Source organism: Ambystoma mexicanum, chromosome 7p, assembly GCF_040938575.1.
Source record: "Ambystoma mexicanum isolate Mex_15411 chromosome 7p, UKY_AmexF1_1, whole genome shotgun sequence".
NCBI lineage: Eukaryota > Metazoa > Chordata > Amphibia > Caudata > Ambystomatidae > Ambystoma > Ambystoma mexicanum.
The window spans coordinates 478,376,368-478,520,546 of record NC_090939.1 but is presented as its reverse complement, the minus strand read 5'-3'; positions in this window follow the sequence as shown (position 1 = coordinate 478,520,546).

Genomic DNA, 144,179 nt, shown 5'->3' with positions numbered 1-144,179 from the left:
GCTATATAAATGCTAAATTATTATTATTAAAGGTCAACCTTTCTGGCAGGAAAACAGGACTGTTTTCTCTACTAGACCTACTGATATTCGGAGCAATGTACTTATTGATGAATCTGCAAACCGTAATGGTTTATACACTAAATGTAACTCTTTTCCTCTCTCTGGAGATCTTGAGGGCATGATATGTCCACTTCTCGGAACCTGTTTGTTTAAAATCCGATGCCCTTGGCCAAATCCCAAGTGGGGAAGCTAGATGGGACGCTGGGCGCTACCTCTTCCGAGACTCTCCTGCACCGACATGTTTGCGTTGTCGTGTGGAAAAAAAAATGCCTGTGAGTCTTGGCGTTGGATCACTTGGCTAGCTACAAGAATGAGCGTGAATTGCAGGACACATTAATCATTGACACTTTGAGATATGCTAAAAAGAATGTATCTCGTTAAAAGATCCCAGTGTAAAACTAGGAACACCTTTATTAATGTCCATTATGATTGAGATGGCAATTTACAATTGAAAGTCACCATTGAAAGTTTGAGTCAATTGTACAATCTTCAATGTGAATGTAAGCTTTTGATGAAATGTATTCAACGCAAAAGTTGTGTCTCATCTTGCCAAGGAATTTATGGAGGTAATTATATAGTTTGTGTAGAAATTATGTAAAAAAAAGAGCATTGCTCTAAATCATTAGAGGGTCCTATTAGTGAAGGAGTAGACTGTAGCTCTATGAATATCATGTGAAAGCCTCCTACTTACTCTGACTTCCTCCCTCCATAGATACCCTCCAAATATTTAATCTTTTAATGTATCTTTCCAGTCCTAATTAATTAACTCCTGTTCTAACAAAACACAGGAAATCTGTATGTTCATGCTTTCCCTCCTGCTATACAACATCGTGGAAACTGAATTCATTATTGTTGGCCTGTGAACATAAATTATTCTGAGAAAAATAACTATAGTGCTTACAAACACTGGAATGTTAGTGACTGATGAATGGTATTTTTGAGAAGAGAAAAATGATTAAACCGTGAATGGAGGATAGCACAGGGGCAACTCGCTGGTCTTGGAAACAAGACTAAGTAGAGCAACAGAGGTTCTAATCCCGGTTCTGTGCATAGAAACCAAACGCAGGTACGGTATTAGGTGCATTATAAAAAAACAATTAATAAAAAATGAAGGCAAAGAGTGGGGAAGGGAGATCCTTAGTATATGTTGTATTTTGAAAGAAGACCGCTTCTGAGGTCTATGTCTGAAGAGGGCCCATAACACCTAATCCAAATCCTTACTAAGGTATGTGTGTTATGGATTATAAACCTGGAAAAAAACACCTCAACATAATTTGAGGACATCAGGACAATCCATAAAAAACAGTATTCTTCGCCCTAAGAACTTCCAAGATGGTATGACATATTCTGTTATCCAATCATGAGAAGTCTAAACAAAAAACAGCCTAGAACCCAGCTGCACACTCACTCAAAGGGTTCTAAAATCTCAAACAAGTAGTATGAGAAATTCATGAAGATTGAAGTCTGCTGTTGAATGTAAGCGCACTTACCATGACGGCCGTATGAATCAATGTGAACCACGTCCCGAAGCCGCTGCAAGCGACAATGCTGGGCACAGGCTCTACAAGTAGAGGCGGGCGTTCAAATGAGCTGCGCACGTAAGGCATGCGAAACAGGATGCAACCATAAGTTAAAAATGTGGGTGCCATATTGGAATGTGTCAAGGCAAGGTAGCAAGTCCAAAATAATTAGCACGTTTGTTAATCCTGTATCCAAATGGTACAAGAGGTTTTAAAAAATTGTAATCAAACATGAATAGTATCAGAAATGATATGGCCCCTAGAGAAAGTGAAGCCATAATTTAAATGCAAAAGACAGCAAAAAAGGTCAACAGTGTCAAAGGAGGGTAGGACGTACTAAAAACAAGAGACAACAGCAAGTCATTGAGTTAGAAGGTGCATAAGATCCCCCTAGAGAAAAAGTGTAGGTACTCCATAAAAAAAGCAAAAATAAGCTAATAAGAATATCAGCATCAAAGAGGATTAAAAAAAGAAAAAAAAAGACAACCATAGTAAAGCAAGTTATAGGGCCCTTAGAATACATATAGCAATACATTGCCGGTCATAGTTAGAGTAAGAACATAGAAACCATAAAGAAACATCATCAGTTTTCCAAATGCATAGATGTATGTGCACAAATAGACAATTGGAAAAGGGCATTATCCTGTCCCTGTCAATCACGTTTAGATAAAACAATTCAAGTCAAAATCTGCATTCATCCCCTTATGGTGTAATGAGGGAAGCACGTCAATCTAGTAATTGTCACGTAGGTGTAAAGGTTTCACCAAATCACCTCCTCTTTTCGGACGGGTAACCTGCTCCAGAATAACAAATTAGAATTGTGCCACTGAGTGTCGCTTCTCTTTGAAGTGTGCTGCTCTGGAAATCTCAAGATCTGTGTGTGGATCTGCAACTTGTTTTTTGTCCACCGTGGTTTCGCTTTTTGCATTGCATTGTTAAACCCACGTAAAAGTGTCCACATGAGAATTTTAAGACGTAGATCACATGAGACTTATCACAAGCGCATGATGGCATTAACTTGATTTCCTTACCAGTGTAAGGGTGATTAATTGTAGCTCCCTTAATCACATTGTTGCAATGCTGACATGCATAACAGGGAAACGTAACAACCTTAGACAATTTAGGTTTCAAAGCAGCATCACATTCTGCATGCACTAGGGTATTTCTCAAAGATGATTTGTTCCTATACGCAAATGTAGGTAAACTGGAGAATAGATCCATAGTGTCTCTATCATAGTGTAAGATATTCCAATGCTTGGAAACAATCCATTTCACCTTGTTACTCTGGCATGAGAGCGTCCATACATATACCAAACCAGTCTGCGAGGATTTGGAACACTCTTGAAGCAGTGTTGTGTGTTGTAAAGCTGCTGCATTATCTTTAGCTGTCTCTAGCTTTGCGGTTTTATATTCCCTAGTCCGAAACCAATTGAGCATCATCTTGTATTGCCTGTTGTGCTCAATAAGACCTGAGAGAATGCGTTGTAGTCTATTCAATTGAGCATAATGGAGACCACTGATCCTGCTTGTCGGGTGGAAACTATTATTGTGTAAAAGGATATTTTTATATGTAGGTTTAGTGAATAGAGATGTTCCAAGTGCCCCATTTGAGTACTGTAAATGTATGTCAAGGAAATGTATGGAGATTTGATCAACCTCCTAAGTGAATTTAATGCAATCGTGTATCAAGTTCAAACCCTCTAAGAAAGAGAGAAAATCCAATTCAGTACCAGACCATACTCCAAAGATGTCATCAATGTATCGACTATAGAAAACCAGATGCAATCTTGCTGCATCAGCCACCACTATTTTATGCCGTTCAAAATAATGCATTAAGATAGCGTAAAATGGGGCCACACTGGCCCCCATGTACATGACCGTAGTCTGCAGGAAAAAGTCATCCTTAAAGCAAAAGAAGCTGTTGTTAAGAATACATTTCAACAATTTCAATAGGAACGTCTTGTCAGCTCCAACGTTCTTATGTTGGAGTAGAAACAAACTCCTTGGCCAAAAAAACCTCCTCATGGGGAATTAGTGTGTAGAGACTAGTTACGTCACATGTAAACATAATCACATTAGGACCAGGCATTGATAATCAAGTTGTCATAGGAAATCTCTTTGAGATAAGCAGATGTCGACATGACCAGTAGTTGAACTACCCAATTAATGTATTGGGAAAATGGTTCCAATAGGCTATTTGTTGCTGGCGGATTGGTAAGTGACTTGTGAATCTTTGGTAGATGTAAAAAATGGGAGTCATGGGATGGCTGTTAGTCAAGAAATTCTTGGTTGTACTTGAAATGAACACATAGTTCTCAGCTGCACTTCTTTGATCGAGGTTTGTACCAGATCTGAAGGATCATTCTGCAAGGACATATAGGTGTCAACATCCCTCAACGTTTTTTTGGCATGAGCTTGCTTTATTCTGGGCCTACTGCCTTACATTGAGACATTCCAATATCAAAGGCCCTTTTCCTCCCCAGTGATCCCCACTCTGCTGCATCAGCTCACCTGGAAGGGTGAGAGGGCTGGAGCCCTCCCTTATCCCTCCCCTGCCCCTCATGAGCATATCAGAAGAATCCACTCGAATACCATGTATCCACTTGTGCTGCCTGTCCTACATGAAGCAGCGTCTACAAAACCAACTGCATTGGTGAGGCGATTGCATGGCTAAATATCCTCCTTCACCACTACTGGGCCCGCCTCTGAGCCCTGTTGCACACCAGAGCCCCTCCGGCATACCTGCACACTACCATTGTGTCGATCCTCCATTTTGTCTCATTTCATGCTACCTGACCCTAAAAAGGCAGGCGCAGCGCAGCCCGAAAACTAGGCTGCCTTTGGTTGCTAAGCAACCTGCTTGATCTTGAGCCAATCCCCTACACCGGTGGGCGGAAGCCGGCTTCGGGAGAAGGCCAGAGGGAAAAGGCCCTGTTCATCCCCTGTTCACCCCAGGACGCTGCAGACCTGCGGTCACCTATGAACAACCACCTTCAACTACCCACTAACATTTGAGCTCATACTGACTACTCTTCGCCAGGCTCAGAACTCCCCCCCTAATGATCCTCACTGCTATGCCAGAACGTTACGGTGCACACCGGGGTCAGAGCAGGAGCTCCCCCACAGCAATCCATGCTGTAGGAGCAGCATGGAGACACCTTTGCCCTTAAGGTAAGCCTGCGGGCTATATCTGGAATATGATTCGTTTATGTTAACATTGCAGCTCGCCTGCACTCCCGTCATTACTTCATCGCTGTAAGAATATGCATGGTGTCCCATTCGAAAATGGCGTTGTAGGCTCCAAACTACAAGCAGCCATCTTGCTTCATTCAGCCTCACTGTTCATTGGTGCTTTTGGTGTATATCCGTATTGTACCATACCTATTGAGTTGCTTCGCCTGCACCCAAACGGCCGACATCTACCGTATTTAACCCCTGTACTATTCCCAGTTATGTATGCTATTTCCATATGTGCCGCCTATAGTGCCTTAGACATACTATTAGTTACTTACCTATTATATATGTACCAATGCTAGCCATTCCTGCTCTACCAAGCCTATGCCACTAAAAACACTCTTGTAAATGTGCCTAGCTTGTGCCTCTCTCCCATTTTAAGAAACTCGCTTCCAGCCCACACACCTACTCCACCACCCAATTACTGATAAAAACATGTTTTCATTAGTCCTGAACCCGAAATCACCCTAAAAATGCCACATAAAATGCATCAAAATGGTTGTTTCACCAAAAACGTTGAAACAGCTGGAACGTGGTGGGTGGTTTCGCCCAGAGGCATGGCCCGCACCATGGGGCGGCGGGCCCACATACCTGCCTTTTGCAATGATGTCTTTGCCCATTTCTTAAAAACCATAAATAACACATCAGGATATTTTATAGGGCACCGATGAGGCTATAAACCTGTTTCCTAGTTGCTGTTGACAAGTACATTCCCTTCAGATCAATTAATCGTGCAATGTTTCCTGTGTTGACTCTAGAGCATACAGTTTATGTGTTTACTATACTCCTGTAGCATTTTCACATCTGTGTGGACAATGTATTTATTGCAAAACCAAAGTTGACATGCATATTGATACATTTTAGTGCCACTACGGTTCAGAAGATAGTTCAGTGTGTTAAGCCCTTGTCAGAGAGATATTTGTTCATATGTGAGATCACAGTACCAAATCCTGGTGTCTGTGGTTGATAAACTTGCTGTAACAAATTTTTGGGGGATAGTAATACTTACTGTGTTACAAAACAACGCACCTGCACTAGATTCAACTAGCTATTAAAATGAACTTATAATCAGTTGGGTGTACTTCGAGAGCTCTGTTCCTCTTGAAGATGTTTATAAACATTGAGCAGCAACCCCCAATAAAGTGCATAATATGTTAGTTGGAAGAGATGATTAGTGAGCCAAATGTAAGACTGTGAAACCAAAGAGATGAGATTCATATTCCGACTTTACCACCAGAAGATAGTGATCCTGGACAAATCATCTTACTTCGCCGCACAGTACTGTGCTGTCTATTGGAACAAGCATTGGCAAGCCAAAACTGTTGGCTTTGCCAATGCTTCTTTTTAACAGGCCTCCAGTGAAGGACATGAATAGTGCTTATAAATCGAGTGCCTGAAAGCAGACCTGGTAATACGTTTTTATTACACCAGTAGTACATTTACAACTCCAATTAAGTCATCAACTATCAGAAGAATGCATTGGGAAAACGTATGATGTCAAGTCTTGATTAAAACGAGCTTCCATGAGGAGGTGTTTTGGGTGGGGAAGGGCAAGAACTAGGTAGGAATGGCCATAGGGATTAGCATGGCCATGGGCAGTCAATGGGTGGGCACATAACCAAACAAAACCCTCACATGAAATTCCTCCCTCCCTGTACTCTAATGTAATAGATTTGGCTTATAGGTGTCGAGAAGCAACACCTAATAACCCAAACCATAAATGTTGTATATCCCTCATTTTGGGGAAATTCTTTAGGCCATTGCCTGCTCTTTCCTTTTATGTAGGCCATATCATTGGAAGGGGTAATAGACAGAAGGGCGCCGACTCAGTATCACAGGCATGTGGCAAGCTTATTATCAGGTCTGCTTATGCCGCTAAAAATGGTTTGCTTTTTTGTACCATTTCAAATGTTCTTCTGCACATCTTTATTTATTGTTCGCTTATTAGGCACTTGCTTGTTCGGCGCTTAGACAGCAAGTAAAATACTGTATCATTGCGTCCACATGGCAAAGGGAGGGAGCAAGGGAGTGAAACAGGAGGGAAAAAAGGAAAAAGGGACAAACCTACTATGCCTTTTGAGTATTCAGAACATGCAAGTGCAACAAGAGGGTAGAGGGGGTAACTGCTGAGGAGTCTGGGCTCATGGGTGAGCCATAGATGAAGTACATGGTATGGTGAGTGCTACATGGCCGGAGCCGCGTTAGGTGTAAGGAGAACCTCCATGGCGGAGGGTGGCGGAGGGTGTGCCAAGGCAAACACTGAGGGTAGACAAACGCTGGGACGATTGGGTATGCAAGGTCGGGGGGCCGAGGATGCAGAAGGGTCCAGGACACCAATCACAGAATCTGTGAGATTAGCAGAGGAGAGAAGAAGGGAAGGAGGAGGTAAAGAGGTGAATAACATGATTAACAATTCACAAGTCTGTGTGTTGGGTGTATTTAAAGTTTTAAAACACAAAGCAATGGAAAAACCCAAATGAGATTTTTTATGCTAGAATGAATAAGTATTATGGTGCTTGTATACTTCCCTTGATGATGATGAAAATTAAGCTAAATCATTCACCTTTAGAATAACATCATCTATATAGTTTTGTCTTTAAATGTTGGGCTATTATGTGATTTGTGTACTTTCCAAGTTGGATATACCACTACACGCTGCAAAAAATCCAAACCCTGCAGAACAATGCCCTTAGAGCCGCCCTAGGAATTCCAAGAAGAGAGCAAATTTCAGATGTCAGAAGACAATCTAACTGGCTATCCACAGCTGACAAAATTAAACTCAAAACATCATCATTGACTTTCAAAAGTATTAATGACCTAGCCCCAAATACCTAACAGAAAGATTCAAAAGAAGAACTTCTAACAGACCTACCAGAGAAGCATACACCAACCAACTAGGTGTGCCCCCATTTAAGTTGAGCACAGCCGGAGGCACCAGCTTCCCTGTCAAAGCAGCCCAGCTATGGAACTCCCTCCCATCATCCTTAAGGTCTGACCAATCTTATCCACATTTCAGACTTAATTGCATTAAATGGCTCAAGGAAAATGACCTATAACCGACTACACTAGGACAACCCACGTCTGACCCACCCGTTAATCTGCAGCTGAACGCACACCTCCTTGTTCATCACCCCTGCTTAATCCACCTTGCTCCTTGACATTCTATGTATACTGTGTATACACCCCTGTGTACAATCACCTGTGCATGTAACCATGTATATTGTCATCATTGACTGTCAATGCACCCTGTAACTTTCCTGAAATATGTAACTGTAACATGTAAGCTTAAAGTATTCTTGAACACCCTCGGGTCTGGTGTGCGCTATAAATAAATAAACAAACAAACAAACTACCATACAGGGTGTTATTTCGGCTCATAAAACTCAAACATTCACAAATAGTTGCACTTTGCTATATGACAAGAACTGGAAAAGAGTTTGGTCAAGTGCAGAAATTGCACACTCGGCTCATGTGCCAGCTTCACTTGTTAATTAAAGTGTGTGAGCCTGTAGAACTCAATCAGCCTGTCACACTTGCCAGTTCCTAAATGTTTAAAAATTGGCAGCCCCTAAGAGTAATTTAGTACTCATAGTGCTCTTAAAAAACGTCACTCATGCTTTAACTGGCTATAATGCTGCTTCATATATAGCAATCGAGACCACTGATTTATCAAATACCACAAAGTCATTTGTTTCTTTGCTCATTAACAGCAATACCACATGAAAACCATGTCCCTTTTTTAATCTCTATTTAGGTCCCAATATGTGCATCCTCCTGGTACCGTCGAATTGTATCCACTATCTATATTATGGTATGAGTGCCGTTCACATCGCTTCTGACCTGCCTCCTGTATCCATGCTTGAACACTTTAATATTCTCATAGGCTGCTAATACGAGTTATGTGTCTATGCTGGCATAATCACAACTATTACTATGGGCTCAGCTCCAAGATGGCAGTCCCTGTCGTTATACAGATTTATCACTGGTTTATATATAAAGGCTGGTGTCTAGTACTGATACTGCCTCTTCGTTCCATGGGATAGAGTTGTCTAAATGGATCATGAGCTGGCATGAGTAATTGATTGAGTAGTTATAAAGGTATAATTACATCGTAAGGCTTCAAAATAATTATAGGAAGAGAATATCACAATAGCCTGTATAGATAACTTGTTCCACGTTCCCAGCTACAAGATGGTGGTCCTCAACGACATGTATACCAAGTACTTAGCACAAATATAAAAATTGGCATCTATTACTGGTTTTGTGATAGCGAGTTGACGAAACTGAGTGTGGATCAGGATGCTTAATTGTAAGTAAATTGTTGCGGGACCGTAACAGTTGACAATCTTTAGCTGCACGAGCGGTGTGTTGGTACATTTTGAATACACACAGAGGTGGTTTCCAGGAGAACATGAGCGTTCAATTTTAAATCAATTCAAAATTGTGGGCATCCAAGTATTGGAGGCATAGCCTCAGTGTCAACATTCGAGGCAGAGGCGTTGCTAGGGGGGAGCTTAGGGGGCTATAGCCCCGGGTCTTTTGGTTGCAGCCCCGGATAGAATCTAAGGGGCTACAACCAAAAGGCTACTTAGCCCAGAGTCCCAACAATCCCGAAATTAGCATAGCCCTGGATCTTTTCCAGACCTAGCAACACCCCTGATTCGAGGGCCAGCATATTGGATCTCCCACGGGTTTGGGTTGAATGTTATAAGGGCCCTCTTAGTTTACAAACATACTATGGCGTTGGGGATGGCTACACCCTTTTAAACAAGCCCTTTTTTGAACAGTGTAATGAGAGTGTTCATGACTGAAACAGATATCGTACTCTAGTGTTCAATTAACAGAACGGGGGAGACCGTTAATTTTCCCAATATGTCGTGAAGAGTCGCATAAGAAATTGAATATCTGATAAGCGCACACTTCCCAAAATAGTGTAAACTTTAGACATACGCTTGTTGTTTGTCGGCAGGGGCCAGCCTCCCATGAGAAAGTAAATAAGAAGTACAGAAGAAGTATGAAGATTACCGAATTCCCTCATATACACTCAGATTGATTTGGGATAAAGAAAAAAGAAGGTAAAGACTATCTTCATTCTACCTAGTTTTGACAAATAGGTATTCAGACCAATGTAATAAAGCAATTCGCTGTTATTCATGGAGAAGCCATTGATGGTGGTGGAGAATGAATTCACTGAAAGAAAATACATAAAAGAAACTCGCCCTTATACGTGAAAATAAGAAAGAGGTTAGTGTTGAGCTTTGCTTTTTTGCACTTAGAATTATATGATCAATATTTCAGAAATCAGGATATAATGGTTTGGTTTGGCTATTTGTGTGTCTTTTACAGGTCCCTATGTGAAAAAAAAGATTGTTTAAGAACAACAAACAATATTTACCACAAGATTATGTTTGTCCTGAGAAAGGCCCCGTTGGTGATCAGAGGAGAATGTCTGGGACAGACGTATCTCCCAATAGGGGCTGAAACACATCGTGTTGACATGTAATCTGAGCAAAGAGATATATGAGTCAGGCGTCCCTTTTTTGTTTGATGAGGTCATTCAGATAACGATCCACTCTGCTGTACTATATATATATTTTTAAATAACATCAAGAGTGAAGTTTACCACTCAGATATAAGTATCCGAATCACTCTTGGGTGATATGTATACCTTGTGTGTTCTCGGATGAACATATACCAGAACTAGTATAGTGTTGGAGTGTTGATTTGATACAAAATATTTGCCTCAGTCACAGTCACAAATAACACCATGCATAGAGAACATGGTCACTGCTCGCCTTAGGGGGCACAAGGGGGCACAGGTTTTCAGAGGGGGGGCACTGGCCCCCCAGGCCCGTCCCTAGCGACGCCACTGGTGCACATGCACATGTGAATGAGAACGCAGTGTTAATATTGTGAGGGCTCATGTGAATGACAGACAAGCTGTATGGGTGTGTAACTGGTGGGTGAATGTGTATGCGTGTGTATATATGTATGGTTGTATCTGTGTTTTTGTAAGAGTGAGTGTCTCTGTGTGTGTATTTGTGTGTGTGTGTGTGTGTGTGTGTGTGTGTGTGTGTGTGTGTGTGTGTGTGTGTGTGTGTGTGTGTGTGTGTGTGTGTGTGTGTGTGTGTGTGTGTGTGTGTGTGTGTGTGTGTGTGTGTGTGTGTGTGCGCATGAATCTGTGTGTGTGTGTGTGTATCCTGCAGGAGTACAAGGTTGAGTTTAGGCTAAAGCACCTACTCAGCCCTCACACTGCTACAAACCAAGAGTGAACCGAATCATAAAGGCAAAACATGCACAGTTAAGAGATATCCCTCCTTCACCTATTGTGGTAATGTTGGCTGAGGGAAGGCTTTACTCTCAAAAGGGGTGTGAATGTGATTCAGTAGCAACCCAAACAGTGAAGTACAAAAGTCCAAAATAAAGGAATATCCAATCAAGGATCGCATATCTGCATGACACCCTGGGAATCACAGGCCAGGCTCTGGCGTGGTTAACCTCCTTCCTTTCCAACTGTCCATTCCAGGTGGAACTTGGGTCCTTTCTCTCTATCACTCTTTCAACCTGTGGCATTTCCCAGTGTTCTAACCTATCCCCCTGGTTCTTCAATGTCTACATGGCTGCCCTTGCTCATGTGATTGCCACTTTCATCTCTAACTTCCAGTGTTGTGCGGATGACACGCATCTCTCCTTCAGGCTACCCTCAGCCACCTCCTCTACCTTGCTCATATCTGACTGTCTGTCCACAATTCAGTCATGGTGTGCTGCAAATTACCTCTGCCTCAACACGAGTAATACTGAGATCGTTTGCATTGGGACTCCTGCTCCCGCTTTCCCACTCTCACTCTGGCTGGCCTCCCTTGGGCCTGCGGCCACACCCAACTTTGAGGCAAAAAACCTTGGGGTCATCTTCAACTCCACTCTCTCCTTCGCCACTCACATTTCAGACATCCCTAAAAAGTCCAACTACCAGTTACACCTCCTCAGAGGTACTCTTCCTTTTCTCACCTTCCCCCAGTGGCTCTCTGTCTCTAGAGCCCTCGGTCTCTTAAGGCTGGACTACTGCAACAGCCTCTTTCTCAACATCCCTGTCTCTGCTCTGCACCCTCTGCAACTCATCCCGAACAGAACCACAAGACATATCCGTGTCCTCAAGCCCAGGGACCGCATCTCTCTGGCACTGAAATCCCTCCACTGGCTCCCCGTGGCTGCAAGGTTCAAGATCAAGACCCTCAATTGTCCACAAGGCTTTCTGGGGCCTGGGACCTACCTATCTGCAACAATGCCTAACTTAATACTGTCCTTCACGAGCCCTCCGCTCATCTACCTCCAACTTTCTGCGAGTGAGCCGGGTTTGCAAGCAGAGATTTGGAGGGAGATCTTTATCCTCTGCAGGGGCCTCACTCTGGAACAGCCTCCCTGCCGCACTCCATCTTGAGCCTGATCTCCATAAGTTCCGGAAACTCCTTAAGACATTCCTCTTCTCTTCTTCCTTCACTCTCCCTCTACCCTTCTAACCTTTCTCTCTGCTCTCTCCCTCTCTCCGTTTCCTCACAGCCTGCTGATTGGCCTCCTGGTGTATCTAAGAGTCTCATATTTCCCTGGCACCCTCGCCAGTCCTCTCGCACTTACCTCTGCGCCTGCACTTGCCTCATTGTTACTGCACTTAGTCAATGACCCTTGAGAGTAGCATCGCTCAGCACTTACCCCAGCTTCTGACTGACTGGGTGCACCTGGTCCCCCCCAAACACCCTTGCACTTGTCCCCCCCTTCCTTCTCCTGCACCTGTCTGTGCACTTGCTCTATCTGAATGCACCATGCCTTGAAGATCGTCTATCTGTTTTTCCCTTGTCTCCCCTCCGTGCATGGTGGTGCCTCAAAGCACTTGGACAGACTGCAGAATCATCGTCAGACCTATTTGCTGTTATCTACACTGTTAATTGTATTTTATGCACTTGTTCCATGCCCCACTCTGCCTCTGCAGACATGTATCATTCAGAAATTCAAGGGCTCTGAATGACTTTTGTTTTTTTCCCCTTGTTCCCTCTCTCCTTGAGCACTTTGAAACACTTGCTTTGTGTATAGACGCTTTACAAATAAACAATACCAATACCAATACATGTATATAAACTTTAATTAAACACACCATCTGCAATAATAACTTCAAAAAACTACCCCTGTAAAAAGAACACGGAATTTGAAAGATATTGAGATGCAGTACTCTGGGTAATGAGACTGTGTGAGAAAAGGCACTAAAAACATCAATGTTAAAATGAATACTTTTCAAGTTGCAAAAAGGGATTAATGTGACCTAGCCAGTCTCTATGGCCCAGGAAGGACCAACAGGGCAGTTAATAGGCAATAATACCTTTGCAGTGTCTTGACGTTCAATAACAGCGAACCAGCCTTCTGAGTGCTGTTTGGTGGTTTGACTTGGTTCGAGGATGCAATAGTCATGGTGGTCCATTGTCAAGCAGATATCGAGTTGGAGTCAACTGAAGACGGCTGTGGTTTGAATCGTTACTCAAGTGATGCAGATTGTGCAGGTCACCTGGATGAGCAGTCGAGGTTCGACAGTAGTCGAGCTGGTGACAGGATCCACAGAGAGTGGGTTCAATGCAAAGGCTCAAAAGATACAGTTTGGAGACAACACCAGGGTCAGTTTGATTGTCCACTGGAGTGGGGAGGAAGAGACAGGTGGTTTGTGCGATGCAAGTGCAGAAATAGCAATGCTTCTTATGCAATGATGCACTTCAGCTGGTGAGGTGCAACGAAGAACTAGTTAGAATCGCAGGTTCGATTGTTGTAGAGTGCCAAAGGCAGCACCGGAGGGTCCTGTTGGTTCAAACTCGGTCAAACATGCTCAAATCACAAATCGCATTGGTTCGACAATGAAACTGCTGCAATCCTGGATGTCTCACTCCAATGTCTGAAGCACAAGATGGGTCATTTTCTTTTTTTCTCAGCCTCCAAATACGAGGAAGGCAGTATGATGTCCTGGGCAGTAGTTTGTCTGGCAGAGAAACAGGTCTTGACCCATCAGTAGATCCAGCCCCCCCCCCAAATGGTCCCTAGAAAGGGTTAGGCGGCAGAGCTTGCCTCTTTCTTGCAGCACCTGCCTTCACCTCAAAACAGAGGATTTTGGAAAGGACTGCTCTCCCAAAAGGGTCCAACGAAATCTTCTTGAAGCTTTGAAGACCAGTGATTATTCAAAGAAGTGGTAGGAGACCACTTCTTCTAAAGGCAAACATCTACAGGTGATTGGCCAAAAGCAAGCCTGCTTTAAGGGTCCAAAGACTGTCTTTGGAACAATTGGAATTTGCGTTCTGACATCACACCCAAAGTGTGTTGTGCTACAGGAAGAAAATGGAAAGACAGAGGCAGAGAGGAACAAGATGACGGAACCTTTCTCCAGCTGTGGGGAACTCCCTTTGTCTACCCGTGTCCCCCTTTCAATTGAATCAAAGGGCCCTTTGGTATGCAGCACCCTGGTGTGAGGCTACTTCTTTTGTGAATGGGTGTGCCATTTGATTCCTGTTCCTGAACAGCTTCATGTGGAGCTGATGTCTCTTTGGGGAGGGTGTTACCTTCCCCCACAAAGGAACAAAGAGAGACAACAACTAGGGCTGCAGTCCTGCTGACTGCAGCAAGTACAGCCTGACTTGGGAGAATACACATAACCCTTCCACAACTGAACTGGGATCACAGGGCTGGCAAATGTGTGATACAGGGAACTCATTTGGGGGTCACTAGGGGTCACACCTGTGACCCCTAAGGTCTCCCTTGCTACCCCTGTGGTCTCCCTTGCTACCTCAAAATATATATAACAAGGGCCGCGGTAGGGACGTATAGTTATCGTTAAGTTGCTCATCTCATAGGAAGACCGTTTTATGTCAGTCTTATAAATTCGCTTCCCGTGGACGAATTGGCATAAAACTTTGCAAAAAAAGTATATCTCCCCCTCTGAAATTTTTGTGGAAGTTGGGTGAGGGATAGAGGAGGGCGGGCAAAGTTATAGGGGGGCCCCAAAACATTTTTTTTTTCATACACTGAATGGCCAAACCCCGGGACAGATTTTCACCATATTTACGGCAGGAGCGGTGGCTTGGTTACGAAAGTGTGCTTTTCTAATTTCAGTCAAAATCCGTTCAGTACTTTTTTAAAAAACAACTAAAATGTATGTCTCAGAAAAATAGTGATATCTGGACCGAAGAGTCTGCCCACTGGTTGTAAGCGGGTGTCTGACTGTTGACTTGTGTGTGTGCTTTGTGACAGTGCATACATTGTTGTTTGCATGGGTGTGGTGATTGTTAGCACGTCCTATAGTTTTCCATCCATGCCTGGAGGTGCTGGACTCAATAGTCCTGCAGTGTGTCCACTGCTTGAAGTGTTGAAATGATGTGTATAGAAGTGGATAGGGTTCATGTGGATGGTTTCTCTGTTTGGGTTGTGCCCAGTGCCCAGATGACTGAGACCTTTACTGCATTATGATGTATTGGTTGTCAGTACTTAATACAGTTTTGGGTGCAGGGCCAATTCTCTGAAGATTTTGTGCTTTAGTTACAAGAAGTACAGTAGTATGTGAACGGAAGTGCGTAGAGTTGCTGGAGGCTGTGTTATGTTTGCGGGTTATGGTAACTGGCTAGATGTTTGTATGCATGCGTCTATTATGTTGCGGAGGTTTGGTTGGGCTGCCGATGTCTATGTGACGTTTGTGGGTACGGAGTGACATGCCACCATTTGCATTTCGTATGGATTGCCCCTGATGACACACTTTGCTTTGGGAGTGAAGCAAAAAATTGGGACATGACACAAGTTCCTTAGCATCACACATTTATTTGAAATGTGGATAATGTACAGAGCTACCAACATATATTTGAAGGTCTACTTCACATATATGTGTACAGAATGGGTGCCTTATAGAAATGCTTTAGAAAGCAAACATATCCCACTACAAGAAAAAGGTGCACTTCACAATGACATACCCTTGCGCTTCATATTTGGTCATAGACATATGGTCAGCAAAATAAGTATGCTGTAATTTTTTTCTCCCCCATCCAGCATGGAAGGTACAGAAGTACTACACATACTACTGTGTGAGAAAAATGTTATACTTCACTCAGAAACCTCCACGCTTAGTTGCCAGACAACATACTCCACTGCTGCTGCTATTCACTCCGAGTGCACATGTCTTATGGAATAACAGTCCTTGCTAATATCCCCCTGTGGCCTCTATTGATGTTTATCTGGGCCATTGCAGTGGTCCGTTTACACAGAGCAACATCTTCAAATGCCTCACATCCTGGGAGAGCTCCGCTACCGCCTTTCTGCTTTAGCGTTCAATTTTCACACAGAAGTGTGAGCTCAGGGCACAAAAGCTTTTAAGCAGGCAAGGGGGTGGAGGCAAATTTAGCATGTTTATAAATCCACAGAGAATGCCAGCAAATCACCGGGAAAAAACATCTATGTGGGTAAGTCTCGCAAAATACAGGACGGGTATCCATCTCACTAATAGCTTTATTTTCTGTACTTTCTGAGGTGCGCAAAGAACGTGGTGGGCACTGCGTTCCGTGCTACTGTTATGCGTGCATCACTTGCACTAACTTTAATTGAGGGCGCGGCAGACCATCACAACACTCACCTCCATAGCTGATATTAGTTGTTGACAGTAGCTGCCCAAGGCGTGCAATCCTGATATTTTCATAACGTGCATCACCAGCATAGCCCATCCTATCAGGTGAGGAGCTAGGTCCTGAAATCAGCAACATAAACAGAAGGTAAAGCAGACTTGCGCACACAGAGCGTGTGGTCGCAGTCTTGTTGTACACAGTAGTTGCTCAGAGAACATTTGAATAATTTACAAACAGTACTGTGTAGATTTTTGCACAAACACCTCCATCCATAGCTGTGATCATGTCTAAGACATATCTGTTCTGGGGCGTCATCAGTCGAATCGCTCTTAACTCTTACTTAATTGTATTAAATCCCTTTATGGTCATGTTGATGGTCTGCAGTAACTCCTATCTGGTTATCTACAACCATTTAGTATTTGCTCCAACCTGAATTCTTGGCATCAGGATTGTTGTGAACACTGATGAGGTTAAGCTGAACAACCTATGTTCATAAAGGATTGCATCAAAGGCTTCTATCGATTTGGCAGAGAAGTAGTTTTCTCTCTTCATCCTGTTTATCAGTTCCACAGATCTCTTCTTCATCAGGTGAGCTTCTGATTTTGGGAAACTGTCAATATTCAGATCACTTTTTGGGATTACCAATGCTAGAACATGGACATTCACCAATGTACATATACCTCCCCAATTCTTCGGCAATCTCATGTTTGCTTTGGATCCACACGCCCAATAATGATCCATGATCTCTGCAGTACCATGCATAATTCCTGGAGCGTCAAAGACTCGTCCACGGTTCTGATTTTCTCCCATTTTTCTTGTGCCATTATTTCTGAAACAGAATTTAGAACTCTCCAATGGTATTAACTGCAAGGGTCCTCCTCTGTCCTCGACCCATGTTAGTAGTTTACCAAGCTTTGGTCATAATGACTTGCATCCGTTTTGCACTATGTCAATGGTGGCCTGGTAACAACCGATGACTATCCATGCACTGCAGATCACTACTCCTTTCTCCCATCCATCTGGTGGAAGCACTGTTCCCCAGATTTGCATTTGACCTCTGTTTTTCCATCTGCAAGCTTCTTCTGAAGTCTTTCCTGCAGTCTCCGATTTCTTGTTCACTTCTCTTCTGATCTCTGCTCCTTCTACTCCAGGTTATTCATATCTGATCACAATATTCTTCGTGTTGGCATTGTTTCTTGTCTTTATGTCTTGGACATAATCATCTTCATCTGGATCAGTTGCTTCAGTTGCCCATTTGAGTGAAGCATCACTTCACATGAACTGGCCTCTGGTCTTGCACATTGCTATGTGTGACAGGCAGTATGCTGTCTGCACATCTATTTCACCAACTATGAAGATGTTTTACTTCCCCATGCTGTAGGGTAGGAGTGCACAAACAAAGCATTCTTCCTCTGAAGTTCGTCTTCCAACTTCCTTAATATGTTGGTACCATATGTTGTTTCCCAAGTGTGCTGTCCTGTCCAGGTAATAATTCAATTCGTTATTGTCTTCTTGTGTGCTTCTTCTAATTCTTAAGGTCTTTCTGTAGTTGGCTAAAACCACATCTTTGAACACACCAGTATAGCGTCTTCGTGCTGGAGGATTCTCAAGTATCTCCATCAATGATCCAGGCGTGTCCACATGTATTATTCTTGTAGCATAACGTCTGGTAAGTCTTTTCTTGTCCTCCTGTCTGTTTTTGGCTTTGTTTATGAACGTCCATATTGATTCTGCTAGTATCTCTGCACGTGATTGTATTGCAGGACTCAAGCTTGGCTCTTCCATCACTAGATAAGGCATGCTCATCTGTGCTGTCTCTGTTCATTCATTCTCTACAGTCTTTTGTCTCCTTAACAGTTCCTTTTCCATGAGTCTTATAACACCCTTTGGTAAAAAGCTTCTTGTTGAGCTTCGTCCAAACTCTCCCCATTTTCTGGAATGTGATTCTGCAGTCATTGACACTAGACCAGGTGTGTATGTACTCATTATTTGTGTATGTGTACCTTTCATCAACCCTTACTCGGGTTTACTTTGCCGACCCTGTCTCCGGCGTTTCAATTCATTTGTTACCACAAGTGTGTGTGTGTCATTGTTAATCACATGCATCTCAAGCTCAGTCACTCTATCTTTCTTTCTAGGAACTGTATTGACTATGTAAGGTCTGGGCACCTTTGTAGGTTTCATGCGTACATCATTGGTGGGTGCACGGGAGTCTGAATGCTTTGTGCACCAATGAAAAATGCAGTTCTAATCGTTAATGACAGTAATATGATAATGAACACAATGCATGTGTAAATGATACATTTATAAGTGAGCTTGCAGCATTCGTCCCTGGGTCAATATGAACGTCTCTCCTCATGGGGGAGGACAACATTTCTCTTCTGGTTTCCCATCTCAATCTTCTAAAGAAACAAAACTAATTCTTTAATGCATGCTAAACATTGCCACTTTATCTGGATTCTGCTGCCTCTGCGTGCAGGTCACGAGTGCTGGACTGATTATCCTTTTTGTCGGAATAATAGACTGTCTCTGGAAACAGGTCTTTTTCCATTAACGAAAGTTCCAAATGAGGCAATAAGTTCAGCAAGTCTAAATTTGCATGTTCCATATAAACCAATTCTCAGTCTATGCCTCTAACTTGTTTCACTCCAGAGGACATGTTGCTTCTTTGTCATCATAAAGAAAAGTGAAGTCCTTGGCAACGCCTTCACGATCTGTCCCTCGAAGGAAAGTTTACACTCTTCTCCTGTGATTCTGATGCTGGTTAGAAAGTTCGACCTGCATTATGATACCATGCAGGAGCATACTCAGAGGTGTAGTGTTCGCTGGGTCTCTGATGAAAGTGAGGACGTCGGCATTGGCATGTCTCCCCGCAAGTTCTGGAAAGTCTTCAATTAAGCAAAAAATACATTACTGGCTAGTCTGCTATTCTCTTGTGACAGCGACATTTGTCTTGGCCTCGCTGTACTCTGGTAGTAAAGGAAACTGCTCTGCAATCACTGTGAGCAGCTTCCTTATTGTCTTTTCATTTTCAGGACCTTGAAGAAGCTTTGTTATGTTCGTGAGCCTTCCCACCAACGACAGGTACTAACTCCAAATAGATCTGAATGTCTTTGGTGAGGTTACTATTGCTTGACACCATAAGTAAGTCCAAACAGGGATTCTGTGTCGAAAGAATCAGGATACTGTTTTCTCTTCCAATTTATGTATCCTCGATCAAAATTTGGCATATCTTTTCTTATCAAGGCTTCAGTGTGCATTAGTCCAAAGTTCAAAGTCAACAAGCTATTTGGTGGCTTATACGTGCAATTCTTTTTCTTCACCCTGCAACTAGGATGCATAGAGTGTCCGTGTTTTTATATCCTTCTTCCCTTATTTTGCTCAAAGGAAGTGTCCAGATCAAAGCCACCACTTTGCACAAAAGTTCTTTGCCTTTTGATTGGCTGGTCATGCGTCCTTCTTCCTCGTCATGGATCTTGTCTGCACATTCTGTGGTTCTTTCCCGTCGTCTGTAGTCTTTTAGCAGTGGGGTGCAGGCAGAGGGATTTCTCTGATGTATGGCTTGATGTCTCACAAGAAGATCCAAGCTCTTCTTCCCTGTAACTTGACTGCAGAGAGTGTAACATCCTCAACTATAAAGGGGTCTTTGAACCTCGGCTCGTCCCACTTCTTTCGTGTGTGATTTCTCACCAGCACCGTGTCCCCAGGGAATATTGGAGGAACACATAATTCTGGAACTTTGTCTGTTGCAGCATCTCCTTCTGTGTTCTGTACTGCCCCACACCCTTCTTGTTGACGCTGCAGCTGTCCTGAAATTACAGTAAGACAAGATGTCCTGCAATTCAAGTAGTTTTGCATTTCTGATCCTAAAACTTCTCCTGTTGGCTGAGCATCACATCTAACTCTATTTCGAGGTGTTAATGGTGTGCGCATCCGTCTGGCCGTCACGATTTTGAGCCGCGTGACATGGTGGTCAGAACCAGGCTGGTTTCTGAGTGCATACAGTGCCAGTGGAAGACAGTGCAGTCATCCCTTCTTCAGAGTAAGCTTCAACTTGGCTATCCTTTCCTTTAACAAGCCGTTAAGCTTCTCGCATATCACATTCCCTTGAGGATGATACGCTGAAGAAAGCTTGTGCTTTATACCAAGCAACAAGCTAATCTGTTCAAATACTGCATTGACAAAATGAGGACCATTGTCTGACCTCATCACTTCATACACTCCCCATCTGGGAAACACCTCCCTCACCAGGAATTTGGCCGCACAGGTAGAGTCTGGGTGTGTACATGGACCTGCTTCTATCCATCTAGAGAATGGACACACCAAAACAATTAGATACCTGTACCCGTTACATACTTGAATCATATTGACATGATTGATAGGCAAGTGCTGAAAAGGCCCATTAGGCCTTGGGATAACTCCTCTAATCACACATAGTGTATGCCCAGCAGTGAACTGCTGACAGATTATACAGTTTACCATAAAGAAATGCAACGTGTTCTGCCAAGTTCGGTATGAACCAGTCTTCGGCAATTGTTGCTGCTAGATTCTCCTTTGTCATGTGCTCTGGATAGTGTAACTGTTCCAGTGCTATTTTCAACAAGGCTATAGGCATCACCGGTTTACCAGTGCACTCTTGTCGCCACAAGCTCTTTGAGTGGTTTAAAGAACCCCTTGTCGCTTCCATATGTTCTTCTCTTCCTGTGATGCTTCTCCTTGGAACTCCATTAACTGAGTTTTTGCCGGTTTACTTCGTGCAACAATCATTTTCTCATGCACATCAAATATTTCCACATTCATTATTATTTTGTCTTTGGTTGCTGCACGCTTGGCTTCAGTGCTGCTGCTTGATTTCCACGTGAGATAAAATCTGTCCCTTTTGTGTGGGCTGCGCATTTCACAACTGCTATGCCCACTAGGAGTTGTAGTGCCTTAATGAGCCTGTCCAATAAGGCTGCATGCTGCACTGCCGTGCCGTCTGCTTTGAGGTAGCCCCTTCTTTTCCAGCATGCTAGGCCTGCGTGCACTGTCGACGTCACACAGGCAGAGTCACTGTACGCCGTTACTTTCTGGTCTGCGTGATTCTCGAGTGCAAGTATCAACGCCAATAATTCTGCAGCTTGTGCTGAATAATGTGAGGGTAATCATGCACTAATAAGTACTTGAAATTCCCCATTTGCTGTTTGCTTTACCACAGCTGCACCTGTATATCTTTGTCTATCATTTTGACCGATCCTCGAAGAACCATCAATGAAGACGATTTCTCCTTCAGCCAATGCATTTTCTTTCACTCTGGGAATCTCATCATAAAATTCTTCATAGTTCGCGCAATCATGTATTGGCTCTCCTTCAGTGACTGGCTCTGCTATAAACATAGCTGGGTTCACTATTTTGCATCAAACTCTTTTAATCATTGGATTTGATATGACCACTTCATAAGCAGAAGCTCTCTGAGATGTCAATGTGCATTTTGTTTTTTTTAGAATGGCAAATAGTGTGTGCTCGACGAATAATGTCATTGGACATCCCATCACAATGGTTGTAGCCTTCTCTATGGTGAACGCTGCGCTAGCCAAACTTTGTTCGCACAGGAAGTGACCCCTCATCACTGGGTCTAAATTCCCACTGTAGTATGCAAGGGGCTTGTAGCCCAGCATGGGTTTCTGTGTGAGTACTGCTGCCATAACCCTGCCTTTCCTGTGTGAAAACAGTTAAAATTCCTCTGCATAATTGGGGATCCCTAAGACTGGTGCCATGCAAATGGCCTTTTTTTAGTTCATCAAACCCTTCTTCCATGGTCTCAGTCCACACGATTCTTTCTTTCATTGCCTGTGCTTTCTTTAAGGCTTGTAACAAGGGCCTGGTATAGGAACTGTAGTCAAAGACCCATGCCCTGACATAATTACATAATCCTAGAAAACTCTGCATTTGATTTATCATGTGTGGATTGGCTGTTTTTGAAATGGCTTCAGCTCTTTCAGGGTTAACCTTCTTCCCTTCATGTGAGATCAGCTGGCCTATGTATAGCACTTCTTGTTGACAATACTGTAACTTCTCCTTGTGAACATGATATCCTTTCTCAGCCAGTATAGTTAATAGCTGAATAGAATCGTGTCTGCACTTTTCCTTGGTTGTGCTGCCAATTAGAATATCATCCACGTATTGCAAGACAGCACTCTCTAATGCAATATTGCTTAAGTCCATCTTCAGGACTCTATTGAAAATCGAAGGAGACTTACAATATCCTTGAGGTAACTTTGTGCTTTTCAGGTAAACTTGTCTGAACGTGAATGATGTCAAATCTTGTGAGTCTTTGTGCAATGGGATTGAGAAAAATGCAATTTTCAAGTCAATCACTGTGAAATACCTCGCTTCAACGAGTATATTACATAGGATCATGGACGGGTTAGGGACTAAAGGGAACTCGGCCTCGACTATCTGGTTTATTGGGCAAAGATCTTTTATTAAACACCAAGACCCTCCCTTTGATTTTTAATCGGATAAACCGAAGTATTGCATGACGACTCTGACGTCACTAAGATGCCCTGATCCATCATGGCAAAAATTGTCTTAAAAATGCCTTCACCTGCCTCCCTAGACATGGGATACTGTCATGCTTTTGGTAATATTGCTCCTGGTTTCAATGTAATCTTCACTTCTCTGACTCCTTTCAGTAAGCCTATGTCATAAGGGCCTGTAGTCCATACTGAGACAGGCACCTTTGCCATGTCGTCATCAAAATATTCAGGACATTTTTGTGCATCATTTTCACCCAATAAATGACATTAATTTCTACTGTCATTTCATCTTCACCTATTTGCTCTTCAAATAGATAGTCATCAGTGACGTCAGTCAATCTGTAACCTTCCCCAATGGCGATTACTGCGCAGCATTGTCTGCCTTCATCATCACAACCATCAAGCAAAGCCATCTGTCCTCGCACTATGGCTGCTTGTATTGTTAAGAAAAACACTCGTCCCTTTTCCTCGTACATAGGTATTCTTGGTCTGAACAGAAACTCATCTGGGGTTCTCATTGTTTTTTCTGCAAGGCCTGGTAGCCACGACATTAATATGAGCACTCCAAATGCAAATATGTTGGGTTCTAGTGGAATAGCTCTCATAGCCATTTGTCCTGCGTATGCTCTAATCATTTTGCACACGTTCAAATAATGCATTCCTTGAGTTGAACATACTATGCCCTTCTCCGTAAACAAGATTGTCCTGTTTAACTTTGTCATTAGGTCTCGTCCCAAGATATTCACTGGTGTCTGCCGTGAATAAAGCAGTGGCACTTTCATGTCACATTCTCCTATGGAAACTGGAAGTTCTTTTGTAAAAGAAACATGACTTGTTGCTCCTGTGAAGCCCTAAGTATTTATAGCATCGCCGGACAAGGAAAACTTGCCTTCATGTATACACGAGCGTGTCACACCCGTGTCCCCTAAGAAAGAATATTCCTTATCCCCTATAAAGACATCCACCCTTGGTTCCTTGTGAGGGTTTGTTGTCACTGATAGGATAGAACACATCAGGTCTCCCAGTGAGCTGTACTAGTCCATATATAATCTTGTCCCATTCTGAGTGAATGGATTTCACCCGTCACTTGTGGCATCTCCTATTCCAGAATTCAGTGCCTGTCCTGTGCCTGTTGTTTGTAACAGTTGCATTGGCGACTGTTGAGACTGTCTCTGTGGAAAATGTGTCACCTTCTGCTGTGGTTGCAAGCTTTGCTGTACTCTTGGCGTTTGCTCCTGCACTGTGTGATTCTGTACAACTCCATTTCCACCGTGCTGTGAGACGCAGTTGGATTCACCATCCCTTCTCTTGTGAATTGGTCGTTTTGCACCATTCCTTGACTTCTGCACGTGTGTGCTAAACGCCCTGTCATCCCACACGTCCAACATGTTGGCGGTGGTCTGATTATTCGTGGTTTCCGCTTTGCATATTTTGAAAAACTCCATGATTACTCTGAAAACCTCCCTGATTACTCTGCCATCCTCTTCCTCGAAATCCTCTTCCTCTTGGGTAAAACTCGTTATTGCTTTGATCAAACTGCCTTTGATTATTAATCTGCTATTTATTTGATCCATCTGTATTAGTTATCATTGCCCCCTCAATGGCATACTTTGAAACATTTTCGTGCAGCATCCTTTTTGCGATTCTTCTCTTGCAGCAGTCTGCAATAGTGCGCAATGGTCAGCTGTATTTCAGACCATGGCTTAGCCTCAATTCTTACCAATTTCTTGAGCTGCTTCTGGACCTGTTCTGGCATCCCTTGGCATAATATATGGTAAAACACGGGTATAGATTTCCCCCAAGATTCACGCGTTTCCGGTACCCACGTGTCTTGGAAATTCTGAATATAAAGCAACGGATCATCTGACTCCTTCATCTTACCTGTCATTATAGCTCCCATATCAGAAGTGTCTGGGTATAGCACTCGAAGCGCTTTCCATACCGCGCTTCTGCGATTGTTAAACAGCGCTCCATCTTGCGCAGTATTAACTATAGTCACCCCAGGGTAACCTGCACGTGTCCACAAGCTCTATCACCAAGTATAGAGATTAAAAGACCCTTAATATCCCCTATTGCTAAAGTGTTCCCTCCTGTCATTTTTTCTAACTCATGTATCCATTCTCCGGCTCCAGATGTCAATATTGGGAGCTTATTTTTCAAGTTTTCTCTATCCATGTGTGGCCAACATATATATTGTGGCCTCATTCCTCCTTTTTCTAGTAAAGAGAACTGTGACACATGATACTCCTTTTCCTCTCTCATCATTTTTCTGTCTACCGCAGGGGTCATATTCCCACATCGCTGTCTACCTGGCAATGTTCTTAATCTACTCACATAGGGTAGTGGAGACACCCGCCTCTGACCATATGAAATTCCTTCATGCCAGTCTGATTGTATGGCTAACTCCGATGCCTTAGGTGCAGACCCACTAGAATCCAAACATCTTATTCCCTTCCCCTAGAGAAGCGTCTTTCACGACTTATCTCGTCTTCTCTTTCTTCACATTCTTCTCTTTCTGCGTCCGATATTGTCTGTGCGCAACTCGTGCAACTTCTCTCATCCTCATAATTTCTATTTAGAGTCAGCCTGTCTAAGGACAGCTCTCTATGTCTACTACTTCGGGAGGCGTCCTCAGTATCATACAGCTGAGTGCTCTCAAGACGCTCATCCTCTCCTTTCCCTTGGGGCACCTGGTCTAGCCCCATCTCATTGTATATTCTATCGATCGTTTCTCTGATGCTTCTGGTGTTGAAGTAATCTTCTATATTTGCCCTATACGTGCCTGGTACTGAATCGTACTCAGGAAATAATTCTTCTATAGCTTCCCAGTCTACTACTGGATCAGGTTTTTTAACCTCTCTTTCCAGATATTCAAGATCCCCTGCTCTCTGTCTTCGTTTGCGTTCTATATCGTCATCAAACTCTCTACGCTTCCTCGCTTCCTCTCTGAAACAATCTTCTTCTTGCTTACTCGCATCTCTTCACTCATTTGCCCTTCGCATTTCCTCATCTCTTTGTGTTTTTATTCTCTTCTCCTGTATTATTTGTTGTTCTTCTTCTATTCTCCTTTGTTCTATTCGATCCTGATCATCAGCTGTTCTCTGCTTATGATCGCGTTTTCTTTGCTATTCCGCCTTTCTTGTTTTGTGACCTGCTCATCACAATATAACTGCTCTCCTTTCTGGCCATCTTTTTTCTTAGCCCCTTTGTCTCTTAATCATTTTTCCTTTCTAATTTATCTTGTTCTCCCCTTTGTCTCACATCCTCAACGCCTTTACCATCGAGTTTCAATAAAATCTGACCTCCCATCCATTCATTCTGTGTGAATGCCATCTCATCAGTCCTATCCTAATCTCCTTTCCATCTCTTTAACTCTTTTCCCCTATCTAGATATGTCCTTGCTTGTGCTTGGTCTCCTTTTTCCTTTTTGCGTCTCTCCTTGTCCTTCGGGACTTTGGAAGCAATATCTTTTTCTCAGTCCTTTTCTGGGCTTTTTTCACTACTTTGCGGAGGCGACTCATATGACAGGTTGCTATATCCCGTGGCTGCTTTAAGTTCCCTCAGTGGGTACAATCCTTCGTCTTTACCAGCTTTGCTTTTGGTTTCAGACTGGGTGGGTGGCACAGAAGGCTCTTCACCCCCCTCTGTGCATATATTCAGTATCCAATCTAAGGGTGGCTCCTCCTCCTTTTTCTCTTGGTACATTTCGCAAAGTTCTAAACTAGCTAGGCGTTTGTCTAACTTTTTGGCAGTGTATGTGGCGTGCATATATGTAGTCATGTGCTGCAGGACCGGTTTAGATAGCGATCCGCCTTGTGGCCATGGCATAAACATTTTGTTTGTGTTCCCTTTAACCCATTCTGCACTGTACTGTTTAAGCTTGGGTGCATGCTTCGGCAGCTGTTTGCACAAGTGTACCAAAGGGGTAATGTCTTCCATGCTTAACCTGTTTATCCTTTCCTTATAACACTTTGTTATGCTTTACGTTTCACAACAAAGACAAACAATATGAGCGAGCAACAATCGTCGCAAGCTCCAATCCCATTTTTCAACAATAATTTCACTTTTATTTTTAACTACAACCATCAATTCATACCATGCAACATTTTATTTTTACAATCGTGCAATTTTCATGCTATTTCCCAAAAATGTTTTACCTTATGACATCACAGATCTATTAAAGCACATAAAACAGACAGACAAACTCCGGCCGGCCACACAAAATATCATGCCATCTGCTTCCTCAGATGCATCATGCCCCTAATTGTATTCCAACATGGAATTTAAGCCCATTTCTTTCAGATCGTCTTTAATCAATCTGGTCGTCTACGTCATCTTATCAATTCAGGACTTTAAATGAAGGCTTCTTCTAGCGCTCTTTAAAACCTAGGTAGTTGGGCATATACTCTTATCTCGGCCACACCCGGGATCTCTTTATATTGCTCGGCCACCATCGAGTCAATGTTTTCCCCTTATATATACATTATGCTCTTACTCTGACATTATCTTTGTCCCACCTACCTCCGTTACCTTCCTTTTATTTGTTTTTAAGGCATGCAACTTTTTGCCAAAGCATTCAGTCTTTTTCACTCACCGTTCGCTTGTTTTTCCTCTCCGGATGTTCAGGATCACCGCCTTCATTACCGCCTTTCCGTGCCGCTCATTCGATCAGCTGCTCGTAGAAGTGGGAAGGGATTCTTGGGGGAAAGCAAAGGTCCCTTCACACCTAACCTGCAGCGAGTTCACTCAAACTAACCACTATCTACGGGGAGCTTCTCGTTCTTTCAGCCGAATGGCAAAGGACTTGTGATATTGCAGAGGACCCAAAGTTACTTATGTCAACGGCCAATGGGTGTCTTATCTACTCGAACCATCTAATCTCTGCTACCAAGTGAACTGGATGGACCCCAGCCGTCCCATAAGACTGGGGGCCTCCAAACAGCCCTTTAAGATGAGCAGCAGCACCCTTGAGATAGATGGGGATGCAGATACATACTCTTGCATCAAATAACTATGACAACTCAATAGTTTGGTAAAGGGAGTCAGTTTAATGACAAGTACAAAAAAACAGGAGTACAATGAACATCAGCAAACGCTCGATCTTCCTTATCGCTTCAACTCCACTAAATTTCAGAAAAAAAGTCATCATCACTGACGCACAATCTTAAAAACCTAACATGCAACGTGTTTGGTTATAGGAAGGTAACTTTAACATAGGTATGTGGTACCGGGGAGAGGGGATTGGACAATCAATGTCAGGTGGGGCAACTAAGCCCTTCCTTCAAAATGGCCACTATAAACGTCACTAAAAGTACGACGTCTCATTGGTTCTTCTCACTATAGGACCCTAGATTACATGGTCCAATATGATTGGGTTGGCATCAACCCCACTCATACTTTTCCACATACGTCTAGCAGCATGCAGAACAACCAGCCTGGTGCAGGGAGTTTGTCTGCAACCCACCTTCCCTCCAATTATGTTACAATCAATCATCACCTCAGTGGTCATGTGTTAATTACTTCTTTGTATTTTGCCCTCGAGTCTGCTTCTTGGTCTGAGAAAGTTTAAGGAGTATTGGTATGGCAGGGATCCATGCATAGGTGTGAAAGTCTCATCCCTTCCTGCCTGCCTTGTGACGTGTTTCGGACACCGTGAAATCTGTATTCTGCCATCTGTGGCTTATCTTGACCTTTCTGAACAGGATACTCTGTTCTTTTTCTCTTTATTTGTATCCACGGTTGGCCTATTCCAGCCCGATATGACCTTGGCTTCTTGGCATAGTTACCTTAAACTGAATTTCTTTCTGTCTTAATTCTCGATTTATTTGCTGCAACACTCTCCTCTTGAGACCTTTAGTAACCTTTGTTCAGTTCTGCTTATGTGGGTTTACATTCATTTATAAAGTGCTTTTGAGGTATATATATGTAAAAGTTGGCGCTTGACGCAATCTATTTGCTACTAAGCATGAGCAAGTTTAATGATTTCTTTGCTTCTTGCGGTTTCTTGCATCTGTACATGTTTAAACTAACTGAATATCTTCATCGTACATATGGCATAATTTTCTTCATTTTGACATCAACTTCTTCATCTTGGGCTCAAGATGTCACATATCCATGGTATTTCGTCTCTTGTCAGTATTCTCAGGTCATTATATCTTCTATATGTGTGTCAGTCCGATTTCTTATGATGTCACCATTTGTTTTCCTTTATTATCTTCTTGGCTTCTTCAGGTATTCCATTCTGACAAACGTCATTTTGTCTTGCCTGTAGATATGGTTTTCTCAATGGGTACCTTACTGTCCAGGTTTTCTTAGGTGTCGGTTCTTCAATAGGTGCTGTTACCCTGATAGGTACTGGGCAGAGCCCAACTGCTGCTCTTTGCTGGTTTATTTGTTCCTCATACGTCACATGTTTTGGCGTGAATGTACCTGGCACTTCGAAGGAGGTGGCTGGAGTGTGGATGGTGCTTGGCACTTGCTCTTCAATGTTGTAAACAGGCCTGAGGTGGCTGCGTCATGGACATTTGGGTGATCTGCTGTGTAATATTGTGTAGCGTCATATGTTCACCTACTGCCTTGCTCTCTGTTTTGTAGGCGCCACTCTCCTTCTACGGCTACACACATGTGAATCGTCTTTCAACTGTTGCCAACACACCTTCCTTTCTTGTGTGATGTGAGTGGCAGCGAGCATCATCAGACCCACGGCACATTCTCTCTGTGTGTGCAAAGAAACATAAACAAAAAATCCTCATAGGGGTCCCCTCTGATTGCAGGACAATGCAGGAGCTCTTTTGGCAAAATATGCAACACTACAATATTACTTGTCGACGTTTCTGTGCCGTTCAAGTGCTATATGGACCTCTGCCCATTAATAATTTTAATACAATGAAGGCGCATAGAACTCTTACATGTTTAAAAGGTCATTGGAAGCACAATACAGGCAATGTAGCAGCACACTGTTGAGCATATGGTGTGCTGTTTCAGTGCATGAGTTGCGTTCACTTCAGTGTTGTGCTTTAATTACAGATTTTCATGTCTACAAAACCAACAACAATCATAGCTGCCATTTAGGCTGAGTGGTAGAGACATGGCAGTGTAAGGCAGCCTGACCACTCCTGTTACAAACCCCCGTAGAGTGCACACAGACAAAGTGTATACTACGGTAACTTCATAATTATGCATACAGAAATGTATCCTAATAAATTTTAATGCGAATACACATGCAATGTAGAGTTGTACTTACATAACTTCTGCAACTTCCATGTTGATACTACGTGGACAAGAAATTGATGTGTACAGCGTATTGAACAGTTGCAGACTACCTTTATGGAACATTTGCACAACTACACTGTAATTTTTCTTAGTTTTTTTTTTAAATGTCATACATTATGTGCCCTTGCAGCAAAACATGCGTCCCATTCAAGGCTGTTTTACAATGAGCATTTGTTCTGTTGGAAGAGAAGTATGTTAGGTTTCGCTTTCCGGCAAACATGCGGTTAAAAAAATTAAAAATTAAGGCGCCAATGTGTTTTGATTTTACCGTGCATTTTTCCAAATTTTAGTAGTGTCGTTACATTGAAGTTAGTATGACGTACATGGAGAGATGATGGTACCTTACACATGCTGCACTGAATGCACAGATGACAACATACATAAAATGTACATTTACAGCCTCTATGGACTATTTATATATGCAGTGTCTTAAAAAGCAACGGTTTTCGATAGCAGACTGTGTGTGCGATGGCTCCGCATACGTGGGTGGCAGGGCCATCGTACGCAGTTTGGTGTCTTGCAGCACAAGGATATCTGGGGCTCTCGTTTAGCAAACGAAAGGAATTACTTAACACCTTCTTCAAACATTGTAAGGGGGGGTATGGTTTTCAAATTGTGTCTCCATTACACATTAAAAAGGAGAAGCAGAAGTTTTAAATTTTAAGCAGTATTGCATACTTTCCAATATGGCTGCCGAGTTGTGCACCATGTGCTGCACTGTATTCAGTGTTCTGTACCTTCCACTGAAATGGTGTACATAGCAATAAAGATGGCCTAATGCCCTAAACAGTGCCAATGGCAATGAGGAAGCAAATCTTACAGCACATAGGACAGTTATGTAAGACATATGGATGCACTTTTCTGTTTGTGTTGTTCTGATTGTGCAGATTATTGGGTATGTTACTGTACTATGGTGTATTGAATGTGTCCACTTATTACAGGCTTAGGTGAAGAAGGTATACAGCAAAGAGGTTGTCCATTGTGTGGAAGAAATGGCATACAATGTGAACTGAAGCGGCAAAGGGGTAGTTGGCTGCACTTTGTGTCGGGGTTGTGATAAGTGGATAGATGTTTCTATGCATGGCTGTACTGTACAGTGTGTAGTGAAGCGTGTAGGCTGTGGGCACAAGCAGAAAAGTGCATTGTAGCTGTACATTGAACATAGTGGCATTGGTATGTGGATTTCAGAAATGTGTGGACACATTAAACTTTGCAGATTATAAAGAAGTATGCTACCAATAATTTCATACTTACTGTTTCTATTGTGGAGGGTCTGTGTTGTTTTATGTGCTTGGGATATGAAATGTTGTAGTAATGGTTCTTTCATTATCTGTGGAAACAGAAAACATGACATGTTAGAGCAGGTATTTTGTTACGTTGCAGTTCATTACATTGCTGATATTTTTATAGTTTGTGGACCCTCATAATTAGTACTTCATACGTACTATGCTTTAAACAAGTGTACTGTGCAATGTGCGCAGTTCCTGTGTTTCTTTGCATAATCATTGGGTCTGTGTGGGAAAGAAAATCCATGCTGAATAAAAAAATAAATTTACAGTAACGTTTGCACTGATTATAGCAATGTTTACGGTGTACTGTTGCAGTAGGAGGAAATGCAATGGTGTACGATTTCTGTTTTCTACATGTTGGTAGTATGGTTGCAGTTATATAGCAGTTGGTGTATTCTAACTGTTTACTTGCTTCCTTTTTTTAGCACTGTTTCTTTATGTGTTTGATTGCTGCTGATGTTTCGCAAGTACTGTGTCATTGCACTGTGCTACTGAAGAATTGTGAGGGCAGTTACGTACCTGTTGGTGTACTGTAACTGTTCATACTTTGGAAGTGTTTAAGGATATGTTTGTAGCACAGTGGTTGCTGAAGGTTGAGTTGGGCTGTTTCAATGCTGCAAGTAATATTGTAGTATTTTGGTTGCAGTTAGATACCAGGTGGTGTATTCTAACTGCGTACAGTGTCCCATTTCTGTAGGGTACGTTTAGAAGCTTGTACATTCCTTTTGGTAGTTTTACTTCTTTCCACATTCTGAAGTGGTGGTGCATCATTATGGGTTTACGTACTGATATTTGCATATGCATTGAATTTCTATGCACATTGTTAGACAGGTGGTGACTCATTTGTGTACTTGGTGGTTTCAGAGGTTACTGAGAATAGTTTTGAACCATCATACTTAGTACTTTTTCTTTTGATTATCATGTAGCAAACAATATTAATGCAATTTGTTTACACTTATTGTTTCTCTGAGTGTAATCATTGGGTTCATTGGGGAAAATAATTGTTGAACACACACCTTGATACATTTGTTGGATACCTACTGTATGGTAAGTTGTTCCAGTTCCACAATGTGGGAGGTAATTCTTTTTCTGTGCAATTACGTGGGTACTGGTGGCTGCTGGGGAGTAGGGTATTCTAATTTTGTACATCAATGAGTACATTTTGGCTTCAAGAATATTAAGTAGACATTTGCAAGATTTGCAGGTAATCTCTGCTTTGGAATAATGGAAGTATCATTGCATTCCCTCCGTGAGCATTGCTTTCTAATGTATGCAGTATAGTGACCTTCACTGGTTGTGTCGCCTGTTGGTAGATTATGCCTACTGTTGTGAAGGTTTTCTTGCAAAGTGACACCTGTCCGTGTGTGAAGGTAGTAAGTTTGCCATTATTTTTGGTTCCATCTCCATTGCATCTTAAAAGCATTCATATTACATATTGACTATGTGATTGTATATGTAACGTTGAACGATTATCAGAATTGCAAGAATTACACACTATGCTATGGTTTGCATTTTGCACCAGTTGCTGAAATGGAATGGATTCACATTTAGGTATTGATACATAGACAAAGCGCTTGTTAGGGATTTCTTCCTGAATGACATGGTTGCAAAGACTGCATGTATGTTTCCACATGCAGGAAATTTGTAAGATTTCATTTATGGGTATGTTTTTGCTTTCCAGTATTTGTAGTAAGTACATCAGAAATTCCTTTGAATCTTCTTGTCTGTTTAATGTAAATTTCACCATTCCAGCACAATAGTCCAATTCCTGCCTTATTCCTGAGACACTGTAAGGGTTGTCTGGATTATTTACTGCATTTCCGTGAAGGACTAGCATTTATGAACACAACTGGTCCAAGCCATTTAAATAAATGGTTTCAACAATTGCTGGCATTTGGAATAGAACATTCATGGCTACATTTGCATAGCAATTTATACCAGTTGTATTGGAAAATTTGAATGGACCAGGTAGTTCTGTGCTTGAGTACTTTGATGGAAGTGCACGTGGTTCCTTTGAAGAAGTAGTTTAGTTTGTGTGTGAAGTTGGGTATGTGTTGTCCTTTTCAATCCATGTGTCTGTGTTTTTGGTAGTTGATGCATTATGAGCTGATTTTAATTTCTTTGGTAGTACTGTTGGGAAATAATTTAGAACTTCTGATTGCATGAATTTCCTTTTAAAACCTTTGCGTTTTTGAGGAACAGGGTACATTCTGAGATGGGGTGTGTAGACTGAACACAGTCTATTGTACTCTGTGAGGCAAGGAATGTCAGCGCTGACTGCACTTGCATCAAAATTGACTAGATATAGTCCTTCAAGTGTATGTAGGCATGATAGTGCTACGTAACTCATGCCTTATTTAAAGACTGTGCTGCCTATATCAATTAATGCTTGATCTAGGGTTAGACCTTACGATTTATGAATAGTCATTGCATAAGCTAGCAACAGAGGAAACTGTTCTCTGCATACATACATTTCTTTGAAAAAACTGGATGTTTGTCAAACTGGATGTTGACAAACTGAATGCTGTTGTCCCGTGGATATGTCTGGAAGCCAACAACTGTACCAGGTGCTCTGTTAACTAAACCTTGTACTTCAAGGTTATGCTTTAGCATTACTCTACAGTTAATACATAATGTTAACATTACATTACATTACATTACATTTCATTTTTTAAGCGCACTATTGACCCTTAGGCATAAAGGCGCTGACAACGGAAAAACATATAGCACAAAAGAGGACAGGCTTAGAGATGAAATATCATAAGACTCCTCAGCGGTTGTTCCACTATCCCCTAATTGGAGACATCCTTATGTTCCCAAGGTCAGACAAACAAGAATGTCTTCAATTCCTTCTTGAACGATGCAAGAGAGGAGTGACTCCTCAAGCTTGAAGGAAGATTGTTCCAAAGCGAGGGGGCCCTCACCTCAAATATTCCCTTTTCCGCCTTTGTTGTTTTACATCTTGGCTGTATAATTTGATTAGAGAAATCAGATCTCAAAGATCGTACATTACTCTTGGAAATTATATACTGTTGTAAATACTCAGGCATTACTTGAGACCGACATTTGAAAACTATAACCAGTACTCTAAAATGAATCCTGGCTTCAATAGGTAGCCAGTGTAATGACCGTCTGGCCACCGTTACATGGCTATACCTTGGAAGTCTAAGAATTACTCTAACCGCCCAATTCTGGGCTACCTGCAGTCTATGCAGCTCTCTTTGATTAATGCCCAGCAGGAGGCTACAACAATAGTCCAATTTGCATTGAGATTGCATCGAGACTAACCTGCCTCTGAGAATACTATTTCTTGACCAATCTGGGATAATTTGAATCTAGCTGTTGCTATAATATTGCTTGCACTGCCATTGCATTGAGTCTACCTGCCCTGAAAGTATCAAACTGGACTTTTGCCCAACTTGGGGTAGGACTCTCAATCCTACGTGCCTTGCTGTAGTATCTATGCATTGTTAGCCTTGATTAGGACTCTTAAATTTAGGCGCCTTGTCGCAGCATGTGTGCACTGTAACCACGATTAGGACGCTCTAAGCCAGATGCCCTGTTGCAGCATGTCTGCCCTATAGACACTAACAGGATTACCTAATCTAGCTGCCTTTGCGTTAGTACATCTGCACTCCAGTCCCTACTGGGCCTGCCCAATCCAGGCACCACCCTGCCACCTTCACAACATGCGCGCTACTAAGACCTGCTTCTCCCACACACTCAGGTCCCTAGCCTGGACTCTTCTAACCATCACTATAACAATGACCCTCACCAACTCTATACCTTGCAACCTGCAAGAGAGAAACCTGCGACTTAGAGCTAGGCTGCCTCGACTCTATGACATTAAAAATAAAAGAACCAGTCCTCCGGTACCTACACGTACCTCTACCACCACTTACCCTAACCTCCTAGACTCAGTGACGATAAATCGCCCTGAACCACACAGAGACCCATACCACAAACAGAGGAGACCCAACCACCCTAATCCTAGATCTGCTATAGACACCACCACAACTCCTACTTTATTAGGAGCCCTGATCAATGCTAGGTCCCTTACAGCACACAACACTGAAATAGCTGATATACTGGCCATGGACAACTTAGATATCCTTGCTGTTTCTGAAACTTGGCTCCATGATGCAGCCGGCCCTGCCCTCATGACTGCCATAACGGACAATTACAACATCCTAAGAGTCGACCGACCTAACACTAGAGGAGGCGGTCTGGCCATCATAACTAAAACACAGCTAGCCGCTAGACTCACCCCACACCCTGTAATCACATTGTGCGAACTTCTATCAGCTAAAATAACGATCTCAAACAATAGCACACTAATGATACGTCTAGTGTACAGACCACCAGGCCCTCTAGGCAACTTTGAGGAAGACCTATCCAGTCTCCTCACCAATAGCATTAAAGACTCCACCCAGCTCCTCTTACTAGGTGACTTTAACCTGGGCTTTAATGACGCTGAAGACAAACAAGCCCAATCGATCCAATCCATCCTAGTCAATCATAACATTACCCAAAATGTCCTAGCTCCTACACACACAAAAGGACGCACATTAGACTGGATAGCCAACCATAACTGCGACATCACCATCTCTAGTATTCTACCCCAAATATGGACGGACCACTACCTTATAGGCTTCACAGCCAGCATTGAGCCTCCCAAACCTAACAAGAATAAAATAGCACCCCCCCATGCCTACGAGAAGCAAAAAAGAAATCACAGCTGATAAATTACTCCCACTTCTCCTACCAGCACTCACAGCTAGCTCCAATGAATCCAACCCTAGTGAGTTAGTTGAGGCATTCAACAACTCCATGGCCAAATCTCTAGACTTGATCGCCCCTATCAAACTCCATAAAAGTAAACGGGAAACTCATCTTAATTCTTGGTTCACCCCCCATCTCAAAGAAATGCGCATCCAAAAACGTAAACTCCAAGCCATTTGGAGGCATACTCCTTCTGCTGATAACAAAACCACACTTGCCAACTTTGCCAATAAATACAAGAAGGAAATAATTCAAACCAAAAAAGATTCATTCAATGACAGAAACACCAAAGCCAACTCGAACTCCAAAGAGCTCTTCACCATTCTCCGCAAATTGGAAAACCCAATTGCCCCCACAGACAATGGGCCTCATTCCGAGTACGGCGCTAACCAATGGCGCTATTAACGCCTTGGTTGACGCCGTACCCGGACCGGCAGCGCCCTGGTGGATGGCGGAATTACCGCCCCATTCCAAGGTCGGCGGGGCGGTAATTCCCCATTCACCAAGACTCTTCCCCATTCCCAAATGAGCCCCCATAGGGCTCAATGGGAATGGGGAAGATGCAAATAACGGTGACCGTTCATTACGGTCACCGTTATTGGCTTGGAGGCCCCTTTGCGCCCTCGACTTTAACACCTGCTCAAAGCAGGCGTTAAGGGCGAGGGCGCAAAGGGAACTCGGAGTATGGCGGTAAGGGATTACCGCCACCGGTCTCGTTACCGGTGGCCGCTATCCCTTACCGCCATACTCGGAATGAAGCCCAATGTCCCTAATGATAAATCTTGGTGCACCAGCATCCAAAATGCCCTAGCAAATAAAATCACAACCCTTCAATCTAAACTTGCTAAGAAAAAAGCCTCCTTGAGCCCTAGCGGAACTCACACCACCCCACTGAAAGAGATACCCAGCACATCCACCCAAAGTAACTATAAACCCTTCAGGTTTACTAACATTTCCATACTGGAAACAGAAAAGGTCATTCTATCCCTTAAACCATCAAACTGCCAAGGCGACAATTGCCCTGCGCAAATCATCAAGGATGCAGCCAGAGATTTAGCACCCTTCATCTCAAAACTCATCAACGCCTCCTTCAACACGAGTACTGTACCTACAATCCTTAAAGAATCTTGGGTACTGCCCCTACTCAAAAAACAGACTCTTGTCCCAGCAATCCCCACGAACTACAGACCCATTACTACGGTCCCCTTTCTCCTTAAAATCATTGATAGAGTGGCCTACCTCCAAATCCAAAACTATTTGGAGTCACACCAACTATTAGGTTCACGGCAATCTGGCTTCAGACCACTGCACGGTACTGAAACGGCCCTCATCGACCTCAAGACACAAATCAAAGAGTTGAAGGATAAAGGTAGTACAGCTATGCTCCTCCTCCTTGACCTATCAGCGGCCTTTGATCTGGTGGATCATGCAGTATTATGCAACCATTTAGCGTCGTCCGCCCATTTCTCAAGTGAAGCTATAGCATGGGTACAATCCTTCCTAGCTAACCGTACGATGTTCTCCCCTGTAGCGGCAGCGGACCCACACTTGTGGTGTCCCACAAGGCTCATGTGTCTCCCCAACAATGTATAATATCTTTACTAAGCCTCTCTTCGACAAACTTGACAGATTAGGGGTAACATATACTAATTATGCGGACGATACGCAGATTCTCATACCACTATCTGGCAACTTTGTCGAAGACACAGCGCTAGTAAACAAAATGTACCTCCTCATTCAGGCATGGATGGCCTCCCACGGCCTCTGTCTAAATGATGATAAAACTGAGATACTGATCTTGGGTTCCGACTCCAACCTAAAAAAATTGAGTCCCAACTATCGTAATTTCAACATAGATGGTAACACTATCAAGGTGGCGACTGAGGTAAAAACTCTAGGCTTTTACCTCGATTCCACTTTATCTCTCAAAAAACAAGTTAACACCCTGGCATCCTCCACAGCGTACACCTGTAAACTCATCAGGGCCTGTAGACCTTACCTCTCTAAAACTAATTGCATCATGCTAGCCAACGCACTAGTAATGTCCAAATTGGACTATTGTAATGCCCTCTATGCAGGAGCCAATAAAACCATTATAAATAAAATGCAAATCCTTCAAAATAACGCTCTTAGAGCAGCCCGTGACATACCCCGCAGAGCACATATTTCCAATATCAGGAAAGACCACCATTGGTTTAAAATCAGCGACAGAGTCCTGCTCAAGACACTATCGCTCACCCACAAAGGGCTCAATAACACAGCCCCCCCTTACATCTCAGCCAGACTGTCTAGAAAATTATCCAGCCACCACACCAGGGCCACCAACCACTTCTTGCTCGAAAATCCCAGATTTGAACGATCCAAAGCGGGCGGTGTAAGCTTCCCTGTCAGAGCTGCCCAGGCCTGGAACGCATTGCCCATTGCGCTGAGAGCGAACTTACCCTACTCTAACTTCAGAAGTAAGGTAAAAAACTGGCTCTGGTCCAACGACAAATAATTGTCATGTTACCCAACGGCCACGATATCTCTGCAACCCAGTCTAAGACGATTCTGCTCTCACCCTTCTTACCTTTGTACACATTCTCAATACTGTAACATGTTAGTTTCTCATTCCAATCTCCTGTATTGACATGTATGTATTGTATTGCTATGTTATTTTTTTTTTCTTTACTCTGAATGCAACCTACGCTTAAGTAACCTTGTACCTGCTGCGCCCGGCTACCCCTGGGTTTTGTGCGCATTATCAAATAATAATAAACAAACAAACAAACAAATTTGGCACCTATAATTGCCCTGGCTATGGTCTCCGCACTTTCCATCGAAATCATAACATTTTCTCCAAACCAGCTGTGTTGGAGATAGAGTTTTCTAAGGTATTTAGTCATGCTATTGCTTGTTGACACATAGGTATTGTCATACCTTGCACATCTAGTTTGTCTGTGGAGTGTATTTCCACGAGTGGTTGCATTTCTTTTTTCAGCATTGTTGCATTGAATTGCGCACAGCTTGCTAGAGTTTGCATTAAGGATATACAGTTGCCATTTTGCTGAGCTAATTGTTCCATGACATCAGTAGCACATGTGTTATGCCCCTACAGCTCATGGATGCGTCTGGTATTAAGGGTAGACTGTGCTTCCTTTGATAGTACACCAATATGCATGTTTTTAAAATATTGGCGTAGGTGAGGTCTGCAGACTGACACATGTTTTGAGTTAGTTCTCTGTATTGGAAATGTTGCCAGAGATTTACATTCCCGATGCTTCCCAGACTTTTACGGCACAGTTTGTGTCCTAAGGTTTCAAAGATAGGTTCAACTTTCACTGGTGTTAATTGCAGGAGATCTCCGAAAACAATTACATGTTTTCCTCCAAAGTTATTCGTAGTCTGTTTTGAGGACCTCTTGCAATCTCAGGTGAATCAAAGCTAACATTAGGTTGGAAACCATGCTCACCTCATCTATTAGAAACATTTTCACTTGTTTCAAAACTCTGCGTAGCTCCATAGCAGATTCTGCTGAAAGTTTGTAGTAATGTAATTTGTTGTGGTGTTCTACTGGAACGAGTATCAATCGATGTAAATTGAACCCACCTATGTTGCAGGCAGCTAAACCTGTGGGGGTGGTACAACAGCTGAAAGGTTGTTGTTTGTTAATTGTTGGAGGAATTTACTGATCATTTTTATTTAAAATGTTTTCCCTGTGCCAGCTACACCACTTACATACAGCAGTACAGGTTTGTAGTTTTCACAGGTACAAGTTTTACTTTCGTGCTGTATACCATGTTCAATTTCTTTACTTACTTCTAGAAAAATGGTACGCTGCTCATTGCTTAGTTGGAATTTTAGTACAACAAACACTTCTGCAGATTACTCATACTGACACATGGTGGTCTTTACTTCTGTCATGGCTAATTCTGCCTAATTTGCTATGAGTGGCTCTCCAAATGGTTCTTGGCTTCCACTCACAGAAAGTTTACTGCTCTCAGGAGTTTCTGCAGTTAGTTGCGCTTGAAGTTCTTCTTCCTGTTGCTGTTCATTGTCCAATATTGTTGTGTACTGTGTAAAGTTTATATCTGTTATGGTACTTTCACGTGCATTGAAACCATCTTTCAGGTGGCGTGGGTGGCTAATAAACCTTCTTCTTTTCTCCATGGTTTGAAAAGTTGCAGTAGAGCCATGTAGTACAGTTCTTTGTGTTGAGGAGTTAATGGCAATTTTATATGATTAATCAGGCTGCGTTTAGTAAGTTTCACCAGGCTGCCTTCTCAACTTTTGACTCTGTATCTACCTTTTCTCTCATCTGTTTTAATGTTATTTTTGTATGAGAAGTTTTGGGCTATCTGGTATAGGCACATGGTTTCTAAAGTAATATTCCTGTTTGGCTAGTATGTGTCTGATAAGTTGTTTTTCAAAATGTCCTGGCTGTTGGGATCATTTTTGGGTATTGTTTCTATGTCTTTGTACGATTTCAGAACACCTTTTCTAGATGTAGCAGGACCAATGCTTAGCCACACTATGTTTTCAGATTTCCCATATAACGCGGTGCCGGTTAAAAGGTCTGCAGCTTAGTAGCAGCCACATCCTCTATGGGACAGCATTTTTATGCCAAAGCTGTACAATTTCTATGCCAGTGTTTTGCCAGATGATATGTCATCCCAGAGGTCTTTGAGCTCTGTTTTCTCTGCTTTGGTTAAGTAGGCTGTGACATATTGTGAAACTGCAGTGGAAATGTCTGCAATGTACTGTACATCTACGTTTGCATTCCATAGGAGGGAAATTATTGCGTTGTAATCATTGATGTACTTTGATGCTTCGGTTCTTTTTATGCAGTATGTTTTCTTAGGAGATTTCCCTTTCACAATGTGTGGCACCGAAGACATGAAGCTGTTTACTTGCCCTGTTGTTGCAACTGGTCTAGGGAAACCAAAGCATTTGGTGTAGTATTTCCCTTTGTTCTTATATTTTTTGCGCCAACAACACTTGCCACACTTGTCTTTGAAACTGCAAAATGTGTGCATCTAGCTCACTATGTGTACGTTCTGAAGGGATTTCGCAAGTGACATATTTGTGAATAAACTGCAAAACAGTTGCATCACTGTCCTCACCAAATTTAGGAGCATTTTTAATCTACAAAAGCATGTGGATGTGTGGCGCTCCTCTGGCTTGATATTCTTTTCTTCAAAAGAAGTGTTCCACTTCTTCCGAGAATAGGAAGTGCTTTATTGCAAATGAAGTGCAGCATGGCAATGAAGCGATAATGGAAGTACCTTGATACATTTACTGGATCAAGAGAGCAGAGTTCTCCTGACGTTTTCATGCCTATACCTGTTTTGTTTTTGTTTGCTATGCATAGAAAAGTGTGCAAGTCTTCCCATGCATACTCTGCACAACTTAAAGTGACATACCATGTGGGTGGACCTAGGTTGAGTGGTATACACCATACATATGTGCACCATCGGAACCAGTACTCTTTCGTACCACGCATGTTTGCCAAGAGATGTGTAATACTTGACTGTAAAACTTTATCCTTGTCTTGCGCCTTTTGAAGTAGCTGTTGCGCAGACATGTTTTGAAAACGGGAACCTGTTTTCAATGTGTGTGCAACTCCATAACATAGCGTTGATAGTTCACTTACAAAGAGGAGGTGGAATATGTACTCCACGTTTTGTCTAAATCTAGGGTCTTCACAATACATTCCTAAAGAGCGATATTCTGATGCTGTTATTTGTGTGCATCTTTCATCGTATCTTCCACCTTTTCCAGTCAGTAAGAGTAGAGGAAAGGCTCCTGCTTCTACAATTTTTTTCCCATACACTGATTGGCGCTCCTTTGGCTTACCACATCTGATATGTTTCTAGTGCATCGTCTATGGTGTCTTTGGAGTGCAGTGGGTGAACAGTACAGTGATCTAAAATATTGGAGGCTGCAGTAGGATCTAGAAGTTCAAATTGGCCAGTTGTTTTGGAGTCCTGAATTATTTTGGTAGTTTCTCTCAGGTTTTCTCAACTTTTATTTCTTTATAGTATTCATTGTTCTCTTTAAGGTATTGCAAGGATATCCTAACTTTGTTTAAGTCCACTAGTTGTTGCCAATTTTTTTTGTCTTTTGTAGGTACACCATTTACCAGGATAATCAAAGATTGTTCTATTGGCCTTTGCACTTGTGGAGTGTCTACATTTTCTTTGAGATCCAATGGTAAATAAACTACTTTCCCACAAATGCCTCTTACTAATTTGGTGGGAGGTAAATTTGCAGTTTTTGCTTGAAGTCGTATTATTGCTTGAAATGGGTGTAATGTTTGGATTATAATGCTCTCACACAAATTAAGCTGCTGTAGTGCTTTTGGCAGTGGAAATACTTCCAAATTATTACTGATAGCCCATGAAGACATTTGGTTATTGTCAAGTTTTGCAGTGCAGTATGTGCACAGTATGGAAGTGTTAGTAATTTCGTATTTGTTTTCAGCTATAAGGTACAGAGCTAATTGAAACCATTGGGATTCCTCATTGTCTTCTATTTTGTGCATTATATCTATAGTTTTGGTGCTCTTTCTATAAAAAAGTTCTGTGACAAAACACACATACTTGGTTTGGCACTTCAGCAGCTGTGCTTTTGAACTTTTCTATTTCTTTTTTGTATGTGTGACATAGAAAGTTGAAATCTACAAAATTGTCACTACTGTTGTCTGAAAGTGCTGGAGTTTGTAAGTGCTCCTCACTTCCAAAATATTTCCCATGGATGTGCTCTATTTCTTTGAGCAGTTGTTTGAATGTACCGTGTAGGAGAATAGCATTTAAATGTTGCAGTGCTAAAGCTGGACTTTTTGCGTAGTACAGTGTGTAAACAAGATTTCTTATATTAGAATGGTGTGTTGCTAACATTTTGATATGGTGGAAGGTGCTGTTGCAAGTAGGTCCAGAAATACAGGCTAAGGAATTTCCTCGTAGTCCTGTGTATTTGCACACTGAACAGGAGTCCATAGTTTGAAGTATTTTCATTCTTATTTTGTCCTTGGCTTTCACATAGTGATCGAGGAACTGCTGTAAATATTTGATAGAGTATTGGCGAACGTTACACATTGATGTGCAAGGCCATTTGTAGGTGAGGTGTATTGGTTCGGTGGAATGGAGAGTGGCATCTAAGTTTGATGGCGATATTTGTGGAAGCAGTGTTTCTTTTTCCATTATGGTGTTGTGTACCTTTTAATACCCTCGTCCACTGCTATGTATGGCAATTTGGTTTGTTTGCTCTTGTTTGTATGATTCTTCATTGAAGTATGGCTCTCTGGTGGTGGTGTGACTCCACTCACCTGTACAGATGTTGCCAAAGGTCTCTATGCTGACATTGGGGGTAATCCCAAGTTTGGAGGTAAGTAACTGCCCTTACCGCCATGGAGTAAATTCTGTGTCCGTGTTGGTCAGAGCCCACTAATAGATGGCTATTACGACCTCGTGGGCACAAGCTTTGCGCCATGCCGGTAGCTACATTACCGGCATTCCGCTAAAGTCCCTAAAAAGGCCCTTATCGCCATCAAGTAAAGCGCAGATTGCATTACCGGCATGAAGCAAGACGGCATTAGTGGTCACCGCTAATAACGGTGACCGTAAATAAGCAGTACCGGAAGTAGCATCATCGCACAGGAACGGGAAAGTGCACGGCAGCCATCTTTAAAAACACAATCCATTGTCATCCTCATCAGCCAGGACCTGTAGGATATTGCTGTGTGTGAAATCCAATCCACAACAACACCACAATGCCCAAGGCTGTTAAAAAGGGCGCCTCCCACCAGCGTAAGGAGCCCTTCAGTGAAGATGAGCTCACCATGCTCTCGGAGACCCTGGCAGGAAATGCTGACGTCATTTTTGCCCAGAGCCTCAAAAGGGAGGCTATCATCAGAAAAAAAGAGATCTGGGCACCAGTGGCAGAAAAAGTAAGTGCGGTTGGCAACACCCCCCGCACAACCAAAGACTGCCGGAAGAGGTGGGATGACCTGCGGATGCGAGTCCGCAACATCCTCTCTGTGAACCGGAGCCAGGCCATGGCAACTGGTGGAGGAACAAGCTCCCCCATAAAGCTGTCCCGGTGGGAGGACATATGTGCTAGCCTGATAGGCATGGAGGCAATTGAAGGCATGGGAGACATGGAGTGTGGCGCCACATCATCCGCAGAAGGAGGTGAGTGTCCTAAGAAAACACTGTGATGCAGAGTCTGATGATAGTCCACCAATATGTCTGTCTAAAGAGGCAAGCCATGGCCCAATACACACACATTCCCAGCACAATTGTCATATGCAGCACAGACACATGCAGATGCCTGCAGCAAGGCAATTCCATATCTTCCACATAACACACTAAGACGTCAATGGCATAGGTAACACTGCATGCGGCCCACAACAAATATGCATGTCACATAGCATAGGTCTGCCCCAACATGAGTGACCCCGACGGATCCCTGCATCACCCACCATGTAGCAAGCAACGTGATCATCCAAACTCAAATGCCTATTAGCCTCTATTGTGTAGATGAGCAGTTATACAAATGTATGCATGATGCCAATCAAACCATCACTCATGCCGTCCCTCTCTTTGACCCCCACAGGCTCAGACCATGACAGCGAGGCACGGGACTCACCCCCACAGCCAACCACACCCTGGAAAAGGGTCTGGGATGAGGCCAACAGGCCTTTGACCTCAAAGGCCCAACACAAGGCCCGCCATGCACCACCAAGGAAACCACCTCCAGATGCCACGGCACTGGTGCCGACAAGGGCCGTTGAGACGGAAGCTGCAACCCCTGTCACACTGCCACAGGACACAGCTGAAGCTCCACACTCTGCAGAGTCCAGTTCAGTCGGGGAAGCGGCAGCCATAGCACCCCTGGCTGAGGAGGAGGTGCTGGAAGAGGTGTGGGTGCCTGTGGAGGACGACTCCTCCGAACTGCCCCACACACCAAGTCCAGCACCATCCCCCTAGATCACATCTTTAAAGTCTGACCACGCCACCACCCCGGAGCAGTCTGGGGGGAGTATAACCAGGGGGCCATGAGTCCCATAGTGGAGCCCATAGAAGTCGAACATGACACTCAAGCACCCTCCACCTCCACAGGTGTACTGGCGGGCCGCCGATGACTGCCGTTGTGCGTCAATTTGTGAATGACAATGCTCAAGCATGGCAGGAGTGGCGTGAAAACACTACCTCTCTGGGTAAGATGTTTGCAGAAAATACAAGTAGACTGTGCAAGGAGGTATCTGCCCTACGGCAGGCCCTCAGCCGCATCGCTGATGCTATGGAGGCTGAACGTCCAGCACCCCAGATGGAGCAGGCGGCCACACCATCGTCCTCCAGCTCAACACAGACCAGTCCACTGCGCCGGTCAGTGCGCACCCTGCACCGCCCGGACATGCCGCCACCAGGTGCAGGGAGTGGCAGGAAGTAGACTGGCCAGCCTGATGAAGGCAATGGACACTTGTTTGGACATGTGTGGGGGAGTTTGGGGAAGGCGGAGGGGGTGAGGGTGTGTTGGGGAGTTTTGGGGGATGGAGAGGGGGTGAGGGTGTGTTGGGGAGTTGGGGGGGCAGAAGGGGGGTTGGTGCACTTTCTTCCTTATTGTAAATTTCAATACAACCGTTGTGTGAAAAAAACCCATCTTGAGTGGACATTCATCATTGCGCATATGTCATTCATTCATATACAGTGCATAGTGTACATGTACTCCCACACCCAGTGCCATCTGTCAAACTGTCATGTCACCCTCTGTGGCCATGTGTGTCACAAATATTGTGCTATCACTGACTGACGCACAGCACGTCCCTCCTGTGCATCGGTACCGCGATGATGTGCAGCCACATCTTCTTCATCCCCTTCATCATCAGCAGGTGGTAGCGGTTCAATGTCAGGGAGCAGGGGCATGTTCCGTTGGATACACATATTGTGCAGCATTACACATGCCATGATGATCTTGCCCACCTTCTCATGCCTGTAGAGGAGTGCCCCACCTGACCGGCTGAGGCAGCGAAATCGTGCCATCAACAGGCCAAAGGTCTGCTCAATGACCACACAGGTACGGGTGTGGGAACGATTGTAGTCCTCCTTGTGCCTGTTCTGTGGGTTTCGGACAGGGGTGAGTAGCCACGGCTTCAAGGGATAGCCACTGTCACCTGCATGGGAGGCAACAAAAGGTACATGTCAGTCGAATCATGATGGACAGCTGTACTAGTCACACATGCCTGCAGATTATCGTTGGTCACATGCACATATCCCTGGTTGTATGCACGCCATTTTCAGGCCCTCATTGTGTCCTGTGCCATGGACTAATGGTGTGGGTTGCATCTTCAAGATGATACACCGTGTGCACTGCCGTCTTGTTGCACATGCATTGTGTACGCATACAGCTGTGTTCGTGTCTAATTTGTGATGTGTTGTCTTCTGTAGGAATTGCTGACTGGGAGCATTGGAAGCAGGCTCTGCAATGTTAGGCATTCAGCGCATATTTTTGCAATGGTGACATCCTGCATTCCTGTGGTTGTGGCAGCCCTGTGACAGACAGTGAATTCCCTTGGTGGTTTGGTTCAATGCACTCCCATGGATGCTTGTCCTGTGTGGTGATCTGCGGGAGACAGCAACATAGTGCATATTTACTGTATGTTGCTGGATGGTGTTACGGAAGGTGAGGTCTGCTGATGGGTGGTGCATGCTTAGTGGGATGTGGGGGGGTTTACTGTTTGTCATGTTGTGATAGGTGTCGACCTTACTTCTGTCCTATGGGATCGGGATGTCATGTTCTGTTTGGGATGCTTTGGGGCACAGTGTTTAGTTATGTGCACATCATGCTGTCACATCAACATTGACACCATGGTGGTGTGTGCATCTCTCCCCCCAAATCAGTGCCATATGCCTTTCATGCAACTTACCAAGCAGCCAGGCACGTCGTCCGGCATGTCACTCCATGTAGCGTGGTAGCGTGGAGTTTCACAGGACCATGGAGTCATGAGCTGATCCGGGATATCGGGCACAACAATGTGTTATGATCTTGCTGGCGTCACATACCATGTGCACATTGATGTAGTGGTATTGCTTGCGGTTGTGGTACACCACCTCCATGGCATGCGGGACCACCAACTCCATGTGGGTGCAGTCGAGAGCACCTATACAATTTGGCATGCCTGCCAGTGCATGGAAGCCAACTTTGGTATCAAGAATCTCCTGGGGAGTCCGTGGTAGGGATATGTAGTCCCTTGTGTGCTTGAGGAGGGCATCCCGCACTTGGTTCAGAATGCGAGAAAATAAGGGTTGTGATATGCCATGCATGTGCCCCACTGTGTGCTGGTAGGTGCCTGTGCCAAGGAAGTGGAGCACCGACTCTACCTTCAGTAGAGGGGGGTTGCGGTGCATATTTCAAATGTTGTTGTGTATTATGTCCATGATGGTGGTGATGGTGTCCCGATCCAGATGGTACAGGGTGCGGATCTGCTCCGGGGTTAGGTTGAAAGGACTGGCTCTGATGCAAGAGATTGGGGGCTGCCTGCGTGGTACTGCTGGCTGCACTGGTGGGCATGCTGGGCCTGTCTCACCCTCCTTGTCCTGTTATTCTGTTTAAAATTAATATAAACAATTTCTGTTCCAGGACCATTGCACTGTCTACAAGAGCTTCCAGGATTACTTTTCTACGGTAAGATTTAAGGTTTGAGTATGATTTCTCCCCTCTATTTCTAAGGTTTTGCTGGATAAGTAAAATGTACTTTTCTCCTTGAATCACAGTCCTGACGAAGATGGCTAATTTCCCTAATGCCATCGAAACCGGTCGACGTTTGTGGTCATGAGGGCTCTCATGACGTGTTTTTGACATCTCCCACTACATCTGAGAGATACTGATTGCCCTAACTTGATTGCACACTCACATGTATGAAGTGAGCTTTTTTATAAGAGCCATTTTAGCTTTGTTCCTTTATAGCGGACATTCCAACTGTACTAATTGCATTCCAGTTACTAAGATCTATGGGCACAATTAAAGTTTCCACTTAGTTTGGAATCCAACTATTTGACCTGTCTTCAGGTTGCCATCACTTAGAGCTGGCAGCGACAGAATCCAATGCACAGTTCTGTCCTTTGTTGCGTCAGCCAGTTGGAAATGCTCTGAATGCATAATACTGTGGGCCTCATTACGACCTTGGCGGCCGCGGTATGAACGGTGCCGGTAAACTACCAGCACTGTTCATACCGGGCCGCCACATTACGAGTTTGCTCGCGGGTGGCGGTATGCACGGCACCTTCAAGCAGACCAAGATGCTAACAACGGACCTGTCATTAACGATTCCGTTGCTAGTATCCTCCCCATTCCCATTGAGCCCTATAGGGGCTCAAATGGGAATGGGGATGTACCGGGTCTGGGTCCCGTAGATGGGAATTACTGTGCCTGCAAAAGTCAGAATGGCCCAGTAATTCTGTTTTTTCAGGACCCGGACACGAGTTTGGAGGTAGCCATTCCAGTAATGACGGCATGGCTACCTCAAAATTTGTAATGAGGCCCTGAGTCTTTAACTGGGTATATTCCACCACTGTAGAAGGTTAGGGACAGCTCTCTCCTCCATCACTTTTAGATAGGCGTTGCACCACACACCACCTAGGGCGAGCTTGTAGCTAAATTGCCTTCCCTCTTTTCAGACTGTGTCCATGCAAGAGTTTTTAACTCTTTGTACCTTTGAATTACCTCCACCGGCTTGTCCATGTCCCATTGCTTCCACAAGCTTACCCTGTTTATTTGAAGCCATAGCTGTGAAAGCCAGGTTTTCCGCGACTGAGTACTATGTTGCAGTACATCTCATCTGGTTAGCATGAGATTTGGGCACGTCTCCTATGGTGGTAAATAGTTTCCACACCCACGACTCACGCTGGCTGCAAGCAGTGGGGAATCGCTCCACTTTATCCTCGTTCTCCTCTTGATCTCTATCTACATTACCATGCCTGTTCCCTTGTTCAGGCCATTTGGAAGGAGGTGGTGGTGGTGAGGGTGTGGGTGCTGCTGCGCTAGAGGCAGTAGCAGCATCCATGGTTGCCATTAGTTGCAAAGGTCATATAGCGGAACAGAATTGGTAACAAAGCAATTGAGCACAAAGCAATGTGCACCGCTGCTCTGTTCTGGAAAGCCAAACATAGAATTCAGAGCAACTCTAGGGGTAGTCTTTTATAGGGCTACTGTGGAGCACTTGCAACCGAAAAGCGTCCCTAAATCTTTTCCAATAATAGTTAGATGTACAAGGGCAGACTGAATGACCTCTGTCAGGGTACACTTTCACAGTAACACTGCATAAATTGCAGAAAATAGTACATTTTCGATGTCCAGGGCCCCAGATAGTGTCTGGCAAATAAGGGGCCATGCGCAGTGTGGTGCGGTCTGGGTGGGGTCCCATGGTGATGTCGCCAATGTTCTCGATTGGGACGGCTAACCGCAGGACACTTATTGGGCGGAATACTTTGTGTGCATGTGCATAGGTGTCCTACGGACACCGTTGGGATCCCCGGACTAAACAACCTAGGCTGTGCATGAAGTTAAGTAGTTAGGTTATGAACACTTTCTGGTAATACTGCTGGTTTGTTCCTTTTACTTTACTTTCCTTGTATGCAATCATATTTGTATGCGTTGTGGTCTCTTTATTTTTTGTGTGTTTTAGTACAATTATGCAATAAGGGAGGCTTTATTAGGAACGTATTGCATGTTTCACAGTACGCAAACTCTGAAATGAAAGCATTCATCATTTTACTATCCAACATGGGAAGATTTTGAATATTGCGCCTCTATGGCACATGCTCCAGAGAATGCCTACGTCTGTACATGAGTTTGTTCATGTACTGGAAAGAACTTAGTAACGCAATGGTGTTCATAGCAATGCAGAGGTTGATGCACTATTTGGAGCATGATACTTCTTCCAATGATTTCTGATATTTTTCTGCCAACATTACAATGACAATCCCTTGTGGAGGCTGTCCATAAAAATTAAATGCACATGTGATGTGATAAGTGATGTCATAAATGACATTGGTGATGTCATGTTTGATGTCATGGGTGTTAGTCTTAGCAGTGCACAGTGGTGGGGCGAGTTATGGTTGCTTAGGGTACCATAACTGGCACATTTCTGGGGATTTTTTGGTTTTACTTTTAAGCATAATATGGATAGGTTGTTATTAGTGTGTAGTAAGTGTAATGTGCCTTTCAAATACTTGTTGCACTGAATTTGATAGGCTTTTCTTAGGGCAACTGAAACATATTGTTCCTTTACAATGTTTTTTGTCAGTGAACTTATAGCTTTTTACTAGTGCAACTTAACCATAACGTCCCTTTCACAACGTTTTTTGTCAGTCAATTTCATAGGTTTTTACTAGTGCATCTTAAGCATAATGTTTCTTCAGCAATTTATTTTCAGTAAATTGCATAGGTTTTTAGCAGGATAGCCTTACTTTTTGATGATGTACTGTACACCATACTGAACCTGTGGGCACCATGTTAATGCGCACAGCAGTCTTGGAGCAGGCGTCTGGTCGCAGACATCGGGTGGCACCCTTCTCATAAAGGCAGGGGCTCTCTTACATAGTGGTACCATTCAGCAAACACAAGGAACATATCCAAGCAGCGGCATGTACATGAATTGCAAGGTAAGATAGGGTAGGACTCAAACTGTGTACTTATCAAGCAAAGAGCAAAAAGACATAGGGAGTACACCATAACGGAATACACCAACAACAGAAGTGTCGTCTCCCTTCAACAATCTTACCTCACTGCTACTGTGCAGAGTAAGGACGGCAAAGTACTAAGACCAGAACATGACTGCAACGTAGCAAGCACACTTCATGTTGTCTGATAATTGAGCAGGTGGTGCAGTATACAATAGTACAGAAGCAGAACGTTATGTTTTGTACATAGCAGTGGCAAGCAACTTACAGTAGCTGGAAGAAAATGTCCATCATGACGCAATGACTTACAATACTAGCCCCATTGGTACTCACAGTAGTGTGAAACGTAATTTATGTAGTATATGTTGCTTCAGATACACCTAACACATTTTCTTTTCTATACGAGAACATGTTGGAAAGGAAAGCAAGGCAGTACAAGCAGCACCCCTTCCACGACAGCATGCAGGTATAGGAAAGGAAAGGAACTCTGTAAATAGCTAAATGGACAGCCTGGAAGACAAAATGGAGGAATTGGAGAACAATTGTGCCGCCCTAAAAGATTGTGTACAAGGGTATATTATGGACAAAATGGCAGACCTGCACGTGAACCCGTTCCCCATGTCACAGCCCGCAATCCCCTCAAAATCTGTGTGATGGGAGACATTACAGTGATACCTCAATCCCTTCCTCCTCTCACGACCAATCTGTGCAAATCCTCAATTCCACACAATAAGTATCCACTTCTGCTACCCCTTACCTTTCCTAATGGAGTGTATGGATATGTGCAATTAAACAATGATATTGAAATTGTTGCTGAGTGTATATGTGGTATTGTTTTTTATGACCGCAATTAAGCAAAAGATAGGTGTCCTACAGAAACTGCACCTGCCCGGCCTATCTGCCATGACAATGGAGGCATCCGTACGACGCGAGCACGACCCGCATGTCTGCATGTTGTGCACCACCTATAATTACGTGTGGGAGCGCACGCATGTGTATCTGTTCCTCTGTGTCCTGGTAACACCACCACTGTGCACCATATGCAAACGCACGTTAATTAGGTTGCGCCACCCACCCACGTCCTACAGGTAGCGATACAGATAAACATCCCAACTGCTATACCCTATAAACACCCACCTTCTCCCAAAATGGTTGGAGCATGTGTGTCGCACTATTAATCAGTAGAGAAATGGCAACAGTGCGCATAGCACATCTATGCACATGCACACAGCGTATGCTACCCAAAACACACCCTGCAGACAGCCGTCCCAAGGGAGAACAGTGGCGATATCACCATGCAACCGCACCCACGCTCCGCATGGGCTGTTATGTCGGGACACGATCTGGACCCTCAGACAGCAGAAAAGTACAGTGTTGTGCAATGTACGTAGTGTTTTTTGGAAAGTACACGCTCAGAACACACCACATTGTGCCGTTGCACATGTGTTTATGTTTTTGAACAATTTGGGCCTGTTTTCTGGGTGCAAGTTCTCCACAGCAGCCCTACAAAAGACCACACCCCAGATCTACTCCGCAATCTGTTTGTAGCTTTTCAGAACAGAGTAACAGGCCACATAGGTCATAGGTTTGCCCTGTAAGTGCTGGTGGACCGAATCTGCTGTGCTACATTGTCTTTGCAAATAATGGCAACCATGTCAACCCGGCTCAGTACGCACAGTAATGGAGAAAAGTATTAACAAGCCTTCCTTTGACCCACACCCTCAGTTGTGATAGTCCCCACTGTCCCATTCCCATGGGTAGCATACTGAAAACAGTACTATGTGGCACGGCGAGGGCCGTGCCCCAGTAAAGCAGAAGCATTGCTTCTTCCCTTTCCACTTTCATCTTTCCAGCATGCCATCATTGAGTACTGTTAGAATGTTCCACGCGCATCCACCAATCACATTGAAGAGCTCTCCATGTAACAGTATCAGTTCTCTACAACAGTCCTCTGCGTACACACCACACCCAGAAACTGTATTGCGCAATTCCTCAGGCTCCAGAGTCCCATTTCCATGCCATCCTCAAAATCCCTGCATGTGGATTTCGTGCTGCGTGCGGGCGTGGGGAATAAATTGCAACCAGGGTAGGGGAGTTTGTTTTTAGTGGTGGCTCTGAAAAGAGCCTTTTTTAATTGATTTTGTATTTTTAGGTGCTTCTAGTGAAGCACATTTGTTTCAGTTTTTATTTCATGTTGTGTTTTCTTGTGCCCACATTGTTACAGTTAACTCTTCAACGCATCCTGTAGATGGGCAAACAAAACGCATTACCAATGGGCGACAACAAAATGTCATTTGCTTGGAAAAACTCCGCATTTCCACAACTAATGAGGTCATTGTTGCAGAAGAACATCCCACCATTGGACAAAAAGTATACATGCTGCTGTTGATCAGACACCTTCCAACCTCTGGCTCGGAACAACATCCATGAACATTGTCCCATACGCTTCTGGGTGTTATGGATGACAAAAACACCTTGGCAGTGGGAAAAAGCCTATTCACTACACTCAGCAACCTCTTCAGTCGACCGAACAAACCTAAACAAGCCACATAACCCAAATGCATGCCACCGTAGTGCATGACAACAACTCTGACTGTTTCAAAAGTGTCCAGGTCTCTGCAAAGTGCATGCATAGCAGCGAAACTGCGGTCATAGACAGCGCACCACAGTGCATCCACTCCTTCCAAACCAAAATTGCTATTGAAGTGTCTTTCCAGGGCATACTTGTGCAGATCTATGACAAAGGCATCGCCCAAAGTCAACAAAATGCATTTCTCCATTTCAGCCAACCTCACAACGCAGAGTAATGTAAACAGTTTGACTGCCCCTTCCTGTGAACCACACCCTCAGTACCTGATTGAATAATCCCCACAGTCCCATTTCCATTGGCCAGCATGGTGAGAAGTGCAGAATGTGGCACGTGCGCTTCCCTAAGTACTGTGAGGGCCACACCCCAGTAAAGAAGGAGCAGTCCTTCTTCCCTTTCCACTATTTTTTGTCCACCACTACCTCATTGGGTATGAGTAAATGGTCACACACACATCCACCAATGCCATCGAAGACGTTAGCATATAAACACTGTCAGCTCTGCACAACACTTCCTATGTACCATTACAAATTCACCCTGCAAGTGTTTTGTCATTCGAAAGCATGTCCAGTAGAAGGTTCAGTAAAAGATTGCAAGATTTGTGCATCCACATTCATCCACATGAGCACCCATCACCACAAAATAGAGGTATGAATACTTTTTATGCAGTATGTTTACAACTCTGTTATAAGTGCCTCTGCACATGATATCTGTCACTGAGCATCCATTACGTTCTTAAAAAGCATATTGTTTAATCTCCCATCCCCTACCATCAAGTGGCACTTCAATGGTATGTGCTTGCAACGTTGTCATTTATCCATATCATACATTCTAATATCGAAACAGAAACTCTCTTCTTTCCGTCTGACAATGCTACGAATTGTTTTCCCCACTAACCCATGTGCTACATAAATCGTAAATTTAAATAAGGCTCCAAAACCAGCAATGAATGTATCTTACCAACCTAAAGCAAGTTCCCAAAAGTTCACTGTCTAGACAGCTGTGGCGCTCTCTAGGCTGGACTATTGCAACAGCCTCTTTTTAAATCTGCCCGCTTCTACTCTCCACCCTCTGCAACTCATCCAGAATAGGACTGCGTGACTTGCCCTTGGCCTCAAGCCCAGGGATCGTATCTCTGCTGGACTGAAATGTCTGCAATAGCTCCCAGTAGCTTGGAGGAATAAGGTGAACACCCTCTGCATTATGCACAAGGCCTTCTGGGCTCTAGGACCTCAATACCTTCAACTATCACTTTCTAAATATCTCCCTGCTCGAGCTCTTCCCTTATCCGCCTCCAACTCCCTCGGGGTCAGCCGCTTCTGCAAGCAACCAGTTGGTGGTAGATCTCTTTCTTCATCTGGGGCTTCCCTCTGCAACAGCCTTCCTGCCTCCCTGAAAAGTAACTTGAGGAGAACCATCGCCAGTTCCGGAAGCACATCAGAGCTTTTCTCTTTGCGTCTGCTTTTTCTCCTCTGCTCCCCGGCTGACTTCCTGGCTGCAACTGATTCTCCACTGGTTACCTAGCCACTCTCTGATGTCAGGCCTAGGCCACCCCCCCGCCAGTAGCACCCCTGCACTGCCCTTCTGGCAAACACCGCACTTTGGGACAGTTTTCTGTATCGCTAACAGTTCCAACACCACCTGATGTCTGCACTTATTCTTGCACTGGGCACAATTGGGCCGTATTGTTACTTATTGTCATTTGTTCTTATTTCCATGAGGTTTTCTTGGGAGGATAGCTCAGCGGCAACGTGCTCACCTTGGAAGCAAGACGACACAAAGCACCACAGGTTCGATCTGTGGGTCTGCGCTTGGAAACGTCTGGGTATTAAGCGTGTTATAAATAACCTATCATACTGCACTTTCCCCTCCCCTTACCCATGCACTTGGTCGATCAGAGTGACACCTGGCCTAGTAGGTCCTTTGTCTTTGTCTCCCCTCTGTTCCCCCTCCCTTGCCTCGTCGCGCCTTGCAACAATTGTGTATAGGCGCATTATAAATGCGCCTATACACAATACATATGCCTGACACTTACCTTGTACACTTCACAGGTTTTTTTTTTCCGCAGTAACCCACTTACTACAAACTTTTCAAATATTATTGCACAAAAGCAGCATTGAATGCATGTTACCAACTTCTAACAACTACATACAGTGCATGCATGGATGCCTGGTGCTTACCTTGCACACTTCCACCATAGCCTTCGGCACTTCTTTGTGCAAAGAGACCTCCTGCCACAGCTTTCGCGTACACACCACAACCACAAACCTTATTGTGCAATGCCGTAGCCTCCACAGTCCCATTTCCATGGCTCCCATCCTGAAAATGTCTGGGTGTGGCACGGCTAATCCTGAAACTACTGCGTAATCTGCTGAGTTTTCATGCTAGGAAGAGGGGGGGTGAAACAGGGTAGGGGATTGGGTTTTTAGTGGTCCCTAAAACAGTTTTGGTCTTTTTATTTTTGTTAAGTGTTTTTTAAGTGCTTGAAAACAACATTTTTTTCTTTTTTCTCTTTGTATGAGTTTGTTTGTTTCTCCTCCTTCCGTTTTTACTGAATTATGGTCAACGCTTCTTGTACATTGTGAAAGAAAATGGTATTGCCAATGGTGTTCAAAGAAATGCCATTTGCATGGAAGCAGTGTGTATTTAGCAACTTCATGCTCTCATAGTGGGTGGAAAACATTCCAACAGTGCACATAAATGCAGACATGCTTCTGTTTATAAGATACCCCGAGCTCTGGCTTGGGACAAATTACACCGGCATGATCCCATACTTCTCTTGGTGGAATGGATGAGAAAACAACCTTGGCGGTGAGAAACATCTGCATCACTGCATTCATCAACCTCTTCAGGTGACGGAGCAAACGTCCACACAACATATAACCCAAATGTAGACCTCCATAATGCACCATTCCAACTTGATCAGTAACGATAGAGGCGACATATCTGCAAAGACGAACCATCCCGCCGAAACTGCACGCATAGAGACTGGCCCACAAAGCGTCCACTCCTTCCAACCCGAAATTAGCAGCAACGCCTCTTTGCATGGCATACCTGTGCAGATCTTGTACAAATGTATCACCCATGAGCAGCACTGTGTGTCTCTCCAGCTCTACCAACTTCATCACACAGAGAGTGTCAGGAAAAAGTAGTACCATCCCTTCCTGTGAACCTTGACATCTGATTTCATAATCTCCACAGTTCCATTTGCATGCCCACCATGCTGAGAATGGCAGGATGTGGCACATGCCGCTTTCCCAGCTACAGCGAGGGCTACACCCCAGTAAAGCAGGGACAGTCCTTCTCCCCACTCCACTGTTCTTCTTCCAGCACTCCCTCGTTGAGTACTGTGAAATATTCACGCATGCATGCAGCAATCACAGCCAAGAACTCTGCAGCCAACACTATCATTTCTGTACAGCACTCCATATTTACATTTGAACACTCCGAGTTCACTTCACGTGTGCTACCAAAGCACCTTCAGTACAAAGTTCTGGAAAAAAATCCACAATGTCAGAATCCAAAATCATTCAGAGCGGCAACCAGCATGCCTTTGACCATACACACAAGAGTCTACTACTTGCCCACACCCAGCACAACATAATGGAGCCAGGCATGCAAACATGTGGCCAGAAACCACAATCCACAAACGTAACATAGTCAGCTGCACTTCGATCCAACCCCAGCACCAGAAGACAGCAATTAATGGAAACATGTAACAGTTAGCAGAGTCCACAAACATACCACTGCCTCCGCCACCCCTACCCACTTCCATTCACAAAGTATTGTGTCACTGCCAACCAGACCACACAATCTTCACAACATTGGGCCTACTCCTAGGAAGGTACACAAACAAGAATATCCAAGTACATAAAACATTCACTTCAAGCCTACCCTCTTCTATACTGACAGAGTTCCATCACTGTACCCAGTGGGCACACTGCAGGACTTTTCAATGCACAAACTCCAGCCATAGACCGAAAACCATCGGATGTTCTAAAAATGACCGCACCCATGGAAGCAACAATATATGCATATCAGCGCACTTCTGGTGCTCTATGAAGAGTAAAATGTGCTCCACAACCATTCCGTAAAGGTGAGCACCCTCTGACAGATGCAGTCTAAACTGCATTGCTGCAGTGGGTGTGGGCAAGGCCTAGACTATTAGGTGCATGGCCTAGGGCCTTTGGTCATGCACCCAATAGTCTAGGCCTTGCCCACACCCACCGCAACGTAATGCAGCTATTCATGGCAACATGTGCCCAAGTACCACACACATACCACATCCACTGCCACTGCTACCCAACTTCTGCACCTTAATACAGCTATGCATGGAAACATGCAACAGTTAGCAGATTCTACAAACATACCACAGCCTCTAACCACAACACCTATACCCACTTTCATTCACACAGTATGGTGTTACTGCCAACCAAACCACAAACATTTCTGCAACAGTGGCCCTGCTCCCAGCACTCTATTCAGTACACAAAAGCCATACCTCACAGTACAGTACAGTAGTCAGCACTGTGTGCAATGGATACTATGCAATCCTATGAAATAGGCAGTTTACCCCTATCCGCTTCTATGCACACACTATTTAAATAGAGCACCCACTTCCCACACTGCAGTATCCATGCACATAGAAGATGCACTTCAACCCCACCCTCTTCTATACTGACAGTATTCCAACACTGCACTCAGTGCACACACTGCAGAACTGTTCACTCCATTAGGTGCAGCCATGGAGTGAACACTGTAGGATGTGCTAACAAGCACTACACCCATGGAATAAACAATGCATGCAATGCTGACAAACCACACACAGAGAAGGCAGCAATGTCAAACCCAATTGCAACCATGACACATAGTTGTCGGTGCAAAGCAAATCCTCCATCCGTGCATCGAATGAATTACGGCCTTACCACATGCAACACACGGAGTACACGCCATATTACAATGTGCATGTCATGTGCAATGTACTCCCCTTCTGCAATTGAGCTCCCACCAGTCACCACGGAACGAGGTCTCCACACCAGCTGTCCTGCCGTACCGAAACCTGCCTGCATTCAGTGCACATGGTAGTGGCCTGTGCAGAGACCCGCAGATTGGCCCTGTACACACGGATACTGCAGGCACAATAACGTCTTAGTCCACCTATTGACAAATCTCAGATGAATCACTTCTCCCCCACCCTTTCCATCCTTTCTTCCCACCACCACATGGTGTAATATATGTTTTCCAATGCACTCCCCTTCTGCAAATCAACTGCCACCATGTTAAGAGGTCACGGCACTAGCTATCGTGCTGTAATGAAGTCTGCCTGCATTCACCACACATGGTAGTCGTCTGTGCAGGGACCGGCGAATTGGTGCAGTATGCACGGATACTGCAGGCACACCTCTGTCTTCATCCACCTAATAATCACACATCTCAAATGAACCACTTCTCTCTCCCCCGCCCTTTCCATCCCTTCTTCCCACCACCACATACATTACGTTATATTTCTCAGTCTCTTTCGGCGCTGTATTGTCCTCCGATACACCATGGTAGCATTTCCTAAAAATGTTTCCGCACACCACGCTTCCCTCCAGCCAACCACCCGCTGCATCCACATTTGTGGTGTCATCTTTGATGTCATGGGTGTTTGTCCTTGCAGTGCACAGCTGTAGCGCGAGTTATAGTTGTGTACCTTACCATAACTGGTGAATGTATGGGGATTTTCGGTTTTACTTGAAACCATAACGTCCCTGTAGGAACGTTTTTCCAATGAATTTCAGAGGTTTTTTTAGTAGTGCAACTTAACCATAGTCACTTTAACAGCGTTTTTTTGTTAGTTAATATATATATATATATATATATATTCAGTAAAAAAATGTTGTTAAAGGGACGTTATGGTTCAAAGTAAAACCAAAAAACCTCTGAAATTCGGCAGTTATGGTAAGATAAGCAACCATAACTCGCGCCACCATGCACTGCTAACACTAACACCCAGGACATCAAAGATGACATCACAAATGTCATCGATGACATCACTGATGACATCACATGTGCATTTACTTTTCGTGAAAACTCTGTACAAGGGATTCTTATAATGCTGACCAAAAACTGTCAAGGATCATTGGGATAAATATCATGAGCTAATTAGTGCATTAAGCAATGCATTGATATAAATAGCATTCTGTTATGAAGTTCTATACAGTATACTAAGCTACTCATGCAGAAACATAGGCAGTGTGTGCAGCATACATGATGAAGGTGCAATATTCATAATCTTCTCATGTTGAATAGTGAAATGATAACTGCTTTCTTATTAGAGTTTTGCGTACTGTGAAACATGTAATAAGTAGATAATAAAACCCACTTAATACATAATTATTACAGACAAAACACAAAGAGACAACAACGCATACAAATATGAGTATATACAGGGACAGTGAAGTAAACAAAAAAGCAGAAGTAGTAGCAGAAAGAGTTCATAACCTAACTGATTGTCTTTATGCAGAGAAACTATTGCTCTGTTTCAAAGCTGTTTCAAACCATATGCATGTGTATCACATGATGTGACTGCACCCAAAGGAAAGGAGAGTGAATACAATGTATACAAATATGAGCATATACAGGGAAGGTAGAGTAATAAAAATAAAACTATGAGAAAGTGCTGATAACCCTAATGATTATCTTCATGCACAGAAAGGATTGCTCTCTTTCAAGCCTTTGTCTTCCGCTATGTATATGTTTCATATGATGTGACTTGACCCTAAGTCTACAAATATAGTACCTTTTCAATTTTTACTTCCTGACTGTTACTGAAGAAATCTATGTGGCCTAGATATTTCAGTAAAGAGAAAATAGGGAGAGCCAGACATGTGATGTCATCAGTGATGTCATCAATGACATTTGTGATGTCATCTTTGATGTCCTGGGTGTTAATGTTAGCAGTGCACGGTGGCACGAGTTATGGTTGCTTATCTTACCATAACTGCCAAATTTCAGGGGTTTTTCGGTATTACTTTGAACCATAACGTCCCTTTAACAACGTTTTTTTACTGAATTTCATAGGTTTTTCATAGTGCAACTTAACCATAACGTCACTTTAACAAAGTTTTTTCACTGAATTTCATAGGTTTTTAGTAGCGCAACTTAACCATAACATCCCTTTAACAAAGTTTTTTCACTGAATTTCATAGGTTTTTCGTAGCGCAACTTAACCATAACGTCCCTTTAACAAAGTTTTTTCACTGAATTTCATAGGTTTTTAGTAGCACAACTTAACCATAACATCCCTTTAACAAAGTTTTTTCACTGAATTTCATAGGTTTTTCGTAGCGCAACTTAACCATAACGTCCCTTTAACAAAGTTTTTTCACTGAATTTCATAGGTTTTTAGTAGCACAACTTAACCATAATATCCCTGACTTCATATACATGTAACATAGAACATACTGAACCCCCACGAAGTGATTTTGATGTCCGCGGACTACCGCCATGTCCGCAGACATATCGAGAATCTGAGCGTGGTGAATGTAAATTTAAATAGTGTACCCCATTTCCCCTTTGAAGTTGGCTCTGAAAAGAGTGGGTTTTTTTGTTTTTTTTACAGATGCTTGACAGACACCTGTTATTTTGTATTTTTTTTCTTGTTTTTTTTCTTACTCTACTCCTAAAATCTTCACATAACCTTCTCCAAAGCAACCCTTACATTCCAAAATAGAAAGGCATTTCCCGTAAAAGATAAAGAGATGCCATCTTCTTTAAAATTAACAGTATTACTGGCATCAATATTCTCATTATTACAGAAGAACATACCAGCTCTAAGCATGAAGGCACACATGCCTCGGTTGATGACACACCTAGCAATGTTTTGCTGAGGACAAAAAACTGAACTATTGTCCCATATTGCCCTAGGTAGTAATCCAGAAAAAATTACTTTCGCATTTGGAAGGATCTTCATTACGGCTTGAACCAAGCGTTCCAAATCAGTCAACAAAGTAGGGGCACTGACGTTGCCCAAATGGAAAGCACCATAGTGCAAAACTACCACATGCGGACTGTTCATCGTGGCCATATCTTCACAAACTTGTACAATTCCCTGTACATTGCAATCAGGCACAGTGCTCCACACCACCTCCACTCCTTTCACATCAAAGTTCTTTTCAACATGCCTGCATCGAGCGTACTGTTGTAAACCATGCACAAATATATCTCCAAGCACCAACACCCTGACTTTCTCCACTTCTGCCATCTTCACCACACACAGTCTCTTTCGACACAAATCCACAACCTCGACATCTGATTGGCTAATCCGTACAGTATTCTCTCCATGTTGGATTTGCTGGAAAACCACAGATGTAGCACGCCTTGTCCACGGACAGCCGTGGTGTCCACGGACCGCGTAACTCTTCAACACCCCTTCTACCATTTCCACTTTACTCTCTGTGCCATTCCCTCATTGCATACAGCTAAGCAGTCACACAATACGAAGAACGTCCTCAGAACACCCCCATTTTGTTTATTTTCGAACATTTCAGGACAATTATCATTTCATTATTCAACATATTAACATTACAAATATTATACTTTCATCTTGTACGCTGCACACAATGCTATGTTTCTCCATTAGTATCTCAGTATACTAGATAGAACCCCATAATACAATGCTATTTATATCAATGCATCGTTCAAAGCACTAATTACGGTATGATATTTATTGCAATGATCCTTGACACTTTTTTCACAACATTATAATAAAAATCCCTAGTACACAAATTTCATGAAAAGTAAATGCACATGTGATGTCATCAGTAATGTCATCAATGACATTTGCGATGTCATCTTTAATGTCCTGGGTGTTAGTCTTAGCAGTGCACGGTGGTGGCGCGAGTTATGGTTGCTTAGCTTACCATAACTGGCGAATTTCAGGGGTTTTTCGGCTTTACTTGGAACCATAACGTCCCTTAAACAAACTTTTTTTATTAGCACGCAAACAATATACAAAGATGTAGTGTAAACAGCAAGTTCTCACAGATGGCTTTACACAGAATGTTGCAAAGTAAGCATTTATGCTCGTTCACAGTGAAGGTCAGCTGCTTCCATTTTTTTCTCCCGGCCCGGAGAGGCCCACGACTCCCAGTATAAGGTTCTATTTTTTTTTTACCTCGACAGACAGAGATTGTGCTGAAAGACTTCTTTTGAAGAAGTGTAGCAAAAACTTAAGACACGATAAAGATGAAATTTCTGAAACGAAACCACTTTTGTATATTATATCACTTTGAGAAAGATCGTTGGCACACGCGCAGTCGTATTTTGGGACTGCACTACACTTGGACAATGGAAAATGCAATTATAATGTAAGTAACCCTTTAGATTATTTTATACCGGAATATAATAACAATAGCATGGCATTAAAGCCCGGTCAAGTTGTACTTGTTCGTTCAATGTGGCATATTGTTTTCTACCGCGCACTATCACCGCCAAATTGATCCCCTGTCGTTTAGAGGGCTCTGAAAAAGGCAGACGACACAGGGTGGGTTAATAGAAATAATTTAACCGGTCTGTAGCCAGTCAAGCACTCTACTCGCTGTGCCAATTCACTGTAGCCGGTCAAGTGGCACAGCGAGTAGAGCGCTCGCTTTGACATCTGTGCACAGCTTGCTAACGCAGGTTCAAATCCCGGCACGGCCAAACTCAGCCTTTCATCCTTCCGTGGTTGATAAATGAGCACCACACACCGTGGGTAATAATAAGCAGCGCTGAGATACCTGACGGTTCTTAGCGCTATATAAATGCGAAAATATTATTTTATTATTAACATACTCCGTTGCACTATCTTCGATAGCAAATAGTTTCACGCCCTAATAAATCAAATGAATATTTTTAATAAAGATCGGCTGGTGAGACTAATTTATGTTTTTTAAAACAGGTTTGTTGCCCCATTTTGCCAATGTCACGATTTTCAGACTCCAGCGGATGGATTTTTCAACTGCCAGGTGCAGCTCCATGTAAGCAACTTCATGACCCTCACCATTTTATGGGACAATCGCCAAGGACCAATATGCCCTTACGCAGTACTACCGGCTAGAAGCAACATACCAACCATTATGGTGGTCTAATGCCTCGTTGTTGGAGCAACCTTCCGATTATCAGTGCGACCATTTACTGCTTTTATCATAAACCAACAGCCTATCTACCGCAAAGGAACAGCGCGTGGCTCAAAATAAACTTTTGCTGATCGACAGCAGAGACAATTGCAAATCACTGAATATTCACTAAACATTTCATGTGAAATAAATGTGCTTTACCAAATGTACAATCCTGCTGTTTACTTTTGAACCACAGTTTCATATTCCGAATTGTGGCTCACTGTGTTCTAAGCTGATCTAACACCCTCTGTACCACAAAGGAACATCGCGTGGCTCAACATGAACTTTTGCGGATCGACAACAAAGACAAAAGCAAATCGCTGAATATTCTCTAAACATTTGATGTCAAATAAATGTACTTTACAAAATTTGCAATCTTGCTGTTTGCTTTTAAATCACAGTTTCATATTCCGAATTGTGGCGCGCTGTGTAGTGACATAATGTGTGTTGTCTTCCGGGTTCTGTGTAAAGTCGCGTAGGACTGGAGACGACTGGGCGCGTCTGATGACGCACCCTGTAACTTCACGGAGAGCGACGGGGAATATGAATGCTTTCATAATGTGAGGCTTAGGGGCGGGAGATATGATTTAGTGTCACAAAAGCAAATCAGCCAGGGCAATAGCGCCAGTCATATGATTATCACATAATGTCGGCGCACACCAGCCTGATTTATCGTTTCTTTAGTGGACAAAAAGTCAGGTGAGGCCCATAGGAAATTGTACTATCAGCACCCAAAAGGAGGCTTCGTAGAACACTTTCAACCTGACAACGAACAATACAAACAACGTTCTCAGAACACCCCCATTTTGTGTAATTGCAACCATTTCGGGACACCTCAACTTAGAACACATTCAACTTGACAGATTACAATACGGACAGCGTCCTCAGGACACCCCCAGTTTGTGTATTTACGAACATTTAAATACACCGCGAGTGTTTTTAGCTCAATTTTACCTTCCTTGCGAACATAAAGTACACATACTCCTGTTAAGCGATATTCAATCAGCACTACAGCTAAGTCAATGCCTAGTCTGAGATGCTGAGGAAAACCCTTATTGATGTATTTTTATGTCCAGTTCAGTACCCTGGATGACAGCCCTTGTATAACACCCCCCTCTTAGAATCCCCCTGACCCCACTGAGTCAAGAAGTAGGTCTGTTTTGCAAATTTAAAAGGTTTATTTGAGAAATATAAACAATATATATATATATATATATATATCACACTTCTATAAATAAATTGATAATTGATATTACACTTGTGAATATGAGCAGTAAACAGCAAGAGGTAACTTATGAATAGGAACAGAAGAATAAGGTGGGAAAGAATGCTTTATATGGTTCAAGGAAACGCAATGATGAATGAAATGTAGTGCAGAAAATAACTTGATATGGCTTCAACAAAAGACAGTGGCCCTCATTACGACCCTGGCGGAAATCGAAAAACGATGGCGGAAATGCAATACCGCCATCGAATACCGCTCGGTGCGACTATGACCCGTCACCGTAAAGTACGATGCCATTAGCGACACCGTAGTGAACGCCAACGCTAACTGCACCAAGTACGCGCGCGCGCGCCATCCCAAACCGTAAATACCACCATGGCGCAACGGTACGCGAATTCCGACCCTAGCGGACATGTACCTAACGCCATCAAGCACGGCGGAAAGTACCATTCCGCCATGGTGAGAAGTACGGCATCGCGATTCAACCGTAAACGGCCCCACTGAGTGCCTGTACACCGCTCCCTGGCCACATTGTACAACTCCCCGTAGGTGCAATGAAGTCACAATGCAACCAGTGAAATGTACAAGTCACCCATGCATGCCAACGAACAAAAGAATCTCAAGAGGGGCCAATGGGAGCTGCAGGGCACAGATGGCACGAATACAGAAGCCATTCCAATGGACATGACCTCAGTCTCCCACCAAGAAACGCACGCAAACACAGGCACCTGTGACCAGCAATATGCCGAAAATCACATCATTCCACCAGTCCACCTGGCTGACCGGCATCTGTTACACAAAACCTAATCCCCCGCCCCTGAGCATGACATCATTCAAACAGTCATATTGGCAGCCCTCATCCCTGACCTCACTGGGCTTCGTAGGCAAACGCGCCCAGCACAGTACCACGCAACCATACTCCGAAGCTGGAACACAATGCAGATCTCCTCACAATACATCGCTCCCCAAATAGGAATATGCCACATCACTTGCAGAGAAGAACGCTACACGGCCCACATCAGAATAGAAATTTAATGCACAACAAATTCACCAAGCCCATACAGCCATTAGGCCATGAACTCCAAAACACATTTCACCATTGTGGGCTGCATCCGCAACAAATGACCAGCTACTTCTTGTGTGACGCCCTGTTCCTTCATGGTACACAGGGCCACATTCTCGTACGAAAAGGCAACATGGAAGCGCACAGAACCGCAGGGCCGTCCCAATGGGGAGGCACTAGTCCAGCTGAAAGGCCGAAATGTTGCTCCGAGCCACTAGTACTGCGTAAGGGCATGTGGCCCATTGGCGATCGTCCCATAAGATCGTAATGCTGCTCCACTGATTAACACGAAGCAGCAGGTGTCGGGAGTAAAATCCATCTGCAGGAGTGGCATACAGATGGCAGTGGCAAAAGGGGAGGAGATACCTGTCAACCAAAAGAAAAGAAAAAGAATAGAATGGCCATCAGAACTACATTCGAACAACTCACTTCAATGATCACACTAAATCCACAGCCATATGCATGCTAGCCCACTCCAAAGGATCATCACCACCCAAAAACCACTTGCGACTCATAACTATCTATATCGAGGTGAAAACACCATCACAAACGAGTGTACCTGTGCATGCGTCTGTGAAAACAGAATCCATCAGATGGGATTGGTAACGTGCATGGACACAAGTGTCTGAAGGCGCGTCGAGACAGGGAGGGCTCAACAAGGCCAGATAGACGATGGTCCCACTATGGCAGCCCTGCATCACATAGCGCAGGGGAGGCGGACAGATTCCAAGAAGCCCTGTACATGGCAAACACTGTATCAAATCATCTGTCCATGCATCCATTCATCATTCCCTCATCCCGTAATGATAACGCCTGTTTCCATACTCACATAACATGTGAGAATTCCATTGAGTCTGTGCGTTATGCAGCCTGCAAAATCCACTGTGCCCCAGCCCGTAATTCCAGTGTTGTGAAGTAACATGTATTTGGGAACGTCCGGCCTCATCGTCCACTTCGCTATTGCGCATCCCAAACTATTCATATCAATAATTGCATCCTCGCCATGGCCCCTGTCCCAAGGACATTGAACAATAGAACGTTATATTTGCAGTCAGACCTGTGGGCATCTCCTCGCCGCTAGCTGATAACCGAAAGCGCCGCCCTTCGAATTCCTCATTTGCAACATCACGTCGAAAAGGCATCTGTGGCCGCTTGAAATCACAAATTAATCCATCGAGTGCGGCTGTGTGTGAAAATGGCAACTGCCTTCACTCACAAATGGGACGCCCCGCCCGTCGTTGCAACTAGGTACAGTGATGCATGAGGGTCCACCGTTACTCGAGTACTACGTTCCACTGACCCTTCACAAGTCTGTTCGCGACTGCTAAGATAGTATGTGAAACAATGGGACCATAGCCGAATGAACATATCAACCAATTTTACACGGCCATCGGGTACAAATATATGATTGTAATAGCAAAATGCCATTCCTCGAATTGCAGCGTTGTGTGCGGGGCGTGCTCGGCCAAAGGGGAGAGCAGCTTGCACAGGTGGAATGAATCACCACAGGTGGAGGCCATACAGCCTGAAAACACATAAATTGCACACCCAGTCTCCTCCCACAACCACACCCACTCCGAAATGCTACCGGCAGGACTAGCTATGTTGGCCCTGGGGGACCTGATAGCACTGCAAGTACTCCAACTCCAAGAAGAAGACGAACACCAACTACAACCGGCCGCACGGAGGAGACGCAGGAGGAGGAGGAGGGCAAGGCAGGGCCAGCAAGGGCCGCCAGCACAGCCACTACCACCACGCAGGCAGCCCGCAATCCCACGCCTCCGAGCACATCCGTTCAACCTCACTGATGAGCAGATCCACACCCTCTACCGTTTGGACCGGGACACCATAGCCGCCATTGTGGACATGACACAGGCTGACCTTGTCAGCATGATAGATAGCCCAACCGCCATCCCACCCCTACTGAAGGTGGTGTCTGTACTCCACTTCCTGGCCACAGGCACCTACCAGCACACAGTCGGACAGTTGCATGGCATTTCTCAGCCACTGTTCTCACGGACACTATTGCAAGTGCTCGATGCCCTCCTGCAGCACGCAGACGACTACATCTCTCTACCACGCTCGGAGCAGGAAATTACCAACACAAAAGTGGGATTGCATGCACTTGGCGGCATACCGGGTTGCCTTGGTGCCATCGACTGCACCCATGGAGGCCCAGTACCGCAACCGAAAACAATTTCATTCTCTCAATGTACAAATGGTGTGTGACTCCAACAGGATCATTACACATTGTTGTGCCCGATTCCCTGGATCTACCCATGATTCTATGGTCTTGAGGAACTCCACTATACCACGCTACATGGAGCGACACGCAGGGAACAGATCCTGGCTACTCGGTGAGTCTCATTTCATGCATGATGATGTGGGGTATGTGATGCGGCAATGACCTGGCAGGAAGGGGGGGCGGGGGGGTGCGTACGTAGCAATGGCATTCCACATAATTCGTTTATCGTCCACATACAGGTGATGCCGGATATCCACTGAAGAGATGGCTCCTCACACCAGTCCGGAACCCACGGGACCAGCATGAGGAGGACTACAACCATGCCCACTCACGTACCCGTGTAGTCATTGAACAGGCATTCGGGCTACTGAAGACTCGTTTCCGGTGCCTCAGCAGGTCTGGCGGGGCACTCCTGTACCGCCATGAGAAGGTTGCAAAGATGGTGATGGCATGTGTCATGCTACACAACATGTGCGTACGTAGAAATGTGCCCATGCCCCCTGACGCAGAACTGCAAGCACCTGAAGATGGTCATGATGAGGGTGGGGATGTGGCAGCACCTCAAGGAGTCCGCGAGGCACAGGAGGGCCGTGACATTCGTCAGCATCTCATTGATGCATGCTTCTAGCACTCACGCCTGGTGGCTGATACATGGACACGGGTCTCGTGGCACTGTGTGTGTCTGGTACATGCACAATATGGACTGTACGCCTATGATGGCCTAGTACACAAAGATCATTGTCCACACATCTCATTGGTTGATCGTGCATTGTTTATGGCATATGTGATATCATGTTGAACACCCTATCGACCCGCCACCCAAGTGAGCCCAACACACCCCCTCCACCCTCCTACCTCCCCCCCGAACACCAGTGTCCAAAGATGCACATTGTCAGTGGGCAGTCGCTATTGAAAGCCCCCTCTGCGGGTATCAGGGGCACCCCTGCCTGTGGAGCGCAGGTTCCTCCCAGATCTACGTTGGGGGCTGCCCTGGACGGAACTTGCAACGGATGATGTCTCTGCCTGCTCACGTCCATGCATGTCCCTAAGGGTTTGTGAGAGCTCAGTGAGCACACGGCGCACTGCGGCAAGTTCGGCACATACGTCTTTGGACGTCGCATGCAGTTCCCCCCTCAGGCTCTCGGTGCTTCTCTCCATTTGGACTCTCAGGCTCTCGGTGCTACTCTCCATTTGGACTCTCAGGCTCTCGGTGCTACTCTCCATTTGTGCCCTTAGTGTCTCTGTACTTCTCTCCATTTCTGCCCTGAGTGTCTCAGTTGATGTTTCTATGTCTGCCTTAGTGCCCCCACATTCATCGGCATGGTCCTTGAGGAGCGTGGCCAGTTGCTGCTGTTGCACGATTAACTGGTCGAGGGACTGTTGCCTCTGCTGGGCCATGGCCATTTGCGGTGGTGTCACAGAGTGGCTGGTCGCCTCATGTTGCCCTGCCACAGGGCTTGTGGGGGATGGCCAGTCGTCGTCTTGTGGGTGCCCCTGCGTGGTATCCTCATGGTGTACGGGATGGAACAGACAGGGGGATTGGGACAGGTCATGGATGGATCTGACTTCGACATCCCCGTCTTCTGTGTCGGAGCATGCTGCCATTAATGGGGTGTCACCTATGGTGCTGCTGCCACCGGAGGCAGTGCCTTCTGTGGCATCCATTGGGGGGACCTGTGGTGCTGCTGTTGTGGGCATGCTGGCTGCTGGGGTGCATGTTGATGTTCCCTCCTGTGTGCTGCCACTTGATTTGTGCTGCTGCCGTGTCTTGATGCGTGCAGCTGAGGTGGAGGGTCTTTGGCCGTTGGTCTTGGCCCTCTTTGCAGGTGTGCTGGTAGGGGTGTCCTGAAGCTCGTCGTTTGGATCGGACCCTGTGGTGGAGTAAAGGAGGGCGAGCGTTATTAATGGGTCTGTGGGAATTGGAATGGCAATGTATCACATGCATTGGGGTGGTACCTGAGGGTGATTTGGGTCGGGGCCTTGGAGGTGCTTTCATTTGTGTGTGGAGTGAGGGTGCAGTTGTTTGGCAGCCTGCAGTTAGGGTGTGCCTGCTGCACGTGTAGTGGGTGTTTTAGGGGGTTTTAATTATTTATGTATTTATTGTGAGTTTTAAAGTGCGCTATCAGGCCAATGTGTGTGGACGTTCTCCTGGCCATGTGTTACTGTTGCGCTATGTGGACACATGTGATTCACATGATTGGACATTGTGGATTTGGCATGGTTTTATTTGGGACACCTACCTGATTCTCCGGATGTCTGCACTCCTTTCTCCATCCCTCCGACTCCCTCTATGCTCTCCATTCCTATGGTGGAGGCACAGATTTCTTCCCAGGGGGTCAACTTGATGGGTGATTCCGATCCTCCCCCGGTGGCTGTGGCAATGTTGCGGTTGGCAGAAAGTATGCTACGGACGCGTATCCGCAGGTCGTCCCATCACTTTCTGCATTGCTGTGGGTTGCGGGGTGCGGTCCCCACCGCACTTACCCGCTGTGCCACCAGGGCCCATATGGCCTTCTTGTTCGCAAATGCCGTCCTGGTCATTTGCGTGGAGAAGACGGCGGCGGCATTCTCCTGGAGGGTCTCTGTAAGCACGGTGAGTTCCTCACGGGAGAAGTGGACCTGCCGCTTGCGGTCGCACGCTTTCTTCGCTACTTTTCCCATTTTTCTTGGTTTCACTAGGGTGGATGACGGGTTGGGATGTGTCTCAGGGTAGTGTTTTTAGTGGTTGTGTGGATTTTGTGGTTTTATAGGTGTACGGCGTGTTGTTTCCCGTTCCGGGCCCATGTTTTTACTTCCGTTTCCGTATATTTACGGTCACCGTACTTTCCGGTTGGCGCTCACTGCGGTGTCCGCTAAAATGGGTGGCGGTATTGCACCTAGGGCGCCGTACGGCGGCGGTGTGGGCCGTTTTGGGGTCATTTCCGCCATCGCAGACTTTGCACTTCCGCCATGCCGTGGTGCTCGTGCCCGATGGGTCGGAATGGGCCGCACTTTGCTCCATCGTGCAATGGCGGAAACGCTATTTACGCTGTGGCGGTCCGGTCAGTCACTTTCCGCCAGGGTCGTAATGAGGGCCAGTGTAATCACTTTTCCCCTGGTGGCAATTCACCCCCCCCTATATGCATTGCAAGGAGATGGAAGTAGCACACACAGTCTTCGGGAATACAATCAAATACAATACGGACTTCAGTTACCCCCCAGCAAGCTTAGAGGAAACAGGCAGAAGTTTGAAACACAGGCCCAAAATGCTTTTAAATGTGGTGGCAATGGATGGGAAAATGTGCTAACTGATTTTAATTCCCTCTAGAGATTCAGGGTGAGTGAGAGATGCTTGTTGGTATTAGTTCAGGCTCACTTTAGCAATGCTCTATGAGTTATTACCAGGTTGCAAACGGATTTTTAACAAAGGAAAGAATGGAGCTGCTATTTTGACAAATGGAGAAATTGAGCCAAAATCGCAAATCGCGGTAAATTTCGCGAGTGCGAAAATCGCGATTGCGGAAAAAGTATATAGAGTAGGAAGTCGGTTCTAGGTTCGTTGGAAAGCCTAGAATCACAGCTTTAAAATGAAATTTCGTTCCTAGCCCAAACGGTTCCAGAGATACGGACGATTTAATAAAGGTAGATTTTCGGATTTAAAGTAAAACTAAAAATGGCAGGTGACAGCTTGCAGCTGCAGAATTGACAGGTGACAGTTGTGCAGCTTTACAAATGACAGATGACACGATTTCTAGGAGGCAGTTCTACTTAGGTTAAAATAGCTTGAATTAGATTATTTTAACTAAGAGATTGGTTCTGCACAGTTCTGCTAGGTACTCACAATATAAATTTGAAATAGGCCTCGTCACGGATCTGGTCAACACGTCCGGCGGCGGTTCTGTCTGCTCGGCGGGTCAATCAGGCACCGGTTCTGCTCACAGCGATCGGGATCTCTGGTTCTGCTCACAGCGGTCTGGGTCAGCTCTGCTCTGCTGGTCTAGCCTCTCTGGATACAGCGGCCTCTGGTTCTGGATACTGCTCTGCTTTCCGGTCCGGATCAAGTGGATTCTTTATGTAACACTGCTTTCTGGGTACTGCCAACAGTTCTTGGCAAAGAATTCAGACAGCTCGTCAGGCTGTGGAATAGTTTGCAAATGATTTTAAGGATGCTGAGGCCTGCTGAGAAGAGTTCTCAGTTTGTGGGTTCAGGCCCTTGCTTTAAGTTCTGAAGTAAATTTCTGGTCTCTGAAGATTGTTGGATGTGAAGTCTGGAGTCTCCCGGCAGAGCGTCCCGCAGAAAAATGGAATTGAATCTCTCTACCTGTCCAGCAGCCTCTTTTTATGTGTTTTGGAAGTGGGTGTGTGCGTGGCATAACTGAGCCTGCCCCTCTCTACTTGTCATTGGCCCAATTCTCCACTCTCCCATGATTGGGGGAAGGAAATGGAATGTCATCATGATGAGGTCTGTTTATGGGTTAGAGGATCCTCCCCTGGTCAATTTGCTCACAAATCTATATTTGATTCAAATACATATTTCCCAGATACACAATTTGTTGAAATTACATGTACACATTATATATTCCTTATGGTCCATGCTTGTCCGCCTCTGATCTTCCTGGGGGCTTGCATTAAAAAATGACAACATTTTGCGCTTTTTGACTGGTTTACCAATATCGGACATTTACCAAAAATTACACACATGTGCGCAAGGAGTATGGACATTAATTGATGAAGTGTCAGATTTTTAACATGCAGACATTTGGAGTAAGACCCTATTTTCCGCTAGCAACCCCCCAGCATACACCACAGGGTCCTAACACCTCTTAAAACATGCACAGAAAAATCACAAGAATAATGATATTACTTATATAATTCTGACAAGTCTGTACTATGAATTATCCATCTTTTTTTTAAATTATGCTCTGGCCCAGATGGGTGTGGTTTAGGTTCCAAAGCACATGGGGGAAGCTTCTGTCTGCCCCCGCCTCCAGCCCGGGTGGCTCCCAGAGGCACTTCTCCTCCCACTTCTCCCAAGAGGATGACACTTTACGGCCCCCCAATATAACATTTGCCTGAGTCCAGGACAAGGCTTTGTTCAACCTCCTGCAGTGCCCCTCCCCTAATCTAATCAGAGAGGTGTCAACTCCTTTTGGTGGGGAAGCAGGATGCAGCTAGGCCTGGGAAGAGTGACTGAGCAGGTGTCTCCTGTCGGGGGTAGTTGTCAGGCAGAATTCAGCTAAATGTCACTTTAGTTCCCAGTTTAAATCAAACTTACAATTTTTACCTATACATTAAATAATTACTTCCTTCAAGTCATTTCAGAATATAGTTTTACATTGTATCCACCTCTTAGCAAGTCTTTCCTTGGTCTGGTTTGGGTTCCTCTGTTCAGTTTTACACAAAAGTCTGGTGGTTTTAAAACGCCAGCTTTCTGATAGTGGTGAGTACCGGTATTGCAACCATTTTTGGGATTAAGAAAATGAATTGCCCACAGTTGCTTTTTGGCAATCAGCATTGCCATTCCCAATGGTTTCAGGCTACTGTGTGTGTAGCTCAATGGTGGTTTTAGGCAGTGCCCTCCTGTGCTCACAACATAGGCAAAAATGGGTGGCAGCCTATTCTTCATGTTTTCCCTGTGCACTTTCTGGGGAGTTCTGGCCATCATGATGTTTTCCATGCCAGTACTGCGCAGTTTTATGGTAGGGCTTGGATGCATGGGTAAAAACATCCCACAAGCCCCCCCTCTTGCGATGGCCATTCTGTCCTTTCACTGATGGAACTCGCAAGATCTGGGATGTTCACCTCCTCTTGTTCCAATTCCATAGATGGCACAGTTCAGCATCTTTTCCTCCCTCCAGTCGATCAATCAGTTCTCCTTGCAGGTCCTGATGGGAGGATTGGGCGGTACCCCGGGCCCCTCAGATCTTCGCTCCCGGTCCTCAGGTCGCCTTCCGTGGTCAGTCTCCATGTTTTCTTTCTCCTAGGACGACAAAGCAAAGCGGCAATACCTATTCATAGACATTTCTCCAACACTATTGATATAGTGGGGCGACATATACATTGTATACTTTAACAGACATAGCATTCCAATTTTTAAAAACAAGATATAATTCAGAGACAGTGGCTTACAAGCGTCATAATATTTTAGAGACTATTAATGGGATATTTTAGGGTTGGAACTGAATTACTCTGGAGCGGCCCCGTCTGGTATTGCAGAGGAATCCTCCAGTTGCTGCAGAGTGTGCCTGGGATGGCAACACTTCAGCTGATTAATATGGACCCACTTATCTTCCCCTTCCGCCAAATTACCTTTGGGGATGCAGATTTTGTAGGCAACAGGGGAGATCTTGTCTATAATTTCAAAGGGTCCCTTCCATGTAGGCAAACTTTTTCGCTGTTTGGCCTGGTTCCTTTGGAAATTGTATAGATAGACCCGGTCTCCCACATCATATTCCTTCCTGGTAGTTTTCATACTCTCAGCTGATCTTTCTAGATTCCGCTGAGCATAGGCAAAAGCATGTTGGAGGTGTTTCCTTAAATTCTCCACATACTCATGAGTTGTGGAGGCATTTATCAGTGTCTGATCTTGGGTCCTGTAGAGCAAATGCTGGGGAAGCACCATCTTGCGTCCGGTCATCAACTCAAATGGTGACATTTTAGTTGCAGATGAAGGGGTAGATCTGATGGCTATTAGGACCAGAGGTAATCGGATATCCCAACTTGGCCCAGAATCTGCCACAAACTTTTTTAATATGCTCACAATAGTTCGGTTGTATCTCTCTACTGCTCCAGAAGAAGCTGGCCTGTAAGCAATGTGTAGCTTCCTTTTAACCCCCAGTATCTCCCACATCTTTGTCATTACTTCACTGGTGAAGTGGCTACCTCTGTCTGACTCAATACTTTGCGGTTGACCAAAACGGGAAAAGATGTGGTTAATCATCAGGGCAGCTGCTGTTTCTGCCTTGCAGTTTGGGGCCGGGAGACATTCCACCCACTTGATAAACAAGCATGTAACAGTCAACATGTACTTGTTTCCTCTAGACAAACGAATTACAGGGCCTACAAAGTCGATTTGCAAATCTGACCATGGCAGTGTCATCCCCCTCTTTTGGAGAGGCACACGGTGTGTGAGGGATGATGGCTGAAATTGTGCACACACAAGACACCCCTTCAAGTATTGGTCGAGGTCCTGCCCCATGTGTGGCCAGTATGCAACCTCTCTTAAGATTTCCAGTGTTGTGTGAAACCCCCTATGACCGGCTGTGGCCGCATCATGGGCGTGACTTAACATCAGGCTTCGGAAGGAGTAGGAACCACCCACTGATCATGGCCAGCTTGGGATTTCCTTACCAACAGCCCGTCTTGGATCCGGAACATCTTTGGACATTTCATCAACACTCTTAGGTCCTCTTTCCCAATGTAATCGGTATCCGTCAGGGGAAAGTTCTCAGGGTCCTCAATGTGTTGGTAAAACTTACCAATTATTGGATCCCCCTTTTGAGCCATAATCAAATCAGCATCAGGGCTCTCCTTGCTCCATTGTGCAGTTGAAAGATCATTGTGAGCATTTGTCTGGGACCTAGGGATAGCAGTGACCTGGAGTTCCCCCAACAGGGACTCTGTTTCTATTAGATCCCCTTGGATGGCCCCAGTTTTGGCCAGCTGATCAGCTAAGTCATTTCCAGTTTTGTCTGGTCCCTCTACTTTGGAATGACCCTTGATCTTTTTCCAGTAGATGCTCATCCCATTCGAGGTGACCAGATCATCAATGTTTTGGATTAACTTCCCATGTTTCAAGGGTTTGTTATTAGCACATAACATGCCTCTGGTTTTCCAATTAACCAGGTGCTCCTCGAACCCGTTCCGTACATAATCCGAGTCTGTGATTATGACCAGTTCGTGGAGTTGATGTTGGACAGCAGTGAGGATGGCCTGATGCACAGCCATCAATTCTGCCACCTGACTACTTCGGGGACCAATTTTGTATCCAGCGGAGGGTTCTGGGGACTCATTCACCCATGCATTCCCTACACCGGCCACCAGTTATTTCTCCCCGTGGTTGTCAACATGGTAAGAGCATCCATCCACATAGACAGTGGGCATTCCCTCACACTTGTCTTCTTCAAAGACTTTGTGTGGGGAATAAAGGTATGCCTCCATGTTGTCCTTGATTTTTAGACTTTCGTCCTTGAGACAGTTTTCTCTGGCACAATCATGCAAGTCAGCCAGACCTTGCGTGAGGGGACTCTTCTAGTTTTGGCCATATCTGACCTCTACAGGAAAGCCTTGCATTGACAGAATCCAGGAAGTAATTCGGGAATTACTCACATTTCCGGCCCGGATTCTGTCACTTTGGAGGTATTGCAGAGGCTGGTGTGGAGTCTCCACTATGATGTGTTCCCACTGGATGAACGGGCGGTAATTCTTCAATGCCCACACCGTTGCCAGGAGTGCCTTCTCACAATCGTTGAATTTTTCCTCGACAGAGGATGAAGTTTTGCTCGCATAGGAGATTACTTTATTGACCTTGTCATGCTTTTGGTATAATACTGCCGTCAAGCATGTATTAGAGAACCCTGTCTCCAGGAAGAACTCCTTGTTTCTGACAGGGTAAACTAGGCAAGGCGCTTGTGAGAGGCTTCTCTTGAGTTGTCTTACTGCCTCGGATTGTTCTGGACCCCATTCCCACTTGACCCCCCCTTCAAGAGATGAATCAGGGGTCTGGTGATCTCTGCGTAGCCCTCAATGAACTTTCTGCTGTAATTAGTCAGTCCAAGGAGGCTCCTTAGTTCCCGCAGGGTTGTGGGGTCTTTCAGTTTTTGGAGGGCTTCCACTTTCTTTTCCTGGGGACAGAGACCCTGAGGAGTAATCTCATGCCCCAAGAAATTAACACGGGTTCTACACCACTGTGCTTTCTGAAAGGAAAGTTTCGCTCCGGCTGGCCCTCAACTGTGTCAGAACATAACAGATCTCTGCTATGTGTTCCTCCACAGATGAACTTTTGATGAGGACATCATCCACATAAACCAGGTTACCCCTCGCACCCAGGTCGGGCATGGCCTTATGTAGGAAAATGTTGAATTCATTGCCGGAGTTGAGGTATCTGAAGGGAGTCCGGGTCCATGTGTACTGCTGGCCCCAAAGGTAAAAGCCAGTTTGTATTGGTCCTCCCTACTGACAGGCACGGTCCAGTATCCATTGGTCAGGTCTATGGCTGTGAATACCTGTGGCCCCTGGATCTGGGCCAACCCTTGGTCAATGTAGGGCAGAGGCCATCGGGAAGTATGGACCCGTTTGTTGAGCTCCCTAAGGTCGGCGCAGAGTCTCCACTGGCCGTTTGGCTTCAATATTCCCAGCACAAGATTATTGAAGGTGCTGTGTACTGGACGGATTATTCCCCAGGACTCAAGGTTCTTAATTATTTCAGTAAGGGACTCCATGGATGCGAGAGGCAAACGATATTGCTTCACAAACACTGGAGTCATTCCAGGGTCCGTGGGAATTGTTGTGGTGTGGATGTCGGTGCAACCACAGTCATATGAGTCTACCTCAAAGAGATCTTGGAAATCCAAGAAAACTTGGTTCAACTTTTGCTTCTGTTCCAGAGTTACACAGGCATCAGCTAGGTTGACTTTCTCTTCCACCATCTGCCTGAAGCCTGGAAAGACTTCTGGTTTGGCTGTCCCAGCGGCCTCCTCCAGCTGGGTGGAGAAGTCCCTGGTCAGAGTGCTGATTTGGACTGGAGGCTTCAGGTGGGAAAGGCAGCCCTCATGGACCTGGAAAATCACCTCATCCCCTCTGAAGTCACAAGTCACATCTTCCTTACCATAAGGGGAAGAAGTGTACACCAGGAGGTTCCCCCCATGCCGGGTGAAAATCCTGTCTGGCGTTGTGTTGTCATCACTGTCACTGTCAAAACAGTCCTTGGGGATTGGTCCTAACAGTTCATTTCCTAGATCAATGGAAAAATGTCAGTCATCAACCGCCATTCCAATAATGGTGCCTGCGGCTAGAGTAATACTCTTTAAGTCGCTGTTATCCACCTCTATTGGAAAGGTGTCATGTTCTATGTTGACTAATGGTGTTGGGTTAACCCTAACCCTTGCTGTTGGAGAGAAGCATTTAGATGAATATAAGCATCAGGGTTTTTCAATTTTTGTCCTCTTTTATCTTTCACTTCCAGGGAGAATTGTCGGGTCCTTTCTGGGATGGTGACTTCCTCCTTAAGCTGAATTTCAACTTCATAAGGTAGCAATTGAGCTGACCTAAATGCTTTTTCTTGATCATCAAAGCCCATGGGATTATCCGCTAATCGGGACCAAGCTTTGAAGTTTATTAGGTCCAAACTAACGGCAAAGCGATTGAGAATGTCACTGCCTAGGTAAAAGGCGGCAGTGACGTCTCGCACGACCCAACAATTATGGACTATGCTCTTGCTGCCAATGGAGATTTTGAGCATGCACCTGCTTGGCAGGAGATGTTTGGAATTGGGTGCTTCCAGGTCCATTTCCCATTTGTCTATCAGTTTGAATGTGGGAATGGCTGGATCTTTTGGGAGTTGGCGGAACATGGCTTCGCTGATGAAGCTCTTACCGTTGTTCACACACACTCGAGCGAGAACAGAGTCCTTCCCATCATTTAACTGAACAGGGATGAACAACTGCTCTCCAATTTGCTGAATATCAGCCAGGCTCTGAGCTGATTTCTCATCTTTCTGCACTATAGGAGTGGGAGTTTCTGATTGTGGATTAGTAAAGAATTTCAGGGTGTTTCCTTCCAGTGTGGAATACCACCTTAAACTGGAAGGAAGGTTGATTTTCAGAAATAGAGAGGACCACCCCATCACCAGTCTGTTGTCCTATTGCTATTACTGTCACGTCTGGAATTTGGTTGTTCTGGAAGTGAAATTCTACTTGGTCAGATTTTTGTTCAACCATGTGGCAGGTGCCATTTAAACTAACATGGTTGACACTCTGTTTGAATTTTATTGGTCGGCTAGTCTGGGTCCGGAGGACCTTGTTTACACAATCTATTAGGGGTGACAACTTTCTCAGGAGGTCGTTCCCTAGTAAACAAGGGGTGCCCTCTGGAGTCACTACTATGACCGGGTGTTTCACCTTGTGTCGCCCAATTTTAATGTCCAAGTCTGCAGTCCCTTCGCCGGAAATTTCCTTCCCGTCAAAGTTCTGCAGTTGTCCAGGAAGAGAGGTGAGAGGAATACGGTAATTCTCCCCCCTTCCTGCATTTAGTTCATCAAAGGCCCTTTTGGACAGAAGGGTAGCTTGGGATCCAGTGTCCACCAGTGCCAACATTGTACCCTGCCCCTGTACTTGTACCGGGGCATAATATCTTCCCTCCTTCTCCTCAAGGGGGCACAGATAATGCACATTTTTGGACAACTGGTGGGTTAATTTTCTGGTTTTGGACATTGCTAGCGAAGAGATTTGGGCAGAATTCTGTAAAGAGCCTGGGGAATCTGGAAGAAAAAGTTGGTAGCTGGAAATGGTTTCGGGTTCTGGGCTGCCCCCCCTTTTTGGAGGCAGTCATCAGGATGGGTTTGACCCATGGGATTTTGGTATTGTCGGTTCTGGGATGAGATGGTGGGCGGCGGTAGCTCAGTCTCCACATCTCCCCAGTCTGAATTGGCATCCCTTGGGACCCATTTTTCCTTGGGAGGAGTTCCCCCATCTCTGAAGGAGAAGATCCTTTTCCAAGGATCTTCTGAGGCTCCCTCTCCCTCGAATTGGAAGACCTGTACCTCCTCCACAAAGTGGGTCTGTTTGGGTCCTTTGTTTCTCCTACCCCCCCTCTGCTCCTTGGGAGGCAGGCTTTCAGGGGCAGGAGATTTTGTTTCCAGTTCCTGGTTTTCCAGGGGCTGTTTACAAGTTGGGAAGGAAGCTTCCTCCAAGGCTTTACACCCCCCCTTCCCCTTGTGCCTCCTCCCTGGGAACCGGTGGGTAATCGGGGTGCTGCCCCCGTCATTGTTCTGTTGAGCCCTCAGTATGTGACCCAGATCCCGTGCCATATTTTGGACCTGGTGCTCTAACTGGGAAACCCGTTCAGGCTGATACGGGGCTCTATTTTCTCCCCTGGGCTGATCCCAGGAAGGGTAGCTATCCCTTCTCTGGTAATACCCCGGATTGGGAAGATTTGGGTACCCCTCCACCCTTGGCCTCCCCTCTCCCGGATTAGGTTTTCTGGGCTCAGGGAATTGGGGAAAGAAGGATGGATGATTTTGGGGCTGGAAATTGAGTGGATACCTGGGGAAAGAGTTCTGCGCAGGATTTGGAGAATTTCTGCCCTCCTATGGGAAGTTGGGAGGGAAGTTCCCTGGGTTAGGTGCTTGGCTGGATCCCCCCCCCTTGGGCTGGAGGAGTCCACACATAACCCAGGATGGGTCGGTTTCCCTTGTAGCGGGGACTTACATAATCAGGGGAGCGAGGGACCCCATTTGTGGGACTACCTCCTCGACTCCCTATCTGTGACTAGCCCGAGGGCCTTCTGGGCTGTGAATTATTTGGCGCAGGCAGGTTTTTAGGCCCCCCCATCTCCAAATCCAAAATGGGGGTGACCTTTACCTCTGTCACTTTGGCAGCAGCAGGGGTGCTGTTGGTTTTGGGGTTTTTCTGCACATTATTTTTATTTTCGATGGGCTTCTGCACCTCATAGATCCGGGTAGCCTGTTCAATGACCCAGTCTAGTGACCTCTTCTCGTGAAAATCTCTCACTAGCTGGGTCATGATGTATTTGGGCAAGGCATGGAAAAACGTATTGATAAATTCTCTGCTATCCGTGCGCACCCTTCTGGTGGACTGCGCAAAAGCACGCTTTCATTCTTGCACAAACTCTTGTGGGGCCTGATCCTCCCCACATTGCAAATTCTAGGCTGCCTTGCAAGCCTCTTGAGGAATTCTGTTCACAGAAAAATGTATCAAGATGGCCGCCCTGTATGTGGACCACCTTGAATGGTTTTGATGCTCCAGCCCTGCAAAGAAACTGGAGTATTCTGGGGAGAATGTCCATTTGAAGTACTGGATGCAACTACTACTGTCCTTCAAATGGAAAGTCTCCATCATTTACTCATAGAGCTCCAAGTGTTCCCAAACAGAATACTTGGCGTTCTTATGATAAGGCATGATGACACTCCTTATTGCCTTTATTTGTTTCAATGGGTCCTTAAGCAATGCCCTTTTTGCCTTATTGGCCTTTTTGGTTCGGGTAACCCTGGTCCATTCATCCTCTGACTCCGAAGCACTGCTCCCAGAGGTGCCCGTCTGATCTTCCAGGTTTTCCCGGATTCTGCGAGCCTGGGAATGGCTGGCTGAATGTGGGGACATGGTCTCCTGTGTCCTGTAACGCTCAGAGGAGTCTTCAGATCCCTTCTTGCTGCCAGGATTTGATGGGTATCCCCCCCCACTGACCTAACTGGGCAGAGGTTTTCAGGATGCCCTTAATGGGCCTACTCTCCTGGGGTTCCCCACTAAATTGCATGGTGCTTGGGTGCCCATACCCTGATACCTGCCCATCCATTCCTGGGAGGTACTGGCCTATGAGCCCCATACTTCTAGCTGGATAGTAATCTGCCATCCCCGTGGCCCTGGGCTCATGTGGGCGAGGGGACATGGGGGTGGCAGAGTCCAGGGACTGGGAGAGATGAAGGCCTCTGGTACTAGTGCTTCTGAGGTTATGCTCAGGAGTTTCTCTTTCCCAGCGAACCTCATCTCTATCCGCCCCTCTTGCCTGTTGCAATGCAAGAGCCTGCGCTTTCAGTTCCTCAGTTAAGGCCTTACTAGACTCTATCAGTCTCTCCTGCATCGCTACCTGTTGCTGGAGCCTATCATTGTGCTGGAAGAGAGGCTCATTCTCTCTCTGTGCCTCCTGATTGGTCCTGGAGTACTGGGCCAGTCTCTGCTGCAGGAGAGTTACCTCCTGAGTCCCATCTCTACTGGCCTGCTCCTTTCTTGCCAGAGTCTCCTCCACCCTCCTGGTGTGCTCTAACAAGTTCTGGTGTTCTTTTTGGAGGTCACCCAGTCCCTGGAGGGCCAGGTGATTTTCTTCCATTTTCCTTTTTAAGTGGCAGACTACCTGGCCTAAGGTATCCCTTTCCTGACTAAGAGCCTGCATCTGTGCCGCCAGGTCGTCCCTTTGCCTTTGGAAGGCACCAGCTTTCTGGTGCTCCTGGTCAAACTCTGCCTGGGTATCCAGGTCTTTCAAAATCAGTTTATTGCTTTCCTCTTTTTCCCTATCTAGGTGGCTTTGCAGGGTGACTACCTGCTCAGCACATGCCCTATTGAAATCTAATTGTTGCTCCAGCTTTTTCCGGCTCTGCAGTAGGGAGTCCAAACCTTCTTGGTACTCCCTCTGTAAGGCCAGAAATCTGGTATTCTGGTCAGCCTTTTCCTGTTGCAGCACATCCATACCCTCCTTTATTTTAGTGATGTACTGTCTCCTGTCATTTTCCGACTCCTGGCTCCTGAGCAGCCTCTGCTCAGAAGAGTCCAAATCAGATTGGACCTTCTCTAATGCCATCTGTTGCCTATTTGCCAGATCTTGGCCTCCAGCACATTTGTCCTGCATGGCTCCCATATATAGGTACAAATATGCCGCTATCCTGGCAATCTTATTATGTTCATCTTTGGCTTTAGGGGCCATATATAGTTCACTCAGGGCCACATGTAGGGGACCCTGATCTCTCCATAAATCTGACCCTGTTTCAGTGATCTGTTGCACGATTGCCTGCAACCAGACCGTTTGGTCCTGATGAGTCCACTCACCTCTCACAAATAGCTTATGTAAGAAGTGCTCTCTTGCTATTTTGATGTCTACCAGTGTCGTCATTCTGGAATTTGAGTTCCTTCCTGACTTACAGAAGTTTGTATTTTATTTTTGCAAAACAGACCGTTTCCTTAGAGCGTTCCTTTGAGGAGTGCTTTACAGCATAACACAGTGTGGTGATCCGACCGGATGTATGTCTCCTGTCAGTTAGCACACTGTATTAATCTGCACAAGTGATAGACCTAACCCAGAATCCCGGACGAGCCCTCACTTTGTTAAGCGATATTCAATCAACACTACAGCTAAGTCAATGCCTAGTCTGGGATGCTTCGGAAAATCCTTATTGAAGTATTTTTATGTCCAGTTCAGTACCCTGGATGACAACCCTTGTATAACACCCCCCTCTTAGAATCCCCCTGACCCCACTGAGCCAAGAAGTAGGTCTGTTTTGCAAATTTAAAAGGTTTATTTGAGAAATATAAACAATATATATATATATTTCACACTTCTATAAATATTTACAAAATGTCAGAACAGCCGTGTTCTACGCAGACAAATCGAACACAACAAAAGCGTATAGCACATAAAAAAACTAAACAATGAACCTATCTCATACTCCCCCACCCTCCCCAAACACTCTTACATACCAACACACTCCACTAAATACAATTTTTAATCCAAGTTTCACTGCGCTGTACGCGGTTGACGGCGAATACAAGAAGCCGGGCGCGACAGAAAATCTGACGCGCCTCACGCCCCACGCCGCCCAATCAGCGAACACGTTGCATGTCCGCGGACATGACGCAAGACCATGGGCCAATCGGGGTGCTGTCCGCGGAGCGAACAGGGAAGTCCGTCCGCGAAGCGAACACAGTTATCACTAATATTTTTGCCTTACATTTGGTCATTTTAAAAAAAAACTACTGGATGGATTTACACCAAATTTGCAAAAGCACGCCTTCTGGACCAAGCCGCCGCTCCTGCCGCAAATTTGGTGTAAATCCGTCCAGCGGTTCGGGCTGTAGCCGTGCGCAAAGTTTTTTCCCATTATGTCTATAGGAAAAAACAAAGGTTTTGGGACCCCCCCTATAACTTTGCCCCCCCCGGACCAAACCTCTGCAAAAACATTCAGAGTGGGCCATATACTTTTTTTGCAAAGTTTGGTGAGGATTCGTCCAGAGGGAGCGAAGTTATAAGCCACCCAAAAAGTGCTCTTCCTATGGAAACACCAACTTAAGCATAACTACATGGACGCTATCGCGTCCATGTAATATATTGTGTTTTTTTTTTACAAATTGAAGATCCTCGGCTGTGACCAGTGCCATGTGGCTATTTGTTTCTAGAGTGGCTGGCTTTCTTGTTCAGGCTTCTTTAAACAAAACGGGGGTTCCACAAGTGTAACACAGCAGTGACCCTAAATAAGAATGAATAGGAACAAAAAATCATTTGTCTTTCTGGAATTCCATACAATAATTGCTAGACTCATTAAAGGTTTATTTCAAGCACACTTCAGGGAGCGAGTCGCTGATTTAGTCTGTTCTTAAAAACCTCAAATTCACAATGCACACAAAAACCTCCATAAAGCTTTTAAAGTAGAATAAGCATCTATTTCGGACTATGTGCCTGATTCACTGAGCGTTTTCCTATGCTATGGGATTGCGTCATTATAAAACGCTTTGGTGAATCATGCCCTATGTCCTTTGCTTTTTGCAAGTTGCAAGTAAAGCATGTTTTTTCTGCCATTGTATCTTTACGAACATCACACGGCATTCCATCTCGGTGTCCTCGGTCACTTGACAAAATCCTTGTGCCTAAAAGCTTGTGTACAGTAAAGGAATTTTGACCATAGCACATAAAGTGTCCCTTGATTTCATTGTGCCACAATGAATGCTTTGTTGTACTGTGTCTATCTTGCCGAAAATGCCGACTTTTTTTTTTAAACCCTTTTACAGCACATATATATGTAGGGGGAGACCCCCTGCAGCTCCCCCATATTAATATTATATTCTATACCCCCCACATTTATATGTGGTGCAAGGGGGGTAAAAAAAAGTCACCATTTTCGGCCGTCGTAATTGTGAGGGCGACATTTTGGTACAATTCCTCTCCATGGCATGCTGTTCAGGATGTTTGTTTGCATGCAGGAGGTAAAGAGAGCCAAGAGTATGGGATGCCGTGTGAGTGCGCTGCTTTCTCTGTGCTACTCTAAATTCTTTAATACACAGCTATGAACCCTCCCAATGGTATGTGTTTTGCCAACCTCTGAAGCCTGAACAGTAGATCCACAGAGGCTAGACATGTGGGCAACTTTGCACCAGATATGCAGATGAATTGGCCTGCTGTTAAATCTTAGTTACCAGTTTAATGATATCCACTCCAGAGTGTAATTTGAGTTCTGATTCTGAGAACAGTCATACATGCAATTGCTCATTTTACAATAGCCGGTAATCTAGCTATAGCCATAAACTAGCTCAAGGGTTTGAGCACTTATTGCTGTGATGTGTGTGTGATATGCAGTTTCGAATCCCAGCAAGCCCAACTCAGCCTTTCATCGTTCTGAGGTTGATAAATGAGTACCAACACAGGTTTGGTGATATTGTATGTATATTCATTCTATATAAAGCACTTATGCATTAATGCTATATAATAACACATCATTGTCATTTGGCCTTGGACATCTGCTTGCATTCACAGTAATTTGGTAATGTGGGCCTATGCACACTGGTATTAACGATACATATGTGATCCATTCGTGTATAAAATGTATATCACATTACAGTGATATTGCAACCATATTTTTCACAGTGTACATAGGGATTAATACTATGTGATGTCACTTCCTGTTTTGTCAATGGGTGAAAGGTTGTGTTCAATCGCTTCCCATGATGTCACTTTGTGGTGGGATCAAATGAAATCACTTCCTGTGATGTCATCAGAGGTCACGGGTCAGGTGATTTTACTTCCACTACCCCTGGCATTTTGGTGAAATGACGTCGCTGGTGTGATATCAATTTGATGTGACTTGGATAATTATGAGAGATGCTGGGCACTATATTCTACACTAAGGTATGGTTTATATTTACAGTTTATTCTGCCACCAGGACAGCATTCTCATAGTTATGTCGTTTTTGGAAGAAGGGTGCATATCTTAAATGCAGCCCCTGCACTGTAGAGACTTTGGCTGTCAGTGCATCTGTGAAGAGGGCACCTGGGACCCCTGAACCTGTCCTGTGCCACTGGAGAGCAGGTGCTGCAGATCAGTTGGGCCCAGGTGTACACTGTGTCTTTGACGTGGAGCTCTGGGGAGGTGGGCATGGTTCTCAGGTCACCCATTCTGAGATGACATTAACTGCATCATTGTATTAGTTAATAACCATAAAAAAGGCCAGGGCTCCTACATCCTTGCTAGACAGCAATTCCTCACAGGCATGGTTTCTTTACTGGCATCAAGGCAAATCCAACAGGAGTATGTAGTCCCTTAGGGACATTGGCTTGTAGTGGCAGACCCAGCATTAACATGCTTTACAATCATATGATTACTGGCATTATGACAAGCAAACTTAAGTATTTTTTTATGTGGGAATACTGGCATATATAGGTCGGCCAGAATGGACATGTGTGGGCACAATCAGTATGTACTTGTTTATTACACTTGCATCAAAAAAATGCTCCTATGCATTGTTGGTAACTTGGCATTTAATGGACTTTTTTTCATGTCACACCCTACAAAACTGTTGCTTTTTACCAAATTTATCCCAGAAAGTGTACTGTGAAATGCACCATTTTAACCCATTTCTCAGGGCAGGCGGGGGCAGCAGAAACGTCCCTGATTGACGTGCACTTCCTCGCTACTCTGTCACTCCTCTGCATTCAGGTAGGGGAAGAACAAGCCCTCTTCCCTCTACGGGCTCCCCTTATGGAGGGCCCTACTACATTAGCTCCAGGCCCTAGTTGTTACACAGTCTTTGCTACACCCCAGCCCACTTTCAATAAAAGCATTTAAAACGGTGTCATGAGAAAGCGGCAATATAAAGCGCCGTGTGTTTCGTCATATAACTAACAATTACAGGTACAAATATCGCCCACAGAAACTTTGCAATCACATTTTTTTTAACGTGGAGTCATTATCTGCTGCGACGAATACTAAAAAAGCAGGCGAGAGACTGCTTAAACGGACTTTTTTATTAACTGCTTCCTATGCTGTTTGGGTTCATTAAGTAACTCTTTTAATGTTTTTGTCTTTAGAAACTGTCATCACTACTCATAAAAGCTATTTTTTAAAGAGTATTTTCTTTGATGCGGGGAGAGGAGATCCAGAAGTTAAATGGATAACAGGAAGCGTCCCAGCTTGGCATAAAATTAGGCATTTAAGCATAGTGCGATGAATAACGCAGCTTACAAACCTCGAAGGGGAGGTTGATAAAAGACATTGCTGTTAATTCAGCTCACCGCGTGTTATATGACCTAGTCCCCTACGTCAGGATGGCCAGTGAAAAATATTGCTTTGAAAATATATATCCCACTGGGTGTGTTTAAGGCAACATCTAAAAGACTAGCATTTTAAAATGTCTGTCTCGCGGCGATACTATCCCTTGTGTTGGGAGCCAGGGCATTTAAATCACAGACCGACTGTCCTCAACCTGCAAAGAAAGCAAACAGAATTGGTTTTGTGCTGAATCAAAACACAATAAATTAGCTGGGAACTATGTGGCGGAACAGCATCTGGTGCGCCCGGGTCTGATTTATTTCGGCTGCGCGCTCCTCGTGGCGTGATAAATGATTCAAGGTGGACGGCCTGTGATAAATGGTCAGCAGTTGGCGTTTCACGATATGGTGTCTTCCCCTGGGCACACCGGGCGTGCCTCGTGGGGATGGCAGGGGGAGGGGCCATGTGAGAGGAGCAATGGCCTCTTACATTTGAAGGAAACAGCTGCTGCCGTACCTTCCCATCTCTTTCATTTTAGCGACTAAATTAATTGAAACACACGCCCATGAAAAACAAGTCTTCTCTGGTGACATATAATGAACGGTTTGTTCTCAAACTCCATTTGTATCTTCCCCGCAACTGTGTGGCTGGAACATTCACACCTCAGGCCGTTCACTTGCTCGTGAATATAACCTACAGAAGCCCTGGATTTAAGTAAATCCCCAATCAACAGGTCATGTGCTTGTGTCAAAGGTCTGCAGGGAAAGTGACAAAGCATGTAAAGTCAGCTGGGTGTTGTAGAACGAGTTTCCTGGGATATCTCGGAAGGACAGTAAAGGAGAGAGGACTCGGTTGAATTTTTAATTGGAGGGGCGTAAATGTTTCCCACAAATAAGCATACATTACAGGGTCCACATAGTGACCCTGTAGTTATGGCTAAGTTGTATTTCCCATAGGAAGAGCAGTTTTTGGGTGGTTTATGACTTTGGGGCTGTTTGACAAATCCACATGAAACTTTGAAAAAAAAAAAGTATGGATCCGACTGAATGATTTAAGTTTTGTGTGGATTCATCAATGGGGGCAAAACTGAAGGGGGGTCCCAAACTTTTTGAAATCCTGATAGACTTGAATTGGAAACGTTTTTGCTCTTGGCTACACCTCAAACCGCTGGACGGTCCTGAAAGCCTGCGAAAGGTAAGGGGCGGCAAAGGTTATGAAATGGACGCCATTTTGGATATGCGAACTGCGCCCGTAGTCTGCGGGCATCGCAGTATAAAAAAATCTCAGAAAAATACATTTCTGGTTGTTTTGAGGATAAAAGAGTGCCCTGCGAGGCTGGGGGAGAAAAGAAAGGAAACCATGTATGCTTTATTGTGTGTACAAATTGTCAAGGGCATGGCTACAAGAGTATGTTTATTTAGTGTTTAATGCCCCCAACAATCTGACCAAGGGCCATGGTGAGAATAGTACGCTTTCCTTGGGTCTAATAGCTATGTAGTTTGAAGAATGAAAACCTTAGCTAGAGGCAGATTATAACTTTTGGAGCGTGGGTATTGTATTAGTAGTCACAGTACATATTGTGGCCCAGCCATGTCCCGAACAATCTGGCCACTGGCCATGGCGAGAATAGTATGCTTACTTTGGTTTTAATAGTTATGTAGTTTTAACTAAGTGACCACTGCCTAGAGGCAGAAAAGTACTTGTGGAGTGTGAGTATAGTAGTAGTAGTGGAAGTTATATCTGGCCACTGGCCATGGGCACAATAGTATGCTTACTTTGGCTATAATTACTCAAGCAATCTGGCCACTGTCTATGGTGAGAATAGTATGCTTACTTTGGGTTGAATAGTTATGTAGTTTTAACTGTGTGACCCATGTCTAGAGGCAGAATAGTACTTTTGGTGTGCATGTGTAATAATAGTAGTGGAAGTTACAGTCCAAATTGTTGTGGCAATGGCTAGTGGGGAGATTGTTCAAGGCATGGCTGCATGGAGTGTGGTTATAGTAGTACTTAAAGTACATATTGTTATGGCCATAGCCAGTTGCCAGATTTGTGGAATCCATGCCCCGAACGAACTAGTCAGTGGACATGGAGACAACAGTATGTTTACTTTGGGTTTACAATGTGGCTACTGGGCATTGCCAGAATAGTGTGCTTACTTTGCGTTTAGTAGTTATGTAGTTTGGCGAATGTGACTCCTGGTCATGACACAGTCACAATGGGAGTTTTGAAGTGTGGATATAGTAGTAGGTGGAATTAGAGAAAGGGAGTCCAATTTTTGGACTCTCCCGTCCCCTGCACACTTTCAATGCTGAAAATCAGCCAAATGCTTATGACAAAAGTCTAACAACTGTGTAGAATGTTAGTACAAACAGTATAAAGCAAAAGGGTAAAAATTATGAAGATATTTATTGACTTCAATGTCTTCTGAAGGTCAGGCAATCTGACTTAGGGTTGAGCAAGAGCAAATCAAACTGCAAGGGAATACCAAAACAAACATACAGAGTCTGTATGTACATACAACTCAAATATTAAGATAATATCTTGTTTACAAGCTCATCAAGACTCATGTGCTCTTAGTGCCAAGGTTATATATAGAGTCGTGTTACAGGTAGAGGCGGGGGTACAAGACATCTAAATATAGTCAAGGAGCCAACTGGGTGTGACCATGTGTTTCAAAAAATAAGGAAGAGAAGTGTCCAAAAAGCTATAGTAGTAGTAATCTCAGTACAAGTGGCAAATAGTGGCTTGTTTGATGTTGGGAAGTAGAGGACATGCTAACAAGAGAACATCTGTGTTTCTTTGTCTGTAAAGAAAAGAAAGCATAGTTGTGGAACATGGTATGGAAGAAATACATACTTCAGGTTTCATACATCCAATTAGTTGTTTGACCCTCATAAGTAGTACGTTGTATGTACTATGTTTTCTATGGCATTTGTTTGTGATACACTGTTGTTCATAGGTCATGGAGAAAAATCCAAGGTGGATTTAAAAAGCCCATTTTGTACATTTGCAGTTAATAAAATGTACTTTTTGTTTATCTTTTTTAACTTGTAACTACTGTTACAGGTACATGTGGGCAGGAATATAATTGGTTCAGAATAAGTTTCCATTGATTGCAGGGGTTTAACTTTATTTATTCAATGGTCTTAGTCATATTGCTTCATATGCTTGTTGAAGGGCTATCCTTTTTGTCTGATGAGTCACAACACGTTCCTGTAATGTTCTGGGGGCATAAATAGGTGCTAGTTACTTTTCATGTGTTATGTAGCTATCTCTTTTTTAAATAACACTGGGTAGGTAACAGAATGTTAAGTAATCATTAAAACAAGTTTGATCTTCGGTAACTATGAATCAAATGACTTTCAGTCATTAGAAGGACTAGTTCTTCAATTCTCCATGCTCTCTTGAGTAGGTTATTTGGTAATATTTTGTCTGGAAATGTAAAAGAAAGATGATTGGCAACTTTGAACAATGTGCATTGCTATACGTAGTATGGCATCCACTATGCAAGCAGGAATACTTTTAAAAGCACTAATGAACTATTGGGTTTGGTGCTGCAGTGAAGTATGTTTTGTAGCACAGTACACCACTTATAGTCGAAGGGAAGTTAAAGAGAAGGTTCTATATTACATTGTAATACGAAGGTCTGCTATAGTTTTAACAGAAGGCAAGTCATTTTTAACAAATATGTCATTGTTCTTTGAACTCCAGCTTGGTGAATGAGGTACTTTTAATTATGGAACTGTGCACTGCTATAAATAGTAGCACATATAGCAGTCACTATGCAAGTAGTAGCATGTTTAAAATCATCAATGAACTATTGGCATCTTTGTTACAGTGAAGCTTGTTTTGCAGCACAAAAAACAGTTATTTTTGAAGTTTGATTATAAAAAGGTGGTATAGAATATTACTTTTGAAAATTAAAACATACCTGTAGTATTTCTTCCTAGATGTAGAATTTGAAATGTAGATCCTGGAAATAGAAATGTGTAAAACTCTGTAAAGTAGTTAGCGATAGAAAAGGCTGTGAATCACAGAACAAATGGACTCTCAAAGTTGAAAGATACATCTGAACAGTTGAATAAAGGTGGGAAGGTTAGATGTAAGGTTTTTTAATGTGATTGATGAATGGGTGTGTGTGTGTTTCAATGTAGCCAATAAGGGAGTGTTACAGAGATAAGGCTAAAAAGGGAAAAAGGGCTGTCCTGTACTCCGATGTCCACAGACATACACATCTGTTCGCAGACAGATCGCAGATGCCATCTGGGCTCTTTTGTTATGCCCTGCAGAGAAAGAGGACTGCAGGGACCACGGACGCTGCAGATATCTGTGTATGTCGGGAGACTCAAACCTATCAGGCCTTCTCTTTGAGGAGGAGTTGAACTGCAGAGAAGGATAAGGCTTCAAGGGAGGAAATACACAGAAAGGAGATCATGTTCCTCGTGGTGTAATGTGAATGGAAAGCATTCAAGTATGGATACTTTGGGTTTCATGCTTCCAAAAATACGGCCAGTAGCCATGGCCAGAACAGCATGCTTACTTTGCGTTTAGCAGTTATGTAGTTTGGTTAATGTGACCACTGCCCATGGTCACAGCCACAATGGGAGTTTTGGAGTAGTAGTAGTGGATTGTTTGATGTTGAGAAGTAGTGGACATGGTAACAAGGGAACATCTGTGTTTCTTTGTCTATAAAGAAAAGAAAATATATTTAGTTCTAGAACATGTATGGAAGATATACATAATTTAAGTTTTAAACATACATTTGCTTGTTTTGACCCCCATAAGTGGTACATTTTCTGTACTATGTTTTCTACAATATTTGTGTGTGATACACTGTTGTTGTATTAACATATTGTAATCATTAGCTCATGGGAAAAAATCCAAGGTGGATTGAAAAACCCATTTTGTACATTTATTTGTAATACAATGTATATCTTGTTAACCTTTTTCTCAATTTTTTTCAGACTGTGATGTTTATGAAAAGGAAACACATTTTGAATGCGTAGAAATTAGTATATTGATACTATGGTTGTATTAAGTAATTAGATAGGTGATGGCATGTTTTAAGGCATGTTTGTTTTGTGTGTTGGTTATGTTTAAAGTAGTTTGATACCCTTTGGCGTATTCTAATGGTATATTATTGTAAATATGAATTTAAAGTATGATTTAATGCCAAATTTAGGTTTAAGGAATATTAAGTAGAATTTGTTAGATGTGCTGGTAACCTTGCTTTTTGAGTAACAAAGTGTCATTAGATTCTAATCAACTGCTTATTATTTCACATTTGCAGTATAGTGGCTTGATGGGGTTGTGGCACCGGTATGGTATATTATGCCTACTGTTGTGAATGTTTTCTTGCTAAGAGATACTTCGGCGTGTCAAGTTAGTGAGTTTACAGTTATTTTTAGTGCCATCGGAATTGTATCTTTGAAGCATTCATATTAAATATTGGGCATGTGAATCAATTTGTATGTTTGAAAGAATGTCTGAATTGCAGAATTAGCATCTTATGCCATAATTTGAATTTTGGAGAAGTTGTTGAAATGGAATTGTATTACAATTTGGGATAAATACACACACAAATCGTTCATTAGGACCATGCGCTTGAGAAACATAGTTGCAGAAAGTGCATGTATGTTTCCGAGTGTATGATATTTGTGGGATTTCATTAATAGGGATGTGTTCTGTCTCTAGCACTTCTAGTAAGTGTATAAGGAACTCTTGCAGATCCTCCTGTGTGTTTATGATGGATTTAACAATTTAACAATTCTTGCACAATGGTCCACTTCCTATCTTATCCCTGAGACACTGTAGATAGTGTCAGGATTATTAGTGGAATTTCCGTGCAAGGTGAGGATTTGTAAACATAGCTTTTCTGAGCCACACAAGTAAATATGGTCCACAGTTTAATATAGAATAGACGATTGCTTGCTACATTTGCGTAGCAATTTACTCCAGTTGTGTTGCTGAATTTAAAAGGACCAGAGAATGTTGTTTCTGTTTGGTTTGAAGGAACTGCTTTTGTTTTTTTTACATGGATTATGGTGAGATCTGCTATAGTTTCTGTTTGTACATGTTGTCTTCTTAGATATTTTCTTTTTTGAGGTGCAGGGTACATATCCAGATGTCGAGTCTGTTGTATTCCAGGATGCAAGGAATGTCAGCATTTACTTTGTTTGTATCAAAGTTCACTAAGAATATACCAGTGAAGGTACGAAGACGTGAACCTGCTGCATAACTCAGACCTTCTTTGAAGACTGTGCTGCCAATGTCTATACGTGCATGGTGAAGGGGTAGACCTTGTGACTTGTGAAAGGTAACATAATTTTCAAGAGACAGAGAGAATTGTTCTCTGTGTACATACATATCTTTGAAAAGAAGGAAATGTGCTATGGTGCGGGGAATTTTGTTTGTCTGTTCAAGTTTGTCCAAATTAATGATGATAAACTGGATATTATTTTTGTTTGGATATGTTTAAAAGCCAACAACTGTTTCAATTGCTCCATTGAATAAACCTTGTTCTATATCAAGGTTGTGTTTTAGCATCACTCTGCTGTTTAGGCAAAGAGTTAATAATTTTTCCAATCCAGCTGTGTTTGAGATAGATTTTTCTGGGGTATTTAGTCATGCTGGTGCTTTTAGACACATAGGGAGTGTCATGCCATGCACTTCTAGTTTGTCTGTGCAGCTCATGTGGACAATGGGTTGCATTTCTTCTTTAGCATTGTTTCATTAAATTGGTCACAGTTTGCAAGGGTTGGCATTAAACATTTGTTTTATTGATTTTGTTCGGTTGATTGTTCCATTACATCAGGGGCAGATGTGTTTTTTCCCATACAGTTCATTTATCAATATATTGTTCAGGATGACTTTGTGTCTTCAGTAAGCACACCAATTCTAATGCTCTTTAAAATGTGGACATACATTGGATCTACAGGCTGATGCACGTTTTGTGCAAGTTCTCTGTAGTGAAAATAACACCACAGATTGACATTGCCTATGCTGCAGAGTGTAGTACTGTATTCTTTGTAGCCTAATGTTTTGAATATGGGTTGCTTTTCACTGGTGTTAACTGTGGGATGTCTCCAAAGACAATTACATGTTATCTTCGAAACAGTTCTTTGTATCTAGATGTTGACTTCCTGCATTCTTAGATGAAATAAAGCAAGCATCAGGTTGGAAACCATGCTTAGTTCATCTACTAGGAGGACTATAATTTGTCATAGAACTCTGCATATTTAAGTTGCATCTTCTGCTGACAATTTGTAATATTCTAATTTGTTGTGGTGTTCCACTGGGAGGACGAGTAGTCAGTGTAAACTTACACCTCCTATGTTGTAAGCAGCTTGAACTGTGGGGGCTGTTACAACATCTGAAATGTTATTTGTTTTGTCCTCTAAACATTTTCAGATTTTTTTCAATTAAGAAGGTTATGCCAGAAGCAGCTTCACCACTTACATACAAGAGCAGAGGTTTGTAGTTTTCGCAACTGAAAATATTATTTTCATGTTTTAATCCATGTTCTATTTCTTCAGTGGCTTCTAGGTAAATGGTGAGTTGTTCATCATCTAACTGTCAAATCTCCTTTAGATTGTTTGGATTGATACATGGTGTTTTCTACTTCATTTCTAGTTCTGCTTCATTTTGGATCAGTGGTTCTCCGAGTAGTTCTTGGATTCCTGCAAAAGATGGTTGTCTCACTTCCAGAGTGCCTTTATTTATTTGCCTTTGTATTTCTTCTTCTTGTTGGCATTCATTGTCTAACATTTCTATGTAGCGTTTAAAATTGTCATTTGTTATAGTGCTTTCGTTTGCCTTGAAATCAGCTTCAAATGTGTACTCGTTATCTAAGAATTCTTCCCCTTTTTCTCCAAGGTTTGGTTAATTGCCAGAGGGTCATGTAATGAATGTCTCTATGCTCTGCAGATTCAAATGATAATTTTACATTGACTGGGTTTTACTAGACTTCCTTCACAATTTAATACTGAGTATTTGCCAGTTGTCTCATTTGGCATGACATTATTTATGATTGTATAGTTTGGGCTATATCATACAAGTGCATGTTTTCCAAGTAGCACTTCTATTTGGATAGTATATGTCAAATAGATCCTTTTTTTAGATGCCTTGGCTGTTGTGATTTTCTATAACTATAGATTCGATTTGTGGTAAGATTTTTATATTCTATTTCACGATGAAGCTTGACCAGGGTTGAGCCAGAAAATACTTGCAGATTTCCTATACAAGGCTGTACCTGTTAAATGATCTGCAGCTTTGTGGGACCCGCACATTCTATGGGCCTCATTAGGACCCAGGCGGTAAGGGGTTTACGGCGGCGTAAACAGCGCCGACCCTTACCGCCTGATTCCGAGGTCCCTTAGCGCCATGGAGGATTTAACACCTGCTTTTAGCAGGTGTTAAAATCCATGGCGCTAAGGGACCTTGTTGTTAATTACGCCACCGTAATTTACGGTGGCGTAATTAACGCCTTCCCCACTCCCATTATGCCCTATGGGGCAAAAATGGGAATGGGGAAGGGTAAATGGGGATTGGGGACTTACCGCCCCGCCAACCTCGGAATGGGGCGGTAAGTCCACCAACCACCATGGCGTAAACTATGGTGGTAAAGGTACGACCCAGGCGGTAACTTACCGCCTGGGTCGTAATGAGGCCCTATGTCACAGCATTTTGATACCAAAGCTGAACAATTGTTTTGAAAGAGTTTTGTCAGGTGATATTTTATCCCAGACAACTTTTTTATTTTTTTGATTTGGTTTTATTGATTTTGAAACAAAAAACAAAATATTTAAGCATTTCACTTGTTACAACTCTATTAGCATATGGTTACATCAAAAGAACAAAACTAGAGTCTCATTATACAGTTGATCGTCGTATTCGTTTCCATTCTCTAGTTGTAACAGTCAATATAACATAACCCATACCCACCAACCTCCCTCCCCTTGGTTGGGCAGACATCATTGCGGCATCTTTTCTCTGTTGATATGTTCATAGTGGGTAATGTTCAGTCCACTATTGTGAGGTTTCCTTAATTCTTGGGTCATAACTGTCTTGTATTGAGGGTTTTGAGATTCTTGGTTTTAATTAGGATCCTGTAGTGTCCTCGGGTTGGGAGTCCGTCGTCTCCGAAAGGTGATTGCCTCGAAATTCTGACCATAAGATCTCACATTGCGATGCTTTGTTTTGTAGGGAAGCCGTGATCATTTCCATTGTGTAGATGTTGGTTGACAAGTTGATCCATTCCTTCTTACTTGAGACCGTTTTGGATTTCCATTTTGTTACTTGCAGTGCACGGGCTGCGAGTAGTAGCTGTGGGCAAGACCCCTGAGTCTAGTCCATTCATCATTGTCTTTTTCCATTCCGAAGAGAACCAAACGTGGATCAGCGTCTCTTTGTATGCCGTCTATGTCCTTGATCCATGCCAGGACTTCCTCCCAGAATACCTTTATTTGTGGGCAGCTCCACCACATGTGCTAATAGTCGGCAGTCTCTCCACATTCTCGCCAACATCTCGGGCTCAGTGTTTGAAACATCCTAGACAATTTGAGTGGGTCGTATTGCCATCTATGTAGGAGTTTAATGGCATGTGATTTATATTGACTGGATAAGGGTGTTTTGGATGCAATTTTGCACATCATTTCCCATTGTTCAGGATCTATCTCCTCTCCTAGGTCTCTCCCCTATCTGCTTCTGAGATGTTCTGTGGACCCGGTGCCTGCTTCGATAAGTTATTTGTACATTACAGATAACAAACCCTTCATTTCAGACTTAGAATCCAAGAGTTGTTTGAATGGGGTGAGTTCTCTCTGCAGCTTTTCCTTCCATGCAGATTTTGTGAGGACTCCTTTTATCTGAATGTATTGGAAGGTGGATAATGGACCTATCCCTAGAGCTTCAGTTAGGTCTGGAAGAGTTATGAAGTTGTCCTTCTTCTGGAGTTGCCCTACCCTTTCGAGTCCTGCCTCGTACCAGGATTGAAATCTTCCTACTTCGGGTATGTGGTCATTTATGCCAGGGGACCATAAGTGGCTAAGTGGGGACGACCAAGTGGTGATCTTGCTCATTGCTTTGCCTGGTTGCCAGATGTTCCAAATGGTACTCAGTATCGGGAGGCCCTTAATTTTCCATTGTATTCTTTTGTGAGGGGTCCATAGCCATTCTGACACAGTGGCCGGCGAGAAGTAATGATTGTCCATGTGGACCAAGTGGAGGTGGTTGTGGTCACGTAAGTGTGTTTTCTCAGCTTTGGTGAGATAGGCTGTAACATAGCTTGCAACTGCAGCTGAATTGTCTGCAATATATTGAATGTCTATGTTACCATTCCACAAGAGTGTAATGATAGGGCTGTAATCATTGCTGTACTTGTATGCTTAATTTCTTTTAATGTTTTATGTGGTTTTGGGAGATTTTCCTTTCACACTGTGCCTAACAGAAAACATGAAACTATTTACTTGACCTTTTGGACAAACTGTTCTAGGGAATTCCAAGATGACATTCGGTGAAGTATTTCCCTTTGTTTCTGTATCAACGTCAGCAGTATTTACCGGAAATGTAACATTTGTGTCTGTAGGTCATTATAAGTCTTCTGAAGGGATGTTATAGGTAATGTACTTTTCAATACATTGTGAAACAGTTTCATCACTGTTGTGGCCACACTTTTTAATCCACAAAAGCATATGGATGTATGCTGCTCCTCTGAACTGATATTCCTTCCCCCAACAGAAGGGTTTTACTTCTCCAAATGTAAGACACTTTTTATTACAGATGAAGCATAACATGACAATGAAACAATAGCGAAAGTAGCTTAAAACATGTACAGGATTGAGAGAATCGAGTTATTCTGCATTTTGTATGTCTAATCCTTCTTTATTTTGGTATTCAGTGCATAGGAAGTCATGTAAGTCATTGCATGAATATTCTGCACAAATGAGAGTAACACACCCTGTGGGAGTTGGGGGGCTATGGTCCTTAACGCACAGTGTACATCAGCATGACGTTGGAACCAGTATTCTTTTTGACCATACATATTTGCCATGGGATTTGTAATATTTGATTCCAACACTTTTGAAGGAGTTCAGTAGAAAGTGTGTGCCTATTTTTAAGTGTGTTTGTAACTCAGTAACATAGAGTTGCTAGTCTGCTTTCAAACGAGAGATGGAAAATGTATTCAACATTTTGCCAATATCTTTGATCTTTAGAATACATTCTTATTGAACGATATTCTAATGAACTGATTTGTATGCGTCTTTCATCGTGTCTTCCTCCTTTTACTGTAGAGAAGAGAAGTGGAAAACAACATACTAAACTTTTTTCCCATAGACTGGAGACCCTTTGGCTTGACACATTTGATATGTTTCTAATGCATCTTCCATGGTGTCTCTAGAATGTAGTGGGTACATTATTTACTGGTAAGAATGTTGTCTGTAGTGATAGAAACAACACATTCAAATGGACCAGTTTGTGGTGTATCTTTATATATTTGTGTTGTTTCTTTTAATTTTCTTCTATGATTGTATCTTTGAAGTGTTAATTGGAAATTGATTTGTGAAAGAAAGATGTATAGGTGATGGGAGTTGTGTGATAAAATGTGTGTAGTGTTATGGGTTGCAGAGTGGTGTTACAGGATGAGGAAGAGTGCTTTGGCTGTAATGGAAAAGAGTGTGATTGCAGCATTGGAATGAGGAAGTGGGAAATAACATAGAGTATAGTACGAATGGATAGTTTAGGATAATACACAGTCTAGTTATGTTATTAAAATTTTTACGACATAAATGCCACATTAATAGACTCACTTTTTAGAAATGGAAGGGTTTTCTTTCTTGACTAGGTTTTTAAGTTAATCTTCTTTTTTCTGGACATATAAAAGAAAGTTTGTTCGCAACTCTGAAAATGATGCAGTGCTATAAGTAGCATGACATGGCATTCACTATGCAAGGAGAAGTAATTTTAAAAGCACTAATAAACTTGTTTAAGGCCTGCTGCAGTGAAGCATTTTTTGCAGCATAGAAAATAACTTATAGTTGAAATGGAGTTAAAGGGAATGTGCAGTGACACGTTTTGCAGTTATAGTTGAAGTGAATTTTAAGCAAGGTTGTATAATACAGTGTAATATGAAGGTCAGCTATAGTTTTGGCAGAAGACAGGTGTGGCATGACAGAAGAAAGACTCAGACCAGAAGAAATACTTTACTACAGGAATTTTATTTAAATCAAATAAAGATGTCTTACCGACCCTATTGGTAATAGGGAAGCTCCCTACCAAACAAAACTAAACCAAGGGTGCTCATCAATAGTAGTCAAAGTAATACATCTTGTCCACTGTCCAAATCCTAACTTCGAAACTGCCCATTCCACTTAGAGAAAACTACTTAAGAGGAAAAATGGGCAATATGGGTTGCCCTCTATGTTCTTTACTCTGCTGTCTCCAAGTATTTCCAGGAATCTCTCCTAGTTTCAAGTTCTACAATTATTTACAGGTCTCCTGATTTTCTGAGGTCATGTCCATCTTATCAGCGATCCAAATAAGGAAAAGGTTTCTCTCCGATATGTATCATAAACTCTCAATTTTCCCAAAAAGTCAGTTCTCTCAGTGATCGTAGATGAAGGGACATTTCTGTAATCATCATCCATCAGCTACCTGGGTTTTTCTCCACACAATTCCACTCTTGCTTGGTTCTGCTTTCCCCTTGTGATAATTGATTATTTGTTTTATAGGGCCCTCATGGCTCCCGTTGGTTCTCTTTTTCCCTGTTTCTCACTTGTTCCGTAGTGGTATGGATATCACCCCTCATATATCCTATGCTTGGTTTCTATATGCAGCATTGAGCCATTTGGCCTATTTCAAGGCTCACATTTATAGGGCTCACATAACCCCTCTGGATATGTATGCCCCTCTCCCACTCTGGACCTGGTTGTCCCGGGTTGTCCCTCGTAGGGCTCTTGCCTCTTCGTTTCTTCTCCCATTGCCATGGTCTGGTCTCTGTGCCCCCTCTGCAGTGAGCACCCTGTGTACCCTCTCTCTGTTGCAGGTCCTGTTTCAGTGAGGTGGCTTTGTCCCAGTTTTGCTGGCGTTCTCTCCAGTTGCTAGACGTCCTCTTCTGCATGCAATCCTCTACTTGCCACAATTTTGTTCTCTCTCTAGTTTCATGTGGAGTGAGAGGGGGACTCGTTCTCTCACTCACCAGGTCCAGCATTGTTTCCTGGGCTCCAGGCCCACCACATCCTCCATCTGGTCATGCCTTTCCTCTGGGCCGGCTCCGCTTGTCCTCAACGACTCTGCACACCCCTGTACCTCGTTGGTCCCGCTTTCCGCTCTCTCTGGCTTCTCTCCCGGTTGCTCCCAACGTCTCTCTCTGGAGCTCTTTCTGGTTCCTTCCCTGCACCACAGCCAGCTGCGCATGGCATCGTAGTTCCGCCTCCAAATGACATCTGTACATCAGAGGTTCGCCTATGAATATCGCCTCTCCTCCCTTGTTCAAGGGGGAAAGTCCTTTTATTCTCCGTACGCGATACAAAAGGCGTGTGTTTACCTGTCAAGCCCATTGAGAGACCACCATTGTTTTGAGACAATTGTTCAAATGCATTTTCAACATTAGTTTGAGTTCCACAGCTGACAGTCAGATCCACTCCTGGGGCCTCAGTACAACCCAGGCGGTGGACCATGGTGCTATTAGCACCATGGTCCATGCTGGCATCCGCCATGGTGAATGGCGGAATTACCGCCCCATTCCAAGGTTGGCGGGCGGTAATTCCCCATTCACCATGGCCCCTTCCCCATTCCCATTTTTGGCCCATAGGGCTCAATGGGAATGGGGAAGGCGCTAATTACGGCACCATAAATTACGATGCCGTAATTAGCTCCTAGGTCCCTTTGCGGGTTGGTTTTTTAACGCCTGCTAAAAGCAGGCGTTAAAGTGCAACCCGCAAAGGGACCTCGTAATCAGGCGTTAAGGGTTTAATGGTGCCGACACCTTTTACGCCGCCGTTAACCCCTTAACGCCTGGGTTGTAATGAGGCCCCTGGTATTTCCAAATATGCCAAAAATGCCCCAACAACATAGGGAGTTTCTTACTGGAATGGGAGTCCCTGCCCCCTGAATGGGAGTCACTCCCTGTGAGGTCCCGTTTTCTCAAACGTCTATGGAGGGTTTTGCTTAGCTGACTCACCTCCTAGCCTCAAATGGTGTGGCTCCCTCTAAGTAGGGGCGAAACCTCCATATTCATCACATTGGTCATTAAAAAAAGATGTAATTATTTGTTGTACTCAAGCTTGATTACTGAGGTGTTTTTAATTATGGAATTGTGTGCTGTTATAAGTAGTAGCACATATAGCCGTCACTATAAAAGCAGAAGTAATTTTTAAAGCACTAAAGAACTATTAGGATATGTGCTGCAGTGAAGCATGTTTTGCAGCACAGAAAACCAATTATTCTTGAAATCATATTATAAAAAAAGTGTTATAGAACATTACTTTTGAAAATTAAAACATCCCGATAGTATATCTTCTTAGATGTAGATTCTGCAATGTAGATGCTGTAGATCCTGGAAATTTAAATCTGTAAACATTTGTAAAGAAGGTTGTGATAGAGCAGGCTCTGATTCACAGCACAAATGTACTCTCAGAGTTGAAAGATATATCTGAAGTGTTAAACTAAGGTGAGAGGGTTAGATCTAGGGTTTTTAGATGTGATTGGGGATGGGTCTATGTCTGTTTACATGTAGCCAATCAAGGAGAGTTGCAGGGATGAGGGTATTCTCAAACGTCTGCAGACATATGCGACTGTACACAGACAGACCTCATGTGCCACCCAGGGCTCTTTTACCATGCCCTGCAGGGAAAGAGGTCTGCGGAGACCATGGACACCACAGATGGCCACGGAAGCTGGGAGGCTCAACCAATCATGCTTTCTTTTTGTGGAGGAGGACAGGTTTGCAAGTGCTTCATTTCTTGTTTGAATTGCTGAATTGCTGTTATGGTATGGAGTTTGCAGTATGCAATGGAATCAGCTGTTACCCAAGTGTGAAGATATGGTGCATTTGAAACATCCAAAAATACATATAGTACATTGTGGAGGTAATAGTTTGCAGTATTTAACTGGTGTATCTTTGCAGTTTGGCAAAACAAAGGAGGTGATGACTGGAAGGTTTTTGAATTAATCTTAATCTCTGGAATTGCTCTGAGAAACCCTCCAGACCATCGTTCTTCACCTGCCAAGCCATTAAAAAACGGGAAACACCATATGCAAATCAAGTTTGGTCTCACCCCAAAAAAGGGCAGTCCAGCCCAAACTGCTTGGTCACATTCCTTCTGCACGAGACCACAAGCATCCCTAAACATGTTTCGACATTGTTGGGCCTCATTAGTGAGGAGTAGCTTGGGCCTCTATGCTCAGCAGGCACAGGACCCACGTCTGGGCATACCCGTCCCACTAGAGGTGACTACAGCAAAACAAAAGAGGTGATGGCTGGACATTTTCGAATACATCTTAACCTCTGTAATTGCTCTGGCCAGACCATTGTTCTTCACCTGCAAAGTCATTACAAAAGGGGAAAGACCATATGCAAATCATGCTTGGTCCCACCGCAACAAGTAACAGACTGATTTGCATATGGCTGTACCCCTTTTGTAATTGCACAGAGTGGTTAAGAACAGTGGTGTCGAAGGTTGCCCAGAGCAGTGCCATTGGTTCAGATTTATTCAAAACCTTCTACCCATCACTTTTTTAAATATAGTTTTGAACCCGTAGGCCCTTTAAGCGAGGTAGCACTATCTTGTATGGATGGGGTTGCAGAATGTACTCTTGCACCAAAAATAAGACAGACTCAGGAAGTTGGCAAAACAATTGTTTTATTTGCAATGATCTAAAATAGTACAACGAACATCAATGCGCGTTTGCTCAAGTCTCTCCAACGTACTCAATGCATTTCATAAAAACCCAGACTTTATGCTCAAAATTTGTCATAGGTGATGTCACACTGCGTGGCAAAATAAGAAAACCTAACTGGGGTTGTGGTTGGTTTACAGGGAACATCTAGGTATACTTTCTATAAGGGATAGGATTGTGATTGGGTCTCTAAGACCAGGTGGACATCTATTCCCAACCCTAGTGCTAGTCATCTTCGCTGTCATAAAATGCATGACTGGGGCATGGCTAAGCAGCCAATGCAGTAGGACACGCTGCTGAGGAGCTCCGGTGCGATCCAGCAAAGATCCTGTAATTCTAGCATAATTTGGTTCCAGAGGACCAGCAAAGTCAGCCTACAGACGTCAGAACACCCGCTGCCCACCTGGTGTGCCCCCCGGGGTAAAATCGGGCAACGAATCGAGAGATAAACTGCCGGAGAGGGAGTCGCCCAGGAGAAACAAAATGGCGGGCGCAAGAGCCGTGGGAGGACCCTTGCCGCGCAACGCAAAGTAAGCAGAGCGCACTGGAGAGAGCTGGCAAACCTACATGACAGGCAAGAAGAGAGACGGATACCTGTGGTGAGCAGTGCGGGGACCAACGCAGCCAGATGCGGATGAACGGCAAGGCGAGGAGGAGCCCAGGAAGTGGACACAGATCACGGCGGGAAGAATCCGGAGAGCCCACGCTGACTCATCCCATCAGGCCGAGCACGGAGTGAGCGCGCACAGAGGACCGTCGGAGGTGAGGCCCCCCTTTCCTTGGCGGGAGCGGACCACAGGCACACCAGAGGTGAGGCCGGGCACGACAGGGGAGGCAGAAGGCGTAGAGCGGACCCGCGCAGAATGTCAAACAGTGACGCCGGGCCCAGCGCAATACGTGGCCGGCAAAGGAAAGGCCCCATTGCGAGACAAACGTTGGTACATTAGTACATTGGTAAACCCAACGCCACAGAGGATCTCTCTTACTGGATGAACATTAACATAATATGCAGCCGGCAAGGGAAGGCTCCATTGCGGGCCTGAGGTGCGGCACCCACGGAGTAAAAAAGGCACCGGGAACCCAGTGCGTGCCAGGAAAAAGGAGGGGAAGAAGAGAAGGGGGAAAAGAAAATAAATAAGGAGCAGACCCCCACTGGCCTGGTGGGGACACGCAGAAGGGGCCAGGGCATATGCGAGTGGACCCACACTTATAAAGCAGGAAGCAGCAGGGGAAGCCCTAGTAGAATGCAAGACTGGCAGGATAAAGACCCCTTGGAAGCACTCTAGTAGGGTCCAGTGAAGGGACACACACTGCTGGGGCTTAAGTCCCTAACAGAACCGCGTGGCACCTATACCACGAGGCAAGAGGCCACCGAAGGAGCACACATCCCAGAGACTTGTATACACGTTGGAAGAGGGAGAGCAATGCGGAGGAGGAATCGGAGGCCACGCACCTCCACGCTGAACCAGACAATAGACCCATTGGAGAAAGGCCGGAAGAGGGAAACACCTCAGGCAGGTGTAAACATAATGCCAAACAAGAAAACGGAGGGGAAAACCAAGCAAGCTAGCATGGATATCTTTACTAAAGCATCCGGGCATAGGCAGCCGATGCCAACAGACACAGCAACGACTGTGAATGACACTCCACATCAGGCAGAAAGTGCAAACGAAGGCCCGATCCTGGAGGCGATTGCCTCCCTGAAAGCATCCCACAAAAACAAGATGGACATAGTAATTGGAGCCCTAAAGGCATCCCTAGATAACAAATTGGACACATTCATGGTGGATGTGGGCCTTCTTCGCCAGGATGCAAGGAACCTGACAGAGAGGGTGACAGCGACAGAACAGCAAGTGCAACAAAACACAGCAGGGGTTGCCATAACGCAGGCGCAGATGTCGGAAGTGCTATAGATAGTCAAGGTTCTGGAACAAAGAGCGGAGGACGCAGAGGGAAGAGCGAGGAGGAACAACATCCGTATAATTGTACTTGCGGAGGGCTAGAAGGCAACAACCCACGGAGTACGTTGAGAACATGCTGCTCCAAGAGATCAGAGTTGGTACACTATCTCAGGGCTTTGTGGTGGAGAGGGCACACAGAGTCCTGACTAGGAGACCCCAGCCGAGTGCCCCCCCCCCCGAGGGCGATGATTGCCAGGATTATGAACTTTAAGGACAGAGAAAAAAATACTAACATTCTCAAGGGGGGCAGGGCTGATCACTAGAAACTCCTCCAAAATCACCATGTACCAAGAATACACGGCCATGGTCCAGAAGCAGCGAGCACAGTTCAGCCCAACATCTCAGGGTTAAGATACATGCTCCTGTTCCCCACCAAACTCAAGGTGATTCATCAAGGCAAAACATGCTTCTTTGACTCTACCGATGAGGCCTACAGGTGGATGGACTCACAGGGCATCCCCCAACTGAGGCAGAGAAACGCCAACAATGATGGAAACAGACCCCGATGAGAGAGAAAATAGAAGTGGTCAGGAACAACGAAGTCAAGCATTCAATAAGTAACTAAGCTAGGAGAAAAATACATAAGAGCGATCAGCCCCCACCTTATCTGAGTTGGCTGAGAGAGGCGGCGCCCCCGGAAAGAACAAACTACTAGTTTGGATGTCAGTTTTAAGACATCATGCTGCGGCAAGTCGGCCCCATCCAAAGGAGCACAATGAGAGAAGCGGCGAAGCTCAAGCAGGAGGAGGGTGGCTGGGGGCGTTAGTTTTTCAGTTTCTGTTTGGGTTAAAGACGTTGAAGGGTGTGAATGGGCAGCACATGGCACAGGCAATGGAAGGAACACCACAAAAGATAATGGGGAAACACAAGCACAAAGCAACCGGAGCAACGTAAAGCAGAGACCCTGGGGTGACAATCACAGTTGCACTGGGAAGAAAGGTCCCATGAATAGGGCTCCAAGAGACACCGGCATGGGGAAAGCAAGGGGCAGAGCGCAGGGACACAGCTGTGGGACAACAGAGCCAGATCATAAGAAGAGAACATGGGGTTAGACAAACTGACAATAGCAACCAGGAATGTGAGAGGACTCAATGTGTATGTTAAGAGACTCAGGGTCTATGCCTGGCTGAACCGGATGGAGGTTCAGATAGCGATGCTACAAGAGACGCACCTAATATCAGAAAGACAGGCCAAGGTGGATAGGAAATGGGGAGGACACATACTCGAACTATGCATGAGGAGTATTATTATGGATCGCCCCAGGGGTCCCATTCCAGCTACTCAAGCAAGAGACCAACCCAGAAGGGAGACTGGTACTAGTGCATGGCATGCTCAAAAACAGAGATGTGTGCCTGGTCAACACCTATGCCCCCAATCATGAAGCATCGGATTTCTTCAAGAAGCTGGCACCTAAGCTAGCCCAGTATAGAGAGGCAATGCTCAATTGGGCCGGCAACTTCAATTGCACCTTGAACCCGCTCCTCGACAGGTCGGATGATAAGCACAGGAAACCAGCACCCCCAACCAAGGAACTACACAGGACCCTCAAGTGACTACAGCTGGTGGACATCTGGAGGCAGGTACATGGAGAGGGGAGAGGTTACACACACTATAGTGCACCACATGGAACATTCACACGAATAGATTACATATTCACGGGCAGGGAATATCAGATATTATAGGGATTACCATTAAAGCATGCACACTTTCTGATCACGCCCCAATACTGGCGACATGGGCACACACCCATAGGAAAGCCCGATACCAACATGGCCGACTCCGAGCAGAGGCCCTGGGAGAGAGCGAGTTTGAGGAACATCTCCAAGAGGCGATAGAAGACTATTTCAAGCACAATGAAGGCAGTGTTAAAAGCAGCACTATATTATGGGACACATTTAAGGTGGTGATAAGGGGAGCAGCAATAAGCAAAACCGGGGGACTGACGGGAGCAGCCATGAAAGAACTTAGTGAACTCGAGAGGGAGATAGAACTAAGGGAACGACGAGCAGAGATAGAGGGAGGGGAACCCAGGGAGCTGGTGGAGTTGAGAACAGAATGTATGGTACTCTGGGAAAAACTAGGGAGATTGAATTACGGGAGGTATTTGCAGCGGCTACATGCAGAAGGGGACAAACCCAGCTGACTCCTGGTGTGGCTTACTAGGCATGAAAGTAAAAAAGACCCTATAAGAGTCCTAGAAGACCACACCTGGACGGAGATTAGGGACCAGGAACACATTGATAGCCTATTTGCCAGCTTTTACGAGCAACTGTATGCCCCTAACCCGGAGATAGACCCGGGGGCCATAGCAGACGCACTGGCAGAAATAAGGTTACCAAGGCTAGCGGAAGAACAGGCCGTGTTATTAGATGCACCCCTTACAGTGGAAGAAATAGAGAGCATGATCACAGAGCTTCCCACTGGCTAATCCCCGGGCCTGGATGGACTTCCGGGGGAGTTTTATAAGACATTCAAGAGCACCATTGCCCCGAAATTACTTGAAACATACCAAAATGCATACGAGAGCACACAACTGCCGACTAGTCTATCAGAATCAACAATCGTCCCGATCCTTAAACCAGGAAAATCACCCAGGAAGTGCACCTCCTATAGGCCGATTCCTCTCATCAACCAAGATGCCAAAATACTAACGGCGGTCTTAGCCAACCGCTTAAAACAAGTGGTGCCCACACTGATTCACCCGGATCAAACGGGCTATGTCCCGGGACAGAACACGTCATGGAATCTCCATAGATTGCACAACGTGATAGATGAGACAAACCAAAGACAGGATAAGAGCGCAATAGTATCCCTGGATGCTGTCAAAGCCTTCGACTCTGTGCGCTGGGAGTGTCTGGTGAGTGTACTCGCTCACTTCGGTATTGGGGAAGGGTTCCTCTTATGGATTAGACTGTTATATAAAGAACCCAGAGCAAGGGTGAAAACAAGGCGATTCATTTCAAAAGAGTGGAGGATACATAGGGGAACCAAGCAGGGATGCCCACTGTCACCAATGTTGTATATCCCGGCTCTAGAGCCGCTTGCAGATTTTCTCAGAGCAGAATATGGAGACACAGGGATAGACATAGACGGAGTTCTCCACCAAATCTCGTTATACGCGGATGACATGTTGTTGTTTGTTAAGAACCCGGTCACAAACCTACCCTGCCTCCTAGAGGCGATCGGGGTATATACCAGACTTTCGGGCATAGCAATTAACAAAGAGAAGTCCCTGATCTTCCCCCTAGCAGGACTAAAGCGGGTCCCCCCCAGACAGCCTTCCGGATCTAGGTCTGACATGGGCAACACGCTTCTTCAGATATCTGGGTATAGATATACATCATGACACCGCCAACACCCATAAAACTAAAACACTGGCTGCCCTAGAAAAAACACGGAAGTCAATGACCTTCTGGGGAACACTTCCATTGGGGATGATGGGGAGAGCAGCCCTCCTGAAAATGGTGGTACTCCCACGCCTACTATACTACTTCACGAATATCCCATACAGCATTCCCAGAGCCTTTTTCACCAAACTAAACATGATAACACGTACCTTCTTATGGGGAGGAAGAAACAGGATCGCAATAAGGACCCTGCAAAAGGACCATGAAGAAGGAGGTATAAGACTTCCAGACTTTGATAAGTACTATCTAGCAGGGCAGCTGCAGTTCCAAATCAAGTGGCTGGGGGAGGACGAAAACAATAGATGTAATCATATTTCAGCCAGCATTGAAGCAATATTATCTAAGACAAATACCATGGCTCGACAGACCCCTTCTCAAGACCGTACTGAAAATGCTCAACATCGACATAGGGTTATGGAACAGGGCGTGGAAACTCCAAGGGACAAAAGATCCATGCTCGGCACAAATCCCCCTAGCGGGTCTTCTAGGCGAGGACACGCATAGACTAGCAGTATACTGAGTGCATTGGGAAGCCATAGGCGTAGCACAAATTGGGGACTTGAGGAGAGAGGAGAGGTGGGCGGACTTCCAAGAAATGGTGGACGAACACGAAATACATGAGGGCCATATCATACTATACAATGGCATGATAAGAAACATTAAGAAAAGATGGCCAGAATGGACAGGCCAGGAGGAGGAGACAATATTAGATACATGATACGACATAGCAGAGGGAACACACACAACCTCCAGACCATATGAACAATTACTAAGAGCAGGCAACCCGCAGGAGCAACATACAAGGCAGTGCTGGGAGGAGGAACTTCAGAGACCGCTCAGCGACCAAGAATGGACCAGGGCACTATGATACCCAAATAAAGTGTCTAGAAATGCAAGGTTCAGACAGGCACAGCTATACACAACGCGTAGAGCATATCTTACACCTAAGAGGATGGATAAGATGCAGATGGGGAACCAGAATAGGTGCCCCCGCTGCTCAGCAGATGAAGCTGACATGGTACACAAGTTTTGGACTTGTCCAGTGATACAGGCCTTCTGGGACAAGATCAGAACTAAGATAGCACGAAGTGGACTCCAAATTCGGGTGGAGCTCCGGAGAAACACTTACTGGGCCTCTTTCCAAGAGGGAGCAAACAGGAATCGCATTTAGCAAAAATGAAGGACCTAATATGTATACTGGCCAAGAGAAGAATGGCAATGGCATGGAAGTCAAGGGAGAGTCCGAACATAGACTCATGGTGGTCAGACCCTCAGAAGTGGACGCTTGCAGAGATTACGGTGTGGATAAGAGCAGTGAAGAGAGGAGAAGACGAAACAGTGCACAAACTAACCGCATGGATTTCCCTAATGCAGGATTTGTTCGGCTGCGGGGAGGAGGGAGACATCGAAGACCCTACAAGAACAGAAGACGAATAAGTAAAACAGGAAGGCAGTGTACAAAGCCCTGGGATAAAGACAATATACGCATTAGACTCTGTGACTGCCCCAAGGAATGGGTCGGATCGAAACAATAAGGTCGCTGGAGAGAGTTCCAGGACAGTAGAAGCAGGACAAAATCCGTGCAAGGTGCCAACATGCCAGTTATGTTATGAGTGTTTGTATTTTATGTTTTTGTTGTTGTAAAAAAACAATAAAGAAAAAAAAGCATGACTTTTCATTGGCTTCCAAACTATAGGGCTCCTTGCTACATGGCCCTCTAGAATTGGTTGGCACGCTTGTACCCTTCTGGAATATTCCACTCTCTAGCAGCACGCAAGCTGGTACCCCAGGTGCTAGGAGTGTTTGTTTGATCATGCCCCAACCCAATTAGCCCATCATCTATCATCACTCCTAGTGTCTGCCATACGATTTGTCTTTGAACTCGGCCTTGCAAAGTATCAATGCTCCTGAGAATAGAAGGGAGAGTGATCACAGTCTTATCTTGAAGTCTCAGTGTAGCTCACCCAAAGTCTATTTCCATCTAGACCATGTGACAGGAGACCGTGTTTGAGCTTTTTCTTTCATATTTAATACTATTAAATGGCACTCAGAGTGTTTTTCCATTGCACCTCAACAGGAGCTTATCTCGCTTCTCACGTTCATTGTATCTTCTCAAATAGATAACCAGTTTTTTGGCTGCTCCAAACCTTGCCAGTGGGCCAGACAAGCCTTCTCGATTCTTCCTTCATTGTCAGTGGTTTTCTTCTACTGCGCCACACATTTATCCCTTCTGTTCATGGGGTCCTAGTTTGATAACCACGACATGGAACATCCAGATTCTATACACATATATATATATATATATATATATATATATATATATATATATATATATATATATATATATATATTGGTGGCACTGCCTGCAGTCTATTCACTACGTATAGCCACCCTTCATGATTACTTAGTCTACTTGCATTTCAGCATCTGTACATTTATAAAACAGCTTGCATTTTCTTCAGAACCTTTCGTACATGCACTCTTCATTTCGCACATGAAAGGTCACTTAATTCTCTATTTCGTCATCAGAATCTATAAGGTTTATATTCTTGCTTCTTCAGCATCTCTTCTTGGTGCGTTATCTTAGCTTCATGTGACGTCACCAGACTCTTGCCTTCACAGCTTCGCACTTCTTCAAGGACCTCCCTTAAGAGGCTGTTATTCCTTCGTGGGTACATTATGTAAGGCTTTCTCAGTGGATACCTTTCTTCGAGGATTCTTCGCGGAATATGTACTATTAATGGCGTTGCGCATGTTGCAATTTCAGGCTTCCAACATATAGACAAAATAGGAGCGGGACTTCCGGTAGAGGCACTTGGCTCCTCCTCTACACTTCCCCCTCTGGTTGATTTGATCGACCACTCTTCAATCAGTCTTCACATCTAGACATCCTCTTCTGAAAAAGTGCTTCTTTCGAGTCCATATCTTAACTAGTCCTTTCAGAGATCCTGCTGACTTTACATGCTCATCAACAATTCTGGTCATGTGGCCACATTGTCCATTCAGGCTGCAGTAGATCCCTCATCCCACTTGATGGATCATCACCATTTGATTCTTTGGATACATGAACTTCATTCCCTCAGGCGCTAGAACGCTTGCTTCTATATATTTTTTGATTTCTTCTCTTTGGGTCCAAACCCAGACTCAACCTCGATCATGATCTTCATTCCTACTGCTTTCTTTGCTGTCTTCTTACACTGTGTGATTATTAATCTGATCACACAGAATCCAAACATGATCATCACCAGTAGTGCTCCAAGAAACTTCAAAATATTCGCCATCCATTGTGGAACCCTTGGGAATATTGATGCAAACCAACTGTCATCTACAATATCTTCTACTTCATCTTCCATCTTGATGTGTAAATTCATTAACAATGTTATGGCCTCTATCAAGGTTATATTCTCGTCATCGTCAGAAGGTATGAATGTGCAACATAATTCTCCAATTTTGGCACAAACACCTCCATCGCTGTGATCATGTTCAAGACATATCTATTCTGGAGAGCCATCAGTTTTATTTCTCACAGTTCTTCTTTGATAGCGTTGAATCCCTTTATGGTAGTGTTGATTGTCTGCAGAAGCTCCCAGCAAGTGAATTGCAACCACTTCGCATTCGCCATCGTCTGGATCCCTGGCATGAATTTTGTCGCGAATACTGCCAAAGTCTGACTGAACAACCTGTGTTCATACGGAATAGCATTGAAAGCTTCTATTTATTTAGCTGGAAAGTAGTTTTTCCTCTTTGTTTGATTGTAAAACTCAAGTGATCTCCTCTTTCTTAGATGAGCATCTGCTTTTGGAAACTCTCCAATGTTCAGGTCACTCTTTGGAATCTCCAATGCTAGAACATGAATGATCACGATAGCACTATAGAACACAGCCCTCCCCAGTCCTTGGGCAACTTCATATATATGCCCTGGATCCACATGGACAGTAGTGGTCCATTATCACTACTGTTCCATCCTTCATTTCTGGTACATTGCAAATTCGCTCGCACTGTTGATTCATTCCAACCTGCCACTCCCTCAAAGTCCCAAGCTTTAAACTGCAAAAGGCAGGAGGGAACAGTTTGCCAGTACTTGCATCCAAGCTATGGACTCACTACCCCTCTCACTAAGATCCGAACCAGCCTTCCACCCATTCAAAAGTAATGCCAAAACTTGGCTTCTCACACAGGAACCTCTGCTCATCCAGCCTCTAGCCTGTAACCATGCAATTATTGAATTACCTCCTTCATTCTTTGTAAAGTTATGATCTCTTGCACACATGCGGCACTTCCTAGCTTATGCATATTGCATGCCCATGTAAAAACTGCAATTATAAAACTGCTGTTACCTGTGCATTCCCACACACAGTAATTGTGTAACTGCTGTATATATCAGTGTCTCCTGTAATAATGTAACTCCTGTACATATCTGTGTCTCCTTCTAATGTAATCTGTAAAATGTTCCCTATATTGCCATTGTACCTACTGTAACAATCTTTGTAAGAAATGCCTCCAGATGCCCTTGGGCTGGGAGCGCAATACAAATAAACAAGCTAAGCTAAACTAAACCTTCCTTGTGCCATTGTTTCTGAAGCATAGCTCTGCACTAGCCAGAGGCACTATCTGCAACGAGTCTTCTTTATCATCGACCAGGCCAGCAACTTTGCAATCTTCGGCCAATAATTCTTGCATTTTTCTTCCACGTTTAACACAACTCCTTCCCATTTTCCGGAGACTGCTAGTACTCTGTACACAACCAGGCCTTCCTCCCATCCATCTGGAGAAAGCATTATTCCCTTGATTTGCAGCTGACCCCTGTCCATGCAGCTTTGTAGTTCTTCAGGATGCTTTCCTTGACAATTGAGCTTTTTGTGTATTTCCCAAATTCATTATCATCTTCCCTTGTGCTTCTCTTGTGTCTCACTCTTGCAAGGTGAGCACATGCATAATGTTCATGAAGTATATCAACAATGGTCCATCCTACAGGGGGAATCATGGGAACACTTGTCATGGAAATAGGTGATCCCCACACGGGCTTCTGGCATGTGGATAATCACAAATGGCTTAGGCCTGTCAGTAACAGACAATTCTGAGAGAGTCATTGGAGTGGGAAGAGTCAAAGGGACCTCTATCTTGCTCAGACCAATAAAGTAAACAGTGTGAATAAGCAAAATCAGGAAAATAATGATAAATGATGAGCATGCATAATTATGCACCAATACAGTAATCCCCACCATTTACAATTCTCCACACACCGTTGATTATACTCATTTTCCAAAACTGTCTCATTCTTGACATTCCTCATTGTGCCTATATACTGCTTTAAGGAAGGAAAAAACCTTTTTAATCAGGCAACTCCATTAAATGGTCAGGTAATTGCAAGATCTGTTCAATTATTGCTACAAGCAACCTCCTGATCGCAGGGCCATTTTTAGGATCATGCAGAAAAGTATGTATAGCAATACTGCACCCAACAAGAACAGGATAAGCTCTGAGTATAAAAATGAAAACAGCGTTAAGGAGCCTGTGGGTATCGACATCTGACAGGACCATAGAATTTTACCAAACAAAAACTCAGTGAGGAATTAATCTGGAAACTGCTCACGTTTCCAGTCGTCGAATTCATACCCCAGGTTTGGCATATTTAGAACATTAACACTTTCTAAAGTCCAATTCAAAAGATTCCTGTAGCTCAAGGACTTGGTTTGCACCCTTGCTATAATATCTATAAAGAGTGTCTGGGGTGAGCCACAGTCCAAATGCACACTTGCATTTATTTAATCAGCAACCTTAGTGTGCTTCTTCCTCGTCATCGACCGAGTCTGCACGTGCTGAAATTCTTCTTATTGTCTTGCTTCTGAATCGACGGTCGGGGGTACGTCGGTCTCACCAGCATAAGGCTTTACATCACCCAAATGGATCCAGGCGCGTCATTCTTGGACTTTTTAAAGCTGAGGGAGTAACGTTCTCTACTATGTAGGGACCACTAATCCGTGGCTTGTGCCACTTCCGGGTGAAATCACACACTAGAACTGAATCTCCAGCAAATAGTCTTGGTACAGGAAAATATTCTTAAGTTTCGGTTGCTGAATGGTCTTCATTTGTGTCCTGAGACCGACCCCCCTTGTGCTTGAGTTGATCTGAAATGACAAAGATACTAGCGGTCATACATGTCAAATAAGCATGCAACTCATTTCCTAACATTTCTGCAGTCTTCTGGTCATCACTTCTGCTCCTCGATGGAGGAGAAAAAGGTGTTCTCATTTGCCTCTCTGTCACTAGCTCATGGGGTGTGAGGTGGTGGTGTGACCCAGGCTGATTCCTTAATGCATATAATGCAAGGGATAGGCCATACAGCCATCCCCTCTTCATTGGCAATTTTGATTTTGCAATTCTCTCTTTTAGAAGGCCATTGAGTCTCTCACATATCCCGTTTGCTTGCGGGTGATGAGCAGAAGAAAACGTGTTTTATACTTAACAATAGACTAATCTGTTCAAATACTTCATTAGCAAAATGGGGCCCATTGTCAGATCTCAGCACCTCACATAACACTATCATATACCTGTATCCACTACATAATTGCAGCATATCAACATAGTCAATATGTAAATGCTGAAAAGGTCCATTTGGTCGAAGAATCCCTCCTCTGATCATTTGCAGTGTATGCCCAGTGATAAAGATTTGACATATGATGCAATTTACTACATAAAATGCAACCTGTTCTAACAGGTTCAGTATGAACCAGTCCTCCGCAATAGCTGCTGCAAGGCTTTCCCTAGTTACATGCGCAGGGTAGTGCAGCTGCTCAAGCGCTACATTTAACAAGGCTACAGGCATCACCCGCTTTCCAGTGCTGTCCTGTTGCCACAATGCTTCAGAGGGGGACAAAGAACACCCCCTCTCTGTCCACAATTCCTGTCATTCCTGCGTTGCACTGCCTTGAATTTCCATCAACTCTGTTCTCGATAAGTGATTATACCCTTAATTTTCTGTCATAATCGTGACTACTTTTTCCTTTACATCTGGAAAATCAAAACCTGAAATATCTGGTGAATATGCAACCCTTTTGGCCTCTTCGTTTGCGGCTTCATTCCCACAAGAGATAAAGTCTGTTTGCTTAGTATGTACTGCGCATTTAACTATTGCAATGGCTACTGGGAGTTGTGCCTTAAAAAGTCTGTCCAATATTGCTGCATGTTGCACTGGAATGCCATCTGTTCGGAGGTAGCCTCTCCTTTTCCAAGGTGCTAACCCTGCGTGCACGGTTGATGTCACATAGGTGGAGTCACTGTACATGGTGACTTCCCGCCCATCATGTTTTTCGAGCATGACAATGAGCGCCACCAATTCTGCTTCTTGTGCGGAAAAGTGAGACTGTATTCTTGCACTTGCTACCACTTCAAATTCCCTGTTTGCTCTATGTCTTACTACGGCAGCACCTGAATATCTTTCCACATCATTTTGATCAATTTTTGAAGAACCATCAATAAAAAGAATCTCTGCTTCTCCTAACACGTATTCCTTTACACACGGGATATCATCGTAAAACTCCTCATAATTAGTGGAATTTGTATTTGTATTTGTATTTGTTTTATTTATATTGTGCACCCTGCCCAGGGGCATATGGGCACATTTCTTGCATGTTTACAGCTTAAGTTACAGGTTGAAAACCTCCAATTACAAATACTTGGGAAAATCATGCACATGCTCTCCCTTTGCCACAGGCTCAGCTACAAACATGGCAGGGTTCACTATTTTGCACCGGACTATTTTGATGGCCAGACTCGATATAACTACCTCATATGCAGAAGCTCTCTGAGATGTCTATGTACCCTTAGGTTTTAACAAAATGGAAAACAAAGCATTCTCAACAAACATTGTCATAGAGCACCCCATCGCAATACTGATAGACTTCTCTATTGCGAACGTGGCTGCTGCTAGCGACTGTTCGCAAGGAAATGTCCTCTCATAACTGGATCCAGAATACCACTATAATACGCCAGAGGTTTGTACCCCAATGCAGTTATCTGTTTAAGCACTGCTGTCATGACTGTCCGATTTGTGTGTGAAAATAAAAAGAACTCCTCAGCATAGTTGGGAATTCCTAAAACTGGAGCTGTACAAATTGCTTTCTTTAGTTCTTCAAATCCTTCCTCCATTTCCTCAGTCCATTCTATTTTTTCCTTATTCACCTGTGCTTTCTTTAGAGCCTGCTAAAGGGGTCTTTTGTATGAACTATAATCAAACACCCATGCTCTAACATAATTACATAATCCCAAACACTGCTGCATTTGCTTTACTGTGTGTGGTTTTGCTGTTTTCATAATCGCCTCAGCTCTTTCAGGTGTGACTATTTTTCCCTCATGTGAGATCAACTGACCTACATACAGCACTTCTTCCTGACATTATTGCAATTTCTCTTTGTCTACCTTATATTCCTTTTCTGCTAGAATAGCTATTAACTGCATTCATCTTTTGTTGTGCTACAAACTAAAATATCATCTACTTACTGTATCATAACACTTTTCAAATCAATATTGCCTACGTCCATCTCGAGGACCCTATTAAAGATCGATGGAGACTCGCAATACCCTTTAGGGCAAACAAGTGCTCTTTAGTTTAGTTTGGCGAAATGTAAGTGACAATGACAGGATTGCGAAAGCTAACTCTAATACTAAAGTGCTATTCCCCATCCTTCGCGAATTGGAATCCCCAATTCAACCGATAGACAATGCCCCTAAAAACAAAGTATGGTGCACCAATATACAAAATGCCTTATCGAATAAAATTTCTTCTCTCCAATGCAAAATTGCAACAGAAAAAGCCACATTATCAACTTCTGATCAACAAATATCTCAACCGCCGGAGACTAGAACAACCACACCCTTTAGATTCAAGACTATCTCCATAAACGACACAGAGAAAATAAACCTTTAAATTGTAAGGGCGACATTTGCCCAGCACAAATAATAAAGGATGCAGCTAGGGACCTGGCTCCCTTTATCTCTAAGCTCATAAATGCCTCCTTTAAATCAAACACGGTACCTGCCAATCTCAAAGAATCCTGGGTCCTCCCATTACTTAAAAAACAGACCCTGGACCCCACCATCCCTACCAACCATAGACCGATCACGACCGTGCCATTTTTACTAAAAATCCTAGATAAAGCTGCCTACATACAAATCCAGGACTACTTCGAAGCTAATTACCTACTTGGCTCACGGCAATCTGGCTTCCGCCCCCTCCATGGCACAGAAACTGGATTCGGAACTAAAGGAAACTCTGCCTCTACAATCTGATTAATCGGTCTCATATCTTGTATAAATCTCCATGACCCTCCCTTCAATTTTTTGATAGGATACACCGCAGTTTTACACAGCGATTGAGACGTGACTAAAATACCTAGTTCCATTAGGGCTCAAATAGTCTTCAAAATACCCTCATCCGCCTCTCAAGACATGGGATACTGTCTAGCTTGAGGTAAAATTGCTCCTGGTCTCAGCTTTATCTTAATCTCCACTACCCCCTACAATAGTTCTATGTCATAGGGACATGTAGTCCATAAAGCGCTTGGCACTTTCTCCAAGTCTTCTTCAAAATATGCTGGACGCTGACGTACTATCACCATTCGCTGTGGGATTTCTCTTTTCTCTATTCTGATACAATATGTAATACTCATCTCGAATATCACTTCATCATCTGACAGATCATCTCTGAACATATCCTCATCGGTGACGTCAGTCAATCTACACCCTTCCCCAATGGCAATCACTTTTCTCCATGACCTCCCCTCATCATCTGTTCCTTCGAGCATGGCCAATTCCCCTTGCACTATGGCTGCAATTAACTCTAGGCCAATAATAAGTCCACCCTCTTCGTCCATAGGTAACTGCGGTCTGAACAAAACTTAATCAGGTATTCTCATAACCTTTCCCACTAGTCCGGGCATCCATGTCAGCAAAATGCGTACCCCATAAAGAAAAACCTCTGGCTCCAGTGGCATTCGTCGTGGAGCCATTTGCCCTGTAAACGCCAATATAAATTTGCCCACATTCATATAATGTATCCCTGGACTAGAATACACTATGCCTTCATCAGTGAAAGAAATTAACAGGCCGATTCATGGAATTAATGTGCGCTGAAATTTTTGGCGCAAGCGTGCGAAAGCGTGCGAATCGCAGTGCAAGAGCGAAAATCGCAGCGAAACCCGCGCACAGCGATTCATGGAAGTCCGTGTGTGTGTAAATCCCTGGATGTGTGCTAAAATTCTGCGTGGCGCCCCCTGGCACACACGTCTCCAAACAGCGTGCGCTAAGCGCACAGCGAAAGCGCACATAGCGCAGCGCACACAACAAAAGTAAGAGGAACAGGGGGCGTAACATGTGGAATGGGGAACAACGTGTGAAAATGTGGGCGTCACGGGGGAAGTACAAGAGGCAAATGCGCGGAACGCCCACACGTGCATCTACAACACGTATTCATGGAATCGAACGGGACTAATGCGTGTGCCAAAAAAGATGCGCTATTCTGGAAACGCGTACGTCAGCAGGAAGCAGGCATACGTGGACCCGCGCAGCATAAAAGTACGCGCAAACAACAAACAAGCACAGACGCCAAGATGAATATACCATTCCTAGCAGCAGTGGTCGTGGGATACCGCAGGAGGAGGAGGAGGATAGTCAGGCCCAGAATTTTTACACCCAGAACCAGCCTTTTGGGATGCCTGATGACCAGGTGTATGGGAGGTACAGGTTTCCACCTCACATAATACTCAACCTGGTGAGTGAGTGGGAGGATGACCTCAAATCACCCACCCTGTGCTCTCAAGCACTCAGCCCCCTGGAGAAGGTCCTCAATGTACTGCACTTCTTGGCCACTGGATCATTTCAGCGGACAAGTGCTATAGTGGGGGGGTGTCACAGGCCACGCAGTCATGCTGCCTACACCAGGTGTTGGCCATCATGACTGCACGCCCATCAGTACACAGGAACATATACCTGCCCAGAACACCTGCAGAAAGGCAGGCTGCCGTCCAGAATTTCTATGGGTTGGCACAATTCCCCAAAGTGCTAGGTGCCATTGACTGCACCCATGTGGCTCTACGTCCCCCCAGGGCCTCTCAGCACATCTATAGAAACCGCAAGCACTGGCATTCCATCAACGTGCAGGTAGTATGTGATGCCAAAGGAATCATCACCTCAGTATATGCCAACTATCCAGGGTCCACCCACGACAGTTTCATTTACAGAATGTCAACCCTAAACCGGGACCTAGAAGCTGGGCGGCATGGCGATACATGGCTGCTTGGTGAGTATAAATGCCACTGCACATGCATGCATGTTAGATACTGAGTAATGTCACAACCCCACTAATGATACCCATCACCCCCTCCCCAGGGGACAGTGCCTACCCTCTGAGCACCCACATGATGACGCCAATTCAGAACCCCACCACGCCACCCGAGGTAAGATACAACACAGCCCATATTGCAACCCGGGGCATAGTGGAGCGCACATTCGGAGTGCTCAAGTCACGCTTTCGCTCCCTTGACCGCTCTAGTGGGCAGCTGTTATATGCTCCCCCAGTAGTGTGCAGGATCATAGTGGCAGCATGTGTCCTGCACAACGTTACAACACGCCGGGGCCTGCCGGTGGACATGGTGGTGCCCCCACATCCCCAACTACATGCACTCCCGCTGCGCATGGGAGGGGAAAGGGCACGTGGTGAGGCAGCCTGTACGCAGCTGGTGGCTAATTACTTCACCTAAAATCACACCCCTGTGGAGTGCACACAGCCCTGGCACATACCAGAAGACAATCAATGATGATGACATAAGGGACACTCAACTGTCACAACCATACCATCCTGAGATTGGTCACCTGGAAGTGTTACATTGTGTGCATCCCTACCTACCCAAACACCACCAATGCTGTGTCATCAAAAGACATACATCTATGCTGCTAAATTCATTACCCCCTTGCTAAATACAACATGAGAACAGCGCCATGTCACCCAACCCCTCCCCAGCTCCACCACCAAACACACCATGGCATGTCATGCAATGTGAAAGCAAACAAAGCAATGCACAAGACCTGACACAAGTGTCACAAAGTACACCGTCCCTAGTGGAAACTGCAAACACACAATATGCTCCCAGTAATGTATAACTAACAGCACACATTACCAAATACTTACCACCAACACAATGCTGCAACACACCATGGAAAAACGCAAAAACATGACAGTACTAAGTTCAAGTAGTGGTAGTCTTACAACCTGAATACGCCAGCACATTGACCCCTTACAACTGTAGAGTGTTGCTGCCACGCAAATGTCTCAGTGTACTGTATACAACATGAACTGCATCTGCAAAGTAGACGGCCTTGTGAAGACATGAGGAAGGAACCTGCAGATTAGGAGGAAGACATGGATGCACAAGCACATATCAATACACCATGCAGTGTACAATACAACAACAATATCCACTAGGGATGTCTACACAGTATTTACTACAGACTGCCCACACAGCTCATGGGAGCCCAACGTCACTGTATAATTCACTGTCACTTGGTCACACCCTTTGCAAGCCCATGGAAACGGGAAGCAGGAGGGGTGTGTGTCTCACGAACCCAAGCATCTAACCCAAACTCAGGACAAGCCTGCATGTGCCCAGCCAGAATACAGTGGATGCCCACGGGAGCCACACAAGGCAACACACTGTAAAAAAAAATCAAAAATCAAAAATGCCCATGTGGGGGGCAGGGGGGTGGGGGAGGCAACCCTGGAGGTTCGAGGACAGGGTGCACACCAACACCCACCTGCGTGGATGTTGCAAAAAAAAAGACCTCCTTGGGCTCATGGCGTGCACGGGTATGCCATTGTGGGAGAACTGCTGTCGCTCTGCTCATCCTCTGCTGCTGCATCAGGAGGCAGTAGCACTATGGGAGGCAGCCCACGCAAATCCCTGGTATGGTCCTCCATGGCAGCAAGCATGCCGGTCTGGAAGGTCTGATTCTGGAGGATTAAATTGCGGAGATCCCCATGCAGCACATCACGGGTTGCCTGCATTTCTGCACGCATGGCCTCGCGTGATGCCCGGATCTCCTCACGTGTTGTATGCAGCTCAGCTGAGAGCGAACGTGTGAGCTGCTCCAGCTGCTGTTCTGCCCTAAAATTTCGGGAAGCCTCAAGTTCAAGCAGACTCTGCCTGAGGTTATGGAGTTCTACCCTCAGGGCTTCCCTGTGGCCCTGGGACTCTATTGATATGGATTCGCGCAGAGTCTCCAGTGCCATCCGTCGGTCCCTGTTGGACGCCAAGATGTCTTCCCTGTGTGATTGGCAAATGGAGTCTGTTGCCTGCTGTTGTTGCTCCATCTGCCTTTCAGGGGGGATAATGGAAGTGGCCACCCTCTCCATTGCCTGAGCCATCATTTCTACTGATGCTGCCTGTTGGGTTGCCATACCGTAAATGGAGTTTTCCCATACAGTATTGCCTGGTGGCGCACGGCCACCACGTCGACGGGCACCACACCTGTTTGGGGCAAGGCGATCTGCACCTTGCTGTGCTGGCACTGCCTGAGGCTGCAGGACTGCATTCCCCCTCTGATCTGCTGGCCCAGGAACAGGAACAGATGCTGTGGAGTGTGACCCTGCATCCGTAACCGCCAAAGGTGGACCTAGCAACACTGACATCCCCATAGAGGGTTCTACCCCTGGTCCAGGTGGGTTGGACAGAACAGAATCCCTGCCAGAAACACTTACCTGCGACTGCACATAAGTCTCATCATCCGCCTCAGCACCTGAATAGAGGTCTGGGGAGGTGCACCCAGAGGCACCCCTGGACAGTATGGTCTGCAGTAACATTGGGTTTTCACCCACCACCACACCACGTCCCTCACTGGTGGCCGGTCGTGCCTGAGATTCCTCCTGGGTCTGCACCATCTCCTCAACCTCAACAGCACCAAGTGCGTCATCACCTGCAAAAACATGAAAGACAACAAATGGAAACAGGCATGAGCACCATAGCACACACATAGGCCGTGACAAGCCAGAGATCCAGTACATGAATTTTACATATCCCACATGACTATAACCCTGCCATGCATGCACTGTCAAAGAGTTGGAAGTGGAGTCAAAAAGGCAGACACTGGGGAGAGCAAGATGGATATGCAACACATTTGCAGCATGTTTGGTAGCACTGGCATAACACATCAGGCTGTGAGTGGCATGTTCGATACACATACATGACACATGCCACCACACAGATGTCATGTAGCATAACCACGGTAAATTACAAAATACAGCAAGATGTCAGTGAATGAGTACTGTCACACATCCATGTCACATCGACATGATGCGAAGATTGATGCTGAATAGTGTTGTAAAATATGCATTGCCATACACTGAAACACATCCAGTGTCCAATAACACAGTCATTGTGGGCTGATCAATGGTTGGTCACTTTAACATTACAGGAAACACCTGTCATCGTCCACATGCAAACAGGCCGTAATAAAAAATGTCTGCAGCCCAATACTCCATCGGCCTGAATGGTGTAATCATTAACATAACCTGGTAAAAGTAGTGGCCCAGTGTGGGCTGTAAACAATGACCGAAGCATATCACATATGTTGCAATAGGGCAGAATAATGTGTACTTAAAATGGGAGAGTGGAAACAATCAGCCTGAATGGACACTTACAAAATCTGACCAATGTATTTGCAAGATGACAGTTCAAGGGAAAGTGCACTAATCTGGGCGTAATTGGCAACTGTGGGCAGAAGGGATACAGTCATACCCAAATCCAAGGCACGTGCATGTATGGGAGGAAGCAAATGGGTGACCCATAGCACTCAGGAGTACACACCCTCGCCTGGCACTCAATCAGAACCCGTCACCCAAACAACATACACATGGATTACACACACACACATGGGCACTCACCGGACAATGCCTTGTAATCAGGTAGTTCTCCCACACCTTCGATTTGTTCCTCTGTGACAAAGGTCCCAGCAACAGTCTCATGTTCAGTGAGTTTGTTGTCCTCTTGTGGAGACTAACTGCCAGTCACCAGAGTAGCGGCATGATTTGAGGCCAGCTTGTTCTTTGCTCTGCGTTTCAGGACATTCCACCGCTTGTAGCAATCATCAGCTGTGCGCCTCACAAATCTAAGGGCACTTATGCAGTCCGCGATGGTCTGCCAGTGTGCCCTACGTTGACCAGGTGTGGTCTTGCACCCTGCAGTCACCAACATTTCGTGGCTATGTGCCAACACATAGGTCACAAGTGCATCAAGTTCCGGGTCATTAAAGCTAGGCTTCCTTGATGTGCCGGAGTGTGTAGCCGTGTCTGGGGTCTCAGCCTGTTGTGCCAGAGCACCCTTCTTCCTCTTTTTCAAAGGTTGAGCGGAGCCTGAGTGGCTTACGCCGCTCTGGTCAGTAGGGGCAGAAGCACCAGTGGACTGGGTAGTAGGATTGTGCGAATGCACAATGACCATAGGCCTTGGTAAAGGCATTGGCAGAAGTGTGATGTTGGCAGGGGAAACGTCAGTTTGATGGACCTGGACCGACACTGTCCTGGCTGGGAGACTCAGAGCTGGGGTGGTTGGAGCTGCAGATGCCCCTGCAGCCTCCCCACCCTGCCTACTTGGGGCAGCAGATGACATAGCTGCCCCAGATCCACGTGGCTTGGTGACACCAACTTGCACCGCCACACGTGGCCTAGACTTGCTGACCTGGAAGTGAGCCTGGGAGTCATCCTGTGCCAGGTCAGGTGCCACAATGAGCTGGTCCAACAAGGGCCGAGCTGGGATGGTGTCAGCCACATTTCCCTCAACCATGGGGGGGGGGCATGGGTGTCCCTGATTGGTCCTCCACACATGGGGAGCTAGGCGAACCCTGCAAATCCCGGCCACGTCCCCTACCGTGCCCACCACGCCCACCTTTTGAAGGTCGGCCACCTTTGCCTTCCTTACCGCTTGGTCGCCTCCCAACCATGGCATTGATGTTGTTGTGCGCATGGGAGTAGCAGTAAACTATTGTCCTGGGCAATTGGGGGTGAAAGGGGTAGGGTACTAGATGGAATTCGTACCCTAGTGCTCTAACAAGGCTGTCTGTGACCCCTGGGGGAAGATGATGGGTCACGCAACGCACAGGCAGCCCAAAATCAAAAAATAATGTGCATGCAACCCCTCATAGACCACGTGCGTGAAAAAATGAACCTGCACTATGCTGTGGCACCCAGAAACACAAAAATAAGGGTACGCGTAATACACGCAGCCTACAATGACCTCTGAAGGGGTACGCGACACACGGGGCAAGCACAGTTGGTAAATACGTGCGCGACTCACCATCTGCCTGGAAAAAGAACCTGAAAAAGACGCGCGTGTGCGCGTTGGCAACACCCCCGCCAAAAGAAGAATTGTACGCTGTCTGAGGAGACAGGACAAAAGAAGAAGTGAACGCTGTTTGAGGAAACAGGCCCAAAAAGAATAAAGAATGCTGTCAGAGGTAACAGGGAGTACGAACTTGAAACGCTGTGAAGTAATCACGTGTGAACCGACAAGAAGTACAGAATTCACCCACTCGCTCTCCAAGAAAAGCACATACAAGGGAATGGGGTCCTACATGTACCTTTTAAAGCGGCCCACACGTACAGCGTCACTTACGCGTGTACGCGCTAAAGCCCTTTCCTCCGATTACACGAGCTGACACTCGGACGTGCAGTTTTTGGAAGTGTACGATGAACATGCACCCGTGTTGATGTAAACGTCCGCGCACGTCATGTCACTTACGTGCGTAGGCCCTTTCCTCAGATTACACGCATCCACACGCGGACATGCAGTTTTTTCACGCGGCTTGAACCACTATGCCCACGTCACGAGGGACACGCCAGCGCGAGTCACGTCACAGAAGCGCTTATGCGCTAAGGGCCTTTGGTCCAATGAAACCGCGTATGTGTGCTGACGCGATTACGCACGTAGGGCCTTTCCTCGAATTACACACTGACATGCATGATTTTCACATGCCAAATCACTCCGTATCAAGCTGGCCATGCAACAACACACGGAAGACCACGCTCCTGCCCAGAAGGCCATATTACTGCCCCCCAGAGCCCTGAGCACGCTCCCACCTGCCACCTGCTGCTGCCTTCCTGCTGCCCACGTGCCCTGCTATTTGGTGCCTGCACGTCAGCCAGGGTTCCAGTTGCTGTGTCCACCCCTGCTGGAACAGAAGACTCGCGACGGGGATACCATCGTTCCACAGCCCAGCCCCAGGACCCAGTTGCCCACCCACGTCTGCCTCGGGGGTCGCCATGTCGGGGCAAACACCATCTGAGACCACTGGCTACCCCCAGCCAGAGAGGCAGAGGGCCACCAGCATCAGTGTGAAGGAAGTTGGTGTCCTGGTGGAGCATGTCCTGGGACATTTTGATGCCCTCTTCGGAACATCATGCGCCCAACAAGGAAGGACGGGAGAGGATCTGGGATGACGTAGTGGTTGCCATCAATGCGAAGGGGGTGGCAACCCGCGACATCAAGCACGTCAAGAAGCGCTGGGAGGACTTGAGGTCCAGGACCCTCTACAAGGCCCAGCGCCTCGCGGAGGGGGGCCGCGTCAGCATGAGTGACATCCAGATCAGGGTCCTGGAACGCGTAGGCCCAGCGCTCCACGCCCAGATCCTGCAGAGGAAGACCCGTCTGGAGTTGAGCGGTAAGTGGCCAAGCATTGGTGTGTGAGACAGGGCATGTTGCAGTGTGCTGGTAGTCTGATACTTGCCTGTATGTGTGACATAGGCCATGTATGGATGTGTGTGTGCAGGGACATCATGGTCATGCATGTGAGACCGGTAATGTGTGAACCACATGGTTGGTCCATGAGTTACAATGCAACATGGGTAGCTGTATGGCAAATGCACACATGAAAGCATGCCAGTGTCTGTTCTTGCACATGGTGGGGGTGTGAAGGATGGGTGCTGCTGTCATGTACATGTATGGTGCACATGTGTGTGTGTCTGAGAAGTGTGTGTGTGATTTAGGTACACCATGTATTCATGACACATGTATGTGATGATGTGTACATTCACTCATGCAGTGTGGTCACCGTTGTATGCACTGTGTCTATCCACTGTGTCTGTGGAGTGCAAGGCATGATGCATGACCCTCTGGTGATGTGTGTGCATGGGATCAGTGTGAGCCATGATGCATGTTTGAAGGCAAGATTTTGGTTAATAGAGGTGCTTGTACATGGATGCTGGTGTTGATTGCAGGCGCCGTGCCTGTTCATGCATGTGTGTTGCATGCATCCACCCATGTGTTGTGGAGGGACAGGATGGAAGTGACGTTAGACACTGCAACTCATGTGTTATTGCTTCCTGCCTAGGGGAATGTTGTACTGTACCCTGATGCTTGTGTTCTATGTCTCCGTCTACGCAGCGTCAAGTGAAGAAGAGGGCGGAGACGGCGCTGTGGAGCCAAGCGGCGGGGATGCCTCCACCGGGCGGTGGCGCAAGGCCCAGCCACCCTCCGAGGACTTTCCATCATCCGGGAGCAAGGGGGCTGGTGCCGTGTCTGCCACTACGGCTGTGGCGGAAGGGCCGGGTGAGCCCCCACAGGGGCTTGCAATGGCGGAAGATGGTACGTAGACATCCAGGTTGGTGGTCTCCACAGAGGAGGTGGAGCCCGCTACTGAGCCGCACATGGGGCCTGGTGGGGGTAGTACCACTGGTGCAAGTGGTTCAGTCCAGGGCCAGGGTCAGGAGGCAGCACAGGTCACCGCGGTGGGGCCTGTGCATGTCCCTGTCCTTGACCCTGTGACTGCACCACCATGCACCATCAGGGATGCCCTGTCCCAGGCCCGTCCGCTGGTAGGGGAGAGTGCCATGTCATCTGCCTCTCCACTACCTGCGGACGAGGGGTCCCATGACCGTATGGGCTCCGTCCTGATTGGTGTCGCATTGCGCACATGTGACATTTGTGTTGACGTGCGTTCTTCCTGGGCGGAGAACGCACGCCATCACGAACAGCAGCGTCACGATGTGGCACTGTTGGGAGGAGCCCTGGTCGGCGGGTTCCTACATGTGTCACGCACTTTGGTGGACCTCACCTCCTCTGTGGAGACTATGCGCCAGTCGTTCTCCCTGCTGTCTTCCGGCCCAGATTCCACCAGGGCCCCCTGTGGACCTGGGCCGACTAACACAGCCAGCTTGGTGGAGCTCACATCCCTGCCACAGTCGGGAGTCGGCGGTCCAGCAGGGGTGGACACCACAACCGGAGACCAGCTGATGGAGGATGTGCAGGCACCATCGGACAGGGCACATGGACAGCAGCAGCAGGAGTAGGCTGTAGGTGGGAGCAATGATGGCTCAGGGCCATCAACATCGGAGGGGCAGGCATCGGCCAGAGGGCAGGAGGACCCAGGAATGGGAGTGTCTTCCATGTGGCAGCGGTTGGGCCAACGGATAGATGCGGAGCAGCAGCTGGCGGAAGAGGCGCAGCTCACCATGGTTAGGGCGGAGTTCTCCATGCGTCGGGCGTTGAGGCGGCCAGAGTGCCTCGAGGCAACTCACAGGGAGTTGGAACAGGCCATGAGTGCCTCCCTGCGAGACCTCGGGCCAGGGCAGAGGCCCGCCTCCGGGACATCGAAATGGAGTTCGATGATGCCCTGGCACAGGACAGCACAGAGTGAGCCGCAAGACTTGCCCGCCGCCATTGTATATAGTTAGATAGTGTTAGGTTTCCTTTCTGTTTTTGTTTATTTTGGGGCGATTGGACAATGCACCACGTTTTTGTATATAGCTCTTTATTAGGTAGTCTTTTTTGTAGGTTTCATTTCATTTGTTGGGCTCATGGACCCTGGATTGGTGATTTGTATATAGTTGAACAGTGGATTCATTTTTATTTTTTTCATTTCACCATGGAGCAATGGATTTCACTTATTTGTTTCTCTTGAATTTGCTTTGTTGGACTGAGACTTTGGACACATTTTCATTTGGATGTCTTTGAATTCTGATTTCATATTTTTGATTATTTTCTGGACATGCTGCGTTTTATTTCTTCACATTATTGTGTGTTTTCTTTTCATTACATTAATTTTGGGTTCAATACATTTTTGTTTCGTACTTCGATGTGTGGTATTCTCTCATTGATTTCATGCATGTCATGATGTGGGTTTTCACATTCACTTGCACCCATTGTGTGTGTGTGATGGACATGTGTTCATTTACAAACTTGCCATTCGGGTTGTATCATGTAATGGGCATTTCTATGTGGGTGGATGCAATACTTGGTTGGGTCTTTGCCTGGGGTGGCGTGGGGTGTGATGTGGCTGGCCATTAGGCCCATGATTGAGGATCGTCATGACGTGGGGGCGGGGGGACATGTGTGGGACATGAGTGGGGGCCTGCTGGCAGGTGCCCCTGACTGTTTGGGGGTGGGGGTGCTGGGGGACATGATTGGGGGCCTGCTGGCAGGTGCCCCTGACTGCTGGGGGTGGGGGGGCTGGGGGACATGAGTGGGGGCATGCTGGCAGGTGCCCCTGACTGCTGGGGGCGCTGCGGGACATGTGTGCAACATGAGTAGGGGCCTGCTGGCAGGTGCCCCTGACTGCTGGGGGGTGGGGGTACTGGGGACATGTGTGGGACATGAGTGGGGGCCTGCTGGCAGGTGCCCCTGACTGCTTGGGGGTGAGGGTGCTGAGGGACATGTGTGGGACATGAGTGGGGGCCTGCTGGCAGGTGCCCCTGAATGCTTGGGGGTGGGGGTGCTGGGGGACATGAGTGGGGCCTGCTGGCAGGTGCCCCTGACTGCTGGGGGTGGGGGTGCTGGGGGACATGTGTGGGACATGAGTGGGGGCCTGCTGGCAGGTGCCCCTGACTGCTGGGGGGTGGGGGTGCTGGGGGACATGTGGGACATGAGTGGGGGCCTGCTGGCAGGTGCCCCTGGTGGGGGCCTGCTGGGAGGTGCCCCTGACTGCTTGGGGGTGGGGGTGATGGGGGACATGTGTGGGACATGAGTGGGGGTCTGCTCGCAGGTGCCCCTGACTGCTTGGGGGTGGGGTGCTGGGGGACATGAGTGGGGGCCTGCTGGCAGGTGCCCCTGACTGCTGGGGGGTGGGGGTGCTGGGGGACATGTGTGGGACATGAGTGGGGGCCTGCTGGCAGGTGCCCCTGACTGCTGGGGGGTGGAGGTGCTGGGGGACATGAGTGGGGGCCTGCTGGCAGGTACCCCTGACTACTGGGGGGTGGTGGTGCTGGGGGACATGAGTTGGTGATCGGTAGTGCAAGTTGACAAGTGGCTTGGCTGGGGGGCATGCCCATGGTGGATGGGCTGCCTGCGGGACATGACCAGGGGTGCAGGGTAGTCCCCTGTGGTGTGGGCTGCCTGCAGGGGCTGTGGAGGGTGTCGAGGGAACACTTGGGAGGACCCACACTGCCAATTCATGTGTAGGACTCCCCGCGCACCCCCGAAAATCACATACCCCGCTCTGACAGCAAAATCGCGTGTGAGACTTTCCGCGCACCCTAGGAATACACGTACCCCACTCGCACAGGGCCTATCGCGTGTGAAACTTCCCGCGCACCCCAGTTATACACGTACCCCACTCGCACAGGGCGAATCACGTGTGAAACTTCCCGCGTACCCCAGTTATACACGTACCCCACTCGCACATGGCCAATCGCATGTGTAACTTCCCGCGAACCCCAGTAATCCACGTACCCCACTCGCACAGGGCCAATCGCGTATGAAACTTCCCATGCACCCCAGGAATACACGTACCCCACTCACACAGGGCCAATCGCGTGTGAAACTTCCCGCGTACCTACGATTTACACATACCCCGCTCCGATCGCCTGTGAAACCTCCTGCGCACCCGAGGAATACACGTTCCCCACTCGCACAGGGCCAATCGCGTGTGTAACTTCCCGCGGACCCCCGAAATACACATTCCCCTCTCCAATCGCATGTGAAACTTCCCACACACCCCAGTTATACAAGTACCCCGCTCGGACAGGGCCTATCGCGTGTGAAACTTCCCGCGCACCCCAGTTATACACGTACCCCACTCGCACAGGGCCTATCGCATGTGAAACTTCCCGCGCACCCCAGTTATACACATACCCCACTTGCACAGGGCCAATCGCATGTGAAAGTTCCCGCGCACCCCCGATTTACACGTACCCCGCTCCGATCGCGTGTCAAACCTCCCGCGCACCCCAGGAATACACGTACCCCACTCGCACATGGCCAATCGTGTGTGACACTTCCCGTGCACCCCCGATTTACACGTACCCCGCTCCGATCGCGTGTGAAACCTCCCGCACACCCCAGGAATACATGCACCCCACTCGCACAGGGCCTATCGCATGTGAAAGTTCCCGCGCACCCCAAATTAAACATACCCCTCTCCGATCGCGTGTGAAACTTCCTGCCCACACCCAAAATACACGTACCACGCTCCAATTGCGTGTGAAACTTCCCGCGAACTCCAGTAATACACGTTCCCTGCTTGCCGTGTGCTGTGTGGCGGCCCTGTATACTGGTACAGGGTTAGCGCAGCCCTTTGCGCTGGATTGGGGATTTTGCTGGCTTTTCCTTGCGCGAGGGGCATTCTTGGGGGCGTAACTGGTGCTGCTGCAGGGTCGCTGCGCCACTGTGTGCCACGGCTGGTTTTGGTAGCTAAAATCCATGAATACGCTGTGCCCGGAAATGGATTTTAGCCAATCGGCTGGTGCAGAAAGTCACACGCGCACACTGTGCGCCAGCCGCGCGCGCCACTTGTGCGCTGAATTCTATGAATTACCCTCTAAATCTCGTCCTAGAATGTTGACTGGTGTCTGCCTTGAATACAATAATGGAACAGACATGTCACACTCTCCTTTAGAAACAGGTAATTCATCAGCAAAAGGAACTCTATTGTAGCTCCAGAGAATCCTTGCGCATTCATGGCATTTCCCGACATTGGGTATTTTCCCTTTCGTATACATGAACGAGTAGCCCCAGTGTCTACTATAAAAGAAAATTATTTGCCTCCTATCGTCACATCGACCTATGGTTCATTTTAGGGGTCAGGTGTCACTGATAGTACTGAACACATTAAGACGCCCTGTGAGTTGTCCTATTGTGGATACATGCTTATCCCTGTACCTGTGAAGGGACTTCCTCCCACCACAGTGACACCCCCTACTCTAGGTGTCAGTAACTGTCCTGTATTTGCATTCTTCTGTATCTGCATGGGTGCGTGCTGTAACTGCCCTTGCAGTGGATTCAATGGTGCTTGCTGTAGTTGCAATACCTGTTGCATTTGTGTCGCTTGTGCTTGATGCACTGTCTGATCTTGGACAAACCCGTCCCAAGCTGTGAGCTATATGCTGTAGGATAAGATGCCCCCCTCTTGAGAAGTTCCCATTTTGTACATACCCTTGGCTTGCACATGTTTGCGCAATATGTCCTGTCATTCCACACGTCCAAAATACAGGAGGAATTTTTGACCAGCCCTCCTTGATTAAATCCTCCATGCATATTCTGATTATCATTCTGCATATTTTGAAAACAACCCTGGGTATTTTGAAGACCATCCCTTCCTCTATAGCCCATTCCTCTGCCTCGCGGCACAAATGCATTCCCTCCTTGATCCTTTTGGTGCTGATTGTTTGCCTGCGACATACCCACTGCTTGCTGCATTCCCAACCCTTCTCCGCTTGTCAATACTGGCCCTTCTAAGGCATATTTTTACAATTTCATCTGAACTAACTTGGCTTCCTCAAGTTTTCTAGCATCTTCCTTCTTTTTTTCCTCTTGCAGCATCCAACAGTGATGCACTATGGTTAACTGTATTTCTGCCAATGGCTTTGCTTCCATTCCCACTCAATTCTTAAGCTGCCTTTGTACCGGTTCAGGTAGTCGCTGACATAGAATGTGGTAAAATGCTGCCACTGTCTTTCCCCATGGCTTTCGCGTTTCAAGAGTCCACCATTCCTGAATGCTTTGAATATAAGCAAGCAGATCTTCATCATCTCTCATTTTATGTGCCATAATTGCACCTACAACTGAATTATCGGGATACTGTACCCTGAGCGCTCTCCAAACATCTGCCCTACAATTAATAATTGGCGCTCCATCGTGCGCTGTGTTCTGTGCCGTGACACTTGAATATCCTGCTCTCATCCAAATGTCATCAGCCCTTTCCCCAGGGATAGCTGCTAGGAGACTCTTAATGCCCCCTATTGCTAAGTTATTTCCTTCTTTCATTTTCACCAGCTCATAAATCCATTTTCCTGCACCCGCCGTTAAACTGGAGAGTTTACATCTTAGGCTATCCATATCCATTTGTGGCCACGGAATATACTGTGGTCTGGCCCCTCCTTTCTCCAATATAGGGAACTGTGTAAACCCAAATCTGCAATTGGCTCCCATTGTCTGCCTATCCATAGTGGGGACAAACAATGGTTCCTGGTCGTCTTCTACCTGTCAATGACCTCAAGCTGCTCACATATGGTGGCAACTCTCCCTTCTCACCATGCACTTGTCCTTTAGGTCGATCTGGAAATGCTATAGGGTCTGGAATTTTATCTTTAGGCTGTTCTAGATCAGACCATTGTACTTCCTTATCTATCTGCAGTCATCCCTCAGGAATGCATGCACTTCTTCTCTCCTCCCCACCGAAGGTTTCTCTCTCTTTGTCTGACATATCTAGTCCCCAACTAGTATGACTTTCTTCTCTTTCGCTCTTGTCTGAAGTAAACATGCTGAGAGACAAATCTCTATGCTCAAGACCAAGTGGGCTTCCTTCTTTGCCTCATGATTGGGCGATTTTAGATCGATCTTCCTTTCCTCTGTCTCCTGGCTCACCTCTTGCTGTCATATCCTGATAGGCTCTATCGATACTATCTCCGATGCTCCCTATCTCGGAATTCTCATCTAATGTAACTTTAGATGGCCCTGACGTTGCTCCCTGCGACGGGAGAAACCCCTCTATATCGCTTCATCGTATCAATGGACTTGGCTCTATTAACTCTTTCTGAATGCAATCAATACCATGCTCCCTCTGTCTCCTTTTTTGCTCTATTTTTTCATCTAATTCTCTTCGCTTTCTCGCTTCCCAGCGAACTCTTTCCGCTTATTGTCTTTTCTCCTCTCTTCTTTCATTTGCCCTTTGCTCTTCCTCTTCTCTTCGTCTCTGTATACTTTTATCCCTTAATTTATGCACTTCCTCCTCTTTTCTCTTTCTATCTTACCTGTCCTGTTCTTCAATTGCTCTCTGCCTGTTATCATACTTTCTTTGGCCCACTCCTCTGCCCTTTCCTCTTTCTTTTGCTGTTCTTCCTGATACATCTGTTCTCGTCTCTGCCTGTTCTTTCTCTTATGTTCATTTCTTTCAGTCTTTTTTCTCATTCCCTGTCTTTTCTGTCCTATTCATCTTGATCTTCCTTTTACCTGACTTCCTCAATACTTTTCCCATTGAGCTTGAGCAATATCTGTCCACCCATCCATTTGTTCTGTACAAGCGTTACCTCGTCACCTCTATCCTTTTCTCTTTTCCATCTCTTAATCTCACGTTCGATGTCTGTGGTTACATTCAATCATTCACTTTTCTCTGTCTTCTCCTGTAAGACCTAAAATATCTCCTCCTTTCTTCTAGTCTCTTCTGGTCAATCATCACTGCTATAAGCAGGCGGTTCAATATTGGGTTTGTTATACCCTGTCGCTGCTTTTAGTTCCTTCAATGGATACAGCCCTGTACTTTCTATATCAATGCCTTTAACTTCAGGTGAGGTAAGGGGAATAGAAGGCTCAAAACCTCCCCCCTTACACTGACTGAGCATCCAATCCTCAGGAGGCAGATCCTCATGCTCCTCCTGGTACATTTTCCTGATCTCTAAAAAATCTTACCTCTTTTCCAATTTATTCCCTGTATATGCAGTGTGCAAGTATGTGGTCATGTGTTACAATAACGCTTTTGACAGCGATCCCCCGTGTGGCCATGGCATGAACATTTGATTTGCTGTGCCCTTTACCCACTCTGCACTATACTGTTTAAGTTTAGGAGCATGTTTTGGCAGCGTCTTTCACAGGTGCATTAGTGGAGTAATATCTCCCATTTTGACGAGTCTCAATTGATTCAATATTCAAACATAGAAATACCCACGCTTATGGCAAATATCACTCTTGCCATCAATTTCAATTATTTTCAAAAGGAAAGAAAAATGTGCTTCAAGAGTCACGTAAAAACCAAAGAAAAGAGTATGTAGAGTGCAAGCTAAATTTACTACAAAGAAAAAAAGTGTTATTTTGTTTAGATTCTTGGAAAATACAAACCTTTTTTTACCATGAATCTAACAGCGTTATTGAGAAAAGAAAAAACATAAGAACTAACAGTCACAATATATACATGGATCATAAAAGAACAGAAATCAACCATCCTTATAAAACAATTGACATGGTTTTAGCCAAATTGATTTGATAGGCCTGCAGGAGACAGATTGCTGCTGCAGAGAGAACTGCCAGGGTGTATTAAAAATTACCCTGGCAGGTTGGTGAAAGGGTATCAAGCATAATTGATTAGTATGCATGACTTTTGTTATCTGCCTACGCGTGAGAGCAATCAAAAAGCAGTTAGCAATGCTGATCCTTGACAAAAAGGAACCAGGCATAGAAACACGTTTCGGCGGGCCAGCGTTCGTGGCATCCGTGGTAGAGCCTTCCTCAGGGAAGGTGTGATGGGTCACCCTATAGGGGGCAGAAAATGGAACAATATTTAACTAAAAGCACACTCTACTAGGCGTGTTCTCAGGTTAAAAAAATGAATCATGCTGCTGATCCAAATTGGGGTCCGCAGACTACTCGCCCTGTATAGATATCAGGGACAAGAGGAGTCTGTGGTGCTTTTCCAGAAATCCTGGAATTTCCACACTATTCAGACTGATATCAGTTGTTTTAGATCACCAAAGAGTCATGGCCAGGGCTCTGCCTCACTGAGGAGCGAAATTCACCAGGAGGCAGGGAGGAAGAACACAGAGGAAAAGAGAAAGAAAGAAAGAAAGAAAGAAAGAAAGAAAGAAAGAAAGAAAGAAAGAAAGAAAGAAAGAAAGAAAGAAAGAAAGAAAGAAAGAAAGAAAGAAAGAAAGAAAGAAAGAAAGAGAGAAATCTATGTTGTAAATGGAATTATTGCTGGCATAGGTTAAACAAAACCAATAGGTTGCACTAGTGTAATACAAACAGGATGCATGCTGTAATACCTGTGGTGGTATGAGCGTGGCGAGGTAGTTGCAGATACGCCAAAGGAGAGTGGTGGTTCAAAAGAGTATTTTCAGAGAACTCAGCAGGTCAAAAACTTCAATGATGCACATAGAAGTTGGAATCGGCGGTTGTCCGGGGCTGTGAATAAAGGAATACCAGGGAAGTTGGTTACCTCCTAAGGAAGATATTAGTCTATTGCAGGCGCAACCAGGGGTGGCAAGGCGGGCACTTGCCTACTTAAACATGTAGTAGATATGTGCATATTCTGGCTGGATGGGTGCCTGTCATGTTTAAACCTGAGCCAACATGTATTTTCATTCAGTCGCGTTGTGTTAGGTTCTTACAGCATGCCGGGTGCTGTTTGGAGCAAATACAAGAATAGGGTGGAGTGGCGAGTGTTAAACCTCGAGTGTTTCTAAAGATGTGAACAAGATATTAGGCATTGGGGGAGGCGAGCCGCGTGGGCCGCTGCCAAATCTATGGCTGGGAATGGTCAGAAAGTCAAATGTTCCCACTCAGCACGTACCCGGGTTGGTGAGAGCAGCTGTTAGCCTCTAGAAGGATGGAGACTGCTGTGTCAGTGCTGGGACCCATTCAGCACCAGAGCAGCATTAGTGGCGTGCAGCTGCAGGCTGTGAAGAGAAGGGAGTAACCCTGGAGACGGCAATGCTAAACTGCGTACCGTGGGTGTGTAACGCAGGACGGACGAGCTGGCTTCCTGATTGGTGCATACACCTAGGGTGTGTGTGAGCTGGAAAAAAGGGTTTGTCATAGCAACAGGAACATTGAGTTGCGTGTCCTTGACACAGCGTCGTGACAGGGCTGATCTTGATTGCGGCGCTTGTTGGAGAAACAAATTGTCAAAGACAAAGACTTGCTGAAATGTGATACAGCTTGCTTAGTCGTGACAGGGTTATGCTGATAGTAAAGTAAGCCGAGCATGTGAAAACAGGAAAACACTATGCGGGGGGGAGTTGAGGAGGGGGCGGCACAGGAGCACTGAATGTGCTGAATTGGTAGGAGATTGGTGTGAGGGAATAGAAGACTGGGGTAAAGAGATACCTATAAATCACCCAGTTGATTATATACTGGGATATGTGCCCAAGGGGCTAATATGGGTGGGGTGTCCCATTAGCCAAAGCTTGGCCATAGATTTATGAGGACAAAAAATGGTCCATGAAAGACAGCCCCTATGCGAGTCAAAAAAGACGGTAAATGTCTGCTTTTGAAGACAACGTGAACACGTTAGATGGGTGGTGTGAATTCTTAATTTAGACCATTCTGAAAAGAATCAAGCCTATGTATCCATCTGGCTTCTTTGGATAGGAGGCTCATGGAGACATTCTAGGAGTTTTGGACAGTGTCCACAATCCACCAAGTCAAATCGTCCACTGAGTGTTGGAACTCTACATAGTGATTAATGAGGGGTGCATTCATAATTTTGCATCTAATTCTAGATCTATGTTCGCAGATCCTTATGTGGGCTGCTCTCATTGTCTGTCCCACGTACTTGAGGCCACATGGGCACTCAATGACATATATCACTTGTTTACTCTTGCTGTTGGTTAAGCTTCGGAGGGTCCATGGTCTCCCATTTACCTCAAAGTCTTTTACCTTTTTCATAAAGCTACAGGCTGTTCAATTACCACATGGGAAATGTCTGGCCGTGCCTCTTAAGTTCCAGAGACCTAATCTGGGGGCTGGTTTCACAAATCTTGAGTGAACAAGGTGGTCTTTCAAATTCTTGGCGCGTCTATAAGCAAACCTGGGTAGTGGTTCATCTTGTATTCATAAAGGAGTCAGGGGCCAGCATTTGGATATGAGTTTACGTATTTTAAGACAATGGGCACCGTGTGTAATAACACAGGTAGTTCTGGTGTGTGGTGGTTCCAGATCTCTAGGTTCAGGTGTTAGCAATGCTTCTCTGTTATAGAACCTGGCACGTTTCTTGGATTTAGAGATTTTGCAATGGGAATAACCTCTCATGGTGAGCCTGTTGTCCAAATCCTCTGCATGATGGTAAAAATCTTCAAGGCCAGTGCATTTGCATCTGATTCTTAAATACTGCCCATACGGAATGTTCTCTCTGAGATGTTTCGGGTGGTCACTGGAAAAATGGAGAAGAGTATTTCTGTCACTAGGTTTTCTGAATAGGTTGAATTTTATCAAGCCATCTTTTTGTTTGATCTCTAAATCCAAGAAGTTAACCTTGGTTTTGCTTGATTCCATAGTAAATTGGATATTTTCATTGACAGTGTTGAGCCAAACCAAGAAGTTAGCCAAGGCGTCCTTTGAACCCTCCCATATGAACAGGATATCATCAATGTATCTCTTCCATTGATGTATGTGGGTTCTAAATGGGTTGTTATCTGAAAGGACATTAGTCTCCTCAAATTCTGACATGTAAAGGATCGCTAAACTGATTATCAGTTATCAATACTTACCACCGTTTACACAGATGCGTTTCAGAAAAACAACAAATATGAGCACGCTCCAACTTTCGCCGCTCAAATCCTCTATTTCTCTATTATCTCAACTTTTTGGTCAGCGCTGACAATGAGTAAACATTTTATCTCTACTTCAACTTTACACAACATATTCTTGTCGCTCTTTGACACCTCCTTCAATTACAAAATACACAGACAATTTAGTTGACTTTTCACATATACACCACGTTACTCCTTTTCTCCCGGCCCCTAAAATACTCTGATTGGAGTTTGAGTCATTCCCTATCATAAAACTGTGAATATGCTGCCTATTTACACCCCAGTTGGGGTTTTGAAATTACTCCTTGTAAACCTGCCTTGAGGTAGGAAACCGGGCTCTATAAACGCTCCTTGTTTTAACGCTCCTCATTATATACTAAACGCTCTTCGTTTCTACTAAACAACCCCCTGTTACCTTTCCTATGTTACCACAATCACATTCCCTTATTTTGCCATTCCCCTCAATCTACTCACTGGTATTGTCTCCCCTCCTCCAATCGGCCACCGTCACCTTCCGTCTGCTTAGCATCTGTGGAAACCAGGAGGGATTTCATCAAAGAGGGGCAGTCCCACCTATATTGATCTGCTTGCAAGTTTTCTATATCGGCCGCTCTCCACCGGAAATCTCACGATATTCCCGCTAGATGGCGGAACCCTACTGGTCGATGGGTCTTTTAACCATCCTCCATCTGCTACCACGTAAACCTGCAGGCCCTTTAAGCGAGATAGCGCTATCTTGGATGGATGGGGAATGCAGAATTTACTCTTGCACCAATAATAAAACCGACTCAGGAAGTTTGCAAGACATAACTGTTTTATTTGCAATTATCTAAAACAGGGAGTACAATGAACATCAACGGGCATTCGCTCAAGTCTCTCTGACTTACTCACTCAATGCATTTCATAAAAAACACAGACTTTATACTAAAAATTTGTCATAGGTGATGTCATACTATGGGGCAAAATAAGAAAACCTAACTGGGGTTGTGATTGGTTTACGGGAAATATCTAGGTATACTTTCTAGAAGGGGTAGGATTGTGATTGGGTCTCTATGCCCACCCCTAGTGCAAGTCATCTACACTGTCATAAAATACTAAACGTTTCATTGGCTTCCAAACTAAGGGGCTCCTTGCTACCTTGCCCTCTACAATTGGTTGGCATGCTTGTACCCTTCTGGAATATTCCACTCACTAGCAGCACACAAGCTGGTACCCCAGGTGCTTGGAGGGTTGGCTTGATCATGCCTCCCCACCCAATGAGTCCATCATCCATCATCACTCCTACTGTCTGCCATACAATTTGTCTTTGAACTCGGCCTTGCAAAGTATCACTGCTCCGAGAAGGGAGTGTGAGCACAGTCTTATCTTCAAGTGTCGGAGTAGCTCGCCCAAAGTCTATTTCCATAATGACCATGTGACAGGAGAACGTGTTTGAGCTCTTTCTTTCATATTTAATACTATTAAATGAATAAAACCTGGCACTGAGTGTTTTTCCATTGCACCTCAACAGGATCTCGTTTTGCTTCTCACGTTCATTGTATCTTCTCAATAGCTTTTCTTGGCTGCCCCAACCCTTGACACTGGGCCAGACAAGCCTTCTCGATTCTTCCTTCATTGTCAGCGGTTTTCTTCTACTGCGCCACACTTTCAGCCCTTCTGTTCATTGGGTCCCAATTTGATTAAACACAACGTGGAACATCCAGATTCTTAACACATATTTATATTGGCGGCACCACCTGCAGTCTATTCACTACGTATAGCCAGCCTTCATGATTACTTAGTCTACTTGCGTTTCAGCATTTGTACATTCATAAAACAGCTTGCATTTTCTTCAGTGCTTTTCGTACGTGCAATCTTCATTCCGCACATGAAATGTCACTTAATTCTCTATTTCGTCATCAGAATCTCTTCTTGTTGTGTCATTTTAGCTTCATGTGACGTCACCAGACTCTTGCCTTCACAGCTTCATACTTCTTCAAGGACCTTCGTTAAGAGGCTTTCATTCCTTCGTGGGTACATTATGTAAGGCTTTCTCAGTGGATACCTTGCTTCAAGGATTCTTCACGGATTAGCTACTATTACTGCCGTTGTCGTAATTTCTGGCCTCCAATATATAGGCAAAACAGGGACGGGACTTCCGGTATAGGCACTTGGCTCTTCCTGTACAGTTTGTCTCCCTGTGTGACAGAGGGTATGCTCAGACATGGGTCCCTTGCTCGCTGTGCCATAGGGAACCAAGCTGCACCTCACTGATGAGCCCCAACAAGACTAAAACATGTCTGGGTTTGCTTGTGTTTCCTTTCAGAGGGGACCTGTCCTAGCAGTTCAGGCTGGGCTGCTCCCATTGGTGGCAGTACCAGACGGATTTGCATATGGCTGGACCCCTTTTGGCAATGGGCATTCGGGCTAAGAAATGGTGGTGTGGAAGGTTGCCCAGAGCAGTGCCAGTGGTTCAGATTTATTCAAAACCTTCCACCCATCACTTTTTTGGTTGTAGTATCTTTGCAGTTTGCCATGAAAGATACTTTGAAAAGTCTGATGAAAGCTGTTCCACAAATGTTTTTTATTTTTCCCAAATTAAAAAGAGACAAGTGTGGAAAAGATCCAAGCTGTTTTGTCCACAAATAGAAAAAGCAAGGCAGAATGTGGATAAAGCCGTATGTGCATTTCTTTGAGGTTTTGGAATGTCAACTTTTGAAAATGAAACGGCATGATGGAGTAAACATTTTTAGAAAAGATGGAGTACATCTTACAAATGTTGGAAATTAGATTCTTTCCAATATTCAGAACGCAGTGAACATTTTTTGTGAAATAAATTAAATTGAATGAAGAGGGGTATGTAATTAAAAGGTGTATGAGTACACATAACATGTGTACATGTTAAGGCCATACGTTTACATGAAAAAAATGCTATTTTAATATCCAACATAAAAGACTAGCCAAAAAAGGAGTGTTAAAAAAAGTTGGTAGTTTCTATTCCATGTTTCTTGATCGTATAGTCCACAGACATTCTCACCTGTCCGTGGACATGAAGTGTGGAAATACACAGAAAGGGAGCTAATGGTGGTGTAATGTGAATGGAAGGTGTAAAAGCCTTGAGTAAGACTTTAACGCCTTCTATTCAAGTAATGCTGCATTTACAATTGTTTGTATGGCAGAGAAGGCCGGTAGAACAGGACTTTATTTCTGTCACCTTTTTTCTCTGTGCTATACAAATGCTCAAGTATTTGCACTGGCATGGATTTTCATGCTGATGGAAATGCTCTATATTCTTATGGAATCTGCTTGCCTTATGCATCAACAGAAAAGCAGGCAGACTTTGAAAAGTGGTTCCCCAGGGAACCAGTTTATTTTGGTGGGGTTCGATTTCTTTTTTTTTATTTTGTAGAAGAAGGCAGTCGGTGAGGGAGCGAGGATGGGATAGGGGGCACGTACAACCACTATAAAGGAGGGACAGGTAGAGAAAGGAAGATGTTGGCCACTGGTGATGTAACTAGTAAAGAGGGCAATCCTTTTCATGCACCTTCACGGTGGCCTTGAAGGTGCTGCAGAATTTCTCCCCCAGGCAGATGAGTGCTTCTCAGTATATACAGAGCACAGTTGTCCTCTGAAGGTAGGAAGCAAAGGCCTCTTATATAGTCTGCGATGCAGCAGGAGGAATCCCTTGCATAGCTGAGGTGGAACAGGTATGGGCAGGTGTGGAAGGTGATGGTGCAGTAGAATAGGTGCTTCTACGTCCTTAGAAAGGCACTGCCCTTCTCATTGCAGTTGGCTGAAAACTATGGGTGCAGCGATGCATGGAGGTGGTGCTGAAGGAGTATTACCCATTCTGGCCATGACTTAGTGTGGCACCACACTCAGTGCAGCACGCACGGACACCCTGAGCCTTTGGCACACAACCAACAGGGGTAAAAAACACCATACCCAGGATACTATCTGACCACACGACGTAGTACCTCTTCTACTGCATCATCCTCCTCCCCCTCCTCCTGCAGCTCATTGATTCCAGTGCCCTTGTTCCCTTCTCCAGGTCCTCGCAGTGGTGGTTGTTGTGATGGTGGACCCTGATGGGGAGCAATGGCCATGAATGGTGCCATTCTTCTTATAGGTATCATCCAACCAGCTCCCAGAATATGTTCCTCTCCAGTGGTCTGCTAGATTGAGAATGACTAAAAGAAATGGGCAGGTTCCTTTGGAGGAACTGTCTGTGATTTTCCACACTATCTGTGAACTTCGGAGGATAAACAAGGGCTTTAAAAGTTGTACAAAGTACAGAGAACAACAAAGAATATTTGTAGCAGTTGTGAAAGGGTAAGGTTTCAACTTGAAAGTTGGTAGGGTAGGCGCAACATGGATTTCAAAATGTCCACAAAGCACGGAAATTGACCGCGTACACAGCAGCATGCCGCACGGTCACGTCATGATGGCTGTCCATGACCATGTCACCATAACATCACCCAGGTATGCTACGATGACTGCGGCTAAGTCATGACGTTCACAAACTAATTAAAAGTGCATCATGTCATTGCGAACATGATCGTTGTTTGCTAACGTCCGCGTAGACGGTTGACATAATTCTGGCATGCCATGACAATGATGACCATGCTCCGACATTCACAAACTAACAAAAAGTGTGTCATTGTCAACAAAGACATAGCTATCTGTTTGTAAACATCAATGCACTTCGTGACATCACTATAATAGGGTGTGGATACAAACAAGTATATAGTCTGCAGACTTAAAGATTTGGTTAAATAAAATTGACACATTCATTTGACATTTAAATTATAATATATTATGATAGGGAAAATGAATCATGGTGGGAAACAAAATAGGGGAATATTAGGGTTGTACATGTACATGAGTAGGAGAATTAAGGATATAGGTTGCGTGAGAACATTGATCAGTAATGTCCTCTTTAAATGGTTTTATTGATTGAGGGGGAAAAGGGTCACATGGACAGTTAGGGAAAAATAAATCAATATTTTGAATCACATGATTTTTGACAGATGTACCCAGTTCTGCAATTTGATTCATATCTACACATTAATTTGTTCATCCGATTTTCAATATTCTCCAATCTACTTTGAAAGTGTTCTTCTTTTTCTTCATTATTGCATTGTTGTTCTTGTTCTAGATTGTGAAGTATGAGAGGTATGTTATACAGTGAGTGTAACAGTTTATATATATATAAATGAGAGTTACAACTTAGTCCATAAAATTGAAATATATCTTCACACTGAATACAAGTCTTAGCACTAAGCACTTTATAAAAAATTAGAGGCTGGAAAACACCAAAGCACTAAGCATTTGAATGCGCTGCTAGCACTAGTCACTTTATTATGCATTATGCACTTTATGTGTAAAGATAAGGTACATTCTCATTTTAATGAATGGTAACGGTTGTCGTTAGATTGATGGTAACTCTGTTAAGCATAGTATTTTCAAAGTAGGACCTTTGTTAAAATTAATGCAATGCTCAAATTATGAAGATAATTCATTGTGAGGTTAGCATTTGTGTCGAGATGATCACTTGATCACGATGTATGCAACTCAAAAGCACATGAACTTAAAACCCTTTAAAGATGTCCGACAGCTTTGTCAACAACATTAAGTCCCATCTTCTATGTTTACTGTAGCAGAACTCTCTTGTCCCATTTCTATGTCTGTAGGCACATGTTTGCATTTAAACAATGTGGTGGTGGTAAAATGGTGTTGTGAACAAGCGGCAAGTAGTGCTGCGAAACGCGTCGATTTTCTTGGGAAGCATGTAAGATGTATTTTAAACGAATAA